The following is a 144,179-nucleotide window of genomic DNA, read 5'->3' as shown; positions in this document are numbered from 1 at the left end:
GCTTAAGCCGCTTCCTCAAAGAGAAAATTACAGAAATTCTGAGCACTGTGTCATGATCTTAGTTGAGACACATTCACAAGGAAGGATGTGTGTGTGTGTGTGTGTGTGTGTGTGTGTTTAACAGACAATAATAGAAAAGGCTAAGAAGACAGACTCAATTTTTCTTTGAAAAATTTTAATTTCCATGTTTCCAGTTTTGAGCACTTGAGCATAATGACAGCTATGAACAAAGCATTTACAGTCCACTGATATCCTTGAATTAAAATAAGCCTCTCGATCACTCATTCATACAGTAAGCATTTATTCAGGGCCACTTGTATGTGTAGGTCCTGAAGAATGCAGAAGTGGGAAGTGACACTATTTTTGCCTTCAGAGGCTGTACAGTCAAGACCTACGGTGAGGTGAACAGTTCCTTCAAGGAGCCCACTTCGGGCGTGGGACCAGCTTGGTGGCCTTCATGGGGAGGAAGGTGGCTGTGATGTTTAGAGCAGTTTGAAACGAGTGGAGTTGTGTGTCTTTTAGGATCCAAGCTGATGGATTTATAGCTGTAGGACGTATGACATGAGGGTAAACTATGGCTGTGTCTCCTTGAGTTCAGCGGATGTCAGAAAGCAAGTTACTTAGATAACTCAAAAAAAGAAGAGGTAGGAACCCTGGCTTCTTGATCAAACATGGCTGTTTGTAGGCGGATGGAGTAGGAAGAGGAGTAGTGAGAAGAAAAGCATATGCACATCAAAGCAAATGCAGAAGAGAAAAAAGGCAAATGGAACTGACTGGAAAGGAAAAACCTCAAGGTAAACGCCATCGGAATGAGCTAATGAAGACAGAAAGTCTCTAATACGGTGCCCAGTGGGTTTAGAGCACCTCTCCTGGAGAAGACTAATACTATGGAATAATTTTGATTGTCTAAGACACTCAATAATGCTTTTTAATCTCTGCAATCTCCCTCCTGCTATTTGTCTCTCTCTAGACCATCCACGGGTTTTTTTCCCTCCTCATTTAACATTTCTATGAGTCTTCAAAGTTTAATTCTTATTTTCTCTGTAAGGTGGCAGTGTCTAACACAGTCAGTAGATGTCACTGTTGAATAGTTAAGGTGTCCAGCAAACCAAGCTCTTAGGTCAGAAGCTTCAGGTCCCCTTAGATGGATTTACTCCCTCCTTGGTTGACTCTGTAAGGTTTAAAATCTGTGCACAGTATTTACTTCAGACAGTGCTGTAGCCACCTCTTCATTTTAGATATGACATTCAAGACGTGATTTGCCCACGATCTGCGATCACCCGCTTTCACTGGCCTCTAGCTGCAGCACATTGCCTCATGTACTAAGAAGCCACAGTTGCCCTTCAAGGCTGATTCAATGGCATTTAATGGTATCTACCCCTGGTCCATTGCCCTCTGGACCTAGATCTTTAAGTTGTGGCCAAAATCTTAGCTCCGAAGATGGAGACGGGATCAGGTACCACATGGTCCTGAGCACAGGAGCCAGTCTGAATGTGTCCTGTCACTTGATAGCAGACAGACACTCTTCATCAGCTCCTCAGGACTCCAGGCGCCAGGAAGTAAGTTGAGGTCAGGGAGTTTGTTTTATCTACTGATTTGGAAAAATATTTAGCCTCCCTGGAACAGGGATGTGCATTCCGTGTGCCTGAAGCCATGAAATTTGGCAAGTCCCATATTAGATGCCTCAAACTGTTATACAACTCAGTCTAATTTAGATTGTAAGGCTGCCAGACAGAACCAGTTCCCTCCTTTGGTCCAAAAGTCCCCTCTGACAATTATTAGGGCCCAATAATCAATATCAATCCATAATCATAATAATGATGATGAATATAATAATAATAATAATATCCATTGCCCAGGTTTGACTTATAGTTTAAGATACAGATCTTTGAATTATCAGAAGCTAGAATTTGGCTCAGCGGGCCATGTGAGTACTTGTGCAATAATTTGGCCATCTTACAAATAAAGACAAAGGTATTTGATAGTGTGAAAGAGAATAAAAACATCTCCCAGGCTAGTGTTTCTTCTACAATTGTCTCTGGTGACCAGAAAAAAAAAAAAAAAAAAGCCATCTTTCTTGCAGTTTTTCAAAGAAGAGACCATTGCATGTTTCACATAATTTTTATTTGAAATTGTCATAAAAAGATTTAATACTATTTAATTTTGCACGTTGTAAATGCATCTGCAAGAGCAAGCTCTTAAAACTTTGTTCTCTGAGAAAGTAACACTTAAAACGAATAAGCAAACTCAAAACCAGTATGTCTAATACTTACTTTCCAAATGATTAATAATATTTGTGTTAGTGTATATGGAATTGTGGAAAGAGCATATGTTTTCGATCCAAATAGATATGGGCTTAACTTGTCACTCAACAGATTCTTCAGTTTTCTTTATGTTCTGTTCATCACACCTAAGTGTATTCTGTGGAATGCAAATTTTGTAGAATAGGACAAAAAGATCCCAGGAAAGAAAACGGGAACTGAAGTCAAAGAAAGTCTAGATTGAATTAAGTTCAACTGGCATTTTAACTGTCGAGTCATTCAGAACCTTTAATACATTAGAATATAATGAGACTATCAAAGAGGGGAGCAGTACACAAATTAAAACACAGTGAATGTCCGAGAGTTGCCCAAACTGATTTATGGAAACTGTTTTTCCTAGAGTGTCTTGTGGAATTCAGAAATTTAGGGAAATAATGTCTCTATTCCTTGGGACTCTTTAGGTTACAAATAATAGAGACCAAACAGTAATTTAGGCAAAAAGAGAAAACCGTTTGCTCAGGTAACCAAGTGCAAGGCAGGACAAGGGTGGGGATAGCCTGGGACAACTGGAGAGCTTATAATAGTATTTATTGTGTGATGACCGCGTGCCAGGCACCGTGTTCAGCATGCTTCACGTGCACTGATTCGTTCAATCCTCCCAACGGCCCCATGAGTTAGGTATTATTATCTCTTATTATTATTATTATTATTATTGTTATTATTATCTTCTTTTTCATAAAAGTGGAAATTCAGGTTCAGAGAGATTGTTTCCCAAGGTTACCTAGGCAGTCTGACTCCGAGCTCACACTTGGAACCACTAGGCACTGTGTGTCTCCAAGGACTTAAATGCCGTCCAAGTTTACTGTCTCCGTGTGACTCTAGTGTCCTTGGGTCTATTTCATTCTCTTCAATCAGCTTTCCCCATGAGATTAGAGACCTGGCTCCTAGCTCTTGGCTTGTCCCCTCACCTCCTTCCCAAGAAAAGTCTCCTGCCACTTAATGTTCTATTAAAAACATTTTGGAGAAGAGCTATGGTTAGCCCCTGACTTGAGGTCCTGTGCCCAATCTTGAGGGGCAGTTCGGTGGGGTATTCTAATCGGCTCAGTTCTCATGCAACTCCTGTGGCTGGGAGCATGGAGGACAATGATTAGCTGCATCCACAATGTCAACATGTTCTCTCTTTTTCTCTCTCTCTTTTTTTTCTCTCTCTCTTTCTTGCCTATGGCACCGGTCTTCCTAGGTGGTCTTCCATCCAAGTACTAAGCAGGCCTGACCCTGCTTAGCTTCTGAGATCAGACGAGATCGGCGGTGTTCAGGGTGGAATGGCCATATGCTTCAACATGTTCTTAATGGGATGATGGGGAGCGGTTCTCTGAATGAAAAAGGTGTGTTTTCCAGAAAATGCCTTGGGCAGGCATTGACACTCCGAACTCTGACACCCTCAGATCTTCTAGGATTGAGTGGGATGTGTATGTAGAGCTGCCAGTATGGTTCCTGGCACCAGAGTAGGTTGTAGGTTCATCATGACTACTCTTCTATTCAGGTTGCAAAAGAGAAAGACTCTCTTTTTAATGGGGATACTAAACTAAGCAGGTGGAAGAAATAGCTGGGAAGTGTGCTTTGTACAAAAGTCACAGCGTTAGAGCAAGATGTGGCTGTCAGCGCAAAGTCTAGGTCTCAGAGGTCAGGCCAAACTGGAGGACAAACAAAACCAGGTCAGAGGTCCAGGCAATGGGGGAATCAAGATCCAAAACTGTCATAAAGCACAGACATGCTCAGATGGACTGGGCCAGGAGTCAACATCCAGAACTCCGGTCTAGGGGAGAGGACACAGGCACCAGTCCAACCGGACAGCAGATCCGGCGTGAAATAAGGTCTGGATGGACTCTCTGGGGCTGGAGTAGCGGATCCCGGCCGGTGAGGTCAGTCAGGGAGCAGGCCTGGGATGCAAAGCAGGGAGACGGAGAACAGCGCCTCTGCGGAGCCAAGTGATGCCACGGAGAATTTCCTTCGCTTCCTGGAAGGCAAAGTCGACACATACGACACATTGATTTAGTTCAACCAACTATACCCACACATCCTAACGGTCATCTCTGACTGTTTTCAGGAGCGGGTTGCCAGATGCCAAAGGGCGCCCAGCGGCGGAGCGTTGGTGACGCCGGTGGCTGCGGCCCTGCCCCGCACCTTTCCCCGCGTCAGCGCAGCGGCCCGCTCTGTTCTTCGGATGCGCGAGGAGCCGCGAGCCTCCTCTCTTGCGATGACCGGCAAGGTGGATCCTCGCTCACCTTCGTTCTTGTTGGTTTCATGCTGCTGCTGTAATGAATTGCCACGAACTCAGGGACTTAAGGCCCGAATTTATTTTCTCACAGTTCTGGAGATCCGAAGTGAAATGTGGGCTAAAACCAAGGTGGCGCGAAAGCTGCAACCCTTGGAGACTCTGGCTGAGGATCCCTTTCCTTCCTCTTTTCAGCTTCTAGAGACTTCCTTGGTCCGTGGCCCCTCTTTTCATCTTCAAAGGTGGCAGCCTAGCATCTTCCGGCATCTCTCTAACCCTGATCCTCCTGCTTTCCCTTTTATAAGGACGCTCGTGACTACATTGGACTCCACTCCCCTTCCAGATAATCCATGATAATCACCTCTTCTCAAGGCTTTTAAATTTAATCATACTTACAAAGTCCCTTCTGCTCTGTGAGTAAACATATTCAGTCACAAGTTTCGAGGATTAGATGTGGACATCTTTGGGGGCTGTTAATCAGCCTACCACAGCTGTCAAGTTCACCTTTGAACCTCCAAACAGCTTTGTCTGTTTGTCATATGCTCACGTCATTTCCACAGCGCTTCCACAGCAGATTTTATAAGCACCTGCCTGGGTACCTGCAGAGTGAGAGCTGCATGCCCAGGATGTGTTAGCTCTCCTTGTGGGGGACAATGGAGCTGCAAGGTGCATGCTGTTCTCCGAGTGAGGCAGGCCTCTGTAAGAGCCTTTGCTTACCTAGAGGCCCGCTAGAGGCCTCTATCACCTGGTGAGCCCCCCAATTTCTCAGCAATCTCTGGTCCTTAGCTACAGATGTAGAAATCCACTGTACCTGAGCAGATTTCATGGAAAAACAAATGGGATGGATAGATCTCTCTGGAAAGACTCTCATACCTGTGTTCCAGGAAAAATGCAGGAGAATATTCATCACAGTCTTGTTTGTAATGGTGTAAAATTGTAAACAATGAAAATTTCTTCAATAGCAGAATGGATAGATAAACCACTGATAGGCCCTACAGTCATCACCATGGATGAACTAGAAGTATGTATATTTATATGGAAAAATATGTTAAGTGACTAAAATAGAATTATATCATTTACACACATAGGATGTAAAAGTGTAAAAATATGCTTGGGATGGATGCTCCACCTTCTGGATTGGAGAGATGGGAATGGTGTTGAATAAGGCCACATTGGTCACTTTCACATTTTTAAGAAAAAAATGGAACTGAATATAGCAAAATGGAAAATATATGGTATAGCTAAGTGCTAGGGACCATGTGTTTATTATATCATTCTTATATTCTGTATGTTTTGAAATATTTAATAATAAAGCAATAATTAATTTAAAAATCTAAGCATGAGACATAGAGTAATCTGGGTTATTTTTAAAAGCAACTTTTTCAATAATTTAATGCAAAAAAGAAATTTAAAATAGTCCCAGTTAAACTACATTTTGAGCCAATGAATGAGTTACAGTTTTTTAATACTGTAGTCCAACTAAAAATTGACTTAACACTCAAACTTCAAGGTTTTCAAGTATTATATAATTAGTAACTTGCCTCCTTGTCTTTCTAAACAGCACGGTCAGTGTGACTATATTCTTTTGTTTTCCTTTTATACAAAATTCCTCTTGATAAGGGAATAAAAGAGGTTTTAACACCAATGCAAATTCTTACTAAAAATCTCTTTAGCCTGATAATTCCAGCATGAATGTACAGGGTAAAGTCAATGTTGCAGATTTTTTTTTTCCCCCAGGGATTTATGCAACTGACATTTTCTCTATGGAACTAGATGGAAACATACGCTATGTAAATTTTCTGTAATGATTACAGAATTATCTCTTCACCTTGATATTATTGAATATTGAGCGTGGTTCTATCCAAATAATGATATGAGAATCCGACTTCACAAGTTCTGCATTTCTGCCTTATACAAAATATTACAAGCAAGTTTAAAAGTAACCGCCATTTAGGAATTTAATCCAATCCTCCTGCCCACGCTCTTCCAGGTACCAGTACTTTGTACAGTCTTGACTCCACAGGTATCACATTGCAGTATTTCTCCAATCTTCTCATCTGCACGAGAAACCTGGCTCCATCATCTTTATTTTATTTGCTCCTTTGTTCAACCTCTGGGTATATAACCAATCTACGCTCTTGGCTGCCATCCCTTCCCCTGTCCAGATGTCCTCCTTACTCCTAAGGTGCTGTCATTGTTTGCTGGGCTGCCTTTCCACAAAGACATCCTTTTCACCCTTGTCCCAACACCCGACCTGGAGTCTCCCCTGTGGGGATGCCCTTCTCTTTGTGCGAGCACCCTGACGCGCCCCATTGGGCTGTCCCCATGTGTGAACACGGGGTTCACCTTCCTGAGCTATGACAACTTGCTCTGTCCATCACGGCTCTTCCCTCTCCTGGTGCAGAAGCCTACTTTGTTCGACCTCACCTGAGCACTTTAGGGCTGAATCGTTCAAGAAGGAAAGAGAAGGGATGTGGGAAAAGGAGAAGGAGAGGAGAAGGAGGAAGTGGAGGAGAAGTTATATGTAATTTTTAATAATAAAAAGCCTTTAACCTTAACCCCACTAAATAAATGTTAAGCTGCTTTTAAAAATAGCATTGATTGGAAGACGAGCTACGCTTTTGCGTTCCCTGGGCACCTTGTGTCTCTGCTTACCCCTGGCTGTCAAGCCTACTTATGTATGTCTTAGTTCCTTCCTTCTGTGCAACCCCAGAGTATAATCCGAAGGAAGTCGGCTTCTCTCAGCTTCCTTTATCCTTCTAAGGCTTCATGGCAGAAATGCACCATGATTTACCTTCATTTCTCTTTTCAACAATCCCACTTCACTCCCCCCGTTCTTCCTTTTCCAAATATGCCTATCAGGAGTGAAAGGCTTTACTGGAATCGAAATTCTCAGGCTTGCCAACGAGACGTAGGGCAGTTAAGGTTCGTTCCTAGAATTTATTTATTAGAAACTCGTGACTGATTTTCTATATAATGTTTATTCCTGAGTCTGAAGCTTTATTTATTTTTTATAATGATTTTTCGTTTTTATGACTTGGCTTTGTACCTGGCACATAATAGGCAATCAGTCTATGTTTGCTGGATTGCAGCAAGTGATCCTGATGGGTATTATACTCTGCAAGGTTTGAACACTTGATAAGCTGAAAAAACCGTTATTTTCAGTGTCCTGACTTTTAATTTATTGAGTAGGCTGTCCTTTTGTCCTGGGGGGACTAGTCAGGATAGGCCTTTAGTAGTGAAAATGGAGCAAAGACCTTCTGGAATGGCGAGGTGTGAGCCAAATGATTTGTTGGATTACGCACACAGGGCCATTACTGTGGACAGAGCCGACTTGCTGCCATTGTCTTTCCTTTAGTGGAGGTTTTTCTAGGTCCAGATCCAGGCCATGGTGTTTCGTATGTCACTGCTCCAGACACTGGAGCAATGTGTGTTCTTGCTCCCATATCAGGAGCAGAGACCCTGAACAGTCTGGGGGCACACACAGGCCACAGTCTTCTCTTTCCTTTGCTAGAGGAGAGACTGTGCCAAGGAACTCTGCTTAGAGCAAAGGGACCCAGGTGAGATTATGGCTGATCCCACATGGCATTATTAAAGCTTGAATAATCTACTTGGCAAATGTACTGATACAGAAATGTGTGCTGATGTCTTTTGGGGCTAAAGAACAATACTACAGTCCTCGGGGTGGACGCTGGAGTTTCCCCTGAAAGGAATGAAGAGTGTGACCACCAGTTGCCCTGGAAAGAGGTCAGTCCTGGGGAGGAGGTGGGGGCATAAGAGGTGGCGGAAGAACGTCTTTTTACTGAGACCTCAGGTCAGTTAGCCCTGGATGCTGACAACTGGAGGTGTTTGGAAACCTGCAGTGGTGACCAGTGCGCTAGGCCACATGCCCTGAAGGCAGATGACGAGGGATCCAGGACAAGATGCAGTGTTTTAACCTATTTGCGATGTTTTACTTCTTTTCCATGATTTTGGGGACACACACTCGCGCACGCGCACACACACACACACACAATTTATGTCACCTAGATTGAAAAAAAAAAACCAGAAACCTGGAGCTATGGGTAGATTTTGTCACCTGCAAAATGAAGACAATAGGGACACTGCGTGGATTAGCGGGATAACCCAGATCAGAGCACTGCACCTGTGCTCACTAAAGATGAGTTTCCTTTACTTTCTATAGTGAGCTACTGTAGGAGTTATTTCCAGGGGAGCTTCTGTCTGACGTACTTTTCGGCTTGCCTGGAGCACTCCACTCTAACCAAGCAAGCCAGTTCTTTATTCCAGAATTCTTTATTTTGATAAACATGCTTGTATGTGTCATGGTGGCTCATCCAATATACTGTGAAAAACAATGACATGAAATAAAGTGATAAAAGGTCAAAGTGAAAAGAACTTCAGAGATGATCTAGGTTTCACAATAGGGCTATGTTGGTTTTTCATATGAAACAATTATTTGTTTGTGGGACCATTCTCCTCATTACAGGGCATTTACTATTTTTGGTTCTCTTAGTTTTTGTGACAACCAAAAAGTACCCCACTCATTTCCAAATGCCCCTAGAATGGGAGAAAATACTATTCTGTTGAGAACCATTAAAACCTTCATTTTTATTTGTAGGTAGGTAGGGTTGAAGAGTTCACATGGCTTGCCAAAATTACAGAGTAAATTATAGAGCCAGAAAAGAAACCAAGTCCTCTAAATCTGACAGATAAGTCTTATTAACCTCTTTACCTGGATTGAGAAATTGAAGTTCAGAGTGGTTAAGGACATGCCTAAGATGACACAGTTCATAAATAGCAAAGCCTGCATTCAGCCCAAGAGCTGGCTGGTTTCAAAGCCTGCCCATTATACGCCATCACGCGACACTCATAAACTAGCTCACATCCCATTAGAAACTGAAGACACATGCTTGACCCTTTCTGTAGGACATTTCCTCTGTCCCTAATTCACAACTCACCAAGGGATAATCCACAGATTTTCTGATATTTCTAAAGTTTTCTAACTTTCTCTTATAAAGTATTGTAAAGGGTGACATTGTAAAGCGATGCGATGCAGAAACTTCTAAAAAAATTTTTGTTGTTGTTGTTATTATCTATCTATTAACTCATTTTGAATTGTGCAAATAATTAAATGTGCCCAAGTCATGACCTGGCCCGGTGGTCCCAAGATTTCCCCGTGGATTGAAGGGATAAAAGTAGAAGGAGATTTGAGTCACCACAAGGCATGCAATAGCACAGCAATGCTGAACTCCAAAACGCATGCAGTACAGCGGTCCGTACCATATACACGCTGGAGACAGCAGCTCAGTTCCAGAGAAACATCACCTGGCAAGTTGAAGTTATGTAAATAATTTGAATTATATTGCTTTTGTCATTTTGTTTGAGTTTAATTTTAAAATTTGTTGTGGCTTTATAATTTTATAAGCGCTATAAATTCAAGGGTTTTTACCTCCGATTTTATGTTTGTACACATCTCAGTCATATTGCAATAAAAAGTAACCTAACTCTAGATGGTTTGTGAGAGCTTTTCTTTTAAAATCTTTTATTACTTTTTAAAATCAAAACTGTTCCTTTTAAGAAACAGTGCTCTAAACGTTTTGGACCTTTTCTTTAGAAACTGCCTCCCTAATGCATTTCAATGAATATTTTTAATAGTATAAAGCTTTCTCCTCTGATCACGGATGTGTTTAAGTCATCACAGCAGATGTTTCATGTTTGCCTGCCGAGCACCCATGATGCCTTCCTTTGGTTACTGTCCCTCTGTTTTTCTTTCTTAAATGCAGTCTTGATGGAACTGCCAAGCATGGCACCCCATTTCTCCTCCACCTTATCCCCTGGCCTAGGGCTGGACAGGGGAACCAAATATGTCAGATGGACTCCTGCTGGAATTTGAGGCTTGAGCAGAGTGACACAAGAACTGAAAATAGTTGAAGCTGATTCATCCCAATGGTGGAGGCCCAAAGAGGCTGTCGATTAGTACTTGCTACTTTATTCCCTAGTTTTGCCTGTGTTCTGTCTTTTCTAAGACATGTCGATCAGCTGTTTTAATTCTATGGGTTAACCTCTATCTTACAACAAATCCCTTTATTTATTTATATTTAAAAAAATTTTTAAAGATAAATTTATTTAAATTAGTTTCAAGTATACAGTACCTTGGTTAGACATCTACAATGTTGATAAAACGATCCCCCCCAATTGCTCCCTCCCTCCCCTGGCCTTCCACTTAGACATCATATTAATGTTAACTACATTCCCTCTTCCATGCTCTCCGTGCCCAACTATCAACTACTAATTTGTACTTCTTTAACCCTTTACCCCATTCTCCCAGCCTCCAACCTCCCTCCCCTCTGTCCATCACCAAATTGTCCATTATATTTGTGAGTCTGTTTTTGATTAGTTTGTTCTTTTTGTTCCTTAGATACCGCATATAAGTGAAATCATATGGTATCTATCTTTGTCTGACTTATTTCACTCAGCATAATAACCTCTAGGTCCATCCATGTCATTGCAAATCGTAGGATTTCATTTTTTTAAAGGCTGAGTAATATTCCACTGTATATATGAACCATAATTTCTTTATCCAATTGTCTATTGATGGGCATTTAGATTGCTTCTGTATCTTGGCTATTGTAAATTGTACTGCCATGAATATTGGAGATCTTTATGAATTATTGCTTTGGTTTTCTTTGGATAAATACCCAGATGCGCAATTGCTAGGTCAAAAGGTATATATCTATTTTTAATTTTCTGAGGAACCTCCAAATTGTTTTCCATGGCAGCTGTACCCATCTGCAATCCCACTAACAATGTAAGAGGGTTCCCGTTTCTCCGCATCCTCACCAACACTTGCTATTTTTTGCAAATCCCTTTATTTTTGACTAATTTAGCCAGAGCTGCTTTCTGTTACATGCAACCATTGATGGAATCATAAGAATGAAGTCTGGTTAGTGATAATGCCAGGAAGTTTTGTTTGGAGTCAACGAAATAATGTGGAAATAAAGTCATCTGTGTAGGATTATTGGGGATCCTCATCTGGCTATTCATTCTATAAACACTTACTGAAAGAAGCCATAGAGTTTAGTGGCTTTAGAGTCAAATAGAGCTGATTCTCTCACTTACCAGCTGTGTGTAACCTTGAACATGTTGCTTAAACTCTAAGCTTCAGCTTCCTCATTGGTAAATGGGGAATAATAATAGCTTATACCATATGGTACTGTTGTGAAGATTAAGTGAGAAAAGGCATACAAGGTGTAAACATTCAAAATATATTCCAAAAATTCAAACATCCAAAAAAATCATTTTTAATGATAATTTTGATATGTTCTATGTGACAGTCATTGAGGTACATGCTGGGGATGCAAAAATGAGGGAAAAGAAATTAAATCCACCCATATTATTCTTGTAAAAACCATGACTTTGAAGAAGTACATTGATATTCTACTTCAGGTGGAAAGCGAAGAATGAAGCATCCCCCAAGGAAATGCTTAGTTAATAGATGAGTGAAGATGGGAAGAGAAGAGAAATTAGCCAAAGAAGGACAGATTGCAGATTTTAGAGTGAAAGGCGATGTATATGATCCAGCCTATGTGAAATTATTTCTGATATTCTATGTGGGATTATTAAGGGAAAGCACCCTGTTATAATTTATATTAATTCACTTTATACTCAGAAAACAGACTCTTGAAACAGGAGTTTGGGATTGGGTTGTGCATATGTTCAAGAAACACAGAGATTACTTCCTTGACAGGAGGAGAGAATGGGACACGGGTAATGCATGACATGTAGTGACATCGTGACCACTGAGATTGTTGCCGAATGATATCAGGAAGTGAAGTGTAGGTGGAGGGCAAGGCATAGGGAGATCAAATGGCTATGGGACTTAGTTGCTATAGTGATAGTAGTGTTTGTAAAGATTATAGAGTCACCTGGTTTCTTCTGAGAACCCTAGATGATACAAGAGAAATGAAAAGCTATGAACATAGATTTAAGAATACACGCAGGGGAACCAAGGACAGTTTTGAAGGAATCCTTCATCTTTTAAATTGCAGGATTGATATAGCTGGGGGTAAAGGGTGGAGAGTTACAGTGCCAATTAAATGCTTAAAACTGCTGGGCTTCTGACCCTAGGTTAAGGGCACTGGTGGGGCTGGAGTGGGATGACATGAGGCATGGCTTGAAGACATTTGGACAGACATGAATGATGCTGAGAACTTTGAACCTGTAAATTCCCCTTAACTCCCTTGCCAGCAGAGGAAACCCCACTCCTCTCCAAGGGAACAAGGCTTCCTCTACTAAAAGCCTTTTAAACAGTAATACCTGGCAATTGCCTCTCAAACTAATGTCACCATTCATTGCCTCTAGGCCCATAAAAGAGTTAAAACCCAACAGAGCCCTGATGGAGAGACACAAGGCCTGGTCTGGGAAGAGAGAGCTTATACACAGAGTTCCAAGATGTCACTGATTGCTGTTGGCAAGAGTCTGGAGAACGTATGTGAGAGTAGATTCTAAAAATGCTAGACCAAAAAGGACAACATTTAAAGCCTGACATTTATCTGGCCTGAATTTATTAACACTGGAAGCACTCATCTAGGATTCCAGATTTAACGCATTGACGTTTGTGTGCTAAATTGGCGAATCCAAACCTGGACCTGGCCATGTTGTGGCAGATTGTGCTTTCCAAGGTGTTTGGAATATGTATCCCATCCCAGGCGCTTAGCCCAAGGGCTAAGTCAGTTCATAGTTTAGAACGGCGTTGATCATTCTGACATTCCATAGTTAAGAAATTATATCAATGAGATTTGGTGGTCAGGAAGTAGCAAACTCCTCTGATGCCTTGACAAGACACATGTATGCTGTAGGATGGAAAATAAACCCTGAGAAAGTTTAGGGCTTTGCCATCTTGATGAGTTTCTAGAATCCAGTGATCTAGGCATTTGGGTATATTCCTGCTAAAGTGAGAGGCCTGTTGTTGTACCTTGCCTTGCTCACCACTGAGAATGATGTACAAAGCTTGGTGAGTCTCTCCTTGGATTTGGGCCGGTATCAATTCCTCGTCTGGGCACGCTGCTTTCAGCAGGGGGCGCCAGTTTTGAATGGGGCCTGACTTCAGAAATGGTTCTGCAGCAGGTCTAGGCTGTGATCCCAGCTGCCCTGTGACTTGAGTCTTACGACCCAGCACAACTAACAGTAGAAGAAAGTTTTTTTGGGAAAAAACCTCCAATATGATAGAAATAAACAATATTTTTTATTCTCTCATTTTTATAAAATAATACATGCTTATTATGGAAATTTTAAGAATACAAATAGGGAGAAAGAAAAAAGTAAACCAACTATAACCCTATAACCCATATAACTATGGATCCTGTCTTGGGCATATCCTCTCTGTCTTTTTTTTTTTTTTTGGTAGCAGCTTTATTTATAATTGTCGTAGGTTCAGAAGATGGTTAGCTTTATATATATATATTTAATTTATTTTAAATTATTTTTTTTTGGTGACAAAAATCCAGTTAACAAAATCCAGTAAGTTTCTGGCATACAATTTAACACTAAGATATATATATATATATATATATATATATATATATATATGTATGTTGCATTTTGTGTTTCCTCCCATAGTTTCTTTTTAATGCTTATAAATACTTTCTTTTTCATCAGAAAAGCAGATCAGATAGAACATGGAATTTTGTAACTTACATTTTTCATTTAATATGTTGAAATTGCTTCCCATCTTACTCATTTTTCCACAACATTATTTTAAATACTTGTTTCATGTTTCACTGTATGAAACTCATGTTTTGGTTAATCGCTTAGCTTTGGGTATTTAGATTGTTTACGATTTCTAGTTATTATGACAGGTTTTGCTAATCGACACATTTTAATTTTCATTCTACTAAACTAATAATTTTTATTCCACAACCTAGAAAATAAATAAAACTTATCTGAAAAATAATATATTTTTAATTAAAAATTATTAATGTGGAAAGAAATATATACATGCACTTGTAATTGGGGAGGAAATTGGTGATGCATATATCTGTCCTTAGAAAAAAGTATAGCTTTCTAAACTTAATTATACTTCTGTGATTTAGGTGGTTAGTTAACACATCCCACCAGTACTGAGCAGTGTCTGGGACACCACCACGTGTAAAACCCACAGACTGTGTAGATTTCCTCTTGAAATTTCCGTAAAGATCGATGAATATCAAATAGTAGTTTATCATGATATTTTGTTTTTAGTTAACTCTGCCTAAGAACTGCTTGTCTAATAGTTACCTTCTGTATTAATCATGACTTTTGTTTTCTGTATTTTATCACGTTTTGATATCTCGGGGGCCTTGCTGGCTGTGGGGAGACTGCTCCTTCCAGGGCTGGCCGATTCATAGAGATAGCAAATGACTCCCCTTAGAACACCCGTCTCATATGCAAACCAGCCAACCCAGAGCGCATATCCCAACCACCTCTGTTATCTCTCACACATCAAACCAATACTCCCCCTGCCCTAAATCAGGCACTAGGCCACTGGAGACCACCCCTACAGCCCAGAGTCTTACGAAATTATTCAAACTATTCAATGCTAAACTTGCTCAAACATGTCTGCCCCGTTTTCCCATTCCTTCCCTGGGAAACCACAGGAAAGACTCCTGGCCATACTCCCTCCTCCTCTGCCTCCTGACCATCCACCTTGGTGCTTTCCCATGTGGCCTTGTATGGGTGGCCTGCCTCCATCTCTTGGGAAATGCAAGTAATGAACTCTTCTTTCAAAGGCAGTTGTCTCTGTCTGTTACCTCATAGTTCCTAATGAAAACATTTTAGATACCCTTCCTTCTTTCCTTAACCGTAAACATTCTAAAGCTGTCTAGGGTCCCAATTTTGTGCCCATCCTCAGCACGCTTTCCCAGTTTATAGCAACATCCATGCAAGGCCGGTGAGCGTCTGAGGTCTTAGGAATGCCCAAGCTCTAAGGCTCTGTACACTGTGTGGACAATTTCCTCCCTCTCGCCCCACAAAATACCGAATGCCCTTTGGGTGTCGCAATTTGTTTTTCATTTTTCTTTTTTTTTTAACTGAATTTTCATGGTTTTTTTTTTTTCTGGTTCAAAAGAAGAAAACAATCTGTTATTTTGCTTCATCATTTTCGAATAGCTCATACTTTATATGTCACATACTTTAAGTGACAAAAGTATGTCTTCGCTACCCAAATGTGCATTTTATACAATGTGACTCTTTCCCTGGTAACTGGGCATGTGAAAGGTGTGCCAACCAAAGCCTCCATTTGATCTCCGTAACTCTGGCAGCTTCAAAATAACTCCTGCTGAGAAATAGAAGCACACCTGCTCACAGCCAAATGAAGAAATGCAGGGATTTCTAAGAAAATGAGTGATTCACTAGGAGAGGATAAATCAAATAGAAATAGAGCCTAAAGGATTAAGTACATAGTAAAAAATATATATATATATTTTTTTCAAAATAAGCTTGGTAGATTTTTAAAAAATGTCTTACTCGCTAAAACTTTAGGGAATTAAATCAAATACTAAACGATCACTGAGTAACAACACTTCTACATACTTCAGGCTTAGAACAAAAATCCCCAAAGTTCTTAACCTAATGTATGATAGTACAATAACAGGTATCATACTGAGAGTCATGATGCCTTGGTTCTTGACTTGGCTTCATTTGGTAGCAATTGGCGTTCACTTAGCTTTCCAGGCTCTCTATTTGTGAAATAAAAGGCTTGGACTGGCAGAATTCTTCCACTTCTAATTTCTAACATGGGATTCTTTCTATGATTATTCCAGACCCAATTTTAGGTCTTTAAATAGAATCCTCCCCTCCCTAACCCCACCCAGTAGAGACCTTTTCTCTTGTTATTATCTAATATTTTGATATATGTCTAAGTACAGGTGCATGTACTTACATTTTATAACAAAGAGCTGAAGAAAAACATAATGATGAAAACGGAAAACTCTTTAATAATGATTCCTCAAAGCAAGGAGGGCAACTGGTGTTCAGCACGGTTATGGAGCCAGGGAGCCCACCACTTGGGTAGGCAAATGGAAGCTCAGAAATGCTCTCCAGTTTGGGAGTGACATTTAACACGGGCAAGTTCAACCCTTGTTCTGCTTGAATTCAAACTTCTTGTTACCCTGTGAAATACTCCTTAAAAATATGGGCTTTAGAGTTAAATAACTGGGTTTAAATCCCAGCCCTATCACATTTCACCTGTGCCACTGCAGACTAATTATTCCATTTTTTCAAGTTCTGTTTTATCATCTCTAAAACAAAGCTGGTAATAATGCTGACTTCAGAGTTATTGTAAGATAATGCATTCAGAACACAGTGCCTTGTACTTGCTGAGCTGTGCTCAAGAAGTAGTAGTTACTCTTATTATGCTATATTGCCTTCTTGGATTTCAGTTCTGCACCCTTATGATCTTGTTGGATTAGGAAAACTAAAAAAAAAAAAGAGATATAATTGATAAATATAATAAAGGAAGTTGGGAGAAATAGTGTCTAATACAAGAGAAAGATGAACTTTTTTGCAAATGTAGAAGTAGATCGCAATAGAGTTTACAAAGGCAGAGAAATTAATTTAAGAAATGACAGATTAAAAAATCGGTGTCAGATTGGAACATAACATTTTGACTCTCACGAAACTTTAATGCCATAGACATTTTGATAAACAGAGGGCAAGTAAAGGTTTCATTGTCATTTTGATGGGTAACAGTAGGGAACAGCCAATGGTTTCACACCCTCTTTATGACTCCAGAGGATAAAATGAAATAGATGCTAAGCAAAAATAGGTCTGTTTACGCTTGGAGAGGATATTTGTCTTTTTTTTTCCTATTGAGAGTCCAACCTTTCTTCCGGAATAGCACCCAGCTCAGGTTACACGTCTTGATGGGTGGCAGCACTCACTTCCCACTTCGGAAGCCAAAGGGAATTTTTTCTTTTCTGTAGTCTAGCCTGCACTCACAGGCAGGCCTTGCCTCGCCGCTGCAAACTGGACACACCTCTCAGACTTGGGCTCTTCGTGAGGGAGAAGAGCCCTGGCTGCTGGCTGGGCTCTTCCAGCTGCGGGGCCGCCAGGCCTACCTCTCCTGAGCTCCTCTGATTGTCCGTTTCCCGGGCCTGGTTGGGAGCTCTCTCTCCTCTCAATAGTTGGAGCCTCCAACAGCCTTCTGCTAAAATCCCTTTTTGCTGAAGAGAACCTGTTTAGCTTGGTTTTCCCTGGAAGCAGACCCAGAGAAAGAAAGGGCTTCGAATGCAGGTAGTTTATTCGGGAGGTGCAGGAAACATCGGCTGGGAGAGTGGAGAAGTGAGACAGGGAAGAGAAGGCAACTCATAAAGAGTGTGTGCGTAATCACAGCTGCCACTGCGGGCTCCTGCAATGGTTTCTGCCGGGGGACTCTGGGAAACCGTGGGAACAGTTACCTTGTTCAGGTGGGGCGGGCACTGGGGTGTTTATACACTGACTTCTGTCAGTCCTAGCCCGAGGGGTGCTCACAGTCCGGCCCTTCTGGCTGCCATCCCCTGCTTTGGGGAAAACCTCCAAAGAGATGCACGTACGGGCAGTTGACTCTGGGTTGGAGCACATGGAGGTGGTGAGGCCCGGGGGACATGGGCACGGTGCTGACACCATCTGCTGCAGGCCAGAGCCGTTTCCAGTGGCTTGAGAATCAGAACCAGGACCGGGACATTCCATAAGCAGGACTGCGGCCAGCCCGGCCACTCCCACGTCAATGATGTCAACACCACCTCCCTCCCTGACATGTCCGTGTCTTCCTAGCAGTCTCAGCAGCCCAGGGGCCCTCCTTCCAGATCTCTGATCCTGGACAAGAACAGGTCAGACAGCTGTGCGCTGGCTGCCAGGGAGTGGAGAGGGGAAAGGCTCTGTCTGACCTGATTTCCACTGTCGGAGGCAAAGCACTGAATCCTACTGATACCATCCTAAAATTGGGAAGGGTCGGGGTTGGCAAGTCTGTGGTGGGGGAAACACCTTACAAATATTCACTGAAGCCATCACTTTGGTACCTCAATTTTCACCCTCAATAGTATCCCCATACTACATGGTCAGCTGCCTCACGTGACAAATTACTTCTCATGTAACTACAAATGCACTCACTCTCTCCTAAGGAAGAACAACTGAAATCACATTGGTTATGGCAACCTGCTTCGGGACCAAGATTTTGTGATAGGGTCCATTATTTCTCCAATTCTGTGGAATCCCAGGTCAATATTTCACAACTAGTGGACCGCATTGTAAAGTTATGAACGCTCATTTTCTACATAAGATAGTGGAGTTTACAGAGAGGAAAAAAAGAAAAATATGTAAGATATATAAATGTACGCGAGATAGAGTGAGGATGGAGACAGGTGTAGCAATTAGACCCCTCATATCTGCACCAAATCAAGAGTCTGTACTTGGGTTTTGGAGACTCCACCATGTCACGGTCCCTTTGTCTTTAGCCAGTATCACAGCTTGGCACAAAACCTTTAATCCACAGGGATCTGTGCACCCCTGTGGCTCAGATATACTGCTACCTGTGTTGGGGGGTTCTGGTAGTCATCCGTTGTCTCATCGCTAGTATTGTCACATGAGAGGCACCTCGTGGGAAGCCCCGGGTTCCCTCCATATTTCTTCCTGCTCCTGCTGCTTTCCAGCATGCCTAGTTTTCCTTAATAGTCAGGATCAATACTTCTAGACGACTTAGCGCCGACTTAGGACTCACTCAATTTTTTTGCTTGTTTGACCAATGGCATGAATTTCTGATTATTATTATTATTTTTTATAAATAAAGTTTTATTGGAACACGGTGATATTGTCTATGGCTGCTTTCATGCTACAGTGGCAGAGTTAAGCAGTTGAGACAGATACCGCATGGCCTACAAAGTCTAAACTATTTACTATCTGGCCCTTTACAGAAAAAGTTTGCTAGCTCCTGGGTTGGAGAAATAACTTGATAGTCAACAACTGTGCAACAGGTTCCAGGGGCTGTTTGATTTACCAATATCTGTTTAGACAACTGTGAATGCTGTCTCCCCCTGATTAAACATTAAATGAGTCATTGTTATTTTTCCAGGATTAATCTCTTTTCATTTCTGCCAAATTGAACATATAAATGAACATGTAATCATCCTCCTTCCTCACATATAAAAATATTTTTTTCCATGTGGGTCAAGACCACTTGGTCACAATAATGACTTTACTATCTATCCTAGCAAGAATGGGGGGAAGGTAAGGCAAGCAAGGTGCCTAGGATGTGAAACGTAACAAGGCATTCGCTCATGGCAACACGAGTGCTAAGCCTTCACTGGCACAACCTTGAGAGTGACTGTGTCCTAAATTTTGTGTCCTAGTTGTACTGATTGTCACCCAGGTCCTGGTCCTGGTCCTTTATAACAGCAGTTACGTGTTTCTACCTTACCTCTCATTGTTAAGCACTGCTTCTTCATCTCCAGGGCCTCTGATATATTGCATTCTTTCATTCTTGTTGATATTGAAGAGATCATTTCAATTGCGGTGTGTCCTGTGCTGTGCTGCCCAGACCCCGTGTTAGGACAGAGGCACTCATTCCTCCAGTTAAGGGGAATACTAGTAGCTGAGGGCTGTCCACTGAGTTGTTCTCCAGGTCTTGCATTCAGCTGAGGAAAGTCACCTCATCCAAGATCATGCTTATCCCTGGGGTCAGCCTTCAAGGTGGAGCTGGACACTTTGCATGCCAGCAAAGTGGGCATTCTAGCTCCAGAGCTCTTGGTGGGACCGCATTGCAGTTCAACCCCTCCCTCCGCCTAATTCTCCTGTCTTCACTCCCCTACAGATGCTGATCATGAGAACATTTACCGATAAACTTCCTGTATGCTAATCTCCTCTCGGAATGGGTTCCCTGGAGAACCACATTTGTGAAAGTTGGTGCCAGGTGTGGTATGAAGAAGCTGATCCTACAGTGGGGATTTGGGAGCAGGATCACCTATCAGTTGACTGGCACTGAGGACAGCATCACTGGTGGCAGGTAGAACACTGACCACCTTGGCTTATAGTAATGATGCATTCATTAACACTTTCGCTGCTGGTGTATTGGGATGGGGTACCTATGGAAAGAAATTTATTGGTGGATTGAAGAAAGGAATGCAGAGGTGAGGGCAATACCGTAAGTGTTTGAGAAGTTTGGTGGAAGTCGTAATTATAAGAAATGGAACTGGATGGCAATTCCTGGGGGCAATTAATGAAATAGAATAAGACAATGAAAAACGGAGGGGTATTAATCAACAATTAAATGCTAAGTGCAAAAGAGAGAGGGCCTCTCTGGGAGCTTATAAGTAGACTCTTCTTGCAGCTGGAGGAACAAAAACAAAACCCCAAAGGATTAGGCCTGGTGCAAAATTATCAGAATTCTAGTGCTCCAGAGATGGTTGAATTCTCAACATTATAAAGTCTGTGGCACCAAGGTCAGGGCCCTGATTGGGAAACAGTGATACCCTATGACATGGGATGGGGAAATCTGGGTCAATGCATTAGAAAATCTTGATTCCCCACATTCCTCTGAGCCTCCTGAGCCTGCAGAAAGGGCACACTATTCCTTCTTAAAGGACCATGCTCCCTGATGTTTGAAAACGATGTGGACGTCTGTGCCATGAAAGACAGTAAGAAGCACCCTTAGGATCTACACCTATCTCATATCCTGGTTACCAGGCCAATGATTAGGGTTAAATCACAATAAAACTTGGCTATAGAAGTTCTGGGCCAGCTAAAGGAAGATAGGGACCCTATGTGGAAGGAACTGCAGGAATTCACCAACATGGTAAAAGCAGCTGGGAGGATGCAGTATATGGAGTTGGATCCCGAGGGTGCCGAATGAAGGGAAGTTAGAACATAATAAAGGAAAGTTTATCATGGGAGCATTCTTCTATAATACATGATTTAACACCTTTGGCAACGACTCTAGGAAATGATGGCTCTTGGAAATTTGAAGAAAGAGAAGGCTCACACCAAGTGAATTCCGGAACTGCTGCGGCAGACAGTGGAAGAATAGATCAGAAGCCTAAGAGAAGAGGGCATGCTACAGTAGACATACTACCTAAGGCCAGAAAGCCCACCCGCTGATTATGTTCTGGGGAGGGCCCAGAGAACAGTCCATTCATCAACGTATTAAAGAATGCTCTGGTAAGAGGACACCAGAGTCACTGAGATTCTCACTGGCATTCATTCCTATAGAACAGGGCTTGATAATAACAGATGCTGATATAAAGAACTGGAGATAATACAATTCCAAAATAATGTAGACCACCTGGTCTTTAATCATCAGAAGCAACGAGGCTACAAAATCAGAGTGGCATGAGGGTGTGTGGGTCTGACCTCTAAGAAGGCTACAGAATTGGTTGATAGAAAATGTCTAGGAGCAAGACAGACGGCAGGCAATAAGGGTGTTGCTTAATTTATGCAGTCAAAGAAAATCAAGGATAGATGATAAAAAGGCTGAATGTAGCTGGGCCAGAAAGTCATGATCTCTTGCTCAGTTCCTAGACCTGAGCTGTTTTAAGGCCCAAGACCACTGAATTAAGGAAAGGCCATGTCTCCAGGAAGAAGGACCCTGCTATATCATGACAAAGGTATGTGGTAACAATTCCCCCAGAGAGGTTTATGGCCATTTACTAAGATACCAATCGTGGAGAAAAGAGACTACCCAAACATTTCAAGGACTGTCAGGTAGGGAGTACAGATTGACGTTGCTCTCTGGAAACCTGCAACATTTTTGTGGACGCCATGTATAGTGGGGGCAAATGGGAGACTGGGCAATAAATAGAGTTCTGGCTCTAGTCCATTTTCCAGTGGGTCAACTGGGTCCATAGATCCTCCAGTGAGAAGACTACAAAAAGACTTTTCTGTGTAATAGGAAACAACAAAGGAAAATAATGACCAAGTTACACATTACAAACAGCCCAAATTACACATTACAAGTTACTCAGCCTACCTCGATGTACTAGTTAGGATTAGGTTCAGATGTATTGACCAAAAACTCAAAGAATGGCATAAAAATATATGAGTTTATTCACTTTTGTAAAGAAGACCGCAGCTCTATCTATCACTGGGGACTCAGATGCTGATTTTTCTACCCTCTCACCCTTAGCATGAGGGCTCCATCCTTGAGGTCATTTTATGGCCTCATATGACTGCTGGAGCTCCAGCCCTTTACATCCCTAGCTGTTTTGTAACTGTTTTGTAGCTACTAATTTGTATGTCTTTGTCCCTTCGCCTTTTCACCCAGTCCCGCAAGCCCCTCCTACCTGGCAATCACCAGTTTGTTCTCTGTATCTGTGAGTCTGCTTTCGTTTAGTTTGTTCATCTTTTTTTCCTTAGATTCTACATATAAGAGAAATCATATGGTATTTAGCTTTCTCTATCTAGCTTATTTCAGTTAGCATAATGCTCTCCAGTTTTCCCCATGTTGTGGCAAATGGTAAGATTTCATTGTTTTATGGCTCAGTAATATTCTAATGTGGTATAGATGTACCGCGACTTCTTTATCTAGTTTTGTTTTTTACGGAGAAGATGGTTGCCTTGAGTAAAATGGGTTACGACAGACAAAAGGGAGAATGGACACTGGATGGACAACTAGCCCTCTCTGCAATAGATTGCTTCCACGGCTTAGAAGCCCTAGTCAGTAGATGGCCTCCAGTACCAAAAAGCTGGCAAAAGCTCAAAGCCACCTTGCCTGTATTTTTTCTGTACCTTGAGTTTCTCTCCCATTTTCGTGTGGAGGTGTCATCTTAGAATCCATTATGTTGGTGCTCCCTCAGTCCCTGAGGACGATTCAAGCCAGAAGAGCCAAATATTTCTCTGACTTGTTCTACTTGGTTTCGGTTTTTTGGCCGGAGAGTCATATCTCTTCCCTAGGTGACACAAAACTCAGCATTTTAGTGTAGCATACTGTGGGTGTTCTTATCAAAAAGATAAGAGACAACGAATAGCAAGAATATAGAGAAAAGGAACCTTAACACACTGTCAGCGGGAATGTAAATTGGTACAGCTATTATGGAAAATGGTATGGTGGCTCCTCAAAAAATTAAAATAGAACTCCATGTGATCCAGCAACCACTCCTGGGTCTATCGCCAAAGGAAATGAAATCAGTATCTCAAAAAGATATGTGCACTCCCATGTTCATTCCAGCATTATTCACAGTAGCAGAGATGTGGCAGCGACCCAGCTGTCCTTCAGTGGATGCATGGATAATGAAAATGTGACACACACACACACAGCAGAATAGTACAATAGAATATTATGTAGCCACAAAAAGAAGGAAGTCTTGACATTTGCCACAACATGGGGGAAACTGGAGGGCATTTTGCTAAATGAAAAAAGCCAGATAGAGAAAGACAAACACTGTATGGTATCACATATAGAATTAAAAAAGCCAATGCTATAGAAACAGAGAATAGAATGGTGGTTGCCAGGTGCTGGGGGGAGAGGAAATAGGGAGAGGTAAGTCAAAGGGGACAAAATTCCAGTTATAAGAAAAGTTCTGAGGATAAAACGTGCAGCATGGTGACTATAGTCAATAATATGGTATTACACCCTTGTAAGTTGCTGAAAATAGATTTTAAGCATTCTCACCATGCACACACACAGAGATTCTCACCACACACACACACACACAAAGAGTTAACTATCTGAGGTGATGTATGTGCTAATTATCACATCAAGTTGTACGCTTTAAAGATGTACAATTATATTTGACAATTATTCCTCAATGAAGTTAGAAAAAAGATTACCACTTCTAAAAAATTAAATAAAACCAAAGCAATGATGTAGATTTTTCACCTAATAGTTAAGATCTATCCATGTTACTCTCTGTAAAAATGAAAAATAGCATAATACAAGAATCTAGTTAGGGAACAATATTAATAAAGTACTTGCTACAAAAAAAAAAAGAAATAGCATAATATAATTTCTGTATTAGGATGCATGCACAAACAACACTTTTTCTAAAATATAGATCTATCTGTGGCATATATTAAACAAAAAGAGAGTCTTGTGGAGTAAAAGTAATGTGAAGAGAGCAATGGAGGGGAGAAATTAAATAAGACAAGAACCTTGCACATTGAAACAGAATGTGTCAAGAATTGAGGATATGGTTAATTAAAAAAATTGTACTCGAGGTTAAAAAAAACTCAAAGTGATTTACTAGAATATGAATGATTTGCAATTTGAGATAATTTGATAATACTTGAACATGAGAAATTGCCCACATAGGAAGTCCTTTCTATGTCATAGTTCAAGACTTCCAAGAGTCTGCAAAGCAAACGGATTCAGGTTAAAATAATCCCTATTATTTTTCTCCCAGGCAGTTTAGTAAAGGAACATAAAGGCTGAAAAGAATATTTTTGTAGGATGGATGAAGAGCAAAGAAGTACATTTCATGCCAAAAGAGTTAACAACAATTGAAAAGTAACAATGTCAGCTCCATGAAACAATTTTCACCACTAATGTCAGGGTGAAATTTAGTGTTACAACATGATCACCAAAAATATGAGAGGGCAAATGTCAAGAATTTTCCTGATGTTTTCCTCATGGCATTCTATTCTATTTTAGTCTCATGCATCAGCTATCCAAGATTTAATACGTACTGGAATGTACTTGCTGGAAAGAAATTAAAAAATATATCTCAGAACATTGTACGTGGTGGTAACAAAAATTTTCCTTATCATCTTTAATTTCTGTTCATAGCATTACAAAAGATAAATACTGATTTTTTTTTTTTAGTATGACATTTTTCCTATTATTAAGGAAATAATCAAGAATTACGTGTAACTGATGTGGTGCTAGTATATCAATGTGTTAAGACCTTAAAGTTGGCATTTGGAATCTTTTGCTTATAATATTGTTTGCATAATCAGAAATCCAACATGATAATATCTGGATATTCTGAAAATTATTTTAGATAAATTTACATATATGTGTTAATTTCTTTTTGGATTATCACTTTTTTCCCTTTTATTGCTTCATTATTTCTTGTCTAAATTCTGTTTTATAGCAATCTTTGCAGTCTTTAAATTTATCATTGGTGGAATAAAATTTTAAGTGCCTACTACATGTATCAGTCTTGAAGGAATGCAGATTAAGGAAAAAAAATCCCAGCCTTCATGGAGTTTATATTCTAATGGATTAATGCTGGTTAATTTAGAGCACAAACTATTTAATAATGATGTAACAATGCCAGGAAAATAATTTTTATAAGATGTTTTTGAAACTGGATATGTTTTTGTCCTGATACCGTTTCTCTTAAACAGGGCTCATTTAGCTGTTATAACATGATTGATCGTCACACAGATTTAATCATAACTTGGGTCAAATCATATCTCCAAACAAAACAAATGAATGTCTAGTACAATAGCTTTAAGCTAGAATATCATAGTCCTTGATATGCTGTGGACATTTAAAAGGTTGAATTAAATAAGAAAGAGGATTAAGCCCTGGGCCTGACATTTTTATAGCTTGGATATTTAGTACACCGGGATACATTTTATTCTTTTCTCATTATTTATAATAGTCCTGATCTAGATATTAAATATATTCCTTGCAGTATAATCCTCTTTTGCTTCCATACAATCTGCGTATTCCACCCCTTTATCCTCGAAGTCCTGCCCCTTTGCACAGCCACTTCTATCTTTTCTCTTCTAAAAAAAAATCACTTTCTGATGTATCCCTGCCTCCTCTTGCTTGCTTTAGTTCTCTAAGGCTAGAGGCAGCCTGAGTTTCTGGAGAAGCCTTACAGCTGTTAAGGGCAGCACTGGAGCGGCAAACATGAGCTCCTGCTCTCTTTGCCACACTGTGTAGAAAAAGGAATATTGAACAAGCTCTTGTCTCAAGCTTACCAGGAAATATCTGAGGCTAGAAACCCAGCGCCAACATCAAGGCGATTGCCAAAAGGGTTCCCCCAAGGAAGCCACTGTCCCCAAGCCAACATTATTAAATGAGGTCTGTTGTGATCAGGCAGTAGATAATTCCAAACGAATTACACATAAGCCATATAATTTTGTGTTTTGAATTCATTCTTTCCTTCTATAAGAATGTATTGAACACTTTCGTGGTATGATACTCTTTACCAGACTTCGAAGGGAATATAATACCAAGAGCTGCCGTTTATTAATACTCTACCGCATACAAAGCACTTTGCATCTGTTGTTTCTAATCCTTTCTTCTGCAATGACAGGACATATCATTTATCTCCATGTTAGAAGGGAGGAAAGTGAGGAAACTAAAGGTCAGATGGGTTAGGTGATGTTTGTGAGGCTTCTGAATGTGTGCCGCTTCCACAGGATAGCGCCCAAAGACTAGAGCTCAACCCAGACTATCTCCCTGGAAAGAAAATCGAGTGTGATCAGGAGCTCCGTGGAAACTCAGGTGGGAGAGGAAAATGTTGCTGAGGCTTGGGGCCATTAGTAAAGGCCTAAGGAACAAAGGAAAATCCAAGAGATTAGGACCCAATGGCTGTGCATTTTGCCTTGAGGAAAATTTCTAAAATTCTATTTTTTAAAAAATATGCATTCTCAAACACTTTGTGGAACAATGCAGTGTACAACTAAATAAACCAATTAAATGTAATCCCTATGGGTGTGCATGAAGTTGAGGCACATCCACTTTTGTGAATGTAATAATCTACACTAAATAACTTGTCTAAGAATCAACAGCATGAGAATTCTTCAAGTGGTTTGCAAATCCTAGAAAACTCATGCCAGTACTCAAGTTAAATCACAGACCAGCTCTATATTTTCTGAAAGTCTTTTTTAATGTTATTTTGTTTCTGAACATCTCCAAAGAAATGAAAAAAGGCTGTAGTTGATGGAAACCTAAGGGGACAGTAATACAGAAACAAATCTGACCATAAGGAGATAAATCTGTTAGAGCTGTTTTCAAAAGAATCCCTCGAAGCCACATTTAACTGCAGTTTCTGATGAAATTGAATCATAAATTTAAATAGAAAAAAGAATCATAATTATTTAGTGGCTGTTATTTAGTGGCTATTATTTAGTGGCTGTACAAAACCCCCACAGATTTGTGTAATAGAAGAAAAGGGGTCAATTAACAGAGTCCCTGCTAAGGAAAGCTAAAACCTAGAGTCAAAGTTTTAATGTAATTTTTTGGCGTTCATTGATTTCCCTCCCATGTCTTGAATGGTTCCCTTTAAAACATCAACTATATGTTAAAAATAAAATCTCAACACTCCTTGAATTACAGAAATGCTCCTGTATTATGTGTAATATTCTTTCATCTTTTCTGCCTCTAGGGGGAAGTGTGTTTTCAACAATTTGTTCCCCAGAAGGTATTTTCTTTGTGGGCTACAGGCTTCACAGGACACTCTTCAGTGCGACTTTGGGGCTGATTTAACCAAGAAGAGATTCTCTTCGAAGATCTGGAAGGGCCTCTGACTGTAGACGTTGCCTCCAGGATTCTGAGGGAGAAGGTCATACAGATTCTGGGGGAGAAAACTCTTCTCTGATAGCATTTCTAATACATTACAAAGAATTGCATGTTAAGGTTCCCTGTATAATGCTGTCTTCTCTGGTAGCAGGGGAATAAATATAGACACTGGTTTTACTTCACAGAGCTGAAAACAAATAGTTGAATACTTTATGGAAAACTTGCCCCCTTGTTTTAGCAACTTAAAGTTAAAAAATATGGTTGTGGATATTGATGAAAACATTTCTAAATCCTATGAAAAGTCTCTTCGTTTCTGTCCTATCACATTTAGGATTAACATTGTCTTTAGGCTTTCATTTGGCTAATTTTACTTGATTTTGCAGCCTTTCCCTGTAACTTTCTTTTGTTTTCATTCAGCAATTGTGGACTGAAAGAATATACACATGGAAAAGGTTAGCAATTCTTTGAATGTTAAAAAAAAAATCAAAACAAAAAAACCCCAAAATTGAAAGGAAGAATATTTAAAAATTGAGTCTAAGAGATGAGTTATTTCAATTTTTTTTCTTTGTTTCCTTCTTTCTGGGTTTGATTCATCTTCATGATTTTAATGCTACAAAAATTCTATTATAAATTATTAGTCTTTCTGTGCTCTATATCCTCAAAACTTAGCTAAACACAACGTAAAATCTCGGTTTAAAGAATGTTTCTATTTAAAGAGAGTTAGCTTTGTTTCCTCTTTGACATGATGTTAACGGGTGGTACGTGCTTTATTTCAAATCCAATTCTTCATGAAAATATTCTCAGGGGATGAAGAGGCATTTAAGTATGTTGTTTATATTCTCTGGGCCTCATTTCTTCATCTGGAGGGTGCCAGGTGTCAGGCAGGGTGACTTCTAAAGTCTTTTCCAGCCCTAAGATTGGAGAACTTCATGACATTCATAAGATTTACACAAACTTACAGCTGCTTGGGAAAAATCTAATTTGATGGAAAGTAAACAAACTCATAACATTAAAATCTGTATACTTATATTACTTGGTGGGTCTTCCTATACTCTCATGCCGAATTTCATTTGAAAAGCTTTTTTTAAAAAATTCTAATTTCTGCTCGTTAGAAAAATTTAAGGGATGCTTTGAGCATCAGCAACAGTAGTAACATTGGCTTTTCTGGTTCTGTTGTCCGTTCGGGGTGGTGGTGGGGCTCTTCCCTGACACAGCCTGGTCTGTAGGTGCTCTTGAGTGACATTCTGGAAGTTGAGAACTCTGAACCAAAGGCCACTGAGAGGCTACTACTCACCCAAACATAAACTCACTGCCCTGCGCGTGACCTTCACCGGGGCTGGGCAGCGCCTGGGAGTGGAGAGGCATTCACACCGGTGCCACTGAAACCCCAGACTCTCCGAATAAACCCACGCTACACAGTGTGCAGAATCACATCGCCATTGGCTGGTGTCCTCCTGACACAGGGCATAACGAGCAGTAATAGGAAACCCTGGTTCCTTGACGTTTCCTGGCAACCAGTTTTGAAATCCATTAAAATCCTTGGATTCAGCCGTTCTCTGTCTTCCTTCTTTCTCTCTATCTCTTCCTCCTTTCCTCTCTCCTTCTCTCCTCTACTTCCCAGGAGTTCAGGGAGGATTTAATTGCTGTGAAGCTCTAAATCTCAGTATCCAGTGCGTGCGGATTACCCTGTTTGCAGAATTAAATTTTGTACAGATGCCTCTTTTGCTACGGGTTAGCAGCTCTAATTAAGTAAATGAAAAGTTCTCGCAGGAGTTAGAAGCTCCTACACGAAGGAGCTGAAACCAAAATGACCCACAGGACGAAACGTTACCCATAATTAAGCAGTCGGTGCCTGGAGTGATAAGGAAGGTGGTATTAACCTCGGCGAGCGCTGATGCCTGAAGTTGCCACATCTCCAGAAACCCCAATTTGCCTTTTCGAGGTCACGAACAAGAGAGATTGCCCTTTCGGGTTCTGGCGTTAAAACAAAATAAAACGAAACAAACAAAACAAAACAAAAACCAAACACGCAGCGCCTGGGACCGCGGCCCCCGGCATACCCGTCCGCTGCAAGTTTCTGCCGAAAGAGGGCGTTAGTCTAAGCCTAATAGAAGTTTGTGGGCATGACGCCCAATTAAATGAAAGACAATTTTAAAACATTTTCAATTTATTTTAATTTGCGGGACTTAAATGTCAGAATTCTCCTGTCCAATGTAGCACGTTCACATTGCAAACGACCTCGGTGTGTCACCGCATTCAGAGGGTCAAGTCCCATTCGGACCTGCCCGGCGGCGCCGCGGACGCCCGCGAGCCTCCTCCGGCCACCGACTTCTCCGCGGCCGTTTCCATCCTGGTCTACACTGCTGTTGTGGCTGTGACCAGAGGCAGGACTGGGTCTCCAAGGCAGGACCTTTTTCGGCATTGCAGAACCCAGAGCAGTGTCTCGCGCGCCCGAGAAGAGCAGCGGTTGGATTTCCAAGCGCTCGGGTCGGAGCGGAGCATGAGCCTGCACCCAGGGGACTCTCGGGGTAACAATTTGGGGAGAAAGTCTCTTTATTTAGTCACCTTATTTAGCAAACAAAGCCCCGAGGACACCTTGGAGATGCTTCCCAAGCTTTTGCCACCTCCAGAAGCCGAACCGTTCGCTTGTCTTTCGGAGCAACAAGTTTCGCTTTCCTGCTTGCAGCGCGCTGGCAGAGGGTCTGTGTGTGGGGACACGGGGAACCCGGCGACGCCGCGACTCCGGGGCGAACTCGCGCAGCCCAGAGGGAGGGTGCTGGCGCTGGGCTGCGGAAGGAGGGGTGCGACTAAAGCCCGGGCTAGCAGGATCCGCTATCGAGCCGCTTGCACTGGGTCCAGGGTCCCTGTTTCCTCATCTTGCTCCAGAGGACAGGATAGGTCGGGTGCCCGCCAGGATTTGGCGCGTCCTGCGGGAAGGTGGCCGGACGGAGAAAGAGGTGAGAGTGAGTGAGACCTATGGATTTTTGCATCGAAACTACCGATTTCTAGAACCATCCCTCCCTCTAACCCTGTTGTTTATTTTTGCGCGATGTGTGTGCCTGAGCGCATTTATTTACTTTCAAAAGCAACTCCCTTTTTTAAAGCTGAGGCTGGAGAGAGCGCTGCCGCGTGCGGGGCCACGAGAGGCGGGGCCCCCAGAGGCGGTGCGGTGCAGTGGGTGCTCCGGCGGGTGCAGCTGTGGGCAACCGCGGCTTTAAGGAAAAGGTTGAGGATGGCGAGGAGTGGGGCTTAGGGATACCGGAGTGGTGAGAAGGGAAGGGGTGCGGGGAGGAGCCCTGATGTAAGAATGTTAATGAGAGGCTCCCCCAGCCCAGCCCCCACCACTCTCCCCACCCCCACCTCCCCCACCCGCTGGAAATACAAGGCCAGCCTCGGCGCGCCTTGTGTGGTAACACGCTCCGCCGCTGCCACGCTATTTAAACGCCGGTTATGGATCCAGGAACCGGCGCGAATCAATGAGATCAAACGCGAGGGAGATGCACCGTCAATTACAAGCACTTGGACAAGTCTAACTTTTTTTTCTTTTGCAAATACGCCTTCAAAAGCAACCTTAGCAACGCCCAAATAGAAGCCACCTCTAAGCAAAATAGTGTATATAAAGGGAGGGCGAATATATATATTTATAATAAGTATATATATATATATAAATATATTACAGGCGTACAGGTTTACACCCGGTGAACTTTTTTTCTTTCTTTCTTTCTTTCTTTTTTTTTTTAAAGAGTGACATTGCAAAGAAGGACTCTTCCTCTTTATCTTTTGGCGTTAGCGAAGGGGGTATTCTATTTTCTTAGAGCGCCCAAGGGGGCGCAGGGACCTCGGAGAGAAGAGTGGGGAGGAAAGAGGAAGGCTGGGTAGGGGGCAGAGGGCGAGTCGGCAGTCAGGGCAGGCGCTTTCCTGCGGCACGATGCGGTCCCGGCTGGTGCTCACTTTCTCCGCGTGCGTCTTGCTCGGCTGGGCGTTGCTGGCCGGCAGCACGGGTGGCGGTGGCGGCGGGGTCGAGGGCCTGGGTGGCGGGCGCCGGGAGAGAGAGACGCTGCCGCCGCAGAAGATCGAGGTGCTGGTGCTGTTGCCCCAGGACGACTCGTACCTGTTCTCCCTGGCTCGGGTGCGGCCGGCCATCGAATACGCGCTCCGCAGCGTGGAGGGCAACGGGACCGGGCCGCGTCTCCTGCTGCCCGGCACTCGCTTTCAGGTGGCCTATGAAGACTCAGATTGCGGCAACCGCGCACTCTTCAGCCTGGTGGACCGCGTGGCAGCGGCGCGGGGCACCAAGCCGGACCTCATCCTGGGGCCGGTGTGCGAGTACGCGGCGGCGCCGGTGGCCCGGCTTGCGTCGCACTGGAACTTGCCCATGCTGTCGGCCGGCGCTCTGGCCACTGGCTTCCAGCACAAAGACACGGAGTACACGCACCTCACGCGCGTGTCTCCCGCGTATGCCAAGATGGGCGAGATGATGCTCGCCCTGTTCCGCCACCACCAGTGGAGCCGCGCGGTGCTGCTTTACAGCGACGACAAGCTGGAGCGGAACTGCTACTTCACCATCGAAGGGGTCCACGAGGTCTTCCAGGAGGAGGGTTTTTACACGTCCCCCTACAGTTTCTATGAGACCAAAGACTTGGACCTGGACGAAATCGTACGCTACATCCAGGCCAGCGAGCGAGGTGAGCAGGAGGGCACCCGGGTCCCCGCTGTAACCCACCCACTCTCTGCGGCTCTCCTTGCTCACGCATCCGCTCCTCGGCGGACCCCACTACCCCCTGCGGCTCTAAGCACTCGGGGAGGGAGCGCGTTCGAGCATTCTCCAGGGTGTGCGCCGTCTGGCTGCAACGACCTTTAATCATGCCCCATCGCGGTCGCGGGGTGTACGTAGAGGGTCCGGGGGAGGTGGTGGAGCCTGGGGGAGGGGCGTCAGAGCCTGCAGCTCCGGCGTGCTCAGGTCCGACAGGTGCTGTCAAACCGTCTGGGTTTTTCTTCCTCGCTCTCCCTTCGCCAGCGCGGTGCTGGCGATTAGGGGCGCACTCCCAGCGCTCTGCTCCACCAGGGTCTGAAAGCGTGCGGAGGAGGAAAGAACTAGTTACCCAGTCCCTTTTAGACGTGCGCCCCCTCCTAGTGCGGAAGCGTAAGAGGAGGATGATCTATAGCCCCCGCGCCACCACATGGCTAGCTCAGGCCTCGGGGTTTCCCCAGCTCTTCCTTCCACAGACCCCAGCTTTCTTTTCAAGTCTCATTTTTCGCACTTCTCATTCCTTCCTTGGCCCCTCCAGTCCCCTTTAAACGAGTTTCTGTGGTTTCTACCAAAAAATGCCTCACTGTGTCTGGACTCAGGCGACACTCACTTTCCCAAGCTCTAAAGCGCCGCAGCTCGGCTTTGCAGGAGCGCGCGCTGGAGAAGCGGGCGCTGAACCTCCTTTCCAGATGCCCCCAGGTTTTCTCCGCAGGTCTGTGGGGGTTTTATATAAGCACCAAACTGGACGAAAAGCTAAAGGCTGAGGATGGTGGCTATGGTTACAAAGAGGGGGAGGAGAAGCGGGTGGTCGCGGATACAGAATTGGCGCAAGCCCTCAGTGTGGCCCATTTTACTGCAGAGGAGACTGCAGGAAGGCGTGCTGAGATCCCAGCATAACGCAGTTCCCTCCTTCCCAGTGTCAGTTTTGGGGCGCACAACGCTGGGGCAATCCCGCCTCTGCTACCCGTAGGCGCACACGCGCCTGGATTGTCAGTGGTTCAATCCCAGGAAAGCTCCCCACAACCGCACGCGGAGAGACCCAAGGGGAGAGGGGCGGAGCCAGGTGCTGGGCTAGTCCACGACTTGGCACCGCCGGACGCCTGAGCACTGGTGGTGCGAGGCAGCGCGGCCGGAGGCGGGGCTGGGGTCTCAGCAACAGGTGAGAGGGGCAGAGGAGCCATGGAGGATGACGCTGAGGCCACTCTCCTTCCCAGTTTGGCCACTTCGGACTCATAGTGAACGTAATCTTTAGAACAAGGAGGCGCGAGGTGTTGACAAGTGGGGATGTTGCATGACCAAATTTTGAGCGTTCAAACTCCAGGCTGTGCAGAATCCCTGCCCGCTAAACAGCCGAGGCTTTGCTGATTATGAAAAAGAGTACTTGTACCAACGGCTGAGGACTCGCCATGCCTGGTGGTGAAACCCATTTCTACTTCTCTCCCCACTTCCAGTCCCCAGGTTGCTGCAGACCCCTGCAGACCTCGGGCTGCTCTGGTCCTCAGTTCCTGAGTCTTCAGTTCTCTGGGAGCTAGGAGTTGGAGAATTTCCAGGGCGGGCTAGAACTGGGGGTGTGTCCCCCTACCCATGAGATCCAAGGTCTGCCAACACGTCTGTGATGCCATTGCGCTGAAGGTCTTAATGCCGCTGGTGACCTCCGTGCTTGCGGTCTGGGATTCATGGCGGAGGGGATCTCTCAGCCCAGATGAGGGCAGATCGCGGCCACGGGGCCCCTTAGACTCACAAGGGTGACTGAAGCCAGGTGGCAGAGAGGGCAGCAATGCCCTGGAGGGCCTGGGGGCTTCAGAGAGCTTGGGCTACAGTCTGCTGCCGCGGATTATTTTTAATTCCAAAAGCCTCGTAGATGTTCCCAGTCTCTGTTTTTTTTTTTTTCTTCTTCCAAGTTTGAATTTAGTGGTCAACGTTTGCTCAGCTGACCTGTATATTTTACAGTTGATAAGGTTACCATTCCTGCTAAAATATATTTCCAACAGTGACTTGGCAGATGTTCAGAAATATAAAAGTTTCCTTCCTAAGTATCCCCTTCCCCACCCCACCTCCCCGAAATTCTCAGAAAATTGCTTGACGACAAAGTTCTTTCTGGGAACTTCTACCTTTTGCTAATAACCATTGCTTCACCACAAGCAGTTAAAGGGTTACATAGGGGTTCAGTGGAGTTTACTGCCACAACCGCCTGTCCTGGCTCAGCCTTTCATTGGTGGTGGCGGGTGATCTTTGGGGTGCTACCAAACCCCGTACCTCAGGCTCCTCAAGTAAAGTGGGGTCAGTGGGGGCACCCCACTTGGGGCATGTTGGGAAGATTAAATGAGCTAACGCATGCAATGTGTTGAAACATACTAAGTGCTCAGCAAAAGTGAGGTTTTATTATAGTTGTTATTATTTTATATATATGATGATAATTAATCACCTTTACTAGAACCCTAGGGTGAGAAGTGGATGCTCTGGATTTGGTGTCTCCTCAGCAGCTGCATGACCTGGGCAAGTCACTTACCTTCTCCGAGGCTGAATTTCTTTCTCTGTGAAACAGTGAGGTTGAATGAGAATCAGGCCTCTTCAAAATGATGTTCTCTAATTCCGATTTGTGGTCACTCAAGTGTAAAAATGTAACTGTGTTTTTTTGTCTTTGAACATTCCATATTAAACATCGTAGAACTAGACAGTTTCCCCCCACCTGCTTTTGGAGATAATTTTTTTAGCACCTCTTTGGACTTAGGTTAATCTTTAAAATCAGATCACAAGTGTTTGAATCTCCTAAAGGGTAAAAACTAGCAATGCTGCCATCCCAAATAATAATATGACTAAAATTTCATTTGGCTATGTGCTATACTGTAAAAAGAACAGCTAAGGGATATGAATTGTTCTTTCATTTTAGAGAATTACCTTTGAAGTCAGTAATTCAAAAATTTACCTCTCATGTTTTAGCCAAAATACATCTCTGAAATACACATACCTGAGCATATATTATTTTTAAAAAGATCTTTATTTAAAACTGATTAAATTATCCAGTCAACTACTGCCTTCAATATTCCATATACTCAATGATGTTTATTTTTAAAAAAACAAGTTCGACATTTTCAAGCACTAAAAGTCAGGAGTTGTTTTGTCTATGTATTTTATAAGATACAGAACTAGCAGTATTGTGCACACAAACATTTTTGTATGAAGAACTGTAGTTTTATCCTATTAGTTGTTAATATGTCATTAATCTGGGCCTTCATGGCAACTGTAGAGATAACAGTATATAATCAGTACCAGAGTCACTTATTTTTGGAATTAGGCTGGGGGAAATGACCAAGCGGTTGATCAGGAGAATTTTAAAGCAAAGAACCCATGTTAAGTGTAAAACAAGTAACACACAGTAGGAGAAGGAGAAGGAAGGAGAAGGGTGATGGGTTGCTCTGTGGACATTCAGAAAGCCTCTGAAGGGGATGGAGCTTTGTGAACAACAAAAGTAAAGGTGCAATCTTTATTTTGCAAATGAAACCTATTGCTATGTAATAGAGAAACGGCCAGAGAGAAATCCCTTGTTTAAAAAATAGATTTTATTTTTATGAAAGTTAGTTATACAACTATAGTTTAAAAAGTCAGAAAATTACACAAGTCTTATTAGGAACAAGAGTTTCCTGTCTCCTACTCTCTATTTCTCACTTCCCAGAGGCAACTATTTTCAACTTTTGTAGCTGTTTCTGTATTTGACTTCATACCACTAAATAACATGTTACTTTTGATTTTTTTCAGTTTTAGGTTTTACCTCTTGCCATGCCAGTGGAAGATGATGATTTAGTTCTCTTCTACTACCTGTTAACCACACACTCAAGCAAGCCTTCCTTCCAGCTACCTTTCCAATATGATTGAATTAAAATTTTTGGTTAGCTCAGTAGTTTTGAGTATCTACATTATTATTACTTTCTAAATGCTATTTGTAGCTGGGCCATATAGGCTACTACAGTGCATTTCCTTTCTTGCCTTATTTGTTTTCCTTGGGGTTAAAAAAGGTCTATTTTTGTTTGTTTGCTTAGTTTCCTATAGACTTATAACTAAATCGTCTACCGAGTCTCTATTTTAAGTCTCCTGAGTTGCTCTAGTTCAGTTATTTTCTAAACAGGCTGTCACTCTAGATTTTTTCTTCAATGTTCTCCAGCAACTCCCATCACCTCTCCCTCTGGCTAGATCCCTGTGTGTTCTTTCTTGGTTTTATACTCTTGTGTTGGTGGAACGCATCCTCTAGGAGCTTTCTGAGAAAGGATGGATGAGAGCTAAAGTTTGAGACCTTTCATGACTGAAAATCTCTTCATGTTACCATTATTAACATGAAGAGATTATAGAATTCTAGGTTGGAAATCATTTTCCCTCAAAATTTGAAGTTTTGTCTTTTAAATTCTAATGTATAAAGAAGCTTGCATCGATTCAGCTTCTTTACCAATTATTTGTTGTATTTTTGTTTTTTTTCAGAAATTTTTAGAGTATATTTTGGGCTCCTAATGTTTTAATATTCCATTATGATGTACTTTCATGCCAGTATTTTGCCTTATGCATTTGAATGTATAGAAAGGTAGGCCACTTCAAACCAGAAACTCATGTCTTTTACTTCTGGGAAAATTTCTTAAGTTATTTCTTTGATAATTCTATCCCTCTCATTTTCTCTGTGTTTTATTTTTTATTTATTTTTTATTTTTTTTATTTCTAGAATTTGTTTCATTCGAATGTTAGATCTCCTGGATTGATACTCTACTTTTCTTATTTCTTTTTTCCTATTTACCACTTGTCTTAAAAAAAAATTCCTCTTGCCTAGATATTTGACTATTTCCAAAGTGACCGTGGAGTTTTGGTTTTTACTTCTGTCATATTTTCAGTTTGCAGCACATGGCACCTCTTGCTCTGCTTCCGTGCTGTAACCATCCTTTTTCCTTTTTAAGTTTAGTTAAATGGAAGATGGATGCAGGAGTCAGATGGAGAATATGAAAATATTATTATTATTATTGGTAAAACCTATTGGGGAACATGGATTTAGATCTGCTGCCAAAAGGGCTGCTTGTTATTACTTTCCCTCAGAATTAGGCAGAGTCATCCATCTAATCACAGATAGTGCTGTTCAGTGGCACCGTCTCCTCCGAGACAGGCCCCTTACCATATGACAAAACTCACCCATAACGTATGCTCTCTGCAAGCAGACAAAGAAAGGAAGAAAGGGCAGAGCGTGTGCCCAGTTTTTTCTTTCAGACTCACCAATCAGACAATTCACTCCTTTTCCTCCGGGGAGTGGAGAAAGGAGGCATAAATGAAGGCACATTGAGAGGTGAGGACTGTCATCTTATAAGTTTTCTCCAAATGGAAACTCGAGACTGGGGAAAGGTATGCATAGCCCCCCACTCAGGTATGCTGCCTGAAATGTTTTTGGTTCTCTAAATCGACTTCCATAGCCACCCCTTTGCCCTTCTCTCTGCATTCTTAGAGTGATTGCAAGAATGTGCTGCAGTAGTGAGAAGCGTCTTACAGAAGACACTGTGGAAATCAGGTAGTGGAGGATGACATAGGAGAGTGTAAGGTCTTTGGCAAGTTGGAGAAAATTAAGCAGAATGATGAAAAGTCTATCCAAAAACTTAGAATCACACTCACTCCCCTTTCAGAATTTTATTTGACCAAAAAATTAATATTTATGTATTCAAGTATACTTAAATACAACAGAAACTATCTTAATTGATCTCCACATAAGCAGTTTTCAAGATTAGCTGATAATCTCTTTTTCTCTATAAACCTTATTGATTATTGGTGAGTGTTGGCATCTAACACACTTCTCCTGAGTATGCCTGTACACTGCTCACACTTGTCCATGTACTTCCCAAGAGCTGTCCCCAAATCTGTTTATGCCAGTTGTGCTTATTATTTTAAGTATGTAATTTAATAAGTTATGTAAACTGATGAAACATGAGTAGGAAGAGAAAGTTATTTTAATGAAAACTATTTTAATCTTCTGATGGACTGTATAAAGGCAAGTTGCTAAAAATACTTGCTGTTGAATTAGGCTTGAATGAAACAATCCTAAGAGATTAGAGAATATCCTGCAAATTAAAGGGATTTGGTACAATGACTGTTTTGCCATCATCTTTAAGTACTTGCTCCAACTTAAACTGGACTATGATGTGTATTATGGGTTTGTTTTATGCAAGAGAAACAATACCCTGTCCATGAACTTGGAAGTTAGGGGATCATTTTGAGAGTTAAAGCACATGGTCAACACACAATGGCTGAGGTCTAAAATAATCAAAGTCTGCTCAGTTAGACACAGTGCCACTTGGGTCGCTCTTGCTCAGTCCAAGTAGGTACTGACATTTAAAGAAAGAATGTGTCCGTCAGAAGGGATTGGTCTTGATGGCAATGGGGATAGAGAGAAGGAGATGGGCCAGGACTATAAAAATAGAAGAAGAAGTGACAGAGAGGCCAGTGTTGGGCAGAGCCCAGCTGGGACTTAGGGAAGCTTGTACTCTGGCCTGAAGACTCAGCCTTTTCAGTCTGGGGCCAGGTATACATCTCCTACATGGACACTTAGAGTTATCAGGCCCAGATGCCTGAATCCTCCGGCTGACATCTCTGATTCTGATTCAGTTAGCATGTCTAGGTACATGTTGACATGTCCATGACCATTTTGGTCCTCATTGAATTTAAATAATCTGCATTTCGGATTACTAAAAATATCTGAATTAGGTTATTGTGACTCTGTCCTCAAGCAATAACTCCACTCTTTATGTGCTGACAGAATCAGATGCTGCATCTGGGGACTATGATTCTGGACTATAATCAATTGATCAAAAAATGATCAGGGCCACCCGGCAGATAGTCTGTCCGAGCCTACTGGACCCTCCTGGAAATGCCCACTCTTGGAATTCACACTCTTCAAACTTGTCCAGACTTAGCCCCTTCTTGGCTGATTTGTGGAATACCTTGGCTCTTTTTTCATTTAAGGGTCTAAAATTGAATCGGAGCTAAAACAAGGGTCTAAGTCATAATGAGTAATGAGTTTCTTAGAAAGCTTCCTTACTGAGGCATCTTGGAATTTGACTACATATCCCAAATATATATTTCCAGGCACAAACAACAGCTACTCCTAAAGAGTTATAGCTCTTTAGGAGTTTTGTATTGTCTAAGAAACTCGTTCTCCGCAGCTTTTAGCCTGTACACGGAACCCGTTTGCAGTATGAAATGTCAGACTCATGACCTAACACTCTGAATGAATGTTGCAGTAAACGAAACATCAACAGGCGCCTGACCCTCCGTGCAGGTTGCCAAGGCAGATCTGGCACAGCCCGAAGTTTGTTTTACGTCTTTCAGCACCCATGCTTTTACAAAGAGCACACACATCTCTGAGTGCTGGCATGCACGGTGATAATGCCGTTAGAGCATCCAGGCCTCTCAGGTCTCTCCTCTGTGCATGCAGCAAAACACAGTGGTCCTGTCATGGGGGCCAAGGGTCAGCAACAATGATCAAATTAACTGGGTAATGGCCAGGTCCCCACTTCGCTCTAACCTGTAGCTATTATGAGGCTGGCAACAATATTCTGGAGCTGTTTAAACCTCTCCAATCCAATAGCAGAGGTATAAACAGAGAACTTGGGGAGGGACCTGGAATCTTGCTTCCTAGGTATGTTGAGACGGCTTGAGAAAACTTTCAAAATTCAGAGAGCAGAAAGCCTGTACCACTCACTGCATCCTCTGATTTGCCAAATGAAGGTTCTCCCTAAAACTATTCAGTTTGCTTTTTTCAGGAAAATTTATTTATCAGGTTATTAAGTGTAAAAAGTAGTTGGCACTCCTCACTGTCTTATATTGGGTAAATATGGTGATTCATTTGTAGTATTTTTTAAACTTTATTTTGAAATAATTTCACACTTTTGGAAAAGATGTAAGAAAGTATAAAAAAACCCCTGTTATAGACTTTGCTTAGATTTTTATCAGTTGTTGACATTCTGCCACATATGCTTTATCATTCCAAATCTCTCCCTTCTTCCTCTCCTTCTCATCTCTTCCCACCTCCAGACATACACGCAGACGTGTCACACACAAATATTATTCTCTTTTTATGAACGATTGGAGGGTAAGTACAGCCATCATGTTCCTTTACCTCTAAATACTTATGTGTGTGTTTCTTAAGAACCATTCTTACGGCCGTTCACTTATACATCCACCATAGAATAATGAAAAGCAAGAACTTTAATGCACAATGCAATACTATTATTTAATTTACAGACTTTATTCAAATTCTCCAGTTGTCTCAACAATGCCCTTATAACAAAGCTTTTACTATTTTTTAAGGTCCAAGATCCCACCCAGGATCACCCATTGCATTTAGTCTTCTGTTCCTCTAAGTGTCTGTTAGTCTAGAACATTTCTTCAGTCTGTCTTTGTTTTTCATGGAATTTAAAAGAGCATAGGCTGACTGACTCTCCTACAGATTGTCTCCCAAGCTGGGCTTGTGGCTGCTTCCTCCTGATTAGATTCAGGTTGCCCATTTTGACCTTTCGGGTCGTGGGTGTGTTACATCAGGAGGCTCTGGAGTCTGTTCCCGTGGTTAGTGACATTGGTTTCCATCCCTTGGTTATGGTGTCGTCCGCTAGGTTTCTCCACTGTACGGTTACTATGCTTTCCCTTTGTAATTCACACGTGATTTGTGATGAGATACTTTAGGACTATGTAAGTGCCCTGTTCTTTGTCAGACGACCCCACTGGCTTCAGTGCCCTCCCTGTGCTCTGAGGAGGGGCGGTTCACGTGTGTTGTTTATTCCTCCCTCCCCAGTGGTGATCATGTGTGCGAGCAGCGACACCATCCGGGGCATCATGCTGGCAGCGCACAGGCACGGGATGACCAGTGGAGACTACGCCTTCTTCAACATCGAGCTCTTCAACAGTTCTTCCTACGGTAACTCTGCGTCCCGTTTCCCCTCGCGCGGCTAGGGTGTCAGAAATGGGTTGTGAGAAAGGGCCAGTAGTGTGAGTTACGTCAACGGATTTGATTTCCATAAATAGGATTTCAGAAGTTTGTGATTCTTAACACTCCCATGACTTCTCCTAAGTTCTCAAGCTTTTCTTCTCTGAGAACTCAATTAGAGCAAAATGACACCACCTACCTGTGATGCCAAGGGACCTGCCTCCAAATGATTATAAATCCAGGCCCCAAAGACCCCTCCCTAGGGCTTTTCTAACTGCAGGATGGACTGTTAGAGAGTAATTTTAGTGCGATTTGGGCAGGATTTTTTCTAGAATGGAATAGACTAGAACATATCAATGTAATAAAATAGAACACGTCAAAATGTGTCACATGTAGCATATGTATTATTTCATAAAACTTCTAGTAATATTATTGTATGTTTGTATATATATATTTATGCATGTTACATATGTTTGTAATGGTCTCAATTTGAAATAAATAAAATAACCATTACTGTAAACTGAGGTAAAATATTTTGAAAGTCACTGCTCCCAGCCTCGCTTCATTTCAGGTTACTGACCCTTAAGCTTCTTCCATATAGAAGTTCAGAAGCCACCATCAACGTGTATGATTGAAAGCTTTTAATTTCTTCAAATGGATCTGGGGAAGTCCCCAAGGTTCCTATGATGGAGTGTGTTTAAGGACAAAATATTTTCCCCAAATGTGGTTAGGACTCTCTCTGAAGTAGACACGATCGGCTATGGTACGTTTTCTCAGATACTGCATATTGTCATTTTAGGGAACTTGCAAGTGTGCATGTCACAAAGGCATGTTTACACTGAGCTCCATTTCCCAGCTCTTGCTGTTGAGATATAGTTAAACAGGATCTAAACCTTACAACATCCACCTCAGTTTCCTGCTCTGATATCCTGGCTTACTTATAAACAGATAGTAAAACACACTTCTCATGGGCGTAAGGAAAAGTTGATGCTTCCTTGTAGTGGATACAATTGGAGTTTCGAGGCTCGTAGGGTAAACACTCAGTGTTTTCTTCTTGCTGCCATGATCATCTTTCCCCTCTCTTTTCACGAGCAGAGTGGCGGCTTCGCTTCTTGGCTGCAATATTGAGTTCATTGAGATAGTGGTAGAGACCGGTTAAAAATGAAAAACATTTATTCTGAATTTTGCAAGTTGGCAACTGCAACCGTAGAATTTGGAGGCAATGCGTGTGAATGCACATTATAAGTAGGCAAGCGCAATACAAATATTAGGCACTGAAATTCCTTTCACCCACAAATAAAGCTTATATTACTTTTCCCTGGTTATTAAAATACATGAGTATTGTAGACAATTTGAGAAACATAGAAATAGACAGGGAAGAATTTCTTCATTTCATTATTCTATATTTTATGTTTTCTGGTTGTTATTGTAATCACGATCTTTTCCTATTGCATTTTGAAACTATAGTTAGTATATAGAAAAGCAATGAGTTTTGTTTATTTTTTAAGAATTCCACATATTAATTCCTCTGTACCAATAGTTTTTATATCATTTTCAAATAATAACTACAGTCGTTTCTCCATTTTGATAGTTGAACTATTACTTCTTTTTCTTATTGCAAGAGCCTCCAGAATAATATTCTATAATGCTGGTGGTACTTTAATTTCTGACTTTTTATCTTGAAGTAGATGTTAAAGTATCCTTTTATTCCTAATTTATTAGTGTGGTTTTAAGTCAAAAATTAGTGATGAATTTTATCAAATACATTTGACCTATAATTTTAATAAATTTCTTAATATTATTTTTAATAAATTTCTTGGAATTAAGTATATTTTTCACGATGATTTTTTTAAAGATGCATTTCTGATTTTAAGTTTTAATATATTTTTTAAGATTTATGAATCCACATTCATGAGTGAGACTGGACAATAGTTTTCTTGTCTTTAGTTGGAATTTTAACATCAGATTTATATTAGCCTTATAAAATTAATTGGGGCACTTTCAATTGTTTTTATGCTTTAGAACAGCTTATAAGAATATTTCTTGAAAGATGGAAACAATCCAACTCTGTATCTGGACCTAACTTCTTTTTAGAGGTAATTTTAGACGTACAGAAAATTTACAAAAATAATATAGAGTTTACATATACCTTTTACCTAGATTCCTCTATGTTAACAATTTAAATGACAATAGTACAATGATCAAAATCAGTACAATAGTACTAACTAAAGTACAGGCCTTATTTGAAATTTGCCACGTTTCCTTTCAATGTGGATGTTATTTTTTCTTTTGATTCCAGGATTGAGTCTATTTAGCTGTTGTGTCTTCTTAATCTCCTCCAATCTGTGATAGTTCCCCAATCTTTCCTTGTCTTTTATGACCTGACACAATGAACCTGTTATTTTGTAGAATATCTCTCAATTTGGATTTATCTGGTGTTTTTACATGATAAGATTGAGTTTATACATTTTTGGCAAGAATACTACAAAAGTGACATGTCTTCATTGCATACTATCAGGGCATAAGAAGTCATATGTACACATATATACATATACATATGTCACTATATATGACATTGGTGATTTTGGGACAACTTTTTAAAACTTATTTTTCTGAGTTTAGTTTTTCTGCTTCTTGAAAATTTAATTACGTAGTTATACAATGTGTTTTTATACAACCTACAAAGTAGCCTTGGTGTGTCTGATTAGATCCCCTTTTCTTTTCCCTTCTACAGCCTGTTTGCTCAGTTTGTAAACTCAGGTGTTAGTCTGCTTGAGAGACTGAGCCATGCACTGGCTCTTGGCAAACTGACATAATCCTCCCATCCCTTGCAAGCCTTAGTTTCCTCTAATGATAATAATGGTACTTACCTCATGGCATCGGGCTGAGTAATAAATGAGATGATGTATCTGAGATACATAGCAAACTTTTTGAGTAGTTAACAAATATTAGTTATATTTATTATTAGTTTTACTTTGACCATTACACATAGTACTTTAAAAATAAGTTAAATTTGTACATTTTTGCTGTGTGTATTTTTATAGATTGATTTAGTCCATACATTGTTACCAGATTAACCAGATTTTATCTATTATATCCTAAGGGCTTGGGTGTGTTAGGAATGACATCTGCATGCAAATAACCAAGACTCCCAACACTAGTGATTAAAATGAATGTAGAGGTTTATTCTCTCACCTGTAAGAAGTACCAGGCAGGTCCTAGGCAGGGATGGTGGCTCCAAGTGTCATCAGGGATCCAAGCTTCTGCTTTTCTGCTCCCTCAGTCTTAGTGAATGGCATCCATCTTCAAGATCACAAGGTAGTGGCTAGGGCTCCTGACACTGAGTCTTAATTCTCGGCAAGACAAAGTGGGGAAGATGAGAGTCAAAAAGACCCTCTTCGCTGACCCGACCCTGTCTGGAAGCCCCACTCATTAACTTCTGCTTACTCCTAGTTGTAGGGAAACCAGAAAATGTGTGTTTGACTCACTGCTACTCCAAATCAACTTAGGAATCTGTTACTCAAGAAGAGAGGAGAATGGATGTTGGGGGTACACTGTCCATGTCTCCCACAGATCCTGATGTACCTTTTCTGCTCAGAGAAGAAGCGGTAAACAAACTCTTATGAATCAGAATATGTTCATGAAAAGTTCTTCAACAACCTCCTCATTCTGTGCTTCCTCACACCAAATTCTACCCATTCTAGAAAAAGGCTCTATTTTAATTTTTACTTGATATTGGATTTAAAAAAAAATAAGTGTCCCTATTGATTGTTTGGTCTTCGTGAGCACTCACATATATTCTCAGTTCTGCCCAAATAGTATTGTTACAGGAATATATTATGACAGAATTCGATTGATGGAAAATAAAATCAAAAGGATAGGTTTTGCAAACTCTAGCGAGGAGATGATATTTATTGCCCTAGAGTTTTTAATGGCACTTATTGGCATTCTCATTTATTGGTATTATCTTCTTTGGATGTAAGTTAGGTAGAAAGTTATTCAGGCGATCCTCTCTGGGACTACTAAGATTATTGCAGAGTTTTCTGCCTTCCTGAGAACTCAGAGGACACTAATTAAGGTGAGGATGGAAGTATAGCAGAGATAGGTGATGCACATAAATGACTTGACTTGCTAAAAAACAGGAAAAACTGGAAAAAACAGCAGAACTACTGGGGAAGGATTGGATTTATTATAGTTTGCCATAAAAGTGATATATGTACATAAAAGTCAGTTTGGAAAATTTGCGTAATCATTCTGACACAATTCTGTCATAATCATTCAACGGTAACAGTTGTTAAACCACTGTTTAGATACTTTCTCTTCTGACTTTTCTTCCACTGTTAACTTTTGCTTTTAACATTTTTGTCATCCCACCACATTTGCAGTTTTAAATCCTGGAGCATCCATCTCAAACTCTGACGAAATGTATTTGGAGCCGGCGTGGCACCAGCGCTTGGAGTCTGGCTCGCATTTGCATCCTGCTTCTGTTGTTTGTTAGCTAAGTGACTCCGGGCATAATAATCTCCTTGAGCCTCAGTTTCCTCATCTGTGAGATGGGGATTATACTTAAATCTACCTCGTAGAGTTTTCGTAGGATTAAAGAATGAAATGCTACAGGCAAAGCCTTTTGCAATGGTATTGCCCAGTAAGTGGTGCTGTTATTCCTGGTGGGAGTAACTGGACTAGCCTAGCTCATGGCAAGCACCTAGACATTTTGAGAAGGTTGGATGAGGCAAGAAGGCTGATGCTTTTCTTTTACTTACGTGGCTACCAGAGGTTAAGAGTCATACTTAGCGCTATGCAAGCAGACTAGGTGAGCTTCAGGCATTGATTTTTTGGGTATATTCTGTGATGTCTCAGGTAGTCATTCAGCCCACACGTATTGCAGGCCTACTATGTGCTGGGTCCTTGGTAAGTACTGAGAGCTCCAGATGACACAGTCATCCCAATGTGGGTACCACCCCTTGCCAGCACCAGCTCCCGGCCACAGGATTGCTGAGCACAGGGCTTGGTGCTGAGCAGGGTATTTCCTCTTTCACAAATATTCTATACCCTTCTCACTCTAAATGCAAGCTTGGGAGTCTATGATGTTTAAAACAAAACAAAGCGAAGCAAAGTGACTTTGCTTTCTCTTATTACTAAGACAACTGTTAAGAATTGCCTTCTCTGCCCTAGTTGTCCCTAGCAGACTTATTTCTCCTCTTAAGCCCCTTGTTCAGGGCCATTGTAAGAATACGACATTAGTAGCCACCACTCCTCTGAAAGTGCTATCCTTAAGGTCACTGGTGACCTCCTCATCACCAAAGCCATTAGCTTTACGTCAGACCATGCCTCCAAAGCCGTGCTGGCCGGTGGAACTTCCTGCGGTGCTGGTTGCATTCTGTCTGTTCTGTGTTGCAATGGGGCAAGTATAACTGGGAAACTGAATTTTTAGTTTTACGTAATTTTAATTAAATCTAAATAATCACACATGTGGCTAGTGACTACTGTAATTAGACAGCACAGCTCTAGAGCATTCTAGATGTTGTCTTCCGGTTTCCTGTTAACTCCTCTGTCTCCTCTTCTCCTTCTGCCCACTGAAAACAGTGTCCCCAAAGCGTCTGTGCTCAATCCTTCTCTCTTCTCCTCTGCACTCTCTTATCCAGTGCAATCAGTCCCTAATTATAAGCCATATGGAAATGACATCCAGCACTCTCTCGAGCCTTCACTTCTCTTTCTGGCTTTAGACCATTATTTCTAAGCCCAGCCCCCTGTTGCCATTTGGGTATTCCGTAGTCAGTCACCTTGGCTTGACCGTGGCCCTAAGTGAAATCAACCTAACCCCTCCTCCTCCATCCGGCTCTGCTCTTTCCTCTAATGACAACCCATTTTCCTTTCCTCTTTGCATCATTGGTGATGTGCCTCCCTCTCTGTTGTCCCTCACTCCCTAAGTCTTCGGGAGTCTTGAGATTCCTCTGCTTTCAGCCTAAGGGCTCTGTCTCTTTTTATGATTATAAAAGCAGTAAACATTTACTATTGAAAATTTCCTAGATTCAGACACACACCACGCGCACACACACACACACACACGCACACACACACGGACACACAAAGAAAGAAAAGAGAAGAAAAGGGAAGAAAAGAAAAGAAAACTTGCTCAGGAGTTTAAACACCCAGAGGACCATGTTTAATCTTGGGGGGTGTGGCTTCCCACATTTAACCTCTTGTAACCTCTTGCCTGGATTACTGTGGCTGTGAACCTTCAGCGTCTCCCCAGTCTGATCCACTGCTATTTCCCAAGGCATGATTTCGGTCATGTTGTTCTTCTGTTCTACTCGTAAATCTTTAGAGGCACCCAGTTGTCTACTGAATTAAATTTGTCCCCACCGATGGGGTGTCATGCCAAGCCGACCTTTGCTTTCCTAGTGCTCAGCAGCCCCATATGGGAGACGTCGCTGACACAGTACAAGGAAAACACCCACGAAAGCAGGAAATCATAGTATCCGTTATGTTGATGACCAGAAAACTATTTATTTCAGCTTAACTTTATTCAGCACGATTGCTTCTATTCTTTTTTCTAGAAAACAAAACTTAAAAGTTATTATCTTTTAGACAAATTTATTGTCTGGATTTTACTTCTTTCAAACAAAAACAAAAACAAAAACAAAAACGAAAACACGATTTTCCCATGTCAGTGACAGAGACAGTTACTGTTTCCAGTTCTGTGTGTGTGCTCTAATTATACAGCATAGCATCCGACAGGATTAAGTATTTCCTGTCCTATGCCCCTGGTGAGAACTCTTTCTCAGAGCTGAGAAACACTGGCCCGCTTTGCCTAAGAAATATCAACTCTACTAAGTCTTGAGAGCTCAAGGCAGTTAAAAATAAATCGATAAATATTGATTGCATCCCTATAAGAAATGGGATCCTCCTTGGGATGAAGATGTTCTGGACATTCTTAGACTATAGAGTCTTCCTGGCAAATGGACTCGGCCCCTTCACAAAGGCCACACCGTCTGGGTCCTGCTCACCCAGATGGGTCTACCCTGGCCGATGGCAGTGATGCGAAGCTCTCTTGCTCTCCGAGCACAGGCATAGCTGCCGCTCACGCTGTGGCTTCACTGGTGTTTGGGAGGTTTCATATGGGAGGAGGAGGACTTTGTCAAGTTTTGTTTGGTGGTTTGAAATTTAATCTTGTGCTCTCTGAGAACAGATCTAGCCCTTAATGAATTCTTTGTCTTATTTATCTTTTAACAGCTCCCTGGCACACAGTAAACAATTAATGAACAGTTGCCATTATTAGGATTATGATTATACAGAAGCCTCCACAAACAAATTCTTTGTCTCTGGCTTTTCTCATGCTCCAGACCGAGGTTCCCAGCTGCCTACTGGATGTCATACACATTTGCACCTTTGCCCATGCCGTAGGCTCTGCCTAGCGTACCGTTCCATCCTCCTCTCCTCCTATTAAAATCCTACTCACGCATCAGCCTGCTCCACACATGAAACCTTCCCTCATTGGAGCTGGTCCCCTCTTCCTTTACACTCTGCATTGTTTCTTTGTACCCCAAGCTTCTCTCATCCATAGAAGCTAACTAGTACCCTGTAATCACCTTAGCTGTTTACATGTTCGTCTTTAAATCTCTCTCTTGAAGGTGGTGGGGACTGTTCCCGACACTTTTGATGTCCACTGTGGTGGCTATCACAGATCTTTGAACATAGTTTGGTTAATCCATGTTTGTCTGACTTAAGCTGTAGGAGAAATTCCAGGGCCACCAGCTCCTTACTGATTTTTTTCTTTAAGAGTAGGGCGAGTGCCGTGGCTGCATGCTCCAGAACCATCTTCACGGCTCAGCTGCTGGGCGCCCCGCACCAGCCAGGGACTGAGTGCTCGTTGCAAACCAGTGACTTTAGTGTTGGAGTTGAGTCCCTTGTTGCATTTCCGGAGATCTCCAGGGATCACAATGATAACTCACAGGAAAAACAGCTTATTGTCAAAAGTCAGAGGCCCACATTTTCTTTCGGGGGCCCTGCAGGCCATTTGTTTTCTCAAGAATGGAATAAAGAGAAGAGTAATGATTCTTATCCATGTGCTTTGCCTTTGCTTTGGTGAAGCGGCAGAGTGCCCAGCTTCTCGATGCCTCAGCCTCCTCATCTGTAAAATAGAGAGAATAATTGTACCCACCTCTTGGGGTCTTGGGAGGATTAAGTGAGGTTCTACATATAAAGTGCTCAATAAATATAGCTTTAATTAATAAACATTAGCAATTTTCATTTTATTTCTATTGATGCACCAACGAACATTGTCCAATAAATAATTTTTATGACGTTGCCAGTGCTAGAGGGATACAGATCCTCACATTCACCCAAGCTACTTTTCACTCTGAAGAAATCTTTCAAGGAATACAAATAATCTCAAACTTTTTTTTTTTTTGTTATAACAGTGCCAACTTTATCATGCTTGTGCATATCTGTTGTCACACATGGCCATTCCTGGCACTCCACATGTGCATAACGTCAGGTTTTCCTGTACCCCAGCAACAACTTGGTTGAGCTCTACAGTTGATCGTAGGTATTAAAAACTAAGTGTGAATGAGAAGGAATAAAACTTACTTCTTACTCCTGCAGTGCTGCAGTTCTTGGGGGCTGAAAATTATAGTTACATGCTTATTATAACACAATTAACTCCACAGTGCCTTTTTTTTTTTCCTCACATTTCAAAGGACCACATGTCTAAAGGGCTTTCTTCTCTTTGAAGATGGTAACATCATCACATTATACCTAAGTGCAGAACTGTGACAATGCCTCTTGCCCTGGCTGCCAAGAGTAATGTGTAGAGACACATCACAGTTGAAAACGGAGAATGGCCCCTTTATGGTGACTGGCTCGGAATTGTAAATATTTTTATTTCTCCCGTAGGAGATGGCTCGTGGAAGAGAGGAGACAAACATGACTTTGAAGCTAAGCAGGCGTACTCATCCCTCCAAACAATCACTCTACTGAGGACAGTGAAACCCGAGTTTGAGAAGTTTTCCATGGAGGTGAAAAGTTCTGTTGAGAAACAGGGGCTCAACGAGGAGGATTACGTAAGTGCTTGATTACGAGCCTAGACCTTCGGCATTCTGGAAAGTCTTCTAATTAAATCAGAGGTGACAAAGTGTCCCATTCTGAACCATTCAGAAATTCCTAGGTTCATGTCTGAATGTCACTGAGCTTTCTGTGTGTTTTTTTTTTTTTTTCTTTTTCTGGCCAGTTTCCTTCCCTCCCTGCCCCCATCACCCCTCACCCATCACTTACGCTTTTCCAACTGCGGCAGGAAGGAAAATTGCTTTATGCGGGTACTTGTGGTAATGCTGAGCAGATGTCTGTAGACTTCCATCACTTATTCAGCTAGGAGCGTGTTGGGGGAGAAGATGGATGAAAGAATGCCAAAGTTTTGCATACCTAATTTTTCCAAAGCTTGGTGGCAGAAGATATTTTGGGTTTTAGAGGGCTCTTTCTTCTGGCAGTTTGTCTTAGCTTTATGGCAAGTCTGCTTCTCTCTCGTGGCGGTGTCTTGCCCCTTTGGTTGCAAGCCATTTCCTGCTCAGGTATTCCAGAGCTTCCCAAGCAATTAGTGCTGACATTACGGATTCATTTTCCAAAAGTGGATGAGCGTCAGAAGGTTAGGCCAGGCCAAGGATTAAACAGAAGGACTCATCTAATTGGTGGCACTGAAGACAGCCGACCACACCTTGCTTGGTGCCATTGTTTTGCTGCCTCTGGCACCTTTTGCTGTGCGGCCCCACAAAGCTCCGCATGACAGAGCAGGATGAGCGGCGGGCCCCTCAGGCCTGTTGGGTAGGTGTGCTGGTTTTCAAAATCACTCACTGCATGGTGTCCGGAGCAGAACAGGAGCATCTTAATGACAGATATGTGATGTGGATAGTCCCTGCCCAAGGCGGAAAATGACCAGCTTCACAAGAAACGGTCACTTCCAAACAGGACCTCTCCCGCTTTCTTCACTTCAAGTACCGCAGGGTGCAGGCATTGGCCTCAGACGGACCTACATTCAGAGGCTGGATCCAGCACTTCCTAGCTGTGCGATCTGGGCCAATTTCTTAGTCTCCTTGATCTAAATTATCCCTCCCTGTTGGGAGGATTACAGATAATCTCTCTGAAGCATTTAGCATTATCCCTGTCAAAAAGTTGGAATCCAATAAGTGATAACTCTTTTATACTACTGTTATAATAGTGTGCTTGTCTTTATAGAAATTTGCTACCAAACGACCTAGAAAGGGTCTTATAAACATATTTATTAATGTCTTAAATATTACATATATTATACACACATCATTTAAAATACCTTTTGACTTTCTAAATCAGCACTGTCCAGTAACATATGATGTGAGTCACAAGTGAGCCAAAGATGTAATTAAAAATTTTCTAGTTGCGCACTTAAAAACATTAAAATAAAGAGGTGAAATTAATTTTAATAAGATATTTTTATTTAATTCCCATATAAAAATATCATTTCAACATTTAATCAATGTAGATGTTAAGAATGAGATTATGTGTTCTTTTTATTGTATAAAGTCTTTGAGATCCAACATGATCTCAAAGACTTTATACAATAAAAGATATCCTTACAGCATATCTTCAGTTCAAGTGCTGGGTGCATGTGACTAGTGGCTACTATTTTGGACAGTGTGTTCTGAATTGCGAAAGAAGTAGGGCTTCTACAATAGAGCCTGAGTTTAAGGAAACCTGTGATAGTGTAGTCATCATCCAAATCCTTTGCCTTGGGATTCGGAAGAACACAAAAGGCATTGAGCTTCCTTTAGCAGTGCTGCTGAAGGTGTCCTGGGCCAATATTAAAAACATATGTCACTGTATTATTTTACTATATTAGGCTCATATTAATTTTATGGTTTAAAAACTCAACAGTGCTGTCATTTTTGGTTGGCATCCTTCCTGAGGTTGTAGAAGTTCAAGTATTTCAGTGTAGGTTATCCAACATAATGATACTCATTGGGCAAGAGCTGGCATTCCAGCACGCTGGTGGGTAATTCTTTTTGGTTATCGGTTTTTCTGTGTTCAGAATATTAAATCTTATTTTAAGGGTAGTCTAAGAAAAATCTCATTGGGAAGGTATAACAACTATGAAGATCCACGATACATTCCAAACCTAATGCTTTATAGATTATTTGTAGGCGTAGATGACAATACCACTCTCTCTGTTGGTGGCCCCATTTAAAACTGACTTTATAAATAAAAGAAATGATAATTTTCAGTAGAAATTAGAGCTCGTTATAATGACTTACTGCAGTTGTGAAGATGTGTCTGTCTTTTGTATTATGTGTGTTTTAGTTGGGCTCTGCTGAGTGCCAGTTGCAGATGTTTCATGAGGTTAGTTTGTCAGTTTATGTGGTGAGTACTGTAGAAGAGGGAGATGTGGGAGCCTAAGAAGCAGGAGCTAGTGTGGCTGGGACTTGCACATTTGGTCAAATGCAGCAAGAGACACTTAAAAAGGCTAGCAAGACTTGGTGGTCTTCATTCTAGGGCTCAGCTCTTTTCTAGGTCTTTCTGCTTTTCTTATTTGTACCGATGGATGTCTCATCGGCTTATTTAGAACTTAAGTTAGTGACAGCATGGGCTCTTCAGCCCCTGATATTGAATTCAAATCCAGAAACTCTGATGGACTCTCTAATTAGTTCTAAAATTTACCATGCATTTTCTAAACAGTCACGTGACCTGTGAATAGTGACGAATTAGTTTCTTTTCAATTCTTCTCTTAAGTATGCTTAATTAAAAGCATGCTTAATTAAGCAAGTATAAATTAATTAAACTAAAACTTTGAGTTAAGTATTAATTAATTAAACTAAAACTTTGATGGCATTGGCTAGGATCTCAATATAGTATTGAATAGAAGCAACGATAATGGGCATCCTCGTTTTTAACTTTTATATGAAGAACACATAACAGATTTCATATCTGTTCATCTCACCATGTAAGCATAATGTTTGCTGTGGGGCATTTGGGAGAGTCTTTATGAGATTATAGAAATTCTCTTTTATTCCTTGAAGTTTTGTTTTGGCAAAATTACACCTTTTATTAGGATAACTGAAACAAAAATAGTACCACAGACATCAAGATTTATATAATGTAGGCTAAAGGAAGGCTTTGGTACAGGTTTTTATCATAGGCATTATAGATTGTATTATATCCCTGACACTATGTCGTATTATGTTAGTATCACATTTATCATATTAGCACGATGGTGGCTTCCATGGAAAGGCTGTGATCTCAAAATGCAAAAATTTGAAACTTTAAAATTTTTATAAGGCTTTACTGAAACATTGAAAGGATGCAGTGACTATAATTTTTGAAATAAAATTATTCTATATTTTTAACTTACCAAATTTTGATGGATTAATGCAATTGTTTCCACAAAATTGATCTTTTCTCCCTTTCTCCCCCTCCCTTTCCTCTCTACTCTCTCTTCTCCCTCCCTGTTCCACCCTCTCTCCCTTCCTCCATCGACACCTCTGGCCCTCCCTTTTTAAAACTGACTTTTTAAAATCTAGATAATTGCAGATTTACATGCAGTTTTAAGATGCAATACAGAGAGATGGCTTGTTTGCATGCCCAGGTTCCCCCAATGGTAACATTTTGGAAATTATAAGATCACAATGCAGATATTGACACTGATACAACGCACTGATTTCACTCAGGTTTCTTCAATTTTATTTGTACGTGTGTGTGTATGTTCTATGTAATTTGATCATCTGTGTAAGTTGAGGCGTTTGAATTTTATCAAATACTATTTCTATATCTCTTGAGATAATCAGATGGCTTTTTTTCTTTATTTGTTATAAAGTAGTTTGTTGAATCACTAGATTTTTCTTTTTTTCCCTAGTTATACTGAGATATAATTGACATACAACATTGTATAAGTTTAAGGTGTACAATATAATGATTTGATATAGGTATATACTGAGAAGTGATTACCACAATTAGTTCAGTTAACATCCATCACGTTCCATAGTTACAAAATTTTTTTCTTGTGATGAAACTTTTAAGATATATTCTCTTAGTGCCTTTAAAATGTACAACACAGTATTGTTAACTATAGTCGCCATGCTGTACGTTAACTCTCTAGAACTTATTCATCTTATAACTGTAAGTTTGTACCTTTTGACCACCTTCATTACTAGATTTTTCTAATTTTAATAATCTCTGCACTCCTGGCATAACTCTTCTCTGTTTCCCAGGCTGTATTCTAGAGAATATAATTGTGGCTGAACCCATACATGCTTGCCTAGGTGGAGCTTTCCAGGCTGGGTCACCTCAAAGGTGATAGCAACCTGTAGATGAACAGCTCTGGGCCAAATCTTTACTCCTGTTTCATTCATCTCTGGTGGGTGGTTGGGTGGGTGCATGTATGTGTGTGATAGAAAATAAGATTGCTTAGGGATGGGCTATTACTGAGGCAGTGGGTGTTGCATGTACCGCAATGATCTAGTTATTAGTACATTTGTCTTGTGATACTGTCTCGACTATTTTTATAGGTAGTATGATAATTTTTTGAAATATTATCATACGATTTAGTGAACCAGGTGGGAACCTATTCTATTCTGAAACATCATGTTTTAATAGGCCCCAGTGGCCACCACTGGAGATAGTATGGTCTAGTGGTTAACTATGCAGGCTAAGAGTTTCATGGACTTGACTCTGCCTCTTACTATTCTTATCTTGGGCACGTTTCTGAAATTCTGTGCAGTAGTTTACTGACTATAAATTGGGATAATAATTTTTTAACTGATAAGTCTATTGAAAGAACTCAGGAATTATGTGTAGATAACATATAACACAATGCCAGGCATTTAGCAAATTTTTCATGGATGGTAGCTATTATTTCTCTTATTTTTGTTTCTTATACCCCAGACCAATGGACATGATTTTCTTGCATGTACCTAGAACTGCTACTCACCCTTCAGATCTTAACACAGATACCATCTTCTCAAGCTGGTGTCTCCTGACGCCCCGAACCATCTCGTGGCACTCTGTTCCTGTCATGGCACGCCTCTCAAATCTATTGTTGTAATCACACACACGTGTGTGCGATTTCCTAATTAACTGGGGCCTCTTCTATCAGACTGTAAACTCTGTGAGAGCAGGAACCATGTCTATTTCTGCTCATTCTTGGATTCCTTTCTTGTATGCTTGGCACATAGGAAGCAGCCAATAAAAGTAAGCTATTGTTACCGTGCTTATCGTTTTAGTTATTATTAAACTAGAGACACAGACTCTAATCCACTCCTTGTACAATGGTGGAAACTGAGGCCCAGGGAGATGAGGCGGACTTTCCAGATGTAACCAGTACACTGTAACCAGTACAGCAATGCTGGGTGGTGACGAAGACCTTATCAGGTACACGAAGCCAAGAGTTCAGTTTCACTTACACTATGGGAGGTGTGTCAGAGGGTAGTAATGGGTTTTTACCATGGGGCTTCTGAATACCCTCAAAGGGGTCATCAGAAATCTAAAGTCAGAAGTAAAGCCCATTGAAAAGGCTCTCAAGTATCAGTAGGGTGCCCGGCACGGCTCCCACGGTGTTTGCCAAGTGCCTGCCTGGGCTGCTCAGGTGTTCTTATTGGGTGGCCCACATGTGTAGTGGCTTTGACTCTAGGGTAACTTAAAGGAGGCGTCTGGCCTGTGCTATGCAAGTGGTTCCAATTCTAGAGCACTGGTGTTTGGTTTTAGAATGCGCTGTGTGGCGGCCAAGCCAAGATTAGCTGCATCCCCTGATTCCTGGTTCAGTGACTTTCTTTTTCCACTACTTCAGTCTGACCCTTTTACTAACAACGTGCCCAACGTGGGGGTAAACCCATGACCCGAAGATTAAGTGTCTCAGGTCCTACAAGTGAGCCTGGCAGGCAACACAGGCTGAAGTACTTCCTTCCTCTCCCTGCACCCTGCCTGCCCAAATATACACTTCTAAGATATCAGTTTCTCTTTACTCTTTCACACACTTGACAAAGTCTGGCGAGGACGCTGTCTCCTCTTCATCTGCAGTGATCTGTCTTCTCTCTTTTCTTCTGATGAGTGAACCATCATTTCCTACATCATCAGATGTTGTTTACCAAGTGCCCCAGGGAGCATGGCTGTGAGCTTGATCCTGGACCATGCTGTGGTCTCATCTGAGATGGGATCCTCATCACCTAAAAATCCTTAAGCTGATATAAAAACATTCATGGCCAGGAGCTCCGGGAGCCCACAAGGGCCCCATTCCTGTGCTAGCACAGACATAAAACGTCATGTACCTCTGTGTAAAGCCCCCTGACACAGTGGTGGCGCTCACGAAGGTCCGGACAGTTTGTGTTACAGCAGACCAAATGTGTGCGTATTTGAAAATATCCGTGTTCCCGGAGAGATGAAATGAAACATGGTGGAGTGGGTTTACTTCTTTAGTAGGAAGCTACTTCCAAATTCATCCGAGTTTCCATGACTTCTTTAAGTGGATGAGGGTGTTTTGACTTAGGGTGTATTAATTCTTTATAATTATGTATAAAATCTTGTCTATAAGTGCATATGTGTATATTTTTGGAGAGAGGGGCCAACACTCCTCGTCTGATTCTTAATGGGGTCAGGGTCACAAAAAGGTGAGAATCATTGCACCAGACCATGGCTGGTCAACATGTCATTCATCTGATTGCCTGAAGCCCTCTTTATTGGCATGGGTGGGGTACAACATTGTGCATGCTGAGCTGCCTCCAAAAATCACTCCCCTGGATGAAAATGAAGAAACACCTAAATGCTCTAATGTTTACTAATCTTACATTCTAAGACCATTAGTTTTATTTTGGAGATGAAAGAGATACTAATTCATTTACTCATTTCTTTATCCTGGACGAGGGAGTCGGTCCAGTTCTTCCAATGCCCAGTGTTTTCACATTATGTCTTTAAGAGGTAGACTTTAATTTGTCCCTGCTATTTCTTGGTTTAGACTGAGCCAATGTTGGAGACACTTTTTTTTCTCTCTGGCAGCCTCTCTGACTTTTCGGTTCTGTAAATCCCACTCTTGGCCTTGCCCCATTCTGCCTATTGTGTTTGGCACTTCTGAGACCCATTCACTGGCTGGCCCTTCAACAGTTGACCCTGCTATTGGTTGACGCTCACCTTCTTTCCCTGATCTTGTTGTTGCTTAAATCAAAATAATACATGACTTTCTAGACTGAATACAATGAATGAAAAAAGACCCACACCGAATTAAAAATAAATTCATAGTGCTATAAGAGTGAAGACAAACAAGCATCTTCTGTTCTGCTCTTCTCCACTTCTGACTCCCATTCCTTAGAGGCAATAATCCCTAATGCTTTCATTGGCTTCTTTTGCTATTTCTCCCTATTTCTAAAATAATTTATTTATGTTGCTGTTTTTGATATAAAGAAATTTAACTATGGGAGGCGAACACACAATGTAAATGCATATCTATGTATGTTACTGCTAAAATGTACAGCTGAAACTTACTGGATTTCATTAACTAATGTCACCATAAAAAATAGTAATCTGAAAAAATTTTTTTTGGTACTATCTTTTCATTTCCTAAAATGGAAAAATATTTAGCTCCTTTACCCACTCTACCAATACTTCCTTTTCCTTGCATCCTCTCAATATTTTATAACATAGTTTTTAAAGGTGTGTTAACAACATAAAATTTGAAGAAAAGCCCTTCCCCATATTCAGAGTTTTTAGGATTATTATGGCCATATAATTTATATTTATAATAGAACCATTTAGCATTCTATGATTATATTTTCTTTCCTGTGTAGCTTTTTGTTTTCTCTGGAGTTAATAATTTACTTGGTTTTTAAATTTACTTCCATATAATTCTATTTCATTCTCAATCCCTTGGTCAAAAATTTTGAATAACAATGTTAGTTTTTTTTGTTTTTGTTTTTAGCCCTTAGTTTTCCTGCCCCAGTTAAGAGTAATTGCTTCCTTCGATATGAATCTTTAGTTCTCTCTTGTACTGGATCCTCTTTTTCTTGGATATCAAATCTCCTTCTTTGTTGAAATTTCACCTTAGTTTTGAAAGACAAAGAAGATATGAGTGGAAAATCTTTTGAGACTTTGCATATTTTTATATTTAATTGATTATTTAGTTGGGTATAAAATTTTAGTTTAAAGATTATTTTTCCTCAAAATTTTGATGTTATTGCTGTACTGTTTTGCAGCTTTTGGTGTTATAATTCCGATTATTTATCTTTTTCATGCTACTTTCCTTTTATCTATCTCTAGAAGCCTTTAGTATTTTCTCTTTATTGATTGTATCAGTCAGAGTCTACTCAGGAAAATAGAGTCTACACCAGGTAATTCAACAGAAGAAATTTAATAGGAGAAACTAACTTTAAGTTATATTTGGCTGAAATGCCAAATAGAAGAGTAAGGCAAGCCCGAGATTAGTAACAGCAGAAAGCCATTATCACCTCTAGAGCTAGAAGGACTAGGAAAGAGGTAGTTTTACTAGGACCCAAGAATTAGGGCTGCTCATGTGAGCTAGAGGCATGGATTAAACATGGCCTATGCCAGAAATGCTACCTAAGGCAAAGAGAAAGAGAGAGAAATATCCCGGCTTTCCTCCTTTTTTCTGGCTCTTTCATCAGTGCTTCTTATTGGCCGAACCAACCAAAAGTCAGCTGATGGGAAAATGCAACCTTTAAGAATCATCCTCCTATGATACAGAGCAGAGCAAAGCAGATGAAAGGAGGAGAATGAATTGGAGATCGAGTAGGCATACAATTGGCCCACTGGTGTTCTGAAATTTCACAATGATGTGTCTTGGTGTGGGTCTTTTAAAATCTTTGTGCTAGGTACTTTGTTTACTCTTTCTGGAAATTTTAAAGTTGGATATCTCCTCAGTCAATTCTTTAATTTTCTCTCCTATTTTCCAACTTTGCCTTTTCTTTTTACTTTCTGAAAGATTGCCTTAACTTTATCTTCCAACCTATTGAACTTTTAATTTCTGCTATCATAGTTTTAATTTCCAAGGGCTCTCTCTTGTTCTCTGAGTGCCTTTTCTTGGCTTTTTTAATAAAATAACACCCTGACCTTGTTTCCTGGATGCAATATCTTTTTTTTCTGAGCTTACCCTTTCATCAGTTCTGGAATACACTTCTTTCACATTTTAACTTATCTAATGTTGGAATTCATTTTATAATTGGTGGGCTGTCAGAATTTTTCTTTCTAAGAGCACGTAAAATGCAGGTGCTTCTTACAATTGCTGTTATCTTACATTTGTTGAGATAAAGTTTTTGTTTTCTTTTGTTTCCTGCATTGCCTGTTTTTTTCAAGTTCCTCTTTTAAAATAATAATTTTTACTTCTTTCTCTTTCATATTACATGCTTTTCTTAAACTGTTGGTAATCCTTAGCTGTCTGTTTATATTTAAGGGCGAGCCATTAAAGAGCTCTCCAGAATGTTTGTGTGTATGGGAACTTGCCTAGTGGTGGACTTTATTGTAGGGTAACAAGGTATCGAGATAGGATTTTCAAAGGGTTATCCCAAATATGATTATCTGGAGGTTGTTTCTCATAGGCTGGTCACTTTCACTAAAGCATTCTCCTCTAAACCCTTCCTTGAGAATCAGAAGGCTGCCCTACATTCTGGGAAGGGACAGGCAATCACACCTTTAGGATTACAGACTTTTTCACTTAAACCTCAATATTCTGTTTTATGCTCTACTCAGTCTCCAGCTGTGCCTGGTACCTGCCCATTTAGATCTTCTTTATGTCAACATATTCGGACAATATATCTCCTGTCTTCTGCCTGGATGGAAAGAGGCAGTTACTTCTTTGTGTAAGGTTTCGGGGTGGAGGGGTATTTAAGTGCTTGTTACACAGATTTTCAACTAATCCTGTTATTCCCCCACCTCCCACCCCTGCATCCCTCCAGAGGTAACTAGTGTCTCCAATTCTAGAGCCTCCGGACTGGAATTCTTTTCTTTTTATTGGAGTTCTCTGCCATGCTCCTGTGAACACTTTTGGTTTTAGATTCTTAGCTCTATTGAGTCAGTTACCCCTTTCCAACTTCCAAAATTTTGTTGACTTTACTCATCACTCTTTCCTTTCTGTACTCTTGTAAGTTTATGCCTTAAAAAAAAAACATTGTCATTTTAGTGGGAGATTTTAGAGGGAATGTGTTTTTTAAATTAAATTTCTTGGGGTGACATTAGTTAACATATTAAGTTTCAAGTCTATAATACGTCATCTGTATATTGCATTTTGTGCTCACCACCCAGAGCCTAGTCTCCTGTCACCATATATTTGGCCCCTTTTATGCTCTTCATCCTCCCCACCACTCCCTTATCCTCTGGTAACCACCATACTGTTGTCTGTGTCTATGAGTTTGTTTTGTTTGTTTGTTTGTTGCTTTCTGTTTTATATCCCACATATGAATGTGATCATATGGTTCTGTCATTTTCTGCCTGACTTACTTTGCCTAGCGTGTAAGGATCCATCCATGTCACAAATGGCAGCATTTCATCCTTTCTTATGGCTGACTATGTAGGGAATGTGTGTTTAAACGGCTGTTATTTGCCAGAGATTTCTCTGGATTGTTGAATCTAAGACCAAGCAAGTGTTCAGAGATGGTGGTCCCATCTTTTTTGAGGGGTAGGAGTGAGGAGGAGGCTAATCTTATATTCAAAGCAAGAAAGGAAAAAGGAAAGAGTGTATTTGAGAGAGGAAGCCAGCATATTTCTTTGGTTCAGAATGCTCCAACTCCTTTAGAATTCCCATTTGGTTATAGTTTCCCTTCTGGTGGCTACTTTTTCTTGATTTACTAGCTCAGTGCTTACTTTCTTACCCTCACAGACAAGCCTGCCTTCTGTGATTCTTTAAAAGCAATTGTATAAAAGCAACATATATCCTTAATAATACATACTCACTAAGAAGAGTTGTTCTTTTATAGGTTTGTCATACTGGTGTATGAGGACTTTATTTTACTTTATGTCCAGGGCTAAACTGTTTTCTCTAATATATCTCTTATAACATTTTCATTTGAAAAAGGAACATATATAGGAACGTCATCTAGAATCCTGTTGCCAGTGTAAGTGTAAGTTTAGATTTTAATGTGGATTTTTAAAAAGCCAAATCGACCCAGTTTTAAGCTTAAAAAAATGGGAAAATAAAAAGAACTGGACCTGTTTGTGTTCAGTTATTTTGTAATTTATCACAGTGCAGCAGTAGCAATTTTACACCCTTTTTAGAACCTATCAGGACTTTTATATTTAAAACAAATTACTTCAGAAAATAAGTCGAGAAACATTTGAAGACCAACTTGTTAAGAGAGTTCTGATGTGGGCTCAGTTGCCTTCTGATGCAACCTTCCCTAGCAGAGACCATCTCTTTTGGATAGGCTACTCCCTTATAATTTCCAGGGCTGCAGACAGCATCATTCTAGAGCCAAAGGGCATCTGGTTGGAAAAGGAGCTGTGGGAGAGAAGACAAGCTCCTGCCTCTGGACTAGCACAGTGGACTTGGGTTGAGAAGGCCCTTGGCCAGGTCCCTTTAATCTTAGGGCTTCTTCTATTGTAAAACCTGAGATTTGGGCCATCCCTTCAAGAGGCCTTCCCATTCCCAGGTTTCTGTTATTACATGTTGAAAGTGTTTTTCTAAATTTAGTCTTAATTTAGAGGCTTCATTTCATTGTCATCATCTGTGTATGGACTTAACTTATTCTTTATTGAAAGATCACAGTGAAACAACCATCACTCCCCAGCCCCTATCTTAGGAGAATTTTATTATAATAAGGTATTGTGCTGCTTGTAACATTAAATCAGAAAAGTCTCTTGGAAATTTTCGTTACGTCAGCTTTAAAATCCAGAGGACCAACTTTTCTTCAGCTTCAAACTGGTCACCATTCTGTGGCGTATAGCTGTTTGTATACGCAAAACTCACCTTTGTGTATACAAATTAAGTTATTGCGATGTTCTGTGTCTAGTTTGCATTTGCAAGGATACAGCTGCAAGTGTCATTTTGCAAACACAAAATTAGAGTTTAGTTTTTAAGAGTGGATTAGAAGCGGTTTTTTTTTAGTATTTCTCCAATTAATCTCAGCGATGGGTTTGTGTTATTGTTGTTAAAGAAAAACGTTTTAGTTATAAAGAATGCATAGAATCCATTTTTTTAAATGAAATAATGCTGCATCCTTAGTACTTTAGCTTTCAAATTCAGTTTCGTACTTCTTAATGCGACCTCTGTTCTTGACTTGGGGTAGAATTTGGTAAATGCTGTTTTTATTTCTAACCAGGTATTCTGAGCAGGGGGTGATTTTATAACCTTGGATATTTGCTCGTTTGAGGTTAGCCGGCCACCCATAGCTTGTTTTTTCTCCTTATTTAAAAGTTGAAAATTTAACTAATTAAACAAATATTCCGGCGGTGTTCGAAGCACAGCGGTATTGTCAGGACGGTGGATGTATCTGAGCATTCCCTCTCTCTCAGGTCTCCCTCTGACACGGAATGTGAAATGAAAGCCTGGGGAGTAGGCGATTGATCTAGCCAAGTCATTCGAACAGAGACAGGGTTTAATAAATCATTGTTTAGATAGGCCAGACATTACAGTTTGGAAAGTCCAAAATGTTGAAAAACAACGCTCTCATTTCCTTCAATGAGAGGAAGGCCCAGGAGTAAAGCTGTCTAAACCAGCTTGTGTTTTGACACTGGTTTTGCACAGAAGCAGCGTGGGAGGTGACATTAGTTGAAAAGTTATCAGATCATCAATAAAATCTTGGCCAGACACTTCACCCCCTCTTGTCTTACATAATATTATTTAATTGGAACTGTATACTCTTAACGAAATTTTAAAAAGTTAGCTATTCAGTAAACTAATGAAAGAAAAAAATGCAGCAGATAAAGGTCATTTTTGCCCCACTTCTCGTGAGATTGTGCACAGGCAGGCTTTTGTGTCTGCCAGAGCATCGAATAGGAGACCCCCCCACCCCCCACTCCACTACCCCCGCCTGCCTTTGCCTTAGCCCTCTTTAAAGTCAGCCAGGGAATAATTTGTCCAAATGAAAAGGCCCTTTCAGACACTGGAGAGCTTTGCTAATTGTATTTGAAAGAATAAAAGCAAACCACAAGTTGGCGTTTAACAACAGAAAAATAATGAGTTCACATGCCAACATATTAATAAGATTAGTTTTATTAGGGGAATGCAATCAGGCGGATGGGGTCCTGCAAGAGGAATGGCTTATTAAAAGCCATTCTTTTTTTTTCTAGCTAAAGAAATATCAGTTGGCTTTCAAAACATTTAAATTTCTTAAATAAAAGAGAAAATTGCTTTAAAATCGTTTGTTCTTGTGACTTTTAAATAGCTTTAGTTGTGCCAAATTAGAATATTAAAACGACTTGGGAATCTTCTGATTAAAGTTGTTTTTGTTTGAATGTAAATAAGTACCCATTTGCTAGTGATTTCTAGATCTTGGCGAGTATGGATTTATTAATTGCAAAAATCTATTGAGCTGGTATAATCTGAAAATGTTCAAGGAAGAATCACAGTACCTGTGAAAAATGACTTTTCCAAACGATAAGCTTCATTTTGACCTCTCGAAAGACAATCACTGTGGGTTTTTTTCCCGTTATGTGTGGTGATGTAATTTCAGTTAGAAAGATATTTTGCAATAATCGTGACCATATACTCAAATATGCATGACTAAAATAGCAATGCAGTGTGGAAATGTGTTTCACAATCGCAAGGCTAAGCCGTTATACTTCTTTTTCTCCTCCCGTATCGTCACTGCGTGGAGTAGAAGGGCATTTTCGCTCATTCGGCCAAATTCTTCACAATGGAAACACAAATTAAATTCTTTTGAGACTAGTCAGATCGCTTAAAATATGGAATGCAGACACATGACCAGTTCGGCTTGCAGAAAGAACACACATCACCCCCGACAATCATGCCCATTAGTGTGAGTGAAAAAGCACAGGACAAAATTAGAGAGGATGAAAGCTCAAATTTCTTTTTTTTCTGCTGTTCTTCCCCCTTCCAATGCCTCTGTGTTCTTGGGGTCTCAGGGTCTCAGCACTCCTCTTTCTTCTTGGCGAGGAACTCATTTACATAAAGATATTGAGGGTCCAGTAGATTAGCTTTACTGGGATATTGCATTGAATGAGAGAACCTGGAAAAGGGAGGCTTAAAGTAAACAAATCCAACGGTGGCATTTTGCCGTCAGGTGGAGTTGATGAGAGAGTCAGGATTTATTCTTTCTCCAAGAGAGCTATGCTCAGGAAAAGTCCTCTAGTCCAGCGACCCCATGGCTAGAGCAGAGTGGTACCCTCAGAACTGAAACTCCCTGACGTGAAGCTTTGCATTTTACTGATAGAGCAGCAACACAAGGACTCTGCATTTCACATAATTTGACAGGGACCAGAAGGGGATGCCCGTGTGTTCAGCCCTCCGGCCTGGAAGGAGGGAGGCCGACAGGCCCCTGCCAGGTATGTTGGCCACTGCAGTAACAGAGAACTCTGGTGTTTGATGCTGACAGCGGCCAGAGGTTTTTAAAGTCCTGGGGCAGAGTTCTGGTTCATAAGGCCTGGCCATTGATGCTGCTATCCATGTGGGTGGATGTGGCGGAGAAGCCCAAGGTAGTGGTTCAATAAATATTAATTGATGGGCATTAAAACAATCGATGACCCCAGGGCATGCCACCTTGTGTGCCAGAGACTTTAATCTGTGAAATGGAGAAAACCACACTGAGTTGCTCTTGGAAGTTATGAAAAATGATTGTAAAGGGGTTTTATAAGCTTAAGCGCTTTGAGTGATAGTGTCCAAAGAAAACAGCCTCAGCAGCCGAGAGCAGCACACCCCCATGGCTCTGCAAGAGCGCACAGTAGCGGTTTTAAATGACATCCTTTCTGGGCTCCAGCCAATTGCTAAAAGAGAGGAACTAGAATAATATATTGCTAGGGACTCAACCCCCTTCCCAGTTATGAAATTTGAAAGTAGCTCAAGCTGTAGGAAATTATTTTGGATTAGTCTTTATCTTCTGATTTTTTTCCCCCTCCCTGGAATGAATCTGCTTCATTTTGTAAAGTTCTAAAAATCTCACTCCCACAGGCTTTGGAGTGAGATTTGGAGGTAGGGAGTAGGCAAGCAGAGGATTTTTGCATGTGTACGTGTATAACAAACAATTTGACAATTGACCTAAATTTGGGGACCTATATTAACTATTTCCTTTACTCAGTTATCTCTATGTGCACTACTTACTAAATCACTGAAGTCAGATAGCTGTGTTTCTACCCTATTCTAAAGATCTTAAAGAGATTTATTAGTAAATAGTCCTGGGTCAGATTGGCACCCTAATTTGCCCACCGTTGCCCTATAAATTGTATTCAATTTTAGGCCATTTTTCCTTTTCTGGACTCAGCAGTGACATATATGTATCACCATACATCCAAGAACTTTTTGGGAAAATCAGACATCAGACACAGTTCCTATGCCATCTTGGCGCACTTGTATATTTGTTAACCACTTGACCCCGTGTATTGCTGTGCATATAGTCAAGCCTGCAGATGATTACTGATTGAACCTGTATGCATACCATCATGAATTTACCAAGTCCCTTTTTTGTGCCAGGTCCTGTGAGGACAGTTCAGCATCTGTGCAGGTGGCTCTAAGAAGATGTACAGATGAGCCTCCCAAGAGAGGCAAATTCAGAATGCAAGCTTAGAAGTAGGCACACACTAGATGTAGTTCGAGGGTAGAGAACAAAACAATCTGGCTTGCATGGAGAAGTTTTGTAGAGTAGTTTGGAAAGATCCTTCTCTTTGTTTGAAACGCGCCCTCCCTTGGCTGCCAAGGCACCACCATCTCCGAGTTCTCTGCCTACATTGCAGTCCTTCCTCGTCTTCTCTCATGACTCCTCTTTCCCACTTGCTTCACAAATATTAGTGTTTCCCAAGGTTCTTCCCTTGGCCTTTTTCTCTCTAAATGCTATTTCTTGGCAGCACATCTACTTGCCTGGGTGGGATGTTCATCTCTGTATGGACAACACCTAAATTTCTATCTCCAACTCCAACCTCTATCTGAGGGGCAGGCCCCCGCTTCCAGTTTCCCACTGGCGCCTCTTCCTGAATAAGGCTGAGTCTACCTGCCTCATCCTTCCATTGAGACCTGCTCCATTCTGAGCTCTGCTGGACCGAGCATAGTGGAAAGTCAAGGAGGATGGACGTTTGCATTCAACAAACTTGTTCCGTACACGGAAGGAAGTAGGAAGTAAGAGACTGTAGTCAAAAGGAGATTTTCAAGGACTGTGAATGTAGAGCAGTTCCAGGTGATGATAAGGTCTAGGGTCTTGCTACTCAAAGGGTGGTCAGTAGCCGCATCGGCATCACTGGGATAGTTGTAGAAATGAGGAATCTTATTGCCCCATGCCTCAAACCTACCGAATCAGAATCTGTATTTGAATAAGATACCCAGCTAAAGTCTGAGAAGCATTGGTCTAGGGTATGTGAATGAGAGTGAGCTGATAAAACTGAGTGGAGATGAAGTTCATCAAATAATGGTGGTCGGGGAACCAAGAGTGGTGGATGAATGAATAATGCACAGACAGGGACAGTGAAATGGCCAAGTCTGAAGGCAGTAATGTGGGTGGAGAGGAAGAATGTGAGCTGACTGCCAACCTCCTTAATGAATTCGTTATGTCCTAGGAACAAGGGAGGGAGGGCCCTTGCATCAGATGACAGTGATATTCGACACAGGATTTTTGACATCTCAGTTCTTTGAGAACAGTCTCTGATTAGGATTTTTCCTTATCTCAGCCCTTAAAAATATAATAGCAGGTCCTTAAATGATGGATTAACTTTATGAGCAGTGGGCTTAAGGAGATTAAGACTTTTTTCCCCCCTGCCTTTAAGTCTGTTTACAATTTTTTTTTAAAGCACTCCTGGAGCTGACACTAACAATCTGGTATCCAATATTCCCCTTTCTTCTCCTCTGATCCGATTTTCCTGACAGTTAATTAAAAACGTGTTTGCTAAGGCAAACTTTCTCACTTTTTTTTTTTCTCCTTCCTGATATGCAACATCTTGGAAATCTTACACATTTTAGAGAAGTCATATTAAGTCTTTGAAAGAAGAGACTGTTCTCCTTGGTGCTCTGTCCCTGGTGTGAGTTTGGTCTTTAGGGAGTTGCTTTGCTTGATAAGCAGATTGACAGTGATGTTGGCTGGGCTGGTTTGAACCAGGGGACTTGAGTTCCAGTAGCGGCTCTGTCTTCACTAGCTGTGCGACGTCGAATGAATCGGACAACTGTTGTGGGCTTCAGTTTCTAATTTTCACAGTATGCTGGTTGTACTGTATGAGTTCTACATTCCCTGCAAGTTGTAAACTTTTGTGATTCTGTAATTCTTTTAGGCTGTTAATGAATGACTATCAGGTTAAGATAATGCATCTCTCTGAGACATGTACCCAAGAAGTCTCTCTTGTATTCTGGCCAATGTATTTTTCAAGCTCTCCCTTTCCAAATATTGGGACTATTTCCTTGATAGTCCTGATGCATCTGCACCTAGAAAGCTCTGCATAGTTTTGGTAACTTTCTTAAGAGAAATGAGTCTCTTCGCATTAGTAGAGCATGTTAGCCCTAAACATTTAAAAAAGAAATAGGTTATCTCTTAATTGCCTGAGTGAAACAACTTTCTAATGAAATAGACTTAAGAAGATCAGTCTCTTAAAAATGTATAATAAGATGTAGCATGGTCCAACCTTGTGAAGACTAAGGGGCATTTCTTGAAATTTGAAGACTTAACTGAATTCTCAAACCGTAGACCTGAAGGGATGCTTTCATGATAATTATAAGGAATGACTATTTTTCCTGGTAGTTAGTAAGCATATGAAACTCATTACTTGCATAGTTTCCAAAGGCTGTCTTAAAATGGGTTCCAGAACGACTTAGATCAGCTCATTATGAAGGATCCCAAATGGGATTAAGAGCGTGTTGATCATTTGGTGTGTTGCCTTATTCTTTTAGGTTGATATTTGAGATCTTTTAGTATCTTTTTTTTTTAAATGTCTTTTTACATGTCTTTTTAAAATTTAAAAAAATTTGGTTAAATGATAGAAAACACAGAACTAGACTGGACAAAATGTGAATGTTGACCTCGTTATGAAGTATTTTCATGTTCCAATAGCACCGACTGTGGAAAGGTTTTCATAATTTTCCAGGCTTCAGTTACTCACTTAGCGAATCGATCAATAAAGACAACTTTTTATTACGGAAAAATTTAAATATATACAAAAATAGAGAGTGCAGTATAGCAGAGCCCCACGTCCCCATCACTCAGGTCTAACAGTCACCAGCTCAGTCTAATTTCATCTCTATCCTTTTCTCCATCCTTACCCCCACCCCTGATAATTTTGAAGTACATCCAAGGCATCTTTATTTCATCTGTAAATATTTTAGTATGTATATACTAAAAGATAAGGCTTTTTGTTAAAATTTATGTACAGTGAGAGCCACAGCTTGTAATTGTACTTGATCAGCTTTGATAAATGTGTATGTCCACGCAGCTACCACTCCAGTCAAGATGCAGGAAATTTGTATGACCGCATACAGTTCCCTTACGTTCCTTTCCAGTTGATTCCCACCCCAATAAGCTACCACTCTTCTTTTTTTCTAGCTTTATTGAGATATAATTAAATAATAAAATTGTGTAAATTTAAGGTGTACAACATAATGATTTGATATACATATATGATGTGAAATGATTACCACAATATAGTTAGTTAACACATCCATCATTTCATATAGATACCAATTTTTTTTTTTTTTTGGTGATGGTGAGAACATTTAAGATTTATTGTCTTAGCAAATTACAAGTATACAATACGGCATTGTTAGCTATAGTCACCATGCTGTACATTAGATTCCCAGAATTTGTTTATCTTAAAACTGAAAGCTTATACCCTTTTACCAACATCTCCCCATTTCCCCCACTCTCTGGCTCCTGGCAACCATCATTCAACTCTCTGTTTCTATGAATTTGACTTTTTTAGATTCTATATATAAGTGAGATCATACAGTATTTGTCTTTCTCTGACTTATTTTACTTAGCATAATGCCCTCCACATTGTTGCATCTGGAAGGATTTCTTTTTTATGGCTGGATAATATTCCAATGTGTGTGTGTGTGTGTGTGTGTGTGTGTGTAGTGTGGGTGTGACAGTTTCTTTATCTATTCATCTGTTGATGGACGTAGATTGTTTCCATGTCTTGGCTATTGTGAATAACGCTGCAATGAACATGAGGTGCAGATATCTCTTTGAGATACTGATTTCGTTTTCTTCAGATATGTATCCAGAAGTGGGATTGCTGGATCATATTGTAGTTCCAATTTTAATTTTTTAAGGATGTTTCATATTGTTCTCCATAAAGGCTCTCAATTTACATTCCAGCCAACAGTGCACAAAGTTTCCTTTTCCTCCACATACTTGCCAACACTTGTTATCTTTTTTTTTGATAATAGCCATCTTAACAGGTGTAAAGTGATATCTCATTGTGATTTGACTTATAGCTCCCTGATGATTAGTGATGTTGAACACATTTCATGTAGCTATTGACCCTTTGTATGTTCTCTTTGGAAAACATATCTATTCAGGTCCTTTGCTCGTTTTGTTAATCAGATTTTTTTTTTCTGTTGAGTTGCATGAGTTCCTTATATATTTTGGATATTAACCCCTTATCAGATATGAGGTTTGCAAATATTTTCTCCCATTCTATAGGTTGCTTTTTCATTTTGTTGGTGGTTCCCTTGCTGTGCAGAAGCTTCTTAGTTTGATGTAGTTCACTTGTTTATTTTTGCTTTTGTTGCTTGTGCTTTTGGTGCCATGTACAAAAAATCATTGCCAAGACCAATATCGGGGAGAATTTCCCCTATGTTTTTTTCTAATAGTTTCATGGTTTCAGGTCTTGCATTTGTTTAGTCTTTAATCCATTCGAGTTAATTTTTGTGAATGATGTAAGATAAGGGTCCAATTTTATTCTTTTGCATGTGGCTATCCAGTTTTCTGAGCATCATTTACTGAAGAGACTATTCTTTCTCCATTGTGTGTTTTGAGTTTCCTTGTCAAAGATTAGTTGATCGTATATATGTGGGTTTATTTCTGGGCTCTTGTTTAGGTTCTATTGGTCTGTTTACATATTTTTTATGGTGGTATCATATTGTTTTGATTACTATAGCTTTGTAATATAGTTTGCAATTAGGAAGTGTGATGCCTCCAACTTTGTTCTTTCTCAAGATGTTTTGGCTATTCAGGGTCTTTTGTGGTTCCATACAAATTTTAGGATTTTTTTTGTTCCATTTATGTGAAAAATACCGCAGAAATTTTGATAAGGATTGCAGTGAATCATAGACTGTTTTGAGTAGCATAGGTATTTTAACAACATTAATTTTTCTAATCCAAGAACATGGGATATCTTTTCTATTTATTTATTTATGTCTTCTTCAATTTCTTTTATCAATTTCTTATAATTTTAAATGTATAGTTTTAAATCTTTTACCTCTTTTGTTAAATTTATTCCTAAATGTTTTCTTGTTTTTGATGTAACCACTCTTCTTATTTCTATTACCGCACATTTGTTTTGCCCGTTCTTGGAATCATGCAGTATACACTCTTGTGTCTGGTTTCTTTCACTCCATGTACTGCTTTTGAGATTTTGCATGGTATCGAATATGTTAATGTTCATTCTTCTTATTTTTTAAAACCGTTGAGTAATATTCCATTGTATGAATCTATCATAATTTATTTATTTTCCTGTTGATGGATTTTTTTTTCTAGTTTGGGACTATTATGACTAAAGCTGCAATAAGCATTCTGACATAAATGTTTGTGTGGACATATGTTTTCATTTCTATTGTGTAAATAGCCAGGAGGGAAATTGCTGGGTTGTAGTATAGATATGTGTTTAACTTTGTAAGAAACTACCAAAGTAGTATTGTTTTATATTCCTACCAGCAGTGTATGAGAGTTACAGTTGTTCTACAATCTCATCTACATTTGTTGTTGTCAGCTTTTTAATTTTAGTGATCCTGATGGATGTAAAATGGTATATCATTATGGTTTTAAATTGTATTCCCTTGGCGACCTCTAGAACCAAGAAACCTGTGACTTTCTGCTTGAGATCTAGCTGCCCCATGACTGCTGGACCAGGAGCACCACAGAAGAAAAGCCATGTACATTCAGCTGTCATGTAACATGGTCCCTTTTGTCAAGAGTCGAAACTCTTCCAGTTTCTGCCTGTTTTTGGTCACTTTCCAGTGCCTTCAATTAGTTCTTTTTAAAATATATTGTCCAGTGTGTGTGTGTGTGTGTGTGTGTGTGTGTGTGTGTGTGTGTATATGAAGTTAAACTATACAAACTACTATGACACTTCTAGACCTCTTTTTAAAAACATAACTATAATACTATCATCGCACCTGAAAGTTTTCATTAATTGTTTAATTTCAATACACAGTGTTCAAAATGTAGGGATTTAAGTTTCTTGTGAAAGAGATGATATTTAGTTTCATTTCACTAATTTTCTTGGTAGCAACAGGAAAAGAGTTCTCAAAAAAATGTTTACTCATTCACTGGCTGAGGATTACATTGTTAGTTCCAGTATGAGCACCCCGCATCGGTGTTAAAATTTAGAGTTCTTTCACTTAGCACTAGCTGCTGAACCCATTTTTATGGCAATCCCAACTTTGTGGGACCCAGCCAAGAGCAAAGAAGTATGTTAAAAAGGTCTTGGAGCTGTTAAAATAGACATATAATCTGTTAATTATATAATAGGAGAAGCTCTTAAATCCTCACTCAGAACCTATTTAACCCCATTTTAAGTAGAATTGTAACATACTTTGTGATTTCTTCCCCTAGTTACAGAATATTAGTAGTAGCAAGTACAAGGAGGAAGATGACATGCTAGAGGCAGGCACAGTGAGAGTAGCAGGTAGTGACAGTGGAGTCAACTCAAGTGAGCACAGTCTCTGTATCAGAGGCAGGGTGAGGTCCTAGGGAAACTAAGATACCTATCATATGGCTTGCACATCAAGGAGCTTGTGCAGTGTCAGGGTTAGCAAGCATGCAACAGTAAAATAGACTGGTGAGTGAAATAATACAAGTTTGCACTAAGTGACTTATGGAAGAAAGGAGGAATTAGATGGTTTAGGGAAGGCTCCAGCAAGAACAAATTTGAGTGGCTCACAGAAGGCTGGTATATCTATTTGTGTCCTGGGAGGAAACAGAAGACACACTGAAAGGAAATGAAAGAGAATATAATAAAGGTACTATTACAAAGGTGTCTGTGCAGTTAAGGAAGATCAACAAAGGATGGCAAAGAACCCGAGGGTCTGCAAAAGCGGGATGCTGATACCACCCCTAGAACAGAAGAGACAAGAAGGAGAGGATACTAGAACCTGCAAGGCCTGTAGCCGTTGGGGAGAAGCACTTGTGGAATCTGTTGGAGGAGAGCAGCCCCTGACATCCTGACCTTTATCTCCTGCCTTCTCAGCTGCTGATGCCAATCAGAAGCCAGAGGACAAGGGGACCCAGTTGATATTGTCTATATATGTCAACCTGTCTGGGCACAGAGCTGACTGGAGAAGGGTGGAAGGTGGATCTGGAGGGGGTAACCTGAGAATATCCCGCAAAGTTGAGTAGGAGTTTGCTTTGGGTAAGACAAGGTCTCTGGGGAGAGCAGTCTAAGCCCAGGGGCTAATGTGTAAAGGCACCTCATGCCACGCTCAGAGAATCCAAGAGCTTTTGTGAGTAGTAGTGCCTAGAGTTCAATTAAGGGTGTGGCTAATAATGGAGAGTGTTCTTCACCATTCCAAAGCATTTAGACTTAATTCTTTAGCTGTTGAGAATCCTGGAAGTCACCAATAGGAAGGGCTGGCTGAGGAAATGCAGAAGAATAAGTAGCCAAGGGGAGGCAGCATTTCAAGAAGGTTGGTGGGTCCCGGCTTATGTTCTATCAGCATGGAAGAAGAAAGATTATGTAGAAACATGCAAGTCTGGTGTCAGCATTGTGTAAGCAGCACAGTACATTCTTCAGTGGTGACGGAGGCTGCTGGATTGTTCGTTGTCAGAGCCTTACATATAGAGAATCACAATAAATTAATATCACATTCAGTGTATTTCCAGGCAGGAATGTATGTGGTTAATTTTAGAAGCATTTCCACTAAAGGTGTTTATGTTATTTAAAGTTTTGATATTTAGAGAAAAAACCTTTAAGCACTGGGAATATTTGCTAATAGGAAATATCTTTTTTTTTTTTTTCAAATCCTGATGAGGCTGGGTAAATGAAGCTTTGCTACATTTATTATTATTATTTATCAAGGTTATTATTACTATCAAGAATCAAGACCCTCCAAAACCAAATTCATCATATTTCATATTGAGTGCTAGTTAGAAAACATTACATCAGTAGATCTTTTATTACCTGGTTTGGTTGCAGATGTGGTTAGAACCCACTGGTCTCTGAAGGCCCTCATCCTTCACATCCAGCTTGTTTAGATGCCCTTTGGCATAGTAGGTCTTTTTATTCACAGCTGGAGCAAGGTCAACTTTAGCTGAGTCCATAACTTCCCAGGAATCAAGTGAATCCTGATTCACTTGATCTGAGTCATGCTGTAGGAGCTGCTGGTTTAAAGATTTGCTTAGGAGAGGAGTGACAATTAGCTTGTTCCCTCATGTCCCCTCTCCTCCTTTTCTTCTTCCATCTTCTGCCCTTTCATTTCCTCTTCAGCTGTGGGTTCTGTTCCTCCCTCAGCCTGAAGTACATTGTCAGTCTTAGCCTTCTCTTTTATAGACTCTCATTGTAGTCTTTCAGCCCACACTCTCAACTTGTGGAGCGAGCCAAGTATTGGCCGATTAAAAACAGAAACTTGAGCACAAAACTGTTTTCCAACATTAGCTGGCTGAACATATGTGTCTGTAGGATGAATGTCACAACTAGACAAGCTTGATTTGGACCCCTACTTAAGAACTTACCCACCCAACATGTTCTGGGGTTTTGACTCCATCTTCTGACCAAGATCTTTTCTTTCTGTTAGGATAGTAACGGCACCTACCTATGAAAGTTTTGGGAGGACTAAATGCAACAGAACTTAACTTTTATTTAGTTAAGTTCCTAGAATATAGGAGATGCTCAATAAATGTTAACTATTATAATTATTACCCACAATTAGAGACCTACTTGACTCTATTCAATCTAGTATTTTGTAAACCTGTTTAACCACAATACTGGCATTTCTAGAACCATCCGTTAACATATTAAGGAATGTTGCTGCTCTAGTGCATGCAGCTTGGGAAACTCTGAATTAAGAATTGAACAAAATTAGGTTGCTTACTGTTCACAGTGAGTGAATAAATCAATAATGATTTATTGATAATGAACTAGGAGTTGAGGTCTGGATCTTACCACACCTCGAAATTACTTAAATAAAAAGGAGAGGTTTAATTTTAAGTTATAAAACAGAAATGAAAAAAAAATCACTCTTATCTAAAGTCTGAATATTTGCTCATTTCTTCCTTATAATCACATTTCCAAGATGTGACTCAAGAAGGTTAGGGGAAGCTATCTGGAGTTTTCAGGACCAGATTAAAAGGATGCCATTAACTTGGATAAATTAGACTTTACATGCTCCTTCTGATTTTGGCCTCTCAGAAATGAGGTCAGAGTTGTCCTCCTGTGTTCCCTCATCTCCCTCCCTTTGATCATCCCTCTCCCTCCCTGTCTTGGTTCTGTCTCACTGCCCAGCAGTGAGCGTTGCACCTGCTACCTGGCCTGCCCCTGCCCTTCTCCCATTCGGTTTTGGTGGGTGTTTACCCCCCTCAACACTGTGCCTGACAGGAATGCAGACCCCTGGGGAGAGAGGCCAGCATGTGTCCAGAGCAGTCTGTGGGGGTCGGCTCACCAGCCTTTCCAGAGGCACATCTGGTTGGACACTGGTAGGACGTCAAGGCCAAGGACAGACATTACTCACTTGATCATCGGAAAGCCAGGATGATTATGTCATTATGTATGTGCATTTCTCAATTAAACCTTCAAGAGTGTTGGGTGATGGGAAGCATCCATATGTGATGTGTGTGAGACACATTCAAAGGGCACATATGTCAGATGACTGAATTCCTTGTATGAGCATTGGGGGAATTTTAAAAGTCATTCTCATGTGCTTGTGCTCCCTGCCCACCAAGTCCAAGAGTCCAGGTCCATAGAGTTCTCCTCTACCTCGTTTTTCCTCACAGGTAGGCCCTGGGCAGCTTTTCTTGCTGAGGGGTGCTCATGTAAATGGATTCCATATGCCAGCACTGTGGCTTCCGCGCTCAGCACTGCTGTTCCAATCATTAAAAGGGCAGCCAGTTACTATAGTATGGGAGATGAATGAGGGCGTCTTATTTGACTTAATGATCTTCCAGGACTGCTATTATTTAATGATCCACTTTTTATCTGCAGGCAGCCACACTTCTGGCTATAAGATCTGAGTTAATTTGCCAGTCTAGGGCATTGCTACAGGGGCCGAGCTGAGCAAGGATGGAGTCAGTCATTTGGGCAAGTTAGGGCAAATCCCCATCCCAAGTAAGTCATAACTTCGGTATGGGGAGAAAGAAGTCTGCCAGACTGTACGGCAATGCTTTGGTCAAGCACAGAGCTGATCCCCAGCTCTTTCCCTGTCTGCTGCCTGACTGTCAGGAAACCACTTGCTCTTTGTATTTCCTTAGAGTTCAACTAGGATAAGGATGAAAACTTTCAACTTCACTTTCCTCGGGCTAAAATAAGTCAAACTGACTAAGAGTGAATTCCATGAAAGCTGGCCCCATATAGAAGAACAGACATCAAGGTGTCTGTCAGTAAGAGTAAGAACCTCCTCTTTTGGTGTTGAGGAGGTTGTGATATCATTTGATTTATAGAAGTTCCTGCTGTTACCCTAAATTGTAGATTTTAATTTTATGAGTCAAAAGAAAATTGAATGGAAACAGATAGTATCTATATTTTTATTGTATGGAGGTCACATGCACAGTGTTCATCAAATGCATAGCACTCTTTAACTTTTGGCCTCCCCATGCGGCATGCCCACTTTCTTCTGTTGTCTACCATCTCCAGTGGCTTCAAAAGGGAGGACGAGATTCATTTCCAAGGTCTTATAACTGATTAGACAAGATGATGCTGCCGTTATTCCAGCTGTGATGGGGAAAGGCAGGTCCTGGACCCATCTCTCCTCTTAACCTGCCTGTCATCAAAATTTCCTTTCCCCCGATCTCCCTTTAACTGAATGGAAGATTAAGGGTCATGTCTTTTCCAAAGACTCTTGAGATATGCTGCCCAACATTCTCCACTGTCATTATCTGCATGAGGAATCACTGGTTTGTGGTAAGGAAGCTAGGGCACCTTGTGATCTGCTTGAGTTTTTGTGAATGCCACAAGCAAGACCTTGGAGCAGCCTAGCCTTGCATTTCACTTTGGTAGGTTTTTCCCAGTAGACTGTATGCGAGAGCTTTATAGGCTTTCTGAGATGTCCAGACCACCCCTGGAGGTAGATTACTCCCATGTTATTCACTCTCACTTTACAGAACAGCTGAGACATGCAGCATTCTTTGCTAACTTATTTGGAATACAAGCATTGAGGAATTCATCTTTGAATTTATCTCCCCAAAGAGAAATGAGAAAGACTCTGCTTAATTGTCACAGAAAGGAGCCATGCCATGAATGGCAACTCTTTATGCTCAGTTAAAAAATAACGAGATCTCTATTTAGCTTTCCTTATGATAGATTAAAAAACACTAATAAGTAGACATGACTGACAGGTGCAATCAGAGAGAAACGCCAAAAGCAAAAATGGCGTTTTCATTTGGCATACCTGCCCTTGGCCAGCTACAGAGGAAAAGTCAAGATAATCGAGATGAAATGAAGGGAGAGTTAGTGCTAGTATGCTACCTTATTCTGGCCAGCTCCCCAGGATGAGTGGAAGATGGTGAATGATTTCCATGTTGTTGGAATGATAGGTACTTTATTCTATACACGGCACAAATAATGAGTATTCTGGGGCTTGTTCTTCACGGTGGTCCACTTCACAGGCACCTTGCAGAGAGTCCATCTGCGTGTTCGTGCGGGGCGGAGGCACCGCTGGATTGAGGCTGTAGACTCTCGGGCTCATGAATTGTATCGTTCTTTTAACTCTGCTTATTCAGCACTTAGCAGGGGAACGGCTGAATTTAGGCATTTAATTAAGACTTATGGCTAATGACAGTAAGAAAAAACTTTCAGGCTAGAAGTGATGCTAAATGCTAGAACAAGTTTGTCAGAAGAGGGAATCCTAATTTCTGCCATCAATAACAAGAACACGATCTGTCAGTTAGGACTTTGAGGTCCAAGTATTGTTCTGACCAGAGGCAGGGGACAGACCAGAGGACCTTGTTTGTTTTGGCCTGGAGGTCCAGTGGAAAGTGGACTTAATACTCTGGATGTTTTTTCTCTCCCCCATTTTTTAAATTTTAAATTGCAGTTCCAATTTTCAGTGTCTCTAATGTGCTAACGGGCTTTCCTCCCATTAAAAAACACATGTGGATGTGAGAATGTTCTCCTTGAGAAAAGATGGTGTCTAGGGTTTTGCTTCTGGCCTGAGGTCCTATGAGGTAGGTGTGATGGAACCTCCTCCGCAGCAGGCCGGGGTGCCAGCGAGCCTCGGTGGGGGACGGCAGCTCTTCCGCTAACTTTGGCAGGAGAGGGAGACACTCAGCCACTTTAAAAAGAAAGAAGGTAAATTTTGCGATCCATTTGCAAATCCAGAGAGAATGAGTTTCCAGACCTGGGCATATGTTCAGAAACCTATTTATTCTCTTCTACCATTAAACCTTGTAGGTCACAAGTAATCCAAGTTCATGTTTCTCAGCCAGATGATCATTTTTCCCATCCTGGATTGTTGGGGGGAAGCTCAGAGGGCATATCAAGAAGGAAGGGAGGGGAAGGGCCAGGGGAGGGGCAGTGCTGGGGACATGTCCAGTGCTTCAGGTGGCTAACAGTAGCATGGTGGCCCTGGGTTAGGATTTCGAGAAGTCAGGAGGAGGAAGAGAGGCGGACAAGTGATTCCCAGCAGGTGATAGTTCACAGTTGAAGCAGGGGCTGCCCTAGGACCCCTAGGAACAAGGACTATAGAGGGAACAACCCTCAGTTACAGAGTGTAGGAAGATTGAGGGAGAGCGATGCTCTTTCATTTTTTCAAGTAAGGAGAGGATTAGACTAGAATTTTTTATAAAGCATCTTCTCCTATTTTCTATGATTCTGTGATTCTGTGACTTTCCTCTGTAGCAGGGTGGTTTTGATAGTTAGCAAAGGGAAGAAAGATCTTTTGAAAAGATTTTTTTAAAATTGCCGCCTGAGAATTAAGTTATGCAGCTGAAGTCCACTTTTAAAACTCATTAACTCATCAGCATGCATACTTTCTTAAGCCATGATGACTTCATGGTCTAAGTTAAAATTTCATATTCCTTTGGAAAATTGAATGAGCATAGCCAAATCAGCAGAAAATTATCTTTGACTAGTAGATGTTATTTCTACACATAATGCTTTGCCTAAAAAAATAACGAATCTGGGACTTAAGCTTGACGGCTGAGAGTAAGAGCCATTGCCTCGCATTTGCTTTTACGGTCCCAGGAATTATCTTAGATGTTATGCACGCGCTTATTCATTTAATCCCCAGAAGAGCTCTACCAGATGAGTTCGTACTAAACCCCAATTAAATCTATGAGGAAATTGACGATTGAAGAGATTAAGTAACATGTCAGGGCTAGGATTAGAGTCTGGGTCCAGCAGCTAAGTCAGAGCTCTCCTGTGAGCCAGCACTCTCTCCCATCCTGCACGTGTCCCAGAGGGTCAGTGGACTGGACCAGCCTGGGCTGCAGCCATCATACTCGGGCGGGATTAAGAGCATGACACTGTGGGGGTAAGAGAACTACTTTGCATGTCAAAGCATGAACAAGGAAGGAGTCTCAGTTCCCATCAAGTGTAAAATGGGTCAGTAAGCTATGTTATACCAGTCAGTTGATCACTTATTTCCTGAACACGGGTTTATAATTCTCTATCTCTAGACAATAACAACAACAAAAGCTAACAGTGGGTGCCGACTCTGTCAAGCCCTGTTAGAAATCTTTTATGTCTATTAATTTGTTTAAACCTAACAACCCCATGAGATAGATATTACTATTTTCCTCATTTTCCAGATGGGGCAAACTGAGACCCAAAGTGGTACATGTAGGAACTCAGCTAGGAAGTGGCAATGCTGGGTAGCGAGCCCGGGCTCTGTAGCCATTATTCTGACCGGCCTCTCAGCGGCAGGCTTTGGCAAATCTGAAATATTTGCTTCTAGGACGCAAACAGGACTTATCGTCCTTCACAGTGGGATGAGGCCAAGTAGAATTGGATGTTGAGCATGTCTTCTGCGATTCTTTGTGTATTTGAACCAGGTGATGCAGACCAGTCGTGGCTCTTTTCCTATGAGGTCTCTTCCTAGGGGTGGGACAGGGAACGGTTGTCACAAAGCCTCGCTGTAGTCATCTGTGGAATACCCAATTCATTCTGCTTCATTGCATTCCATTCTTGACATTTTCTCTTGAAATAAGAAGGCTCAAATTTTTGTGTACTTTTATACAGAATTTGTAAGCTACTTCGTATTTCAAGACTGTATGTGCTCATTTCATGTTCGATGAATGTTATAATCAGTTTAAATGTAGTATTAGAACTTACCAAATGTTGCTTATAGAAGGAAATAAGGCTCAAAGAGATTTAAATGACTTCCCTAAGTTCATAAGAAACTGTAAGTTTCTTGGGGGCAAGGGCTATCTTACTTGAGCCAAGACTCAACTGGTATGAACCAATGGTGTGGGCCTGTTTCCATTCCTGCCCTTGGAGCTTGGAGAGAATGGAGGTGGGGAGAGGTCTGATGCACTGGAACTACCCACGACGCAAACTGGAAAGAGAAACTGAGGTGCTATTGCTGATAGAATAGAGAACACAAATGCTGGGCAGGCAGGAACGACAGAACCCACTCCTCTTTGCATCCTTATCATTCTAGTAGGCATTCAATCGTATTTAAATATGAATTATTTAAATACTCTTCATATTCCGCATCCAGAGCATGGAGAAATTAGAGGGGCTGCTGAAGTTGGAGAAGACCTCAAAGGGAAGGTTGAACTCAAGTTGGCTTGGGGTAGAGAGCAATGTGGGGAAAAAGGAGGGCACGTGAGCAGAGGGAACTGTGGGCAAAGGATGATGCACCTGGAATAATTAACCCAGTCAGCAGGTACAGTTTTCTTGACTTCCGTAATGTCTTGTCTGCTTTCCAAATTCCCAAGTTGGGGAAGGGTTTTCCTCGGTAAGCCAGTGCCAGGAAAATCATGGCATGATTCCTGTTAGCTAGTCTTCTGCCCACCTCTGCCATGCTATGGACCTCAAGTCTAATTTGTTAGCCATTTGGATTTGCTTACATTATTCCTGGACGTGAGTCATTTGGTATTTGGTCTCATCTGACTGGGGTTTCCTTTTCAGGTGAACATGTTCGTTGAAGGATTCCATGACGCCATTCTCCTCTATGTCCTGGCTTTGCACGAAGTACTCAGAGCTGGTTACAGCAAGAAAGATGGGGGGAAAATTATCCAGCAGACTTGGAACAGAACATTTGAAGGTGAGGATTCAGTCTGTAAGGTGATGATGTTGCAGCCAGTCGAGCTGCTTCTCTGCTGGTTCTGCTTTTCTCTCTCATGACTGTGAGACCTCGCTTTTCTCAGCTGTAAAGTAAGGATAATAAGTCAAGATCACGCCACCTCAAAGGCTTGTTGTGAAAATTAAATGAGATAAAGCATGTGAAAGTGCTTTGAAAGAGTCCCACCGAAGTGCCTCGTCTCCTTCTGATTGTTAGGTAACAATTCTACGCTCCTTAAAATTAATCACAAGCCTCGTTCACAACCAATGATCAGTTTGCGAAAAGTTCTGTAATCACTTTTAAAAGGAACAATCCCAGATATACATTTCTCTGTTCAAACCTGAGTGGTTTCAGATGATGAGCAGGTCCAATGGAAACCCTGCTTTTATTTTATTTTTAAAATGGTGAATATTAGCTGTGGCTTTCTTAAGAGAAGTAGAAGAACAACAACCAAAAAATGGCCCATTATTTCACCACTCAAGCAACCTCTGTTGACATTTAAAAATTGTACAAGAATGAGACTATTCTTGGCTGGAAAATTTAAACAGTATTTAAATGTATAAAATGAAGAGTGATTGTGCCGCCCGACGCCCTAATTCCCCCAGCACCTCTACCTTCCGGCATATATTATGATCACTATTAACAACTCCCTGTGATTCGGCCTAAAAATATTTTGTGCCTTCTGCCAGCACATATGCATTTGTATTATATCTTATCTAAAGATTTTTCACAAAAGGGATCATGCTGTGAATGCCATTCTTCATCTTAGCGTTTCTACTTATATGTCAAGAATTTTCCATATAAGCACTCATAGTTCAGCACATTTTTAAATGATAGTTCCATATTCTTCCACCGTAAGGCTGTAGAATTTCTTTAACCAATCTCCTACTGATGGACACTTCAGTTGTTTATAGTTTTTGCAGTTACACAAAATACGATCATGAGCATCTTACACATTTTGATAAAGTTTTTTGAGTACATCCAACAGGGAACATTCCTGTTTGTGGGATATCTGGGTCCAAATGTATGTTAGTGCCTTTTAAAGTGCTTTAGATATTGCCAAATATCTTCCAGGGAGGTCTGCTAGTCTGTATTCTTGCTAACAGTGTATAGAATGCTGGTTTCCTCCACCTCATCAGCACTCAAAGAAAATTAACATGAGACTCAGTATGAGAATGGTCCAGCTACTGAAGCCCTGTAGATAGCAACTTCATATTCATTCATTCATTCATTCATTCATCCATCAAATATCCTTGAACACTGACTGTGTGCCAGGCACAGTTCAGGGTGCTGAGGATTTAGCAGTGAACTAAAGACATTCCATGCAATCAACTGAGCTTCCACGGTTGTGTGTGTGTGTGGGAGGGAACTGGTGATAAATAAAAAATATGCCTTTTCAGAGGGTATAGAATAAAGCAGGATAGATAGAAAGTGACAGGAGGGATATGGTGGGACTGCTAGTTTAAATAGAGTGGTCAGGGAAGGTCTCTCTGAAAAGTGGCAGTTTACTAGTGACCTGAAGGAAGTGAAAAAAAAAAATGTAGATGTTTAGCAGAGAACATTAGAAGGAGCGGTCAATGTGGAGACTCTGAGTGTATCTGGTGGGAGAGGGCTGAGTGCCTCCCAAAGAGCAAGGAGGCCCGCGAGGCTGGAGCAGAGCACGTGGGGGCAGTGTGACAGGACCCAAAGTCAGAGAGGCGGTGGCCGTCAGGTCACGTGGACAAGTTGTGCTGAGGACTTTGGGTTCCACCCTGAGTGAGCTAGAAAGCCATCAGAGGGTTTCGAGGGACATGATCTGTCTTGAGGGTCCTTATGGGAGTTATGTGGAAAAGAAGCTACTGTATGCTAATGGTTATCTTGTGAGAACCACTGACACAGAGTACAAATCATTGGACCAGGGGTCAGGAAACCTGCATCCTAGCCACTGACTCTAACTTCAGTCCCTTAGGCTTCTCTTTCTTCCCCTGGACTAAGAGGGTTGGACTAGCTGATGACTGACAAGGGCTCGTTCAGTTCTGCATCATGCTAACTCTTCCTTTGAACTCTTCAGTGCATTGGGGCTATGCCTATGTTGGTTTGCAATCCAGCTAACATAATTTTCAATGATGGGAACAAGTACTGCCAAGTCTAGGTTTGGGGCACACATTTTTTTTTATTAACTGGGACTCTTATCCACTCCACTGATTTATCCTCTCCCAGTTATTAGAAGGGGTAGGACAGTACAAAGGGGCCAAGTTCCAGCTAGAATGGTCTGGGTAGCAGCTATGGTGACAATTGGTGGATTTTATTGCTCCATGGTGGTTTTAGTGGATGCCACATCTTACTCAAAACTAGAGTGACATCTGCTTTAACTTTAGACAGATTGTAGGACATGAACAAATAAGCCTCCAGGATTGTCTTGCTCAACCTCTGACTGCTTCAGCTGTGGAGCTGGAATCAAATAGGATAGTTTAGGGAGCATCTTAGGACAGAGTCAAACTTCCCAGAAGTTGTGTCTAATACACTGAGAAACTGGTGTGTGTGTGTGGACACAACCTTGGTAGGCCACATCCCTTTCTTAGCTATTCCTCACTACGTGGTGTGGTCGTTTGTTCTTGGTCTTCTGAGGGAGGTCGTTAAGGGAAGGGCAGGTGCCCGCAATGGCTGGACTTGAGTTTTTTTTAGAGGGCATGGATGAAATTTTCCCTTAAGCCATCTTCCATCTTAGGACCAGGTCTATACAAGTAATATGAAATGAGCCCCCCAAACAATCAACTGTTTAGTTCGGTCTAAACTTAGAATCTCATTTGTCCAAATGTAAAGATGATTGAAGCCAAGGTAAGTTTCCATTTTATTTGCTAAACAATGATCAAACTGAGGGTAGCCCCCAAAAGAGCTCTAAGAAAAACTCTAACCTCCCTAAAATTAAAAACAATTTTAATTTTAATGGTCACTGTAAGTGACCATTAAGTTCTCAAGGGAAAAATACTCTGGATGTTATTTGACGAATTTAGCTTTTATTACCGAGAAACCTATGACCAACTCTCAACCATGGCCTGGGAAGAAGCTAAATCTCCTCTCTGTGCGAGAGGTCAGAGTGACAAGGTAAATAGGACTGTGGCTCAAACCTTGAGCTCCACTACAGGCCAATAGAAATGAGGTGGAAAGTCTCATTATTTATGCACAGGAAAGTTCTGCTGTCAACTTGACAATCTCACCTTATGTACAGTACTCTCAGGTGAAGTCTCACTTGCTAATCGGCCACCCTGAGGGTTCCCACCTCATTTCCTGGCAGAATTGTAATAGCTTAAAGTGTAATGAGGTCTTGGATTACGTGGGCCACCTTGTCTTATAAAATACTCTGCAAAACACCATCATAAACCCCTCTGAACAGAATGAAAAAAGGTTTTGGCTAGCCGATGTGTTTAGAGATAAATATACTTATGAAAAAATGACATCTGTGACTTAAAACTTGTGTAGGCTTCAAGGATACACAGGTTTGAGATAGGTGCATCCTTTGTAACCGGTCTGTATTAAGAAGACAAAACATCAAGATGGACGGTAGCTCCATTCTTTTTCTGGCAAAGTAGACCAAAGTCTGGAAAAATCAACGGGCTTTCAAACCACAACCCGAGGACAGTAAACCCAAATGCTTGCTTTCTCCAAACCACACTTGAGGATGGAACTTTCCCTTGGGATCCCTTTTCCCAGACATTCATTTTACTTCCGGAGAGAACAAATCAATGGAAACATCAATTAAGAATTACTCTGAACTCTACCGCAGTTTAAAAATAAAACAAATAGCCTTAGTTACTTAAAATGTGGCTGACATATGCACTCTATTACTTAGTTTGTGAAAATTACAGTAGACATATTAATATCAACTAGTGATACATATTTGCTTTTATTGATTAGCTGCCCTAAGCCACTGTTGCTAGCTATGGCAAATTCAAGTCCTTCGTGTGGGCACTCAGGGCTCTCCATGCTCTGGCCACCTTGTTCCAGACTTATATCTCGCTGATCCCTTCCATACACATGGACCATCTCCCCAAAAGTTCGTGGTCACTCTGCTTCCTTTCAGCTTCTGTGCCTTTGTAAATCTTAACAAGACTGGCCTATCTGCCTAGAATAGCCCGATGCCCTGATGGCTGCAAATCATAGGCTTCACCAAGGCTCCTATAAAAGATCTGCTTTTTCAGTGAGTCCCCCCTGAGTCTCCAGCAAGAGCTGCCAGCTCCTCTTCTGAGTTGTATGTGCCCGGTCAGAAGTCCTCTTTTAGATTCCTGGCAGAGCAATAGTAGTGATAACAATAGAAGAAAACAAATAACTTCTCTTAAATTTGTGTTCAAAGAGCTTTATTTGTTTCATTTCTCAACAGCCTCTGGGCAGGGAGGTAACCATTAGGACTCTCACAGTCCTGGAGAGTGGAGACCGAGGCTCCAAGGGCACGGTCCTTGCTCAGTGTCACAGAGCTAGTTAATGTGAAAGCTCGGATTCAAATGCAAACCTTCGATCTCAGTGCCAACAAGCTAAATCCCTAGTCCAGGCTGCCCACCCACCCTTGAGACGAGAATGTGTCGGATTCTTCTTTGCCTCAGTGGCAGCATTAAACTCAGCACCTAGTAGTCACCTAGAAAACATCTGGATAAACAATGGATGGTTTATTGTATCTGTATGAGGTGATGGGTATTAACTAAACATATGGTGGTAATCATTTCACAATACATGTAAGTCAAACCTTTATGCTATATACTTGAAACTCATACAATGATGTATGTCAGTTGTATTTTGATAAAACTGGAAAAAATTCCTAACCCAAAACCCAAAACCAAAACAATGAACACAAGTGGGATAAAGACTAGCTATTCTTTAGCTCTTGGGTCCCATGACCCCTGAGGTGCCATCTGCTCTCTCTCCTGTGCACCGAAGGGGTCCAGATTAAAGGACACTCACTGAGTCCTGGACCCAGAAGGGTTTCCTTCAGTCACATCTGTCCCGTGCTAACGCAAACCCATGACAAGTCTAGGGACGGACCACACCTCTGCTTCTCCCTCTTGGCCATTTTATTTTTGTTTTAGATTAATACAAAACTCTGGGATAAGCATGCTGCTTTCAGGATTAGCCTTAATCTTTTTTAAAAAACATATTCCCCCAAGAAGGTCATTTATTTCTTTTTCTTTTCATTTTTAAATGGAGAAATGTTAAGAATTTAGGAATGCAGACACAGATGAAATTACAATGTCTTTCCAAATGCCAACAAAAATGCTCAGCGTCTGATGAGATTCCCTGTGGCATGAGTTTGTTTAAAAAAATCCTGTCAATTCATTTTTTTTTTTTTTTGTTTTTGTTGGCATACAGACGGTATTTAAGTAACTAACTTGGAGCTCTTCCCATCTCATTCTCTAGGTATCGCTGGGCAGGTGTCCATAGATGCCAACGGAGACCGATATGGGGATTTCTCCGTGATCGCCATGACCGACGTAGAGGCGGGCACCCAGGAGGTAAGGGAGCAAGGCCTCTGCTCCAGCTGCTCCTTCTGCTTACTGAGACTCCAAAGAATGCGTTTGTCCTGGCGTCCAAATAGTTGTCCCCAAGGTAGCCTCCAAACCTGGGGCTTTATGAATAGGGAGGGCTCGCTTCTGGTTGGAGGTATCGGGGAAGGCGTCATGAAATGGTACCATGTTTATCCGAAGTGGGGAAAGCCTACGTTTCAAATGGCCACAAATCACACCTCCGCCATAAGAAGCAGGAAGGATCACTGGATGAGGGGTAAAGTCAAACTGTATATTTATTTCCTCCCTTAAAATTCAAAACATTTTTTTCCTTTGGACATGTATTAGTATTGCAAAAGATGATGGAGTTTCAGGACAGCATCATGAAGGGAAAGTAGTACCTTGGACACAAAGATGAGTTTCTGACACTTCCTGGTGGTATGAGCTCCCTGCCTCAGTGTCCTTGGCTAGGACACCCTAACGGCCTCCTTGCCAATCTCACATGGTCATTGTGAGTACCAGGTATAACGAAACCTAGACAAGTACTATATAAACTTAAAATGAGAAACATATAAATAAAGATTATACAAATATGCAGTGTTTCAGGTGGAACGATTCTACTTGGCGTGGTCGGGGCCTCAGGGGTATTCTAGTCTCCCCTGCTCCGTAGAAGGTGAGCGGCACCCGTCTGTGATAGGGTCACTGTGAGGGCTGAGGAGTGAATGTGTGTGAAGTGCCTGGTGAGTTCTCAGTGCACACCAGTGGTTGTTATATTCTGGAGATTATCTAGAATTCCTTTTACTATGACATAAAATAGCCTGTGAGAGCTTGCTGGAACTCCTTCAGGAGAAAAAGGGGAGATGTCACAGGCCACCCTGGAGCATTATTTTGGTGTCCAGACAAAAGAGAAACCTATCCTAAAAACCTGGTGGGAAGATACTTCTAGGTCAAGCCTCAGGTGGCTGATGAAACAGCCGTTTAAATCACACACTGAAGGAGGACCTTGAACTGAGCCATAAAAGAATACTGCTTTTTCAGGGGCCGGAGGAGACAACTGAAAAAGAGAGTCCAGCCTGGAAATGGCACAAATAGGGTAAATTCGTCAGGGAGGAGAATGTAACCCCTGATGTCTGGACGAGAAATAGCCTTCCAACCAGAGGAGGGTGACACAGGAAGTTCCTAAAAGATATTTCTTTAATGCTCTAATTCCACGCCAAGCTGACTGAGTGGTGTGAGGCTGACCCGCAGTATGCTTAACCTGACTCTAAAAAGGACCCTGACTTTCTCTCACACGGCCCTGAAAGTAGCTTGGGCCTTACAGATGGCTGACCATGTGGGCTGCTCTGTGGGTGGGGCGCCAGCCCCTCTGGTAAGCAAGAGAAAAGCCACGAATTGTGAGATTATTGTTTTCTATATGATGACTTTTCTTGCCTCGAGGAGCCACAGTTCTCCCTAAATTATGCTCACCTTGAGAGAGCACCATTGGCGACTGCAAATCTTGACTTATATAAAGTCCTCAGAAACACACTGTTGTGGTCAGATTGAACGGTGGATGGGCCCACCCTGTGCCCTGTGCCGGCTTTGGAAACAGACAACATCAACCTTTCAGTATATATATATATATATATATACATATTTTTTATATATATATATATTGGAAACAGACAACATCAACCTTTCAGTATATATATAAAATATATATATATATATTTTATATATATATATATTTTATATATATATATATTTTTTATATATACATATATATATATTTTTTGCCTTAATATAGGTTATTGGTGATTACTTCGGAAAAGAAGGTCGTTTTGAAATGAGGCCCAATGTCAAATATCCTTGGGGACCTTTAAAACTGAGAATAGATGAAACCAGAATTGTGGAGCACACAAACAGCTCTCCTTGCAAATCATGTAAGTTTAGAGACTTAATTTGCTCTGTTTCTTCATCTATGGTAATCAGTATAATGCAAGTTTAAAAGACAGGGATTATACAGGAGCTCACATTCTGAAAAAGTAATGTGACCTAGTAAAACCCATGAGACTAGTCACAAACTGGCATCCTGCCTTCATCAGAGGCTTCTAGGTCTTTCTTCTCTTCCATCTTTTTCCAAACTGGTAAAAAGCTTCTCCCTATTTTCACATCTCTTACTTCAATCTTACTCTATGCAAACTTTGAAAATCCGAGTGAGACTTGCTACGAGAGATGAATAAATGAATGACATTTAGTATTTGAGGCTTACCCTTTTAAGGAAAATAAAAATATCAAATACTAGATGTCACTCACTTATTTATCTCTTGTAGCATCTCAATTTAACTTTCAAAGTTGGTAGTTATCCTCTTACCCCTCAGAACCAATCAGATGATGTCTTTTAAACACCTACAAATTTATAAATTGGCAAATAAGTGTAAAATCTGTTATTTACAAGCAGCCTGGTCATAAACATAGAAGCAAGTGGATGTTCTTTAAGGAGCTTACAAATAGGAAAGTTGTTGGAAATCATTGCTCTAAGAATACCCTTTAAATAAAGAAGTTATGGTTCATATATACAATGGAATATTGCTCAGCCATAAAAAAATGAAATCTTACCATTTGCAATGACATGGATGGACCTAGAGGTTATTATGCCACGTGAAATAAGTCAGAGAAAGATAAATACTATACAATTTCATGTATATGCAGAATCTAAGGAATGAAAGGAACAAACTAAATGAAAACAAGACTCACGAATACAGAGGACATTGACGGCCAGAGGGGAGGGGAGTGGGGGCTGGGAGAAAGGGGAGAAGGTTAAAGAGGAACAAATTAGTAGTTGAAAGATGGTCATGGGGGTGAGGAGCACAGCATAGGGAATGCAGTCAGCAGTAATGTAATGGCTAGATGCAGAGCCCGAGGGGCAATGGAGTAATTGGGATCGTTTTAGAAACTATAAATGTCTAGCCAATGTACTATATACTTGAAACTAATAATAAAAAAAAGAAGACCATTTTATAAGCTAGTGAGGGAGAACAAAGCAAATATCGGTCTTTTAGGCCAGTTGGTCATTTTAGGTTAATAAATGTACATGCATTATGTTTTGGGAACAGCCTTCAAATTGTGGGGTATTTATGTGTATGCAATAATTGCAGGAATGAGTAAGGCAGATATGTGTTAAGAACACAATCTCTGGAGTTATTGGGCCTGGATTTGAAGTCCTACCCTTGTCACTTATTGGTTTTGAGACCCCAGGAGCATTCTTTCACTTCTCTAAGCCTCGGTTTTCTCAGATGTAAAATGAAGGAAATGTACCCAACTCTTAGGACTGTTTCGAGGGTTAAATAAGATAATGAATTAAAAGCTGCAGCCTGAACTCTTTACAGATGAGCTAGCTGTTTATCATTTTTATATAATAAATGGGACACCACTCAACTAGATTGTTTTAAATTGTTACTCACATTTTCACAAAGCTATGTAGGACATTTTGACATGAAACTCTGGCTTTGGTGAGAGAACATCTAAAAACAGAACATTAACCCAATGAATTTTTCACCAAATCTTCCAGCACTTTGAAGTGTCAGCATCCATCTGTGAAAAGAGGACGTGCTGGGTCAGTCTCATGGTCTAGCCAGTGTCCTCTCTGACTATAAACTTCAAGAAGTGTGGATAGATCTGAAAACTTCGCTTTCCAGTTTTCCTCAAATCCTTCTGGAATCTGCTTTCCTCAAATTCTTTTTTATTCCCATTGTGCTTTCTTATAGCAGTGTGTTTGTTCATCTAGTACTTTCTTAAATATTTCTTAAGCTTTGTACTTGGAAAAACAAATGCAGGATCCCCTAGAAAATCTTTCTTAAAAAGAAAGGAAAATTTGCCTCAAGTGAAAAATTGAGAAATACCTTCTAATGAATGAAACTTTTCAAAGAATGAAAAATTAGAATCAGACATTTCTCACTTGAGAATTTTAGACATCTCTAAATTGAGAATGAGACATTCTCACAATGAACGCTGATTATCTATGTTTCTTTTTCAAGCAGGTGGCCTAGAGGAATCAGCGGTGACAGGAATTGTCGTGGGGGCCTTACTAGGAGCTGGCTTGCTAATGGCCTTCTACTTTTTCAGGTCAGGACCTCTTTATAGGGTTTAAAAATTCTACTTTATTGCCTTTGTCACTTGCTTTTGCATGATCCCTCTTGTGAGTTGTTCGTATCTTGCTGTTACTCCCAAAGCATGGCAGTTAGAAGAACAAAGCCACCTTTGGTGTGACCTCGGATTTGGTGATCAGTAAGCTCGCACTTGAGGGAGTGGGGCAGGGGTTTCTGTTGCAACCCCACTGTAGGCCACAGAGTGGCTGCTGTCCTTTGATCACAAATATTCTGACCTGAATTCCTACCACTCACCCAATGTGTACATGGAGAGGGAATCTGGACAAAGGAGAAATCAATCACCCCATTCTCAGGCTTCCTCTAGTTCAGAAATAGGTGCCTGAGTTTACGTGCTGAAGAGGAGGAGGTAGCTCTGAGTGGTCCATGCTCTCAGGCTGGTCTATGCTCAGTATTTCGAGGACCTATACACTCAGTTACCACTGTGGGTAAGCCCTAAGGCTTTTCAAATTGTAATATTTCTGTGTGTCCAAGATACTGATAGTTTCACATCACGAGGGCGATCCATTCCTTTGTAATCTTTGGTGGCTGAGTTTGCTGCTTATTCTTAAGTCATTAGACCAGGATTTCTTTATTTCTGCATGGCAATGTAATTCTGAGTATATGTGACTCTTTGTGGGAACAACTGTCTTCCTGTTCCTCTGGTCACAGTACATTTAATCTGATCTTTATCTAGGGCATATCCTGGGAACTGGAGAGAGCATCGGTGGTAGAATAGACAAGACTTAAACCACCAAGGCACCCAGGGAAGAAGGGGCCGGCTTGTTCTGTGGCCTTTCAGAAAGCAGGCCAACTCTCCTCCCCGAACAGGGCGTAACGCCTTGGGGCACACAACTTCAACCTCTGACCCAGGCTTCATATTCTGTCACTTCTCATTTATCAACCCAAACCCAGATGTCCCTTGAGGGCATTCTTTGTAAGAGAAACCATAGTATTTTGTAGCCAAGTAAGGTTTTATTACTACATTCATTTTCCCTTTTACCCAGGAAGAAATACAGAATAACCATTGAGAGGCGAAACCAGCAAGAAGAACGTAATGTTGGAAAACATCGCGAGTTACGGGAAGATTCCATCAGATCTCATTTTTCCGTGGCTTAAAAGGAAAGCTTTTCTTCTGGCCTGAGATTCTTTAAGGAGATTGATGGGATGAAAGACATCAATGGAACAGAAGGGGTGCTCTTGAAGAACTCATTCTTTTAAGCAGTTAGTCATTTTATTGTAAAATTTCTTTAGAAGCTCAGGAATTATTAATCACCACATGCCCCTCTGGCCTTTCATGTCATGACAAACAAATATAAGGATATAACGTCACTCTGTTAAACATTTATACTGTTTCAAGGGCATAGGATTAGATTTATGTTTTGGAAATCTGATGTCTCCATATCTTGATGGCTTTGGGGGCATTTCACACAAGGCTATAAAATGTGGTTTTCTTAAATGAAATGTTTTATAGCTAGAATAAAATCATTTTTATAAGTAGAATATTCTTGGAAAGAATTTAACGCCCAACAAGAGGAAAATGTAATGAAAAATCTCAAGGCTAGAAATACAGCGTTCCTTTCTCTCGTGCTGGCAGGTTGGAGGGTGAGGACTGCTCTGTCCGATCGCATACATTCAGGTCCTGACTTCGTATCTTGAGAAAAGAATTTCCTCCCTGTCTCCTTCAGTGTCTCATAGAAGCTGCTCTGGATAGTTGTAACTATTAATGAGATAAGAGGATTTATACAAGAAAAGCCAATCTAAAATGTTTCATTTTTTTAAATGTAAAAAAGCCCTATTTCACACTAACATTTTATTTTAAAGTATTTTAATCTTCTATTTTGCTATTAGAAAATGTGTCTATTTTTTCATTATGAAGATTTAATTTCACCTATATTTTAAAAGCAGAGGTAAAGTGTACAACAAACCAATGATGATGAAAGATGCTTCTCTTTTTCTCCATTTCCCTCCTCCCCTTGGCCAGAGCCAAATGCACATTGCTGCTTAATTACAGAGATCTCAAAACGTATTGAGATTATAGACTCTACAGGAGTGCATCGATTTACCTGTTTTAAATGCAGGTTATTTTAGGGATGTACCCCTTCCAATTCTGGCCACACGATAAGTTTCAGAATCAAGGGTGACATTTACTAGAATTACAGGGAGTTAGAAACTTGAGGGGAAGCACCAAAATGATAAATTTAAAAAATTCATACGTGACGTTTTACTGAAATTTACAGTGACAATTTTGGTTTAAAGAGGAAATCTAATGAGCCTCTACCTTCTCCTTCCTTCGACTCCATGGAGCTTCGTAATCACCCACCAATAACCCGTCTAACAGTGGGTTGGGTGTGGATATAAGGAATTTGAACAAAGTCGAATAAGTATTTACTGAATATCTACTTTGCACCCAGTATTCTGCACACAGGTTTAAATTCGGGGTGCCACTTTCACTTATAATTTGTGGAGAAAATAGACAGTGAGGGAAGAATGGGAAGTTGCTGGGTGAGCATACCACCTTGTAATCACGTCACCAGGTCCTTGATGACATTTTGAGTATGTGGAAAACAGTTTTAAAAGTTATCTTAATGTCTACAAAAGGCCATGTGTAGGGAGGAAAATAGGGGCGTTTGAACAATTCTTTGGTAGTGATGGAGGTGATAGTTCACACAGGTAGTGGCGGAGGCAGAGCGGGTGAAAACCGCGAGCAGTGGAAGCTGGCCCCGGCTTGCTCCCACGGAGGAGTCTGCCTCTGGCACTCCTACTTCAGCTGGTCAAAGCAAATGGGTTATCTCTGAGCGAGGCATATTTCCCCTTTATTGTTTAAAAATGGATTGCAGGCAGCTGGAGAACATGATAAAAGAATGAACTATGACCGACTGAAACAACTAGGTCGTAGTACTCCATGTTGGATGCAAAGGAAAAAGTGGTGGATTCGAAAAAAGGTGGAAAGAGAAGGCAAGAGAGGCAAACTGCAGAAATTCTAATGTAGGAAGAGAAACTGGGAAGCAAAAGCCTGGAAAGCAAAGCGTTTAACAGCTCGAGGCTCTTCAGCGTGAAAACAGAATGGAAGGTTTGCATCCATTTTATTTTTGTGAATTGAGAGCTTATTTCTCTCTCATTTTTATTTTTCAGTGATGTTTTCCATATATTTTATCTTGTGTTTGTAAAAACATTAAAATTTCAAGCCTATGTGCTTATTACAGGGGGAAAAACACTCTACCTGGTTGCAGTCTTTGGCTACAAACGTTTCCGACCTTTCTAGAACCTACGTAGGGACCCAGTGTTAACTCTAACATTTTAAAAGCAAATATCTTTTATTTCTACTTTAAGTAGAGGAATAATTCTAAACTTAAAAATCATAAGAATTTAGTCTTTTAAAAACGGCACAACGAATCACGGGGTTTCTCATATGTGGATGCCATTCTCTTCCAGTCTTAAAGCAATTCTAGGGTTCTTAATATTGATTGTATATTAACATCTCTGTTTATTCTTTCTTCCTTGAAATCATCATGAGTTACCAAAACTCTGTTAAGTTTTGAAAACTCCATTAAGTTGGAAATCTTTGTTAAAAGCATAGGTGTTTGGCCCAAGGTTACCCTGGGTTAAGGCCTGTGGAAATTACAATTTGGGATTTAAGTTCCTAACTGCTAAGCAACATCTTTGACAACTAGTCACTCACAGTCCACCAGTAGCCGCATATCATATAGTAAAATAATTGGGGCTTTAGTTCTTAAATCATTCTGTAAATTTTTAGCATGTTCAGATTTAAAAAGGGATACTCCATCAGTATTTTCTCATCTGGCCAAACATCAGGTGACAGTGATACAGGTCAAAATGAGTATATACTTTTTGTACACACTCGTGGTGTTGGAAATAAGTGTAGGTTTTATGGCTGTTATTGTCACCTTCTTAGATTTTTTTTTCCTGGACTCAGAAATGAAAGCTTTCCCTAGATGAGCACTTGTACCCAGAAAGCATTTTCTGTATAGCGTGCCTTTCTTCCCCGAGACTGACTCCCGGTTCCACGAGGAAGCCCCTACATTATACTTCTCAGAAGAGCCATTAACTTGGCCTTTTCTGAACTACAGATATGGTTCTACAGGCTTTAAAATAGTTCTTTCCATTTCAGAAGTGATATTTAATGGAGGGAAGGGAGAAATGTATGGAAAGAGGATGCCTTCTTTTCTTCTCTTCCTTAAATTCAAAGACTTTATATCCAGATGCTTCTCCCTATTCACAGGCTTCTAGGGTCTTAAACGTCTTCAAGGCACCTGTGTCCTCTTTGCCCTTGATGAACTACTTTCCTTCTGGTTGTCGCTGATGTTGGCAGTGTAAGGGATGCCGTTAGCGGGGAGATGAAGGCCACTGTATAGATCTCATATGGACAGTGACAGGAATTCAGAAAGTAGGTTCCAGTGACATCACCTTCTTGTGAGTGAGTATACCGTGGCTATTTGTGGAAATCTGTTTAGGAGACCAAATAGAATATTATGCTACTGGTATTAAGGGAGTATTTATAAGCTGAAAGGAACACATGCCTGTGTTTCTAAGTTCTTTTGGGACACAAAGAACTTAGATGCTGAGTGGATGCTGTCATAAAGCCAAATGTTAACCAAAATTCGGCTGCTTGATCTGTTTCATGCGTTTGTTTAGTTATTGCTCTGAGGTTCAGTGCATCATGAAGAAGCTGATAATGAACTGAATGAACTTCTTTAGCGGAAAAACTGAAATTGTCTAAAAACATGGAATATGTTTTAGGGGCAGTGTGGCAGCAGAGAGAATGAGATGGTGCTGTTCCGGAAGCTCTGTTTCTTTTTCAGTTGATCTTTAGAACTTGGAATAACCAATAATTTAGTCCCTCTTCAACAGCCAGACTCAACAAGAAGCTTAGGCACACCCAGAAAGAAGAATCAGGAGCTCGATTCTCCAAAAGAAACAGAAGAGGGTACAATTGCACACTGCCACTGTCTTTACCACCCCGTCCTCTCCCACACCCATCCCCCATCCATTACGGCTCCAGAGATGCGTCAGCATCTCCCCAGGCAGGCGGAACTTGTAGTGGGACCTCCATACTTCCTCAGAGCGTAAGACGACAACACGGTGCTGGCTGTAAGAGTGGAGCTGGTTTTTGATCAGAACCCTTAAGCTAACGTGACCACACATGCTCTGGGATAGTTCAAGCCTGTGATGTGCATAGACTCCAACAAGCCTGGCTTTGGTCTTCAGCAGGTCGAGCTCATCCATAGCTCTTGCAGACATATCCCATAGCTAGACTCTAGGATTAAAATGACTTTCAAAAAGTGCTGGATTAGAATTTGTTCAAATTTCTCATTAACCACTAATGTTAATTCATACCAAAGGCAAAGCAATTCTAAACCAGCTGATGCTGTTAACGTTCATATTTTCATCTACTTCAGACACGGGAAGGGTTTCTATGGGAGCCGAGTCTCAGAAGTAAAAATCCATACATTGTACTAGTACTTTGATGTATCAGGTGTGGGATGATTCCCAGGGGAGAGATTTGAACAAGTGGAATTAAGAGTTAGCAAAAATGCTGCATTGCTTTGATTCATGTGTTTAAAGACCTACATTTCTATGCAACAAGGAATAAAGGGCCCATTCACCAAGTGTAAGTCACAACATAGCCTACCAAATTGTTTCTTATTTGCTAAGAGAACAAAGCTATTGCAGCACATAATAATTCGGCAGAGAAGGTTGATTTGGATTTTGGAAGGAAAATTTATATTTCGAAGCAGGATGTTCTGTTTATCATTCAATGCCGAGATCTGACAATGTTCACTGTGGTGTGTCTTACGTACGAGACAGCAATGCGGTGCCCTGGAGAGCTGGAAGGCGCTGTTGAGTTTGCAGACCCTTTCGCTGGGCCCTGGGGATCCGAGGTTTGTTCCCTGTGCACGAGGAATGGGCGAAACCAGGAGGGCATGGTGTAGGCACTGTGGAGGATTACTTCTGCAGCCCTGGTCTTCTGGGCTTTACTATTCATTGTTAATTTAAATACAAGATTACCAAACAATACAAACCTACCATAAGTCTGGTAGAAAAGTAAAAGTAAAAGCTGCGCAAGCTACATACAGCTTATTATTCTAATGTAAGTAGAACTATCTGCATATAATGTGATTTAATTTATTGTTGTGTAGAAAATGAGAATTCCTGACTGTGGATATAACCCCTGTTTTGTATAATATATTTTATTTCTGGTGCAAACTGGTCACTTAAAGTACCTATTTCATTTGGTATTGGTTTTAAATGTGTATGTGTTCTTGTAAATGTTTCTATTAAGCAAGAATGCCACATGCTCACAGTATAACAACGTGTTCTCATTAAAAAATACATCCCACTGAAAGCTTTTCTTGTTCATAATTCGAGCAACCACACACTACATATATCCATATTCTCTGAGGACTTTCTATTCTCCTAGGATGAGTTTAAGTAAAAAATCAATTGGTGGATATGATAAACTTTCTTGTTTGGATGGTACCTCTGAAAGAACTCAAGAATTTCTGCCCAGCGAAGGGAAATTTACAGAAATAAAAAAAAGAATTTATTTTTAAAATGAGGAGTCAACCTTGAATTGGCAGGTAAGGGAAGTAATCTTCATGAATAATATTACCTTGAGTCTCTGAAGTTTGAGAACTTCAGTTACGTAGCTACATAGGTGGCTTCATCAACCTCATTGTGATGTCCCTTACCCACTTTGAAGAGGTCCTCAGTTAGTTTTGTCACTCTTAAGAGCAGCGTACTAAGCAGACTAACCCTCCTCAAGCATCGTCAGTTGCCTCTGGGTTGTAAAAAGTTGCTTCACTATCTGGGAAGTTAAGGTTTATTTTAAGCCCCAGAAACAACACATGGCGATTCTCATGGTCGGAGCAATGCTCCCCTTGTCCTTCCTGCTGCCCCCACCACCGATGAGGTCTCCTGAGAATACAAGAGCCACTCACACTGGCGCTGGTGCTTGAGAAGGAGCTGCCACAGGAGGCTGACTTGGGGGTGGGGTGGGATGGGGGCAGGAGTAGGGGGCACTGCGGGAGTGAAAGGTGGGCCGGGAAACCTCCAGGAAACACGGGATGTCTTAGCCCGTTCGGGCTGCTGCAACGAGCACCGGACTAGAGGGCTTACACAATTTATTCCTCATGGTTCCGGAGGATGTGGCTCCTGGTGAGGACTTTCCTCCTGACTCGTAGATGCTCTCTTCTTGCTGTACCCTCACATGGCCTTTCCTAGGTGTGTCTGTGAGGTGAGGGGTGGCGGGAGCAGGGGAGAGGGGATCTCGTGTCTCTTCTTCTAAGGACACTAATCCTATCGGGTCAGAGTCCAACCTTTATGACCTCATTTAACCTTAATTACCTCCTTAGAAGTCCCATCTCCAAATACAGCCATCCTGGAGGATTGGGCTTCAACCTATGAATTTTAGTGGGGCACAAACATTCAGTCCATAACACAGAGTATTCCCACTACTTTCCCATATTGCCTTGGGGACCATGGTTTCCTTGAATCTTTCCACCCCATGTCTTACGTCCCCATCTGTCCTGCACTTCTTCATACATACCCAACGTCCTACAATGGGCCAAAGTTGCCTCATGACTGTGGCTAGTGGGGGGTGTGTGTCCCTTAGAGGAGCCCTAGGGAGCTCCAAACACCATGGATTCAGGGCCCCACCCTAACCCTAAATCATGGGCTTCTGGGGTTGACTTAAATAGAAACTACTATTGGATTGGGAGAGGTACCAATGGCTGCGTGTCTTTAAAAAAAAATAGCAATTTAATGAACCATCTATTAGCACCGAACTAGAACCAAGAAAAATAGTTCCTTTTGCAGGCTTTGTGCACCCCCGACCATCACTGGCTGCTGAAGCTCTATCGTTTCCATTTCGCAGATGAAGACACACTGGAGCCAGACTCCTCGGGTTTATAGCCTGGCTCTGCTGCTTGTGGCTGTGCAGACTGGGTGAAAATGGGGATAATCATAGTTCCAACTTCATGGGGCTGCTGTGAGGACTTCAAATTTAGCACATAGTGAAGCATTCAAGAGAGTAATTATTATACTCTCCCGTTTCCTTGGATGAGGAGACGAAACCCTCAGTTGGCCATTTTTGAGCCCTTTCGAGATGACGGGGCTTGAGGACAAGCCGTCTTTCCCCTCTGGAGAATGAGATGAGAGACGAGGAGGAGGAGGCCTCTTTTCTGTACACTGTCCCTCGTCCGAAGGGTCCAGACGAGGGCCCAGAGGGGGACAGTAATGGCCACATTGCCTCCGGAGCTCAGAGGGCCAGCCAGAGCAGTTTCATTCACATCTGTCTCCTCCAAAGAGTGGAGGCACCACAGCTGGACAGGGGTCACACCTGCCGCACACCTCTGGCCCTAAGAACCGCTCCCTGGACTTCACTCCCCTGGGAAAATGACGCGAGCAGCTGTGATTGGTCAGAGCAGCGCCTTCCCCCCACAACGTAAAGGACCCTCGTGTGTCCTAGAGAACACCTTCCCCTCCAGCGGCTGCCTCTCCCCAGGGATCCTTTGAGGATGCTGAGATTTTGTCCCAGCAGTGCAGCCATGGCTCCTCATAAGGGTGTCAGTGGCTGAGGGGATTTCCTAGTGTAGACAAAAAGGGATTCTGATCCCACCACTACTTCAGTGGGCCAAGAGAGACCAAGCGTCATGCAGGCTGGTGGGAAATGACTGCATCGAAGTCACAAAGTTCCGGGGACTTATGGAAGCCTTCTTCTCCTGGGCCTAGAGGCCACAGACCAGACAGAGACAAACCACGCTTCCAAAAGGGCCTCTCACAGTCAGAACGGGGTCGAGTAAGCACGTGCGAGGCTGCGTTCCAGGCTCTCCACATCCTATCGTGCGGTGGCCAGTGCTGGGTGCCCTCTGATGGGGGCGTGGACCGGCTTCACGGAATGCTTGAGAAAAACCGGCTGTGCGGGGGAAGACCTGGGCTCTCCCCTGAGGAGCCTCTTGGGTGGTGTCAAAGGTATTTTATGTTTTCAGGAAAAAAATCCAGCCAGAGACTGTATCTAAATAAAATTTGCCACTTGGGATCTTAACTGAATACCACTTTATGACTATTCTCAGCATTTTATTCAGGAGTAAAATGCAGAATGAGCAAGAGTACACGCCCTCCTCGATTCAACTATGGTAGCGCCAGACAAAACCCGTGCCCCAGCCCAGATCCTACTAGTTTCTCTTTGTCCTCCTCACATCCCGACTAGTCAAGCGATTAACAAGTCACCTTCAAACCAAAACAGTTGGCAGCGCAAACGACTCAGACCACTGCCTTCCCTTCAAAGGTTTTCGTAGCTGTGCCTCAAACCTCCAGGCCTACTCACTGCCCTCCCACTACCCTCTCGCTCTCTGCCTCTGAGAGGAGGCCACACTCTGTCTGGGGAGTGTTACCTCTCTTCTAATAAACTTTCCTTTTGACTCTAAAAACGAAACGAAAAAAACAAACAAACAAACAAACAAAAAAACCCCAAAACCCCAGCCTCCTGCGTTGAACTTTGAGCAACAGTTATAAGCAGCTTCTACAGTGAAACAAATCACTATTATTATCAGCTCGTAATGATAACAGTAATGATAGTGGTAACAATGCCACAGCAGGTTAGAGACGTCTACTTAGTGTCTCCCCTCCAAATAAAAACATGAAAACATTATTTTATTCTCCTTTAAGTCTTTTCTAAATTGAGCTGTCTTGACTGAGGAGAAGTAAAGCCCCTGAGGCCAAAACCCTGCATCAGTGCGGATGCTTTTCTTGAGTTCGATTCTCATTTCCACCCATCCAAGAGCCTATATCGTCTCTTTCAAGTAAGCTTTGGCCTGAAGTCTTTGCCAGATTTCATTTAAGAACTATTGCCATTCCTGGTTCACATCTGTCATGTAAAAGATGCCAAAGCCGCCGGTTGTGTGCGGTTGCTTCGTGAGCTGCTTGGTGAACACAGCCCTTCTTAGAAACTAAATTACATAAACTTACAACTAAATTTTATTGTTGACGTGAAGGGTATAAATACTCAGAAAATCACTTTCCAATTTTTTCATTACATTTGACTATTATCTATGGATTTGAGGTTATTTATATTTAATCTATCGGTCAAGTATCCATATGGAAATACAAAATCATGGGGTGCTACTGGATATCTCTTCCCAGCTCCACATTCAGTGACATCACAATGGTCTCTGGAAAGGGGCCATCTACAATGATTCATGCCATGGAAATCAACAAACGCTATAAATCATGGTGTGTTCCCGTCACGGACCTGTCTGTCAAGTGCATACCAGCACACCACTGTCTACCATTCTCTTCTTCCTTCCAGGTAAACCCAGAACTCAATCCATTAATGACGCTTCTCTTTCACAGAGAAGGAAATTGAAGTTCTGAGACGTTAAATGATCAGTTCGAAATCTCACAGCTGGTAAACAGTAAACCCAGAACTAAAGCCCCAGGCTTCAAAAGCCTATCTAGTGCTTTTTTTTTTTTATGCTAGAAGATGAAGAACATCTCAGACCCTAAAAAGAACTTTGAATGTTAGGACGAACTTCCCAGCTTAATAATGGCCCTGCCAGGAGATCAAAGATTTTGATTCCTGTAAGAGAAATCCTTAAAATACAAAAAACGCTTTTATGGTCGGCCTCAGCTAGTATTCCCAAATTGTTATCTCATAAGAAACCCCTCAGTATTTTAGTGAGGTTTGTGTATGCACTGCCCGTTAAGCAATGGGAAGGGGAGGGTGCCACAAATGAAGGAGAATCACGAAGCATCTGACAATCGGAAGCTGTGCGGTTGAACCTTCTAGATCTCCCCCAGTTCCTCCTCAATTTACAGCTTCCACCCCACACACCACAAATCCATACATGGCACATGGGGTAAAGTAGGAAACATGATAAAAAATTTAGAAAATAAAAATTCAACGAGGAACAATCGAAATTCAATGAGAATCGATTGAAATACAGTAAGACTTCAGTCCATGTCTGTTTGCATAATACTATCTCTTGTGACATTTGAAATATTATATTTATAATGTAGAACCAATCTAAGCACACTCATAGTAGAGCAGAGAAATTTTACAGGCTCTCTCAAGAATAATGAATGTAATTTCCTAAACAGAATGAGACATCCGGCATCGACCTCCGTTTTGCGCTATAACTCTCAGAGAACCACCACTATCTCTTTTTAATCTCTTATAGAGCAAACACTTTTTAATATACTTAATTTTATCCTATAAAATTAATAAAATATATGTAGTAATTGGTAATAAATTAATGGCTTGCCTCATCTTTATAGGATGTTTTTTATGTGGCCCAGCTACTGCCCTTGAAGGACAGATTATTTTTCTCTCTCTACCTTCACTGGCCAAATAAGCTCCGTGCCTCCACATCTGTGCTTTTGTAATGGTATTTCTGAGTCAATGTTTGACTATCAATTTCACACTCAGCCTCCCACCACTCAAACTTTATCTTTTTTCTATCTTAGGAACGCAGGTATGTGGTAAATGTTTCCCGTGACAACCACAGCATATAGTGTTAATAATAGAGCGTTCATCTAGATGCAGTATTATGCTGCTTAAAAATATGGGCAAGGAATGTTCTCCATGCCAAGCCATAGACTTGGGTATTCACATTTCAATGATCCCCTGAGTTTTTTTTAAGTATGAGTGATGCTATCTAATATATAAATGAAAGACTATGTCGAGGCAAGAAATGAAGACAGGGCATCCAGTGGCTGTCTGGAGGGTCAGGGGTCATTCAGATGTTCACATGGTTCTCCTCTTCACTATTATTACATCCACACGTAATACCGAGTGGAGGAAGCCTACATCGTTTAGTTTAACACAGAACTTTCAGCGAAGAAGAGAGGTCTAGCTAGGTAACCTTGATAGATTTCATATTACTGTACTCATATCTCCTGTAGAAGATACAGAGTCCAGGCATGTCCTATGCCAGTTAAAGCCATTCTGTTAATTCCTTCACTACATTTGGTGAGGAGGATTTCTGATGCGACCAGAACTTCTCACCCTTTGCTGGGGAAGCCCATGGTCACTTGGCTGGACTGGTAGATCCCCAAGGGCTTCATTCCTTAAGCCCCTATTGAACATGTACAGGAGACATTCCTGCAGCCTACTTAGGAAACTATTTGTTGAGGAATAGTCATCACATTTCTGAAAAATTATGGTGGCAGCTGATCCAAAATCTTGGCCTTGAACTCCAGCCAATGTTTTCTTGACTCCAAAGTGTCCTGCCAAAACAAAGTAATTGCACAGCTGACAGAACCTCTCTTGTTACCTCTTAGGAATGACCATAATTTACAGCCCGCAATGCCAATGGGGGGTCTCCCGGGGAACATACAGCTACTCTGGGTGCATGTCAGTGAGTCATCTCAGGGCTAATGACCTTGTCATATTTACCTTCTAGGGAAAACATGAAATTCCTTGCTCGAGGAGGGTGAGCATCACTGATAAGGAGCTCTGTTTTTACTGTAACTGCGTGTTCCTTTTCTCCTTTTAGGTGTCAGCTGGATTCCTGACAGGACAGTGTGGTGCCATTTCCTGAGACCTCCAATTCTTCTCCCAGACTTGAGGTGGCCATGACAAAAGCTGTCACTGTGGTGTTTACTCAGTTCCTTCTGCATTCTGGGCCCCTGGAGCTTTCCCCTAATTTTCTGGTCAGCTCAGCTATGCACTTACAGGAATGTTTGTTATATATGTCCAGAACGTCTAGCTGTTCTATAGTGGACAGTTTCCAGGTAATCCTATCTTCCGTACTGCCAGAAATGAAGTTTTTGCAACCTGAGGTAAAGTGGATCGAATGAGGTAAACAATGGATGTCTTTTCTTAATCTCAGTAGGAAGGGTCAGGCATTGGCAAAGGCCTGAATCAGGGTCTCTGAGGCTAGATGAGTTTCTGTATGGCATGGTCTGTGTTGCTCCCGGGAAGAGCTTTTTGATGGGGCATCAGATATATTTTGCTGCGCTTTGAACCATCTGATCAGGTCCTTAAATCTCAATTGGTCACACTTCCCACTTGGGTAATGGAGGTCTCTATTCCAGACTGGTCCAGACTACTAGTTTCTGTGTTTTAGGGTCTGACCCACTGGCTGGGATTGTTTTCAGCTCTTTGTTATCATGTGGTTTTTAACTGTTTTGAAAAATTACCTTGCTTCAACCTAAAGAACCGTGAATATCCACCCTAGATGGCTCACCTGATCCCCTAGCTTCCCCGCCAGGCCAATTCACTCTTGTATTTTAGCTCCCAAGATGTACTAATTTCTCTTAGTCTCCTCCCCAGCACAAATAGAGGCAAATAACACAAAGACCGCTCTGCTTTGACAGTTCAGGTAGTATAAATTCCAAGGAAGAGAGATGGGTGGGCCTGTGCTATCAAAAGATGTGGATCTATCAAGACCTTCAGAATTGAGGAGACCTGAAGTTAGCGGAAAGGAGGTCTTGCATAAACCTCTTCGACCCCTTTTGTATTCTGAGGTTATTGTCTCAGCTCTGTCTTCATTTACATTCTATGGCATCAATAGTTCCCAAATCACTGGGAAGAACAGACAAGTCCAGACCCCTTAAAATTCTGTATTCCCTCCCCCGTCCATCTTCTGGTTATCTGTCTCTCACCCAACATCTCATGAAGTTAACTGCCAATGAGGGAATTGGAAATGTCTTTTGCAGTAAAAACCAACTTTTTACCAAAAATTTACTGTCTTAGCTATTTTTAAGTGTATTGTTCAGTAGTGTTAAGTATTATTCACATTGTTGTGAAACAGATCTTCAGAAATTTTTTATCTTGCAAATCTAAAATTCTAGAACCCATTAAAGAATAATTCCCCTTTTCTTCTTCCTTTCACCTCTGGTAACCACCATCCTTCTTTCTGTTTCTATGAATTTAACTACTAGATACTTCATATAGGTGGAATCATACAGTATTTGTCTCTTTGTGACTGGCTAATTTTACTTAGTATAATGTCATCAAGATTCATTCATGTTATAGCATGTGATTGGATTTCCTCCCTTTTTAAGGTCAAATAATATTCCACTGAATGTATATAGCACATTTGTTTTGACATTCATCTTTTATTATTATTATTAATTTCTTTATTTTAATTTGTTTCAAATATACAGTACATTGGTTAGACATCTACATAGTTCGTAAAATGATCCCCCCAATTGCACCCTCCCTCCCCTGACCCTCCACCTAGCCAGCGTATTAATGCTAACTGCATTCCCTATGCCGTGTTTCCATCCCCGTGATCATCCAACAGCTACTAATTTGTACTTCTTTAACCCTTCACTCCATTCTCCCAGGCCCCCAAACCTCTTTCCTCTCTGTCCATCACTAAATTGTGCACTATATTTGTGAGTCTGTTTTTGATTAGTTTGTTCTTTTTATTCCTTAGATTCCACACATAAATGAAATCATATAGTGTTTATCTTTCTCTGTCTGACTTAAATACCTTCTAGGTCCATCAAAGCAATGTCTTTTCCCATCCCCTTCCTTTTAGTGTGTGTGTGTCTTTTAATCTGAAGTGAGTCTTTTATAGGCAGCATATGTAGGGGTCTTGTCTTCTTATTCTTTCAGCTACTCTATCTTTTGGTTGGAGCACTTAATTCTTTTCCATTTCAGGTGCTTATTGATAGGAATGTAGTTGTTACCATTCTTTATTCCTATTTTTGATACTTTTTTTTTTTTCCTTAAAGAAGTTCCTCTAACATTTCCTGTAATACTGGTTTGGTGGTGATAAATTCCTTTAGCTGATTTTTGTCTGGAAAGCTCTTTATCCTTCCTTCAACTCTAAATGATAGCTTTGCTGGATAAAGTATTCTTGGTTGTATGACATTCATCTTTTGATGGACATTTGGTTTGCTTCTGTCTCTTAGCTACTGTTCATAGTGCTGCTATGAACATGGGTGTGCAAATATCTCCCTGAGACTGCTTTCAATTTTTTGAATATATACCCAGAAGTAAGATTACTGGATCATATGGTAGTTCTATTTTTAATTTTTTGAGGAACCACCATACTGTTTTTCCATAGCGGCTGCACCATTTTACATTCCTACCAACAATGCATGAGGGTTCCAGTTTCTTTATATCCTTGCCAACACTTGTTATTTTTTTATTTTTCATATTAGCCATCCTAATGGGTATGAGGTGGCAATGTCTTTCTTTCTTTCTTTCTTTCTTCCTTCCTTCCTTCCTTCCTTCTTTCCTTTCTTTCTTTCTTTCTCTTTCTTTCTTTTCTCTTTTCTTTCTTTTTCTTTCTCTTTCTTTTCTTTCTTTCTCTTTCTTTCTCTCTAATATATATATATCTCTCTCTATATATATCTCTCTCTCATCTCAACCATTTCGACCATTTCATTTCTTTTCATTTCATTTCATTCGTACCATTTCATTCATTTCATTTTCATTTCTGCGTACATTTCATTTCCATTTCCATTCATTCAACTTTTTTAACAACAAACAGCAACAACATGACAATGACAATGACAAGCAACGAGCAATGACAAACGATGACAACTGACAATGACAACAATGACAACCAGCAATAAAGCAACCAACAATGACAACGACAAACAAACAACAAACAAACAAACATGACAACAACAACAACAACAACAAACATATATATATATATATATATATAATAATATAATATATAACTCTTTCTCTCTCTCTACTCTTCATATATATATCTCCTCTTTCATTCCTTCCATTTCCATTCATTTCATTCATTTCATTTCGTACCATTCATTTCATTCATTACCATTCATTCACATTTCATTTCATTCATTAAAACATTAAACAAACAATTCTTCTCGGGGTAGGAGACATTGTCCAGTTTGGTACTCACTTGGTTCAACCAGGGGCGATCGACACAGTCTCTTTTGGCACTTTTAATTTTTTATGCCAACAGCACCTGGTCTTCCTAGGTGGTCTCCCATCCAAGTACTAATCAGACCTGACCCTGCTTAGCTTCCGAGATCAGACAGGATTGGGCTTGTTCAGGGTGGCATGGCCATAGACGGCAATGTCTTTCTTATACTTCATAAGATCCCTGGAATTATGAATGTTTTGGAAATACCTGACCAGTCAACCTCTGGATGCTCAGTTCAACTTTCAATGGCAGATGGAGATTCAAATGATCTTCAAAATGCAAAGAAGCTGTAACAAATTTAGAGTTTTCCGATCAAGAGTGGAAAACATCCAGAACATTCATGTTTGCTTTCCATCCAAAATTATCACTCAATTAATGTTCGCCACCAAATTCCACCTGGTTTCATTATACAAACTTTATAGAGCTCTCCTTACAAGCCTTCTGTGTGTTTTCCTAATGATGGAAAGACCATTTCATCTTGGCTTCTGCTTTTCTTCTGTGAGCTCATGCTAGAGTCACTGTGCTGTGTCTTTTATATGCTTAGACTAGACTAGAACTACAGGAATCCATTCCCTTCTGATTCTAAGCCTTGGCTTCTCCTCAGGCTGGGGTGGTTGGCTTCTTATAGAGGCCACACAGGTCACCTTGGCTTTACATAATGACCACAAGCAACATGTCGTTTTCACTGCAAATAATTTTCTTGCTTATCAAATTTTATGTGCAGTTGATACTGGATCAGAACCTGGTGTATTTAGCTTGGCAGCCTGCATTCCTGTTGGCATCATGCCATTTTCGAGGAGAGCATCTTATGATGCCTTTCTGCCTGGAGTTCTTCTCTTCTAATTCATGGCTCTAAATAAGAGATCATACTTCTTACATTTCCTTTTATTTCCTTATTATGTATTGAGTTACAGCCCTGCACTCATTCAACACAGCAAAGTACATGGCAAGGGGAGAATTTACAATTTGCAATTGATAAATATTTTATCTTGAGAGGTAGCCTGAAGGCAACTGAATGTGCCAACCTAAGCTTGACCAAATACTAGTAAACATTTCAGTCCAATATAACTTAATGCTTCTGATGCTGAAACTCATTAGCTGCTGATGCCTTACAAAGAGGTGATGTGACCAGGGTGGTGTAGTAGTTTTCAAAATTGTGTACCCTGGTAAGGCGACAATAGGTGAACCCTACCTACTCACACTTAAAAATACCTCGTTAAAGTGCTCTCAGCATAATGAAGGACAAAATGAAGGCACTTTAAATAACAGCTCAAGGAGGGATTAATATGGAAAGAAAATTTTTCCTTCTTGACCAGAACTATGGTGATTATAAATCAGGAATATTCAAGAACAATTCAACGGCAGAGAGGAAAGGTGGAAGAAAACTGGTTCCTTGAAGATGCTGATGATCCATCTGGAGTCACCATTTAAGCACTGCTTATTAAGTGACATCATTATTATTTAAGCTAGTTGAATGAGGATTTTCTGTTATTTGCAGTCAAAAGCATCCAAATCCATGAAGCCCCGTGTAAGGTTTGATTTTTAACTAATGGGCAATGGGAAGCTGCTACAAGAGTTCAACAAAAATGTGACATGATCAGATGTGAGTTGAAAAAAGATGGTCTAATCTAGTTTTGGTGTGCAGAGATGGGGTTTAATGATGGACATAGGGGGTAAGTATAAAAGAGGACCAGGTTTGAGGTGGAAGATTATGAGGTATATCTTAGACATGTTGAGTGTAACATGTCTTTAAGTTTTCTTCGTGGAGATGCCAAGTAGGCAGTGGAATATATGGAATGTAGAAATGAGATCTTGTCCAGAGAGATAAATTAGGAGTCATTGATATATATATAGCTACTGAAGTCATGAATATGGATGAATGGACCTGGGATGAATCCTCGAGGAATTTCAATATTTAATGACAGGATAGAAGAGAGTGAGTCTCCAAAGGAGACAGAGAATGAGAAGCAGTGTAGAGGGTCTGAATCCCCTGAAGTCAGCCCATGGATTTCTACTTAAAAACCTATGGGAGAGTCTTCAAAAAATTAAAAATAGAACTACCATACAATCCAGAGAATTCCACCACTGGTTACTTAACCTAAGAAAATGAAAACAACAATTTGAAAAGATATATGCACCCTATGTTCATTGCAGCATTGTTTACAATAGCTAAGACAGGGAAGCAACCTAGGTGTACATCGATAGATAAATAGATACAGAAGAATAAAGTCTTGCCATTTTCGACAACGTGGATGGAACTACAGAGTATTATGCTAAGAGAAATAAGTCACACAGAGAAAGACAAATACGTCATGATTTCATTTATATGTGGACTCTAAACAACAAAACAAATTAACAAAACAAAACAGAAACAAACTCATAGATACAGAGAACAAATTGATGGTTGCCAGAGGGGAAGGGGTAAGGAGATGGGTGGAAAAAGGGAAGGAGATTAAGAAGTACAAACTTCTAGTTGTAAAACAAGTCAAGGGGATATAATGTACAGCATAGGGAATAGAGTCGATAATATTGTAATAGCTATGTATGGTGACAGATGATTACTAGATTACTCTGGCGATCACTTCCTGAGGTGTATAAATGTTGAATCACTATGTCGTACATCTGAGATGAAGATAATATTGTATATTCACTATAATTAAAAATAAAGTAAAAACCCCATGAGATAAAGAATTGGACTCGATGATTCCTCAGAATTTTCCTACTTCTGAGATCCTTGGTTCTAAGATATTCTGAGTATTCTTGTCTATGGCCATGCTACTCTGAACAAGCCTGATCTCGTCTGATCTAGGAAGCTAAGCCGGGTCGGGCCTGGTTAGTACTTGGATGGGAGACCACCTAGGAGGACCAGGTGCTGTAGGTGTAAAAAATAAAGGATTGTAAGATGACAAGCTCCTTGCAATCTGTGAGGTCAACCAAGGGTTGCTTCACCTAAAAAAAAAAAAAAGAAAGATATTCTGAGTATTCTATATTGTGGCATCAATGATAAATACTGTTGAAACTTTTTATGAATCTTGCCGATCTCAAATAATCCCTCTGCCTTTGAACTTGCATTACATATTATCTGTACTCAGGCACATTCTACCTTGTACTGCGGTTGTGTGTGACTGTGTCTCATTTCCTCCACTAGAGCAGGTGTTCTTAGAGACCAGGAATTATGTCATTGATTTCTTTTTCTCTGTCCCCAAATTGCTCTCCCTAATATTCAAGGTGTTTTGAATATAATTAGACATTAAAACATTCTTGAGTGAATGAGTGTTTGATAAGTAAGTAAAAATACTGAGAGAAATTGCTAAAATTTTTCTTTTATTGAATTTTTGAACATGAACTAGAAAGTCTGACTGAACTCAAAAGTAAATTTGAATCTTATCCTGAAGCATTCTGAGGGTCACAAAATATTTCTCTGAAATTCTCCACCCGATGAGCACTCAGCTGTCTGTTTAAGATCACTGATAAGATCACTACCAAGAATTGGCTTCCAGATTTCTGATTTAGTCTAATGATCAAACCATACAGAAGATAAAATACCCTTACTCTGGCCAGGCTTTCTTATGCCCCCAAAGTAGATCATTTTCTTATTTCCTATTGTACTTCCAAATTAGATCCTTCATCAGTTGAGGAAGAAAAGAATATTGCATTTGGCCAAAGCAGGCTTCACAAATGGATTTAGTGTCAGAGATTGTATAATCTGCATGACAGTCCACATTATCAGCTTAGTCTTACTATAGTTCAGTTTTGTGACTGTGTTTTTAACTGATGTCTATCCATTAAACAACACATTAAACGTTTAGCTGAGTTCATTACAAAATCTAAGAGTTGGTAAAAAATTATTCTATTATTATGGGCAATTGAATAAAACACAGAATGGAAGATGAAATGAAGCCTGCATTTACTGATACTTTATTTTTGCTGGAATCTTTAACATTGTTATTTCATCTGACAAGAGGCATAAAGGTATATGTACATTTGTTTTCTGGTTTTACCAATATCTAGGTAATTAAGAATTTTGAATATTATTAGATCATTTATAATTATCAATTTAAAATAAAAATTAAGCGATATCAAGTTCCAAGTTTTTAAGAAATCTAGATCGGCTCTTCAACTTTCACATATCCCTCAAAAATCCCCTCTTTCTTCAGCCAGCAACCATTAAGTTACCCTTAAACCCAAACTAACAGGGGACAGAAAGCCAGATAGGTCTGGATTTTGGTATCAGTAGTATCTTTGTTGTGGAAAGATGTCAGTTTCCAAATTCTCACTACACTGTACAGATCTGTATATCTCAGGCAACTTTATAGCTCAAAATCTACTCCTTAGGGACTTATAGCAACTTGTAAATCCATGAGGAATTTTTCAGCAAAGTTCTATTTCTTAGTTTATTCATGGATTAGACTTGTAAGAGTAGATTCATTCTAAGGCTCTAATGAGCAGGGTTTTTTTTTCACCCTGAAAAGAACACTTGCTTCTCTTTTTCCAACATTCAGCTTATGATGGTTTTAGAATTTATGTTCTCAGTTATATACCCCATTGACTTTGAAATCTTAGAAAATACTCACCATGGTTCTTCCCAGAATCCTGCACTATTCAAAGCCTTTCTTTATGTAGCATTAGAAAATGGAGACCCACAAAATTATTTCACATGAGTTTGTTGCTCTGGTTTACTTCTAAGAACATTGGCTCTGCTCTTCCGACTAACCAGAGGTCAGGACAGCGGTGTAATAACTGAGCAATGTCTGTTATTAGGGGTGGAGACCATGCAGAGAAATTCCACGCTAAGTTTCTTAGAGTTGGCTGAGAGTAAGTTCTTTTTCTTTCACTGGAAAGGGTTTGAGCTAGATTTAAAAACAAACAAACGAACGAATGAACAAACAAACAAACAAGCAACAGAGAAGGGAAAGGAATTGCTAGTCATAATTTAATGGGATTGATTTTAGATTCTAGCTCTTTTGAGTAGTGATTCAGCTACCTGCTTAAAGAGGCAACATAATCCAGAGCAGGCATCAGAAACAAGGCACATACGTGTCTGAACAGTTTGTTTCCTCACCGTAGACCCTGTATTAATTTTCTATGCTATGTAACAAATTGCCACAAACATAGCGTCTTAAAACTGCATTTACTAGTTTGCTATTATGTACTATGTTATATAATATATATATTCTGTACCTATATATGTCTATTTCTGAGGGTCAGGAATCTGATCAAGGCTTTGCTGGATTCTCTGGATTCAGGCTGCAATAATTAAAGCATTGGCCAGTCTGTATTCTCATCTAGAGGCCCAACTGGAGAAGTATCCTCTTCTAAGCTCTCTCAGGTTGTTCACAGAATTCATTTCCTTTTGGCTGTGAGACTGAGGGACCTAGCTTCCTTCTGTCTATTAGCTAGAGGCTGTCTTCAGCTCCTAGAGGCCATCTTCATCCCTTTGACAGATAGGCCTTCTAATGACCATTTACTTCTTCAAAGCCAGCAACAGAGAAAGTCTCTAGCAAGATGGTCTTATATAACTGCACATAATCAAGAAGAGATTCATTGCATCACCTTTGCCATATTCCATTGGTTAGAAGCAACTTACAAGTGGCACTCAAACAAGGGCATAAATACCAGAAGATGAGGATCACTTGGAGTCACCTTAGGGTCTGTCCACTATAACCCCAAACGAATTATTTACCTAATACAGGAATATAAGGCTAATATAGGAATAAATTCCAGGCAAGTAATATTTTCACCGTAGAGCACTATCAATTTGTAAACTTATTTCTAGTGGTGTGTCTCCAGACTCTATCCTCTGTCTCATTCAATAATTTTATCCTTTTTTGTCAATGACTACGTGAATATAAAAAATACGAGTTTTTCAAATTTATGAGTGAGTGAGATCAGAGTGTTAGCAAAGAATTTGGATGACATAATTGGGTTCCATTTTTATTTCCATGTTACTGTAATAGGGAATAATATTTTTGATTTATATTGAAATGATTTTTGCATTTGAATTTCCTCATATGTGACCTCTTATTCTGCAAGAGGCATCCATTTGACTAGGGGGAAAATCAGGATTTTTGCAGCAGGAATGCAAGGACAAAGGCAATGCTCAACTTATAAATTCTGAAATGGAAGCTTTAAGTTCACAGACTGATGATACTTTGAAAGACAGGCTTTGGTGAGAGAGAATACGTTTTCTAAACTTCTTTAGCTCCTGGTAACGTTTTTGATCATTGAGTTTTAATGTAAGTAACAGGGCAGAGAGAACTCAGGTATGATGTCACAGAAGCCTCTCCCATTAGGGAAGGAAGGAGAGCTACCCTTGCAACCTCAGAGGGCTGTGGGAAGGGAAAAGGAGCCCGAGTAGGACATAATAGAGGTCAGATGATAGGGCACCTAAGGACCTTGTTCAAGGCCGACAATTCAAGGGCTGCAGAAATATCTAGATAGGCATATGGAATCCCAGTCATATTGGGATGATTAGTCAGTTCCCTTAGGTGTAGCCTGAGGTGACCTGTAAACTTCTGGAATTGGTCTCACTATGAGCTGGGCAGCCCTAATTTCCAATATGGTGTATCGCTGACAGAGGCGGCTTTGTAGAGGGACCCAAGGCACCACTTCCAGCCTCCCATGATCTGTCTGTGCCATTCTTGGAGCCAAGAAATCCTCACGTACCTGAGGGAGGGCACAGGGAGATCTGCAAAGGCTTGAAGTGAACACAAAGGTTCACAGTGAGGATGTTGGACCTCGCCTGATCCCTGTGATCCTGGAAAGCAAGCGAAGGGTAAGAAACCGCCCATTCTTTTGTCTTCCAGGAAAGGGCTCGCTGCAAAGAACCACCCTCCCCCACATGACCTAGATACGACTCTCATTGCCACCAGGTTTGCCTACCACAAAGCCAGACATAAACCTGCGAAATTCCCGTTTTTGCCTCATAAAAAGCTGAATTGCTTTTGTCTACTGATCAAAAGGAACGAAATACTTGTTAGTCAAATTTCAGTTAGAGTTAGGACACTCTCCTTCCTCCAGGTCTCTGAACCTTGGCTCCCCTCAGCCAGAGCCAGCATACGACTCCTCTTAAGGACAGGTGGCCTCAGGGTGAAACGGTCTCTTGATCTGCCACTCCATCACACCACCGATTCACCCCACTTCCCCACACCCAGTTCTTTTTGGCCTGCCGGCTTCTCTTTATACAAGAAAAGCTCTTTTTGCTGAAAACTTGAGATGCTTATAGAGCTTATGGTCGAGCCGTCCCCCACATCACAACAGACTCTCCTTCTACTGCAATAGCCCTTCCCTCTTTCGCAACAACCCTTTTGAATAAAGTCTCTCCTTACTAAGTCCAGGTTTGTTTTTATTTGACAAGATATGTGATGAACTTGTGACCAGAGGCAAATGGCCAGAGCCACTGATGCAGCTGCGGATGCCGGTATAAAGACCCAAGACTCAGATGGGGCCACTGACACCTCAGGGATGAGATGGGACAGGTTCCTTCGCAGTACAGACCAACGAGGACCAGAGGAGGTCACTGGGCCTTGAGGCCTCTTTCCCATCATCATGAAGTCTCATGATTCCCTCCTTCAGCCAGTGCACATCTTGAAGAAGGAGGACTGGAGTGCTTCAAAGAATTAACAATTTACTCAAAATGACTGAATCAGTTCCTTTCGGCTTAAGTCTTTTTTGAATGAGACACTGGAAAATCATTTTTTTTTTCTTGCCACCCAGCAGTGTCTTAGGAGGGTGACTTACTCTGTTACGAAAAGTTTACAAAAGCCACATTTTCTTTGCACAACTGACAGTAGCATGTGCAAACTTGTGACTAGCTATGTTAGAATTATGAATCAGATAAAGCAAGGTGACGTTCCACAGCAGTACATGTAAGATCCTGCCTTCGAGTTAAAAAACACGTAAGTACAGGATGCGGATATTTGGTTTAGGAACGACACGGCAGCCCTCAGGAAGGAAAAATCAGGGGTTGTATTAGTCAGGAATTTTTTGGTTGCAACTTACAGAAATCCAACTGGAATTAGGCAAAAGGGCAGAAAGGGAATTTATTGGTTCTCGGAATCCAAGAACAACCAGACCGAGGGAAGGGAGGCTGCTGGGTTTCAGGGATAAATGGGACGAGGGACACACACGCCCTGGGGCGCTCTCTGATCTAGTCTCCCCGCTTCTCTTTGGGTGGCATTCTCTCCTTGGGTTTTCGTCTCTCGCTACAGACCATCTTTCCGCACCAGGCAGGATTCTGGCCCTTAAATGCTGTGAGTCTCACCTCTTCTGACTTTTGCTGTTGGACTTGAGAGAGGCTCGGAAAAATTCCGTGGAAGGATTCTGATAAGAAACCTCTAAGGGCTCTTCTGGAGCCAGTGAAACAGAATCATGTAAAAAAGGGCAGTTCTCAAATAGCCATTTAAGGATGCTTACAGGGGGGAGGGAAAGGGGAGGGCTCTTCCCAAATTTCAAGAAGTAAAGGGAGTTTCTGGGTAAATAACCTCGTGCAGTCCGAGCATAATTGTGTGGTCAACGATAATATTAAGTCAGTGAGAGAATGTGTTTTTCAGAGAAGCCGCTGTGGCAGTAGGCTAGGTCTGTAGATGCAGAGCTGGGGGTGCGGCAGTCAGCACGCTTGGAGGCTGGCGTTCTGTTACGCGGCCACACTTATGCATCAGATGAAGGGCATTGTGAAGGAAGCAAGGAGACTGGTGCAGCAGCTCAAACCATTCCATGTTATTGCACTGAAGATGTTTAGACTAGCGAGAAGGCCGGGGACACAGCGGCCGTCATCGGCTGATCCTATTCTTTATGAACTAATACACAGGGGCTTCAGGGCAACAGGCTTTGATTCAGTATAAGGACGTCTTCATAATTAAAACTGTCCCCGGATGGACGGACAAGGAGGGTGAAGTGGTGAGATAATATATGGCAGCATAGGGTTCTTTTTATTCGCTCCTTCACCCCTTCATTCATTCAGCAAACATTAATTCATTAATACATTGACAACATTAGCAAATAGACAATAAATTCTACAAGAGCTGTTCATCACTGCACTCCCTTCACTTGGCCCAGTGTTCCAGCACTATGCTAATATATAGATGCTAATTGTTATGTGAATAAAGGAAGACGTGAATGCGGGAGGGGCGTGGTCACAGTGCTGGGTGCTAGAGATGCCCACAGGACCCTCAGGAACCGACAGTCTAATAACAGTGACGCTCTGCGTGCCGTGCTCTGATGGACGTATGCACGAGTTGCTTTGAAAGGACAGAGGAGCGGTATTGGCAGAAAGTGCTCAGAGAAGGGCTGGCACAGCAGGAAACTGCGTAATGGAAAGGGTGAGCAAGATGGGAGGCATGGGAGGAGCACTCCCGGAGGGAGGAAGAGCGTAGTGGAGGGAAACGTGTGGGGCCCGGGGCGGCCACCTGCTCTCAGGTTGCTCCAGTGCCTGATGGAAGCCCCCACAGGCCCGAGAGTGCTCCGAGTCTGTCCCTTCCATGTCCGCTCTGCACTTCCCAAGTGTGCAGGAGCAGAGCGGGCAGCCAGAGAACTCTGGGTGTGCTCAGGAGGCATCGGGTCTAGCTTTTCTCCGCCTTCTCATGGGGCGAGGGCAAAGGTCGAGGATCATCAAGGCGCCTTAATCTCAGAAGAAGCCCATTACCCACTGCTTCCTTGGAGCATTTTTGTTCTCACTCCCATCTTCTCCCTCATCCAACCTGAGCTCCTTTCTCTACTGTGATGTGATGATGAGTTAGGATGTAATGTAATATACTCAGTATCATAAAAATATAACTTATGGCCCAGGTTTCATCTCTTATTCAGGGTTCATTTAAATTCTAATAAGAGAGAACATTTTTAGCCAAGGTGATGGCGTCCTTAAAGGGAAATTTTGAGCGTCTCCAGTAGAAGTGAGAGGTTTTGTGACAAGGATTCACTTCTTTATCCCCTACCTTTAAGAGTTTTGTTCACACTGAGGATCATGGATTGAGAAATCAATTTTGTGGGTCACAGCTATTGTTTTAGAAAGAATGAAACAGAATTGAATAGAATGGAGTAGAGGAGATGAAAATATCAGATTTCATAGCATGCAGTAAGGGTAAGTTATGTTTCACAAAACATGTTTCAGGTAAATACATATGTGTGTGTAAATAATGTAAAATATATTTTTGTTATGGGTTGTAGTAAAAATGAAAGTTTGAAAAATGCTGTCTTAAATTTACCTTCTAGAAAAGTACAATTTGATTTTGCCTGAACGAATTGCCTTTTCTTTAGAATAGGGACAATCTTGCCTTGTGGTGGTTTCTAAGCAGAATATGTTTATCTTTTTTCAGTGTATCCTATATCAGAGGAGTGGAAGCGTCTCAGTTTTTCCAAGTCCTCTCTCTCAGGAAATCAAGTGAAATATTAACAATTATTTTCTGCTTATCCAAGTAAATGATATTTTGCCTGAGATTTCCGCAGAGCCATTCCCCAGGACCATTATAAGAGATGAAAACTTGACTCAGTTGTTTCTAAATGCTTTTGAGGATTTACTGTCATTAACCATGCATTCTGTCATCCACGAGAGTAAATGTGTAGATTTCCTGCAGGACTTTTGCATTTGTCGAAGATAGGAGAACCAGTGTGGCTTGTTTAAATCCAATAAGGTCATTGTTTGAATAGCTAATCCTGAGGAAGAAAAACTAGACCCACCACTAGTATTGCAAAGCAATCCCTTTCCCAAAGGCAAGCTGGGCCCGCGAGTCTATGGCACCAGGTGACAGGAGCGGAAGAATGCACAGAAGTATTTTTAATGATTATTCCATTTTATGGTAAATAGACATGAAAATTATAGTTTGTAAAAACTTTTTTTTTTTTTTTGCCAGAAAGCTCTGAAGACATGCATGGAGAATCCTATTTTATCAAGTCAAGAGGATGACTGAAAATGACAAGTCTATTAGGTTTAAGACGGAAATTCAGAAGAACAAGTTTGTGAGTTCCTGCCCTAGGGAAACCACCCAGAACTGTAGACTGGCTGTTGGTGTGATGAAATTTGCCCAGAGTCTGTGCCACCCAGATGGAAAAAAAAAAATCCACAATTCTTTGGCCAAATTGATAATGAGTAATGATTAACAAAATGTTCTTTTCCTTGGCTAGACTCCAGGAGACAGACTTTCTTTCTTCCACGTGGCTTCAAGTAGAGCCTGCCTTTGTGTGTTCTCCATGTCCCAGGAGAGGTGAAGGCAGAGCTGATGCCTCCCCTGCAGGTGAAGTTCTGTCTTAGATGGTCTTCCCGGATCAGGCTGCCTCCTAACTACTTCCTGATCACTTAAAAAGGAAAACCAGGAAGCAGTGGGCCAGTGAGCAATTCTAGAAGAAGTCACCTCTAAGCCTTATCTGTTATATAAATTTTAGAATGGAAGATTTTTTATTTAAAAGGAATAGATGGGGAAAGGCTGAGAATATCAAATGTTATTAACATTTCTCTAACGTTTGGCCCCATGCAATTTGGACTTGTTCATAGCTTCATAAATAAATGTGTCTATAAAGGAGCAACAAATTAAAAGTGGCGAGCAGGGTCTCAGTAACCACTATTTGAGGGAGCTACAGCCCGTCATGATTATCAGAAGGAAGGAGGATAGTGATACACTGACTGCGATGTGGCAAACATGATCTTTTTAATAGAGAGGTTTGCTTAGGAATGAACAGTCTGTCTAAGATTCTCACAAAGTTACAGGAATTATACCAAATATGATTCAAGTTTCACCGGAAACGGTTTATGGTCCAGAGAAGTATGTTTCGAGAGACAGTTGAAGAAAATTCGGTAAACGCTGTGAAGTGTAAATGACATCTAAGAGGCTGGAGCCTTCTATGCAAGCCTATGAGGAGTGAAATTCTTTTGGGAATGTAATTCTGGATTCCCATTTTCATTGCCTGCAGCCTAATATGTGCATTTCTCCTCTGTGTCAGTCGGGCATGCAAATACTTAACATCTTCCTGCTCCTTCACACCATTCAGCAGACTACAAGAGTTTCACAGATAGAAGCTGGAAGGAAGTAAGAATGAAAGGAAAGGGAAAAAAAAGAACATAAGGAGAAAAAATGGAAGGAAGGGAAAGAAAGAGAAAGAAAAAGAAAGAAAGAAAAAGAAAGAAAGAAAAAAGAGAAAGAAAGAAAGAGAGAGAGAAAAACAAAAGAAAGAAAGAAAGAGAAAGAGAGAGAAAGAGAGAAAGAAAGAGAAAGAGAGAAAGAAAGAAAGAAACATGGAAAGGGGCAAGTCTTACTAGAGCTTTGCAAACAGAATGCAGACAGAAATAGAGGCAGGCTTCATTTATCCTGCTTCAGACGTCTGCTCCCTTGTCCTGGGAGCAGGTGGGATCTTGTCTACCTGCACTTGGGATGTGACCAGGAGTAGGGTTTTAGAATGAGAAGTACCCACAAGGCCTCCTAGGAAGCCTGGTCACGTTGAGTGAATCTTAGGTAAGAGAAAGAGAAAAATGAGAAGAGAAAGAGGGGCTTAGAAGGTGTTATGTGGGAAAGGAGGAGGCAAGTGAGTTTATTTCAGAAACACAGCAAATGCTTCGCAGGTTGTGCAAACTAACAGTAGATACGTGAGGTTGGTCTTGTCACACAGTAGGTACTCAGTAAGCAGTCACTGGGTGCAGTCTGATAATGGAAACGGATGGGCAGGGAAGCAGGTGCTAAAAGACATTAAGGAAATAAATGGTTTTGAAGCAATTTGGAAGTATTTATGTTTTGAATTGATGTGTCGATTATAATTTTTTTTTTTTTTGTGAAGCTGTCCTCCTAAGGATCTTGTTGGCAACATGTGTTTAGTTCCACTGTGGTCAGCATGTGAACCACTTCCTCATTCAAGACTCTCAACTATTTTTCTTCTTGTGAATTGGAGTCCAAGCCAGAGGCTTATCTCCTTGCGGGCATCACTCCCCCTTTCTACTACTACTGTCACTCAGTAAGAATCGGGACCACTACATAAAATGCATATGACTGCTAGTGCTTGCCAGTGTTCGCTGAAGTCCCAGGCTTTCGCATCACCCCAAGTCTTCCCCTAGAATCTTCTTTCTGCTTCCCGGGATCCCCATCTCAGTGCTGAGAGCTCTGCAGACAACCACAGTTGGAACAGGGGTCCCAGCAGCCACCCCCTGAAGTCTTGAGTTGGAACTTGGGATATCCCATACAGGGCTGCACGTGGTGATGAGGTTTCACGGTAGTACTAGTGTAGTACTATTCTTCAGGCACAAAACGAGTTAAGGAAGCATCTGGAGGTTGGCTCAGGATCTAACCACAATGTTTCTATGGCAAATTGGCTACTAATTTGCCAATAATCAACTTAGAAATGACTATGAGAATCAAGACATAGTCACTGAAAACTAATGAAACTGAATACCGTCTAACAATTTCATGTTTCAGATTCTGCACAAAACTCAGATGGATCTAACTTGTCTGAATTAGGGCCTTCAAATAAAATATATTGAAAGCATCCTATTCCAACAGCCGTGCCCTCATTACAGGCTGATTTACCCACGGAGAAAGAGGCAATAAAGTCTGATACTCTGGTGGTACTAACACCTTCTGGATGTTTATAGAAGGAGCAACCTTGGGCCAAGTGAACGAGAAAAGAGGAAGTTCCTGAACCACTTGCAAAGGGTTGAGGCTGAAGAGCAGATGTCTCTGGGCTGCCCAGACGTCTGCCACATGGCTCAGCAGTGCTACCGCTGCCGAAACCCCAAGTCTACAACTCAGGGTGGTCTGGAAGTAAAGGATTGTTTTCCTGAGAGTGGTTTCAAGAATGTAGCTCCTCACCTAATAAAAGGAATGTGCAATGATTAACTGGGTCTAATATTAGCATCTGCAAAGTAAAGAGCAATTGGGCCTGCTTTGAAAGAGAACAAACTTGCTCGCACCCGTTGCCAGGCAAAATCTGTTCTTTTTCAGTCATAAATCTTTCTTGGACGCCAGAGAAGAATTTCACTTCCGTCAGAAACACTGGGCGGACCAAAGAGAAAGGACATGCTGTTTTGGAGATGAAAGCGTCTTGCAATTAAAACTCTTGGTGTCTTTTCTGCCTGTTTCGCTGGCTTTCTGATCGTGTCCTTGACGTGGCAAAGCCTTGCATTATTTTTCATTGGACGGAGCAGCAGTGAGGAAAGGTCAAGATGGGCCATTTGCTTCGAGCTTTAGCTTCAAAGAACTAGTGTTTAACATCGAATCGCATTGTTTTCCAGGGTGGACCCTTGATTAAACTTCCTTGAACACCAAACCCTTGATAATTGTGAAGAATACATCAACTGACTTCAGGGTGTTCTTAAACTCAAGACCACCACTGATTAAGATGCAGAAGCTGAATTGACTCATTTACCAAATAAGGTTACCATTCTTGCTGAACCAGAGATTCAAATTAGTAGTAGCTACCTTACTTACATTATCTAATTTTTCTTCATGAAACCCTTGGATGTAGGGCAGTGATTCTCAAAGTGTGGTCCTGACAATATCAGCATCGCTTGAGAACTTGCTAGATATGACGTCCTAAGGCCCCACCCCAGACCTACTGGGCCAGCAATCTGTGTTTGAGCAAGCCTTCTGAAAGCTTCTGGTGCGCACTAAAATTTGGGAACCATTGATGTAATAAACATTATCACCACAGAGTAGATTATATGCCATCATATCTTGGATCTTTGAAGTCCCTTAAAACTAAAACTTTCAATTTACATTGTAGGTTTCCAAGGATCTTCAGCACCATGCATGCAGTCAGCAGTCCATAAATGTTCCTGTAGATGTGGAGTCTCTGAGGTGGTAGTCCTTTTTCACTTGTCTTCCTTCTTTCCTCCGTCGAGATGAATCTTTTCTCACCCACCCTTTGGTAGCCACTTAATTCAGGCTGGCCAATCAGCCTGGGCACAGTGATAGATCCTGAGGTCCTAGCAGGGCCACTGAGAATCTTTGGGGTGGGAAAGATCAGTATGAACTCTATGAAGGAGGGACTCTCCCTATTCCTGACTTCGTGAGCACCAGGAATCCAGGTGAACTTGGAACTTCTGAGAGGTGCCTTAGCTTCCCGAGCAGACAGTCTGCCTGGGAATGAGGCCAACTCAGAGGAAAGCAAAGCCAAGTATTGAAGGGAGAGAGGACAGGGAGCTGATATCATCATTTGAACCTATAGATTCACCATAGCTTGAAGTCAGAGTCTGCTCTCTCCTTGGACCTCATATTCAATTCAACATTCCCTGTGAATACATTACGCTAGGATCCTGGGGACATTCATATTAATGATTTTTTCCTTGATGCAAAAGTAAGAAATACACATACAAAAACTTTGAACTTAGTAGAACCATGTTGTGTAGAAAGTTGAAGTCCCTTGTGATCACCCCTGTTTCCCTGATAATCACTTAGTTTTGTGCATGTTCCTTTAGATTTTTCTATCAACGTATATTAATGAAATGGAATGTTAATTGAGAATTTTCTCGATGTCTTAGTTTTGCCAGAGGCCCATAAAGTCAAGAATAAAACAATAGGTTCCAACACCTACATTGTAGAGTGAGGTTGTCAGAACATTTTTGTAGAATTTGCTAAGTGACTGACCTAGGTCTGCCATTATTAACTCACATGAGTTAATTTATATTTATGAGTTAATTATATTTAAAAAGGCTATGAATTAATGAGGAGATTGACAAGAGCAATAGGAGCACATCTCTAGAGAACACTTTTAGCATTGTGGGGATAACTCCCATCTTGGGGTGAGGGCAGGGAACACTTCCCTTTCACCCTAAGCCAAGTTGGGGAAGGAACTTCAAGAAAATCACTCAAAGGAACCTATATGCATCCACTGGCATTTGGGAAATGTGGTGCCTGGCACTTCATCCCATATTCTTACCTGCAAGGCAGCAGAAAGAAGAGATGAGACTGTACTCATAATTTGACTTTATTTGACATGATTTCCTCTCTGACTGTCTGCCAACTGTTTCTAATTTGGAGCTGTTGCAAAATATGAAATCGTCCAAATAGAATGCATCTCTTTGGTGTGGTTGACACTTGGGGAACCTTCCTCCATCACATCCAATCTCGAATTTCTCCTCCAAACCCGTAACCTTTCTTTTACACTCTCCTGAGCCATTGTTCCCATCCTGGAACTTTCTGGAACGATACTTCTTTTTCTGGACTTTATATCTACTTTTCCATCCCATTTCCTCTCCCTGCACCTGAATGAACTCCAGTGTAGTAAGTTCTTGAATTCTGCCTATAATATTGCCCCTCAACGAATTTATCCATCCTTTAGGTTTTACTCCCTTACAAATGTTCTAAGAGCATTTTTTATAACGACCACTTATTAACCTTAAACAAGTGCATTTCCCCCCACATTATCTCATTTCCTCTCACAGTATTCCTGTGAGGTATTTCTGTCTCCATTTTGAAGATGGGGAATCAGAGGCTCAGAGAGACTGAGTAATTTGCCCAGAGGCTCAGAGGGACTGAGTAATTTACCCAGTGTCAGACGGCACGTTGGTTGTGGAGCCAGGACAAGAATCAGAATTTCCTGCTTTAAAAGGTCTGTACTCTTTCCCTTACAACGCAATTTCTTCAGCTGCCTCTGGACTATAGGTAGGTCCCCGAGCTTCAATTATTCCTCTCTACTCCATATCTTCATCATTTTTCTTTGAACTCCTTAGAGTTTCTTCAAACTCTTTCAGTAGAATTATATTTCAATTACTCTGACTTTGGACAAACTGAGGGTTGCTCATATACAAAGGAAATCTGAGGAACAACTTGCTTTGGACAATCAATCCAACTTGAATATTTGAGTCTTCTGTTCAATTAACTTTTATTCAGAAGTGTTTGCTTTTTCTTAAAGAAAAAATGTTTCTCTCTGAACAAAAAAATGAGTCTGAAATTCCCATTTGCAGGATTAGGGGAGGTTTATAAAAATAAAAAGATTCTAAAAATGAAGAATCTGAGCAAATATTTGAATATAATGGTAAATTAAAACGTTCACTCAGCAACCATTGTTTCATTATCATTCTGTATGTATATACATATTTACTTTTCCTTTTCTCATTTAATACTCTTGGCTACCAGCAGTTTTTATGTAATCTTTGTTCTAAGTAATCGTTTTTGGTAACTTTTCAGTTAAAAAGAGAAAAAAAGATGATCTTTAATAATATGACTTGCTTTTAATATCATATCTTATAAAAATAGTGGACAGTTCATTAAAATGGAAATAAAGTATACATATATCATGTATAAAGGGCTATACTTGTACATAACTTCCTGAACATATGCTGTGATTTTTACAGCTGATTTCAAAATTTAAATCTTTCTTTTATAAAAATATACTTTGAAGTATGTTAGTTTTTATCTTGCTCTGTTTAAATATTAGGCTTTCTGGTTTATACATTCATTGAAAGTGGTTTGGATTAACAGCATTTACTCTTGGTTCTCGGAAGAAAATAATATAACTTTTCAAATTCATATGTCCAAAATCATGAATCCTCAAACAGCATTTACAGTAAATGTTTACATATATTACCTCACTTGACCTTAAGAACAAACTAATGAAATATTATTACTTATAAGGTGGGAAGTCTGAAGGTTGGAAGGTCCTCATTCTGTAAATATTGATTAAGGTTTACAGGGCCTAGGAGAGGAGGAGTTCGATGGGGCTGTTTCACCCAATCTGTGAGTTTAAGAGGGATGTTCATTTTGGCTGCTATTAACTGGACATTTTGTCTATGGAAACAGGGTCTGTCCTGTCTCCGATGCCAACTTCAACCTAGAATTACTCTTCTATCTTTTTCAAAAAGCCACATTGCTGTCATTTCAGGAACTGTGATAGTCACTCAGAAGTACTGGGAGATGACAAGCCAGATAAAACACAGGCCACCCTGTTTGATTTGCATTTTTGATAAACTATGAATCATTTTTCAATAAAAGTTGTTCCATGCAATATTGGGTCATTCTTATGCTAAAAACATATTCATTGTTTATCTGAAGTTCAATTTTAAGTGGCTGTCCTGTATTTTTAATTTGCTAAATCTGGCAACCCTACAAGCTGGACTCCTAGGCATGAAGCAGTTGGCGGCCTGGTCCAAGCTTTAAGGACAGTGACTCTACTAATAACACCGTGGGAGGCAGACTAACAGTAGACACTGAGGCTGGACTCTCTTGCTATTCTGTTTGCACTGCATAGCAGCTTACTTCACTTTCCTGAGTCTCAGTTCCTTCTTTTGCAAAACGACTTTCTCTATTTCGTTAGGATTGCTCTGAGAATTAAATAAAATAATTCAGAATACCTTTCGTATGATAAATGCTCAATTAACTTAGTTTTTGTGTTAGTATTTCTACATGGTACCTCCTCTTCTCAGAGAACACAGTGATGTTAACCCTTTGAGTTATCCATAACATGTCTATGTCCACTTCATCTGTATCTACATCTATACCTACATGTGGAGTTTCTTACAGGCCAAGACACTTGTACCTAGTAACTGCATTGTCTGGTGAATCTCTTTTAAAAATATTTTTCTCCATTTGTAAAATGTTTTGCATTAAGTTGTCTATATTTATTATTATTGATTTCAAATCTGGCTTAAGAAAAAGGAAAGTTCAGTTTTGAAATATCTGAATATAGATATATTTAACTTGGATTTTTTGTTATTTTCATTATATTTGTAAACTTTTAATGTATAACGTATTATAAACTTTTAATATATATATAGTTTTACTTGCTGAGTTATAAAGTATTTTTCCATTACATACTAAATTTCCTGAGTTTAGATATTAATTAGGAAATAATTTATGTAAAAATGCAACTATTGTGCGCTCTGAATAATGCAGGTATTGAAATTTCGCAGAATGTCATTCTCTTGTATCTCCGTGTGCGCATATATATAAAATCACAAATAGTTCTGGATTTGTCTCTTTGCCTTTTAATTCATAGTTACCATATGATTCTACCTGAAACTCATAAATCTAGTAATAGCTACACATGAGGGTGAGAGGTAGGATGAGGGACCTCAACATGTTTAAGCTGTCTGAATTTTCCTGATGCTTTTAGAAAGTCTGGTGGTGACTATGTACCTATCACTGTCCTGAACATTGTGGAATCATGCAACGCTGCATAAAACCCAAGGGGCTTATGATTCGTCTGAGGATGGAAGGACGGAAAATAAAACATACATGAAAGTAACCACAGTAAAATCAGCAAGTGATAAAAGATTTCTGATGAACACTGATAATGGATACTATGGGATCAGATGTGTTTGTCCAGTACAATGACAAGTGAGATCCAATTGCCGCACTTGACCATGATAACTTTCAGGGAAGATGCTTTCCTGTTGAGGTTTAATTTTCCCTTTCCCTTCTTTTCCTCTCCCCTCCACTCCCCTCCCCTCTCCCTTTTTGCTGGACAAAGACTTGTCCATTAAGATTAACATGCAAGGTAACATTTTAAAGTAGTGTCTGCTGCATGACATCACTAAACAGCATAAGTTTTAGAAATTTTGGATGGTTTTTAAAAATTGCAAAATATTGCAGACATACAAAAAGTACATAAAATAATATTTTAACCCAATGAAAATGAAATTAGGCTTTTTTTTTTTTTTTTTTAATATTAAGTGAACAAAACTGTTTACCAGCACACAGTACCCGCCTTTACCTCCTAGTGCCTAACCGGATATAGTCAACCTGTCCTGCCGGGATCTGCCGGAAGTCACCACACCCCACAGCAAAGTAATCTGCCAGCGATCATCAAGATCCCGAACAATGTTTGTACCTTTGTCTCAGTAATCCTGCATCCGAGCAATCAGTTTAAGAAAACAATGCAGGGAGGAGCTGGTTACACACACGTAAATTCGTGTGTGTGCGTATCCTCTGTTTATGTAAACCTACATGTTTGGGGAAACTCCTGTAACTTTTACCTTCACATCCATATTTCCTGTATTAGACAAAAATAGGACTGGCTTCATGAGTGGGTGACCAGTGCAATTGCACAGGGTTCTGTGCTCAGAAAAGGGTTCGTGCTTGGGGTTTAGGGCTCTATGGTCACCAGGGGGTTTGGAGTCTTGATTTACTTATGCTCCTGTCTCCCATCACTTTTGTTGGATGGGTTCTCTGACTCCCACTCCCCGAGACTACCTGGTTACAGCTGCTGCCTTCTACTTCCGGTGGGGTGTGGGTGTGGGCGGAGCGAGGGTTGGAGTCATGCATATGCACTCCACATTGTGGGGTGAGGCCCTGGACATCTGTGAGAGTCTCCACTTGTCCTGAAGTTCTCTGTTGCACTCTGTTGCTATTTAAATAGCAATTAAAAAAACACCTTGACAGGCTGTCAAGGTATTTCTTAACAGGCTGAAAGAGAGGCAACAAAAGAAAGAAAAATCTCCTTTCCTGCTTTTGTGGACAACAGGCCCACAATTGCATTTGGCCCAGGGCCCCCTAAATTATGTAGCTAGCCCTGAAATAAAATTGTTAGTACGTGAAATTCAGAGGGCTCGGGGTTCCAACACAGCTTTACCAAGGAGTCATTCTAGATAGAACGGGAGCAAGGCAATCTCATCCCCTTAGCTTCAGACCCAGGCTGCAGAACCCAGCCAGGAAGGGAGAGAACGCACAGAGCCATGGATTCCCGCTGGGCAGAGCTCATGGCTTTTCCCACACTGTTGCATATAGTGTACCAACTCTGTCTGAATAGACCACGTCAGCCCCCCCGTGTGTGTGTGTGTGTGTGTGTGTGCAGGTGGTAGTGTACATGCTATGTGTGCAGTGTGTGTGTGTGTAGAGGAGGATGGTGGAAGTCAGTGTTTCCTGAGTCATTTTCTGCATTTCTTTGTGGCTTTCTTTATTGTTTCCTTTTCCCTTCCATTTAAAGAAATCATCCCATTATTTGAGACGAGATTTGTCCTGGAGTTTCAGTTCTTGTGTGTGAGGATTTTTTTTTTAAAGAGAAAAAAGAATCGAGGTAGATTTAGTACACCAGGCAGACCCATCAATCTTGTCTGTAATTGGGTCTGCCATTGGTGAGTAGCCACTTGGGAGGAAATTGCTCACCCATGTGGAGTGAATGAACTCTTTCAGGGCGCCCGGCCTCCACAGAGGGCCGCATGATGGCCTCCTGCCAGACAGTATCCTCGTGGCTGGCTCGGCTGCAGACTCAGAGTCAGCCCAGGGAGCAGTTTGTTCCTCTGGGCTTGCAGATAAGCATCTGTTTGCTCTCCCTCTTCCTGCTTCAATAGGACTGCAGTCCTTTTGGAGGGGCACTGACATTTAAATGCATGAGGACTTCTGGTGATGGGAATAGGGATATGAACTCAGCAAGAGCTCTGAATCTTTGTTTGACGGAGGGAAGAGCAAGCAATAGTAGTTTCATGACGTCAAGGTGAAAGCTGATGAGGCCATTCCCGCTTCCAGTCAATTAATCTCTGGACCATTTGAAGCCAACTGTTTATAAAGAAATGCCAGCTCAATTGGCAGTTTCTCCATAATTGTTCTAAAGAATTGGCATTACTTTTTCTTTCCTCTAACATATTCCAAATGTCCTGTTGCAAGAGACGTCAGGAAAATAGTTACCCATCCAAATGAACACTGTGAGATCACCTCTTTTATCCGTCAGAGGCGCTGGAGTAAATAAGTTGATAAGGAAGTGGAATTCCTGTGTTTATACTTTCGGAAGATTTAACTGAAAGAACATTTAGCTGCCACTCCTTCCTGTTTTGAAAGAACCCTCTGCTTCAGGAGCCAATAACTGAATTCACGTCTTCAATATTCTGCATAAGATCCTTCGAGAGGAGCATCTCTCTCTTCTTGAATGAACTCCATGGCACAAAAGCCTGTGGTGTGCTTCTTTAGCTGTTATTTGGAATGGCACGGTATCTTGGAGAAGAGAGTTAAAAATCTCCCAATGGCCTTGGTCATGTGGGGACTATGAGAGAACTATAATAAAGAATTAACAGCTTTGTATAAAACATACTTAGACTTTCTAGGCCTATCCATTAGAAAGAAGAGGGAATAATGCTCTCTTCTGGCAAGGAGTGAGCTAAAGGAGAGAGATTTACATTTGGAGCCCAGCGAAGAGTCTAAGAAGGCAAAAATCTCTGAGAGGTGCCCATAATTTAGTTGAGGAGAAGACTGTTGAAAACTATTCTGAAAATACTTTGTTTTAAATCTCTGAGCAATAATCACCTTGGATTATGGTTTTGTGTTGACTTGTTGATTTTTCCACTTGCCTCAGTCCTCTAAGCTTAGTATCTGGAACAAATATAATCCTTAAAGTCTAGGTGAGTTAGTGACGAATGAAAAGACTCCTTTCTATATGTCGTGAGGTATAGAACGAGGAGGAGCAGTCAGGGTGTGGTGACACCCAGAGCAAAAGCACTTGATGTGTTTCTAAGGCTTTTAACTCAAATAAGTCAAGATGGAAACATTCAAGGGGAAAAACGCTCCCTGAAGGGAAGAATGAATTGGCAACACTCAAAGTGTCTTAAGCAACATTAAACAACTTGCAGCTCTTGATAGATGGGCTAGGAATTTGGAGCATATATGCCCCTGGGAAATCAGCCAAAAATACTGCATGGCCATATATTTTAAATCTATAACAACAGCTTGGACAAATTGAGGTTGTTCTCAACTCTGACCCTCACATGGCTCCTCCCTGGCCAAAGCTGTTTTCCTTCCCCCGTGGTGTTCTCATTTTACTCCTTGGAAGAAAGCAAAATGTTCTGCGTGGAATTTTATCTTTAAATTTCTGTGGCCAGAGAGGAGAGCCCAAGGGCATGTCTCAGGGAAATGGAAGGATCCAGGTGGGCGGCCTGCTCTTTTTCACAGTGTCATGTATTCAACACTTTCATAGTCTAAATCGAACACCCCGAACTTGGAGCCTTTGTCTAATTTGGGAACAAATCATATTTTGACGCACAAATCCCATACGGTTCAACTAAAATCAAGACTGTTAACCAGAATTAGCTGTAGTTAACTGTCCTACAAATTTCTAAACTGCGGTCTAAGTGGAATCGTGAGATGACGTGGTCGCTTAGGGTAATGCTCTTCCACAGGCCAACCTGATATGACGAGAACATTGATCAAGGAACAAAATTTATTTCAGGCATGAACATGTCAGGTTGTCTCCACTGCCGTGGTTGAATTTGTCATAGCACAGGACTGTGCTTGCACACCTGGTTTACCAAAGATCTTTTTGTGTTTGACAGTGTAGGATCCTGACATCTTTCCGAATCAGATTAAATTGTCTTTCTTCAGTTTTGCATCATATAGAGAAGAATTTAATTTGTTGGGCTTGACTAGTGTGGTGGAAGAGCTGAAGCATGAGGATCGGGACTCTTTCCCTTCTGGGCATTTTCGGTGGGACCGATTCACACGCACGCCGTTGAACAGAAAGGAACGGTGGTTCCTCCGGAATGATCATTTCCTCTGAGCTTCCACTAGTTTGTATTTGTGCCTCATCCTGCATCTGCCTCCTAGGGATGAAACTAGATCTGCCTCTGGAGATGGGACATTTAGTGAACAACCCTCCATTGGGCAGATACCTTCCCAATAAGGCCATCCTTCCAGGTAGAGAAGAGGGAGGCTAAGCAAAGAGAAATAGCTGCATGTGATCATAGCATAAACATGGACCAGAATGAGGAGAACTTGAAACTCATCCTAACCAGAGCTGTCCCGGCCACTGCACACTCTGAAGAAAGGCCATGTCCTGGGTAGAGCTTTCTCTCCCTCCATGGTCACTCCATTTGGCCTATGGTCAAAAGCCCCAGTTCATTGACATGACATTCAAAGCCTCCCTAATACAGTCTTGCTTACTCTCCCAGCTTAATTTCTTGCCATTCTAGCCTCAGACTTTATGTACCGGCAATCCTTCTTCTAGATGCACCATCATTCCGTGTTCAGGCTCCGCCTTTGTCCAAGGTGCCCACAATGACCTTGCACACCACACCTCCTTCAGCTAATGTCTTCATTAGCCTTAGGATTCAAGTAGAATATTATCTTGTTCAAGAAGTTTCTTTGACTCCCAAGACGGAATTAGGTTCCCTTCCTGGGCACTCATAATACTCTGTGCGTATCTCCATGGCTGATTTAATAACATTTTTTGTATAATTATCTGTCTCTTCTTTCCCTACTGCAAAGGACGCTGATCCTTCTTCAGAAATAAAGAGCATATTCCTTGAGATGCCGGAAGTGCCACAGGAAACGGAGCCTCATCTGTCAGCTCACTGCAGTAAAGAGCTGCCTGAGTCGAGTCACATCCCTTTTCCAGGGTGGTCAGCCCTCAGTGACTAATCCACACTGAAGTGGAAAGGCTCAGCCCTTCCACTGGGTTCACGTCTGGAGCAACCCGAGCTTCAGAACTCTCTGCAAGGTCGCTGCAGCTTCCACTGAGGCCGCATCACAGCTTGACTTCTCCCCGTGACCAGTCCTGTTTCCTTCTTGCCCTTCCACAGGTATCTGTCCCCAGAGCTCCCTCACAGATCTCCTGCATTCTGATCTCCATCTCAGAATCGGCTTCCAAGGATCCCGATGTGCAGCATCTGATCTGAGCAACGTTAAGGACAGGGGCTGTGCCTTATTCATCTGTGTATTTCCAGCTCCCAACAAAGAGCCCAGTACAGAGTGCGCTCTCAATAAATACTGGTGGGCAGATTGAATAAACAAAATTCAGTGCGAGAGAGGCGTTTGGTAATGGTAGAAGATAAAGGGGGCGATCAGGCTTCTTCTAGAAGGCATATGGCTTTATCATCTTATAGCCTTGACTATTAAATTGGGGAGGAGGTCCAGACTTGGTGTTAACAGATCTGGGTGTGAATCCTGCTCTTCCTCTTACTTATTAAGTTTGTGTGTGTAGCTGGATTTTAGCGGCAAACAGAGGACACACTGAAACCAGGTGATATGAGGAGAGTTTAACGACGGGACCACGTACAAAGTAAAGGCCAAGTTCAAGGAAAACAACAAATAGTGCCTAATGGGGTCGGGGTCAAGTCTAGAACTCAGGGAGGCCACCAGAAGGGAATCGAGGCTTGCCTAGAGGGATAGGGCTCATTCGCTGGGACTTGGTAGGAAGGGAGAATAAAGGCCCGGGGCTTAGTCTCCACCATCCTCCCTCTTCCTGCCAGTATCTCTGCATTGGCTGAGACTGGTGAGAAGCCAGAAGCCCAGGGGGTCCTGGCTGCAGGTCAATGGCTTCCCAGGCACAGAGGGCAGGGAAGGGGGAGAGGGTGAAGGGAGGAGAATGGTCTGGAGAGGCAAACGGAAGATACCCAGCACAGAAAGACTCCAGAGTTGAAGTGATTTGCCTCTTACCTGGGGAAAGGCGCTCCACCTAGCGCACTAGATGGGTAAGATAAGAAAACGTGGTGTGTAAGCTGCTAACTGAGGTACATGTATTACATATGATTTAATTGAAAATATTCACTTACTGTTTCTAAGGGTTGGTCTTCACACAAACCAACCCCTTTTCAACTCTAGAAGAGTTACTGCAGACAGTGTTGCTGATTCAGTAGCAGGAAATCGCTCCCATGCCTGCTGGCTACACTGCATTTTGATTAATGGGACCTGGGGGTTGGGAAGGCAAAGCTTTCTGAGTCACGACCTTGTGCCCCGGAATTTCACTTCTTCTTCAGCTCATACATAAGCACGTGGCACATTTTCTTCTGTGAGGGGCTTCAGAATTCTGAGCTCCTAAATGTCTCTGATATAGTTCAGCATTACTTGAAAGAATGGTGTCACTTGCTTTGTTGGCTCAACGATCATTAAAAAAAAATCTATCATAGCTTGTCTAACTCCTGCCATAGCTTTCATCTCCCACCCAGTGGAAATTGGCAGGATTTCAAATCTTTTGGAGTAAAGACAATGTGCCCAGACTCGGTATCATTTATGGGAAATGAATACATAAAAGTTGAATTTAGTTTTTAAAAACTAACAATTCTTTCATTTAATTTATTGTTATTACTTTTTAATTTTTATTCTATTATTTTGTTTCTGTATACTTGTGTGGATATATGAGACCTAAAAAGCCAGAAAGTTTGAATTTTCTTTGTCCTTTAGGCAAAGGGTACTGTGGAATGTGTGCTCCTAATGCAGTTTTATTCTCCCTCCTCCCCACTCCTCCTCCTTCCTTCTTTCCTTCCTTCCTTTCTCTCCTTCTCTCTCTCCCTCTCCCTCTCTTCTTTCTTCCACACATTCACACATTCATGCATGCATTCATTTAATAATAGTGAATACCTATCATATACCAGGCACTTGTCTAGGCAGTAGAGATGTAGCAATGAACAAACTGAGAAAAATTGCTGCTTACATTCTAGCGGGGAGGTGCGGGGAGAGAGACAATAAACAAGATATATAAATAAAACATGTAGCATGTTGGATGTTGGCAATTGCTTGGGAGAAAAAGAAAGAGATCGGGGAGAACTGGGTTGCAGTTTTTCAGAGCGAGCAAGGAATGTCCTTATATAATAATACAGAGTACACTAAACCAATGTAAAATGAAATTATACTACCTATTACAAAGAGAAACAATTTTCGTTTTAAATTCTTTAACATAGAGACTTAGGATAACCCAGTGAGATTCTCTGAATCCTGCATTTCTCACCTATAAAGTAACAGAAGTGGAGTGGGGGCAGAAAAAGTAGAAGTGTTTTAACTATAGTGAAATGATCTAGTATAATAGACATAATACTCAAAATCATTCTTGATTCTTCCCCTTCTCTCACAATCTGTTAGTAAAGTCTCTTGGCTTTACTGTCAACACATATCCACAATCAGATCACTGCGCCCGCCTCCTCTACTACCTCCTTGGTCTGAACCACCATCATGTCTTGTCTGGCTTATTGCAATAAACACCTACTGGCCTCCCAGCTCCATCCCTATACACATCAGCTAGCGTGAGCCTTTAAAAAGTCAGATCTTGGCACTCCTTTGGTCAAACCCTGCACCGGCTCCCAGTTCACACTGGTAACTTCCAAAGTCCTTGTAGTGGCCTCTGATGCCCGCCCTGAGCTTTCCTGCAGCTCCCGCCCTCACTCTCCTCTGGCCATACTGGCATCTTCATTCTTTCTTGAATGTCAAGAATTTTCTGCCTCTTAGGCCTTTGCTTTATCGTCCCTCTGTCCGGAATGCTTTCTGCAACTCATCCACTCTGCTAACTCCCTCAAGTCTTTGCTCAGTTCTCTTCTTTTCAAGGAGGCCTATCTTGACAACCCTAATTAAACTTCTCACCCTCTCCCTTTGACCATTTCGACCCCAACCCCCATTTCCTGTTCTACTTTCTTTTTATTTTCACAGTACTCATCACTTTTACACGTACAATAACATTATTAAATAATTGACTTATTGTGTTTATGTGTATCTTCACTTGCTAGAAATGAATCCATAAGGGCAGCCCATGTGCCTGGGACAGTGACTGGTCCAGAGCAGGTGCTCAGTAAGTATTTGTTCAGAAATAGTTAATGCCCTCTCACGTACATGTGTGCGCATGCACACACACACACTTTCCCTACCTCCTCATTTTCTCTCGTGCTGTCCTTGATCTGACCACTTCCCCATATACTCTTCAGTCATGTCCTACTGTTACGGGTTGAATATTTGTATCCTATTGGCAGATTCATATGTTGGCTGTGTTTGGAGATGGGGTCTCTAAGGAAGTAATTAAGGTTAAATGAGGTCTTAAGGGTGGGACCCTGATATCCTAGGATTAGTCCTTATAAGGAGAGACAACAGAGAACTTGTTCTCTCTATTCTCATTCACTGTACTGAGGACAGGCCGCGTGAGCACACAATGAGAAGGTTGCCATCTACAAGCCAGGAAGAGAGCCCTCACTAGGAACTGAATTGGCTGGCTCCTTGATCTTGGACTTCTAGCTTCCAGATCTATGAGAAATAAACTCCTGTTATTTAAGCCACCCAGTGTGTAGTGTTTTGTTATGGTGGCCTGAACAGACTAACACACCTACCCATGTGCTTACTTACCTTAAATTCCCTCTCCTCTCTTAAGCTACTGTCAAGTATGTTACCCCACAGGGACAACCATTTTCCGATGTTCAATAGCATTTTTAGATATATGACAATTTTTAGAGTTTGATTATAGTTTGCATTGACAGGCCTCTGTTTTCATGTGTACGTCTAATCTCCTCACATAAACTGCTTTAGGAGGGCAGAGGCCGAAATGAATACAAACCTGAGGTACCAGGTTCTTTTAGAAGAAAGCAACTGTGTCTTATTCACAGAGAGGATTATAGAATTATTTTATTGCCTGAGGTCACACAAATGGTCTTGAAACCGAATTGGATCCAGTTCTCATCCATCCTAGGCTAGAACTCCATTTTTGAGCAAGTGCCATTTTGGGGCACCACCAAATGTACACGAAAAGTACAAGTTGAATTCATAAGTAAACGAGATCTTTATAAAAATATATTGATGACAAAACGTGGTTTCTAAGGACGCCAAAGTATGTTTTCCTAACACCAAACTAAGGGATAAGAGTCAGGATATAAGAAATGAAATCCTGGATCTCATCTCATCTCTCAACTATTTATAATGTCACGCACCCCCCACCAACCCCTTCATCCTGTGGAGCAAGCTTGTCAGTGGCAGAGTGAGGCTGAAATAATGAGGGGGAATAGGAAACCAAGGGAAAGAGCATGAACTGCGCAGTCACTGAACTAGGCAGGCGACTGAAAAGAATAAGAGAATAAACACATTTCGATAATTGACCTTGTGGAAGAAAAATAAGTGATGGCCCTTTGGTGTATAAGATTATGGGAAAAGGGAGGTTGCTGTGCTGACTTAAACTTTCACTAGAGACATTGTACATATACATTTCCATAGCATACATTTCTACAAACTATCAGCAACTAAAGTGGGGTTTTGAAAATTTTTTTCCTGAGTTACCATGGCATGTTTGGTGGTTAGGTTCCCAGGTCAGCCTGCCAAGGTCTTCTTCAACCTGAGATATCACAATTTTGGAGTAAAAACTAAACTAAACTGAAAATAATACAACTTACTGCTGATGGTTAAGGAAAGAATATTTCATTTAAGAAGGAGGAGAAACTGGCACATTCCTGTAGAAATTCTGGAGGAGTTTCGGGCATCTCTCAGTCTTTGAATAGTGCTATAGTTTATTATCTATATTTTTACTTGTAAAGGCACAACTGTTGTTTTCTTCGACAGGTACCTTCCTAGTACTTCATCTTCACCTATAGAGCAAGTCTAGCAAGAATGAATGGGAAAAATAAGAGAAGACTTTCTATCAGGAAACTGAGCAAGGAGAAGCAAAGAAAAAAGGGTCAGAGAAAATGTGACTGTTAAAAAGAGAGTGTGTTTGCTGAGTGAGCTGGGTGTTCAAAGGAAGGGCGGGGCGAATAACCCAGCTCGAGCTGATGGACAGAGGGATGCTTTGGGGTCCCACTTGACTTGCGTTTGCATTCTGGACAAACTGTAATTCTGGATAAATCACTCCCTTCTCTTCTCAGTGTTGATTAAAGTGAGGGCGGTCTTTGCCTCCTATGACTGGTGTGAGGATGAAACGAGAGAATGGAGGTGAGGCGGAGAGGAGGGGACGCCATAAATAGCAGTCGTATGTAAGAGCTGCTGTGGGACGTTGGGGTCAGCGTGCTCGGAGGCAGTGGGGACGAGCCTCCGTGGTCACAGTCGGGAATACCCCGAAGCAGGAAGGTGGGATGGTGGGATGGGGGGATGGCGGGGGCACGGGAGGGGCACTGCTGGAGGAGGAGCATGCACGTTGGGGCTGTTCCTATTTTATATGCCTACAGTAGAGGGAATAAATGCATAATGGAATGTATTATACTGTGCTCTGTTCTGCAGCGGAATTAGCACGGCCTCAATTCTTTCTCACTAAGAAAGTAGCTCAATATCTTTGGGGTCTTTATCTGCAAGCACTATTGGGCTGGCTGTGAATGTTAAAAAGAAATTAGGGTTATGGCCCCAGGGCGCCACCTCTGAGGAGCCTGGTGCCTCCAGGGACAATGGGAGCATTGCTCCTCCAAGTGCTGTATCTGGTTATCTGCTCCCCAGGGACTATGGGAACAGGCACCCCAGTCACAGGGAGGTTGTAGTAAACAGTAAGGACCTCTTCACATCTTCCCTAGGAGCCATTTCTCTCCCTCTGCGTCCAGCTTGGCCAACCCGCAGCCCTGCTGCCCCAGGACGACGTTTTCATCTCTCTTGTCTTTTACCACAGGGATGCTCAGCTGGGCTTTGTGGGAGGCGAGGGAGAAGATGTCAGAAACGGCAGAGCAGGTTTTCCAAACACAGGTGCCCACAGGCTGCCCAGGTGGCCTTCGGGAACGGGTCCCCCACTGAGAGAAACAGCCCATCACATCCAGGCCCAGTTTTTTCTCTTTCTCAGCTCACAGTCAAACTTCTGAACAGGTGGCTCTTTTCTCACACCTGGACCTGTGGGAAACCCCTCTTTGCAGTCCTCCTCATCTCCCAGCGGGCCCTTCACCCAGATTCCACGAATGATCTCGGGGAGCCAGTTACATTAAAGACAGATGGGCTTATAAGTTAGCTACTTACATTTTCAAGAGGTAATTGTAAGTAACTTCACAACTGCCTTAAAACTTCACTGAAAAAGAAACTGCAGATTCACTGTATGACAATAGTCAATCTTCCAATATTCTGCAGAAGTTAACATTTATGGGAAAAAAATGGAGAATTAGCTTGCGGTTTGGCAGTGTGACCAGCACTCTTCCCTGGGAAGGAAAAAGAAATCAAAGGGAAGGGGGCCCGCCAGGCCCCCGGCGAACTCGGCCTGGGGTCCTGCAGTCAGACGAGCATCCCGCCCACTTTCGCACAGGTCCCGCAGCCCGAGGTACGGTCCACACAGACTGTTTCCAAGGCGAGAAAACCTACTGGGGTGCTGAACAGAATATTCTAAGAATCTTTTAAATCAACAGCTCCGCTGCTTGACCGTGAGGAATGCGCCCTCCCCGGGGATGCCTGCAGGAGACGGAATGTGCGCCAACAGCGGGGCCTCCCTCGCCCTCCCCCGTGTCCGTGGGCCCTCGCTCTGCAACGTGACAGCTCGGCCTGCCTGCTCCCTGCGCCTGCACGCCGGGCAAGGCTGGGAGGTGGACCGGACTCGCCTTTCGGCTGATCCGTGTTGTCCTTCAGTGGCACTTTACACCCTCATGCTGCCCCCTGGCTGCTCAAAACTTATTTTCGGGGAGGCAGTATATTAAAGTTTGCAAACTGATGGCCTGTTACAGATGTTTTATCGCGAGTCTTTTTAATTACAACTAATTTCTAACATTTGAAAGTCAGGAACCGAAGGTCCACATTCTCAGTTTCTCACGCAAAAAAATCCAGAGTTCTACCCCCCAGGCCGCGTTTCCTTATGTCATAAAGCTACTCCCTTTAGCTAGGGTCTGGGCTCATGAGTTTGCTGCAGGCCTCCCCCCTCTGTATCCATTCAAATAGACTTGATTTAGTCAATTTAAAAACGTCCGTAGGCCCATAGATACTGTGGTTTGCTACTTTCCTGTCAGGGATCCGGTTATGCAACGCAGGCCTTCGTTGGATTTGGACTTCAGCCTGGGCGGTGGAGGGCATGTAACTTAACTTCGGACGTCTTTCTCATCTGTGAAATGAGGCTAATAACAACCACCTCATAAGTTATCATGGAGATTATGTAAGATGCTATCTGTACAGTGACTAGAATAATGCCTGGCTCATAGGAAACTTCCTATTAAGGACAGCTACTCAGGACTCTCTTCTTAAAAGGTGTTTCGTATGTCATACTTTTCCTAATCCCTTCCCTCAAGTCTCCGCTCCCTATTCTTGTCTCCAACTCATGAAAACAAATAAGCAATATTTTTGCCATTCATTCAACAAATATAAAACTAAATATCAACTAAATGCCAGACAATATGTTAAGTGCTGGGAAAGTAGGGCACAGGGGAGACATAGCTTCATGAATAAGACACAGATGAATAAGATGTCTCAAGGCGTTCATGGCCTATTATATAACAATGTTATAATGTGATCAAGGTTACAATCGACTCATACGCTAGGCCATAACAACAGCAAGGAGAGCACAGCAGTGAAAAACGGTTTAATAATCACTTCCATTTCTAAGTAAGTGATGTGCTCATAAACAGGCCTCCTCAAAAAAGAGGAAACGAATCTTCTGTAGCAGTTGCCAATTTCCATGGTATAAGTCTTCTGACCACGGTCGATTTTAAGCTATCGATAGTTTAACAATTGGCTCTTCTGAGTCAACAATATAAGTTGGCTCTAGCACATGCTGTTTGAGTATACCTTTCACCATATAAAGCCCCTTCCCACACGCACTGAGCAAGAACAGCTTGGATTATTATTTATTTCAGAAAGAGAAATCGAGGCCCAGAGAGTTCTGTGGTTAACCCAAGATCACAGAGAGAATGAATACAGCACAAGAGAACAAGGCTTCTGACTCAAGTCCAGTATTCTTACAGGCACCCTGTCTTGCACAGTACCCCTTCGACTTTTTCAGACACTCAAGGATGCAAAACATCTACTCCTTATTCACCTTTTGTCAGGGAGCTAGTAGATAACGTGTTCCGCTACAATGTGGGAAAGAGGAAGGACGTGATGCAGGGAGAAGGTGTCCTCCATGAGGGGGAAGGGACGGGGGTCCCAAGGGTGATGAAGGTGGTGATGCACCAGGAAGTCATTTTATGAGGACAGCCTTGTGACAGGCTCAGTGCTCAGCAAATCCAGATTAGAGTATGTCAGAGGCTTGAGGAGAGAATGTTTCAAGAAGGAAAATTAAATAAAGGGTTATAAATGTAAGCAGAAGGACTTCTCAAATGGGGGAGAGTTTGGTGATAAACAACAAGTAAATGGAAATACAAGACAATTATTAACTCCAGGAAAAATCAAAAGCAGTCTAAATAAGAAAAACTCATTATAGAATAACATATAGTTCAGCTCCAAGTAGCATTTACATTGTCAGAATAATGTAAACATTAAATATTGATTCAGCCGATTTTATGATTTAGCTCTATTAAGAGAAGAGAAAGTAAGGCTGCATTTGAGGGGTGAGGATGAGGGGTGTGTGTGTGTGTGTGTGTGTGTGTGTATGTGTGTGTGTGTGTGTGTGTGTAGGGAAATATTTTCATTTTATGACTAAAGTTGAAAAATCAAGAAGTAGCATTATAAACATGCTATTGAGTGATAAGTAACTAAAAGGGGTTGCCTCTTGGGACCATAAAATAATGTGTATATAGTGGGGAAATTGGGGGTGAATGAATATTTCCATAAGTGCTGTGAAACCATTTGGCTCTTTGAATAATATGGAAATATATCTTTGATAAAAAACAACTAAAAACCTTAAACAGAACAACCACTTATCCTCCTTTCAAACTAGAGAATAAAGACTTTGTTTTAGGAAAATAATACAAACAAACAAACCCAAAATGCCCAGCAGTCCTGAATGCTTTCATATTCTAATTAACACCTAATGAAAGGCGACTGGTCCTGGGCTGCTCCAAAAATAAAACAAAACAAAAACAAAATAAAGAAAAAAAACCAATGAACTAAAATAAAATTATTAATAAATTAATATACTCATATTTTCTTATAAAAAAGGAGTAAAAATCTTATTTTAGTAATATGAACAGCAGGCAAAAGCAAATACATACACTAAGACTATTAAAAGAGACAGAGTTTAGATAGAAGGGCTAATCCACCATGAGGATAGAACCATCCTAAACTTTATACCTAACCACATAACTTCTAAGTACTTATCAAGAAAAAAAGACTATAATAATAATTTTGTAAACTCACAATAATAATTAGGCACTTTTATAAAACCTCTGAGAAACTCATAGATCAAACAAACAGGGTAAGTAAGGATAGAGAGGATTTGAATAACCTTGATCTGATAATTGAATGTAGAATTTCAAACTTAACTACACATTATCTTTAAACATACATAATATGTTTACAAAATGTCATCTAAATAGCAGCCTAATAGGGAACTGAATAATGTGATATCACATACAGGCTATGGCAGAGGGTCTACAGTGGTTCCCTTTAGAACATCTCTGACATCTGGTGTTCACGCCTTTGTTTAATTCTCTTCCCTTGAGTATGAGCAGGACCTATAATTCCAATAGAATATGGCAAAAGTTAACGGATATCACTCATAACTATGTTACATTATATATGACTCTATCTTACCAGGAGTCCCTGTTTAGTCATTCTTGCTGCTGGCTTGATGAAGTGAGTGACCATGTTAGAAAGGCCTGCTTGGCTTGGATTCGTGGAGAGCCTGTAGGAACTGCAGGCAGGCTCTAGGAGTGGAGGGCCCTTGACCTGACAGCCCACAAGAAGCTGACCCCTCAGTCCTACAACCGCATGGAAATGAATCTTCCCAACCTGAGTGAGAGTAGAAGCAGATTCTTCTCTATTTAAGTCTCCAGGCGAGAATGCAGCCTGGCTGACACCTCGATTGCAGTCTTGTGAGAACTTTGACACTACCATCCATCTGGAAAACCCCAGATAATGAATAAGCTATTAAAACCAATAAGGAAATATACTGGGCTAGTAAGAAAACAAGTTAAACATATAAAAAGCAATATGTATCCATAATAATCAATTAAAAATATAATAAAGATCTCATTCATAATAGCAACAACTCTAAAGTGCCTAGGAATAAGTCTAACAATAGGTGTGTAAGACTTTATGGAAAAAACTATAAAACTTTATCGTAGAACATGAAAGAAGATCTGAAGAAAAAGAACTAAAAAACCATGTTTGTAGATAGAACCATTCAATATTGTAAAGCTGTTGGTTTTCCCAAATTAATCAATAAAATCAGTGGGATCTCAATCAAAACCTCCTAAAATTTTTTTATGCTACTTGACAAACTGAGCACTTTTTCAATCTTTTAATGAGCTTATTGGTCATCTGTATAACTTCTTTGGAGAATTGTCTATTCAAGTCCTTTGCTCATTTTTCCCCATTCTTTTTTATTGTGATAAAATATACATAACATAAAAATTACCATCTTAACCATTTTAGAGTGCATACTTTAGTGGTATTAGGAGATTCATGTTGTTGTATAACCATCATTGACTTCCATCTTCAGAACACTTTTCATCTTGCAAAATTGAAACTTTAGACCTATTAAATAGTAACTTGTCATTCTCCCCTCCCCCGAGCCCCTGGCAACCATCATTCTACCTTTTTTGTCTCTATGATTTCGACTATTTTAAGTATCTCGCATAAGTGGAATTATACTGCCATTTTTAAATTGGGTTATTTGATCTTTTGTTGTTGAGTTGTAGGAGTTCTTTATGTATTCTGGATATTAATGCTTTATCAGATATATGATTTGCAAATATTTTCTCCCATTTCATAGGCTGCCTTTTTGTTCTGTTAATTGTGTCTCTGATGCACAAAAATTTTTAAGTTTGATGTAGTTCCATTTGTCTATTTTTGTTTTTATTGCCTGTGCTTTTATTGTCATAGCCAAGAAATCATTGCCAAGCCCAATGTCATGAAGATTTCCCTCTATATTTTCTTCTAGGAGTTTTATAATTTTAGGTTTTATATTTAGGTCTTTACTGTTTTGAGTTAATTTTTTGTATATGGTTTAAGATAACGATCCGACTTCACCCTTTTGCATATGGATATCCAATTTTTCCAATACCATTTGTTGAAGAGACTGTCCTTTCCTCATTGAGTGGTCTTGGCAGCCTTGTTGAAGATCATTTGACCATGTATGTGGGGTTTATTTCTGGGATTTATATTCTATTTTACTGATCTATCTATTTTTATGCCAGTACCACACTGCTTTGATTACTGTACTTTTGTAATATGTTTTGAAATGAAGAAGTGTGAATCCTCCAACTTAGCTTTTCCTTTTCAAAATTGTTTTGACTATTCAAGCTCCCTTGAGATTCCATATGAACTTTAGGATGAACTTTTTTATTTCTGCAAAAAATGTCATTGGAATTTGATAGGGATTGCACTGAAGCTGTAAATCACTTTGGAGAGTATAGACATCTTAAAAATATTAAATCTTCCAATCCATGAACACAGATGTCTTTCTATTTATTGTGTCTTCTTTAATTTCGTGTAGCAATGTTTTGTCGTTTTCAGTGTATAAGTCTTTTACCTCCTTGGTTACGTTTATTCCCAAGTATTTTATTTTTTTTGGTGCTATCATAAGTGAAATTGTTTTTTAAATCTTTTTTGGATTATTCATTGTTAGTGTATAGAAATGAAACTAATTTTTGTGTGTCGATTTCATATCCTGAAACTTTACTCAATTTGTTTATTTATTTTTGTGTGTGCAATTTTTAGTTTTTGCTTTTTTGTTTTTATTGGAATCTTTAGGGTTTTCTACATATAAGATTATGTCATCTGTGAACAGAGATAGTTTTTTTTTTCTTTCCAACTTGGATGCCTTTTATTTCTTTTTATTGCCTAATTGTTCTGGCTAGGACTTCTAATATTCTGTTGAGTGGGAGCATCCTTGCCTTGTTCTCCTAGAGGAAAAGCTTTCAGCCTTTCACCACTGAGTATGATGTTAGCTGTGGTCTCTCATAAATGGTCTTTATTATGTTGAGCTATATTCGTTCTATTCCTGGTTTGTTGAGTGATCACTCTAGAACTTTTGATAATTTTGACATTTGACATGTTGTCAAAGATGAGGTATAATGCATTTTGAAGAGCCTTTCTGGAGAGCAGTTTGGTATTACCTATTGAAACTACAAATGTGTATACCTTATGCTCAGAAATTCACTTGTTGGCATTTATCCTAGTAAATGCTAGAACAACTGAATTTGTATAAAAGGTTCATTGCATTATTGTTGCAACAGCAAAAATCTCAGTAGCAACCTAAATTGCCTCCACAGAGGAACAGCCAAAAAATAAATCAAATGCAAAAACATAAACAAAACAAAACCAGAGCACTTTTATATTATGAAATATTATATGGCTGTTTAAAAGGCAGTAGGCTAATCTCTTTCTACCAACATGCCCAGAGTTCTAAAACATGTTTGAGTGAAAAAGCCATGCTGTTTGAAGCCAAGTACATATTGACCAAATTCACACGTAGGTATAATTGAACTTCAGCTTCAACAGATGTGGCTCCTGTTGTCCATGCATTTCCCCTACTTAACCCTCTTAATAATTATTTGGGTTAAACAGTATTATTCTTATTTATTTACAATGAGAAAACTGAGCTCAGAGAGGTTAAGTAATTTGCTCAAGTTCACACAGCTAATCAGAGGTAAAACTTCAGTTTTACCACAAATCCTGTGCCCCTAACCATTACGGTATGTTGTTATTACAATTTACAGAACTGTATTGCAGTCAAATGAGACAATATATGGAAAAGCACTGTGTGCTTCTAAGAATGTAAGCCACCAAGAAGGGTCAGTAAA

The 144,179-nt window shown here is 41.1% G+C and overlaps 1 protein-coding gene, 1 long non-coding RNA gene and 3 pseudogenes across 5 annotated transcripts; 2 read left to right on the top strand and 3 right to left on the bottom strand.

The window, feature by feature from the left end:
• Positions 1-3,477: 3,477 nt before the first annotated feature.
• LOC120586419 (uncharacterized) lies at positions 3,478-3,595 on the bottom strand (annotated as a pseudogene).
• Positions 3,596-30,104: 26,509 nt separating this feature from the next.
• LOC120586221 (uncharacterized) lies at positions 30,105-31,289 on the bottom strand. Its single transcript, XR_005648641.1, has 2 exons — positions 31,033-31,289; positions 30,105-30,882 (listed from the first exon to the last, which is right to left on the bottom strand). It is a non-coding gene; the product is annotated as an uncharacterized LOC120586221 (long non-coding RNA).
• On the top strand, positions 30,421-97,296 carry NPR3 (natriuretic peptide receptor 3). Of its 4 annotated transcripts, none has more exons than XM_039842718.1 (8): positions 30,421-30,912; positions 41,512-41,634; positions 50,542-50,708; positions 81,181-81,316; positions 86,720-86,814; positions 88,592-88,727; positions 90,822-90,909; positions 91,937-97,296. In XM_039842718.1, the coding sequence occupies exons 1-8, from the start codon at positions 30,456-30,458 to the stop codon at positions 92,046-92,048; spliced, it is 1,314 nt and encodes a 437-aa protein (XP_039698652.1). In that variant the 5' UTR covers positions 30,421-30,455; the 3' UTR covers positions 92,049-97,296. The 4 variants fall into 4 exon arrangements, with proteins under 4 accessions (XP_039698652.1, XP_039698651.1, XP_039698650.1 ...); XM_039842716.1 differs by lacking the exon at positions 30,421-30,912 and adding an exon at positions 31,342-32,640 and having other exon boundaries at positions 90,825-90,909; XM_039842715.1 differs by lacking the exon at positions 30,421-30,912 and adding an exon at positions 31,343-32,640.
• Positions 97,297-106,843: 9,547 nt separating this feature from the next.
• Positions 106,844-106,962, bottom strand: LOC120586397 (uncharacterized; annotated as a pseudogene).
• Positions 106,963-109,575: 2,613 nt separating this feature from the next.
• LOC120586421 (uncharacterized) lies at positions 109,576-109,694 on the top strand (annotated as a pseudogene).
• The last annotated feature ends 34,485 nt before the right edge of the window (positions 109,695-144,179 follow it).

Source organism: Pteropus medius, unplaced genomic scaffold (assembly GCF_902729225.1).
Source record: "Pteropus medius unplaced genomic scaffold, Ma_sr-lr_union100, whole genome shotgun sequence".
Classification (NCBI taxonomy): Eukaryota; Metazoa; Chordata; class Mammalia; order Chiroptera; family Pteropodidae; genus Pteropus; species Pteropus medius.
This window is presented reverse-complemented; position numbering and strand designations above follow the sequence as displayed.

Bases quoted from the DNA above. Each gene is read 5' to 3' on its own strand.
- NPR3 (XM_039842715.1), top strand. From the start codon at position 31,884: ATGCGGTCCCGGCTGGTGCTCACTTTCTCCGCGTGCGTCTTGCTCGGC. The intron at 41,635-50,541 runs GTAACTCTGCGT...TTTCTCCCGTAG, and splicing joins CTTCAACAGTTCTTCCTACG to GAGATGGCTCGTGGAAGAGA. The intron at 90,910-91,936 runs GTCAGGACCTCT...CCTTTTACCCAG, and splicing joins ATGGCCTTCTACTTTTTCAG to GAAGAAATACAGAATAACCA.